The sequence below is a fragment of the Rhizophagus irregularis genome, chromosome 10 (assembly GCF_026210795.1).
Source record: "Rhizophagus irregularis chromosome 10, complete sequence".
Lineage (NCBI taxonomy): Eukaryota > Fungi > Glomeromycota > Glomeromycetes > Glomerales > Glomeraceae > Rhizophagus > Rhizophagus irregularis.
In genome coordinates this window covers 3769750-3913928 of record NC_089438.1, presented here as the reverse complement: position 1 = coordinate 3913928, position 144179 = coordinate 3769750, and the positions used below count along the sequence as shown (strand labels likewise).

The window sequence follows — 144179 nt, the reverse complement described above, 5'->3', positions numbered from 1 at the left end:
ATCGAAAGAAAGCTTGGGTTTTTATCATTTTTCCAAGATATTTCAACTATTTGTGTAAAACATCTTTGGTCAATATTTCACTAATCTATAATGAAAAAATGACAAAACTTGGTTTAAATAAGAGACTCAAAATAATGAATTTGCAATATTATCATATAATTTTTTGTCATTTTTTTGACTTTAAAATTTTTGGTCAAGCGATCGAAAGGGAAAGAGTTTTTTTATATTTTAAAATCTTTTATTATGCTTGTAGTAACTATATGGTATTAAAAAAAAAAAGTAATTATCCATTCTTTCTATTTGTCTATAATTATACCGGCCAGAATTAAAATCCTAGATTGTGTGACAGGCGACACGTACACAGTACACTTTAATTGTTTTTTATATTTAATTAAATTCCAATATATTTTTTTTTCAGTGGATTTCCTTACAATTTCATTTCGAAAATGAGACTTAGTATATTTTATTAAATAACAAAATAAGTGATAATTTTAACAAATAAATATTTTTTTTTTTTTTTTTTTACAGTATATAGGATTTTAAACGGTTAAAAATAAATTTTTTATCAGATAATTGGTCCAAAAGGATAATTTTTTATCAACCTATTTTATTTATCTAATTGAGACTATCTATCCAGATATCCAAAATTTTGTTTTAAGTAAAATTTGGACACGAATGATACGGTACAAAAATACTAAATTTGTAGCTTAAGAGGTCCCTGAAATATCAATATATACAGTACATACGAAAAAGAAAAAAAAATCATAATGCAGGTGGAAATTTTATCACCTTTTTTAGATATTGACTGAAATTATCACTGAAAAAATGGTACAGTTAATAGTAAAGTTTTTGTCTGCACCTGACCTATATTTTTTGGGATCCTGTTCTAGTAAGCGATATAATTAATTCGAAGAAAATTTTTATAAATGAACTATTTTATAGATGTCAAATTTAATTCAAGAGATTTCTCATAATCATATACGTTCATACGTTCATAAATTTTTTTTTCTTTTGTTACTATCTTTACAATACAATAATTTTTAACTTGAGTTTCCGTTCTTCTTCCCTCTTTCCTATTTAATGATATTTTCCTGGCTATATCTGCCCATTTCCTAGAATAACTAGAATTAGGTTGAAGTTCATCAATTGCTATTTTTTCTTGAATTGTTAGATCAGATTTATCAAATATAAAAGAAAATTAATCAATTATAATAATAAAACAATTAACGAATAAAAAAAAAGTAATTAATCAGAAAAAAAAATACAAACTAGTTGGATAATATATTTAACATAAATAAAAAATTCAGTAGTAAGTAAAAAATTATTATTGATATAATATTGTTTTTGAAAAATAATAACTCACCGCTCAGGCGCTCACGAATACTTCCACCGTCTGTGACCTCATTTTAATTTATTTTCCATTTAATATTTCATTCGAATGAATAACATATAAATTAATTATTAAATGATCCTTCTGTATAATTTATTTAATATTAAAAAAAAAAGAAAATGAATTAAAATTCCTACTAATGTATTTCGTACCTTCCTTTGTGAAAGCAACACTCCTAATTTTACCATCATCTTTTTTTTTTGAAAAAGATAAAATGAGAATCCTTTTTTCTGAAAGGTGACAATTTGAAATAATTAAATTCAATAAAGTTATCATATAACGTAATATTGGCCTTATTTTCACGATATGAAAAAAAATCTGTTAAAGGAATTAGGTACTATGAGTATTATAAGATAAACAAATTCCTAATTTTTAAAATTAGTAATTAAAGCTTGTATAACATTTAGTTATTGATTGTACAAAAAATTCTCAACATTTAATTAGTTTATCTTAACAATTACACAAATGAAACATACAGCGAGTATACAGTGATTGGCAATGGTAAATAAATATTTTCCCTCAGAAACTACTCGCATACCGTATATTGTATATCGAAATTGCTTTTCACCGATAAAATAAGCGAACCTGATAATTAAATTTTGCAAATAAAATAAATTAGTATTATTTGAGAATAGGAATAGCAGTAGAAATTCCAGACGTTCACATTAGTTGGTGGCATACATGAATAGACTGAATAGTCGCTATTATTAAACAATAAATGATTATAATTACAAAAATTATTTATTGCCGTTTTCAATTTGATAACCGGGGTAATAACCAGTTAAGATACAAGTTCTTAATTTGAGACGTGTATTTTGTCGTACGTGTCGTACGTTATATACCGTACTTTATATACCGTACAGTATATATATTTATTTCATATAATATTTTATTGATACATACAGTATTAACTTTAATTACTTTGATATAATTAATATTTTTCGCTTAATAATTTTTGAATTTTAACAAAATCTTTTTATGAAAATCATTTAATCAACAAAAATATTAACGTTACGTTAAAACTTGATTGAGAAACATGTTTTTTCAATTTTACTGAGCATAGTACGTTTTATACGAGTGATATTTTGACTTTTTGTGTCAATCTACTGCTGATGACCCCGATAACTTATTAAGAACTTTTTAAAACTAACAAAATTAATCTATTAGATAATTCACTGATCTTTCGTTCCAAAATTGAAAGGATTATTAAGTCCTCAATTCTGCCCTATCTAAAAGAAAAAAAATTAAATATATAATAAATAAATAAATAAAAAAAAAAAGGTTTCGGTTACAAATAATTTTTTTTGGCACATCGAAAGTGTTACCCTCTTGTTTGTATCTCAATGTTCTTCTTGATAAGAAATTAAAAATATGCGAAACCCATTTTTTTTTTAAATTTTACAAAATGAAATAATAAACTTGAGATATTTCATAATTATCAATTTCAAAGTTATTTATATTAGAACTTGTTGAAGAATATCTTTCATCCTGAATAGAAAATCAAACGGAATAGGTATAGCACGCGAATAAAGTATTCAATTGAAATATTTAATTAAAATCTTATTTTTTTATTAATAGATTATACGTGTTCTCTTATGCTGGTTGACCCATTAATACCTAATAGAGTTCCCACAGTATTGATCCTAATGACCGATCACCGACCTAAATAGTGAAAGAATGAAAAAATTCTTTCGGTTTGTATAAAAAACTAAACCGAATAAAGAAAAGAAGGTTTCTGCGCCCTCAGGAATTGGCTTATGATATGCTAAAATATGACGCATTCTCAATATTGGAGTAATTGGGTTAGATAGTAGGAAGATATATGAATTTTGCAGGAATATTTCATAAGTTCGCCGTGATGTAAAATGCAATAAAATCATTTATAAATTTATCTCTTTTTTATTCAAAACTTCTGTATATTAAAACATAAAAAAATGAAATATACAAATACTTAATATTCAAAAAAATAATTTTATTCACCTTCGCAATCAATTGAACCGCAGCATGATTATAAACTGATAAAGCTCGCTTATATTTGCCATTTCTTACCCAATATAGTCATGCTTGATTACGAATTTAAATCAGGAATCTTTCTAGATTAATTAAATGTAAGAAGATTCTCCCATTTACATATTCTTCCTAAAACATAAAGACCTTTGACGGGCGAAAAGTTTTCAATCAAGATTTATGTCAGGCTGGAAGGTGAAATATAGTATTAAGGTTGTCATTAAAATATAATACCAAAATCATTATCTGAAAGATTTTGAATTATTGTTTTATAGTACTCGTAGCGAACACGTATTCAAAAACAAGTACATTTTGTACATTAATTTTTAACTTATTGCGTTTTCCATTAAGGCGTTGCTTATTCTCGCACATCCATAGATAAATAGTGAAATGTGCAGCTCTACCGTAAATGATATTAAACAAAACAACACTGTTGTTCTAAACTTAACAACGAGAAGGGAATAGCATAGCTTACTGATGATAACAGTGAAAACAGTGACTCGAATTGGATATTCTGCGACAATTTGAAATTAGGAACTTATCATCGTACTTATAAGTCCCGTATCAATTCGCATTTTATGTTTAGGACGGGTAGATGATTTTATGATTTTGCGCCTATAATCTGCACATTTGATACAAAATACTTTCATTAATTAGAATAGAACTTTATATTTTAAAATTCGGAAATTATTTATAATCAATTTGTTACATATTCAGATTTTATTTTTAATTTGTAAAGTGAAAAAATAAACAAAAAACAAAAAAATAAATAAAATAAAATAAATAAATAAACTAACAAAAAAAAAATACATGAATCAAGAAAATAAATGAAATATACAGTAATATATACGAAAGTTTCGGCACGACGTACTAAAAAGAAATCTTCAAATAATCTTATTTATTTCGCAATTTAAAATTTATTATTAACTTACTTACAATTTACGTGAAATAGTTGAATTCATTTCAATTCATTTCGTGTGGTTTAATTAGCTTGGTACAATGCCAATTTTTTCCCAATTAAAAACTTTTTCATGACGTTCCTTTAAAGGACCAAATTCTCCTTTAACATTTATATAATTATAAGAAGAAGGAGGAAGAGGTTCGTTATGAATATTCGTCGCCCTATTTATGAATTCAGCAATACGTTCATATGACTTCGTAGAACAAACATGTTCCATCATCATCTAGAATACATTATTAGAAGAGTTAATTTTTTTTAAATTTTTTTAAAAAAAAAAATAAAATCAATTTTTAGTAATATTTACTTGGAACACGTGAGGCATTTCTTCATATATTTCAAGTGTAGTATTCGTCGGAGTTTGGAATGGAGATTTTTCAAATTTACCAGCATTATAAGATGGACCCTTATATTTAGTTGGTTCAGCAGATCTATGAGCAAAATAAATTGATTCATCTCGTAATCTTTCATCATCTCCCGCAATCTATATTATACAAATAAATCATTTGTTAGTACAAAAAAATCTAAGAGAGGATCAAGGAATTAACTTTTCTTACCAATAATAAAGGAGGTAAATCGCCTAAACTATCAGCTAACATTGAACTAACATATGGAATTGCTAAACCTTCATTAGCTACGTATAATTGTAATCTTCCCTCAGGTCTATCAAAGGAATCATGCCAAATTTTAGGACCAAGATTTTGGTTCTTAATCTTCTCTGCGAGAGCAGCATCTTTTTCTTTATATTCTTTACTAGCTGGAGATTCTGCAAAATTAACAGCACTACCTCTTTTCTGATTTGGAACAAAATCAGCACAATCGTCATTTATTATTGAAGGCGTGCTAACTGTTAGGTCAACCCATGGGCTCTGTAATGTGTCGCGATATTATCATTTGAATGATTAGTAATTCAACAATACAAATAAAAAATACAAACTATATTTACCAAACCGATAATACCAGCCGATGATGACAAACCAGCATCACGTATAGCAAGACCAAGAGCAAGACTTAAACCGCCTCCAGCACTATCACCAGCAAAGACAATATTTTTTGGATTTAAAGGTTCAAATCCCGCATCTTTTGGAGGATTTAAAAGATATAAATAAGCAGCCAATGCATCATGTAATCCGGCAGGAAATTGATTTTGAGGTGCAAGCCGATAATTGATTGCTATAAAAGAAAAATTTTAGTTTTGGTAATACATTAAAGATTGATAAAAATTTCATTTCTTCCAAGAGATTAAACTTACCTAAAACTCTTGCATTTGCTAATTTAGCAAGAGAGCTTGTAATAGGACGATAAGATTCTTTAGAAAGAAAATAATAACCTCCACCGTGTAAATACAAAATAGTTTTCCTAACTTCATTTTTTTCCCATTCATCATTAGAAACTTGAACCCATTCAGCAAAAATTCCATCATCTTCTTTAAAATTTTTCCATTCAGGGTCTAAAACATGTTCATATGGTTTCAAAATTTTATCAAGATGAACTTGTGCTTCATTTCTATAATCATTATTTATCTTAAATTCATTTATAATCACGCCAGCTTTTGCAGGACTAGGAAGTGAAATACTTTGAAATTGCTCAATTGTTTTGGTATTATCGGCTAAAAATGCAAACTTTGCAAAAGATAAATGACTTTTTAAATCCCATGAAGGTCTTGGAGGTCCATTAAGATAATGTTTTATTGTTGTAGAAATTATTAATGAAGAATATTTTAAAAAGTCTGTCATTTTTTCAAAATAGTAAAACTATAATGTAGTGCAAAAAATAATGGTTCTATTTATATTAGAATAAGTATAGATATTATGAATTCCGGTTTTTACTTGTACTGGTACTAACATGTGATAATATTTTTTTGGGTACTTTTAAATAATATATTGTTTATTATCCCACGGTTCCTAGTTGATATTCACACGGGGGGTTTATTTAAAAAGATGGATAAAAAGTCTAATTATTCCTATTCGGTAACCCAACCGTTGTACTTTAAAAATACGGGGGACAAATGATCATCAAAATTGCAAAGTATACTCTTTTTTTGGTTATCTACCAAAAACTATTGCAAATTTAATATCTTAGATTATAGAATTAAGATTAAATGATGGTGAATCTGAATCCTATCCTCATTCATAACGAATCGATGCAGTTTTTTTCCTTTTATAAAAAAAAAAGGGGTAAAAAAAAAAACTTTTTTTTAGCAAGTTGCACAAATTTCCATAAATGTATAAATAATCATTCAAACAATGAAAACCGGATCAAACACGTGTAAAAAATCTATTGTCTCGCAAAACTTCTTTTTTAGTAATCAATAAATTCATAAATGAATGAAATTAAATGATTGATAAAATACAAACAATGATTTTTGTTTATTTTGCGTGTTGCAAAATATTTTGTGGCTTTTTAAAAGAATTCTTAAAATAGAAATTTTTTTCTTCACAATAAATTCGCAAACAAAATCTCTATTATAATATTATCAAAACCATGATTTATTGATCTTTTATTATCAAACAAAGATTTTTTTTTTTATAAAAAAATGAAACTTTTATCTTAAAGTGCAGGAGTGCAAAACCGAATAATCCACATTCACACAAAATCATTCTTTTTTTTTTTAAAAAAAAAAAATATTTTAATTAATGTAAGTTTCTTAAGTTAAAGAGTTTTTGAATTGAATAAATAAAAAATACAAATCTGAAAAAAATTTCCCTTATAAAAAAATTTATTTAATATATTATATATTATTAGAAGTTATTTTAACATTACATAGTATATATTGTATTAAAAAACATGAATTTGTTAATAACTTATAGCTTTAGTTCATAAATTTACTATGGTCAGATTAAGATAAAATATTCTGCTTTGTTTGTTATAATGAGGAGTTCTATTAATGAATAAATGAATAACTTGTTATTAAATTTACTGCGCCACATGCCATCGCCAAAAACAATAAATAAATTGGGGTTGCGTACTTGCGTTTTTTTTCTTTTAAATAAAAAAAAAATTTTAAGTGTCGATTGTTTGGCATCACTATAATGTTAATGTAAATTTCTTTCCGGAGAATCATATTAATTAGAGATGCAGTTGGGACTTGATCACATTGAGATGAGCCGTACCACAACTGAATTATAACTTGTGTGTAGTATTTATTAAAATTTAAATTTTCTTAAAAAAGTATATTATAAAGTATAAAATAAAGTATGTAAATATCATTTTTTTATATCATTCTAATTATTCATTCTTTTTCTCCTTCATTACTATGAAAATTATTGTTTCATGAAATATATAATCAAAGAAGTTATTTAAAATCAGTATGGAAACTTTAAATTCGGAAGCTTTAAAAAATTTATACTGTTAAGCCATGTATACTATTAAATTATTTTATGCTATCTATTTAGATATTAACACCACATTATTGGATTTCACACGGTTTTGTCGTAACTTGTGACCATAATCCGCTATATGCCGGCCAATTCATTGGGACAGTTATGAATTGAACCCATAAATCATTAGAATAAAATTACTTCTTGTCATTTTTATTGTTAATTTGAGACCATCAAATAGTGAAATTTTTTAATTTTGCTTAATCAGAGAAAGTTTTAAATCAACATGAAATTTCTGATATATATTTAGTAAAAATTGGTTATTACATAATGTTAATTTATAGAGTATTAAATTATTATTTATAAATTGGATTATAACGTTAGTGAAAAATTAAAAATTGATTAAATTATTATTATTTTTTTTTTTGGCGGGTATTTTCCAAAAATCATATAAAATATATTTAAGGCAAAAGAACAATAAAAAATTAGAAAAAAAAGAAAATGTTAGTAAAAAAAAATAACCAAGAAAAAAAATTATTAAAAAAAATGTGCTTACCGTAGCACCGCAGTATCGATTTGATCGATCCAAACCTAAAAGGTGAAATGCATAATCGTAAATAGAAAAAAAGTTAATCCCCCCAAAAAATATTAAAAAAAAAATATTAAAAAGGAAAAAATATTAAAAAGGAAAAAAACCAAAAAACCTGAAAAAAAAAAGCGTTTTACTGCGGCCGATCGCATCGTTTGAAAAAAATGATTACCGTAATAAACTAATCTTCTTCGTTATCCGAGCGTAATACAAATATGATTACTTCGGATATTTAATCATGATGTTCGAAAGTCAAAGAAGATTTAGATCATATTTGGCAATGTGAAGACAACGAATATTCAATTGTTGAATTGATTGAGTCAACGATAGTTAAAGTTGAAGATTTGTACAAAGTAAACAAATGATAATGATTAAAATTAATGTAGATTTTATAAAAGTTATAAGAGAAAACTCTAAATTTTTCCAGGAAAGATGAAAGCGTGGGAACTGATTAGGGATCTTTTTAATAATCAGTTTAATAAAATTGGATGTGACATTGGTTATTAAAGAGTTATGGAATCATTGCTTTAATAACTGTTACTAGAAAATTGTGGTTAGACAGATGCGTGAAAGTGAAATATATAGAAAAAGAATTAGGGATAAACAAGAAAGAATTAAGGAGTAAAGGGGAAATGTCTAATATTGATGAAAAAGAAGACAAATATTGAAAACAAAATGATGGGGAACTGCGGTATCAAAACTTAGTTATGTTATGTGGTTATAAAGATATTATTTTTTTATTAATGATATTTTTAGGTATATATTTCTACTAATTTATACTCTATACCTGATCATCATGTCCAAAAATTTTAGGACGGAAAAAAAAAGTGGAAGATTCAAAAAGTGTATAAGGAAAGTTGGGTTTTGACGCATTTCAACATCACCAACTATTTATTCATTCTTTTACGAACACGTAGATATATTTTTTTTAGCGACTTTGAATAGTAGTTTTCAATTTTCTTGTCCAAAAAATTATTTCTTTTTGTTGGCTAACGGTGATGACACATAAAATGGCCAAGTAGGGCAAGTTGTTAGCGCCGAAAAAAGTTGATAGAAAGCGATAATAGTAATTCAGGAATAACAAAGAAAGCTCACCTTTCGATAGTAGAGGATGTCACTCGGTCTTTGATTTTTTTTCTTTTTCTTGTCGCAAAATTTTTCGGTTACCGCAGCAAAAAAAAAGTGGCACAAAATTCTCGGCACAAATTTAGCCGTTGGCAAACCGCAGTAAGTCACGTTGATCACGTGATTTCACGTATTATAAAACATTGAAATTTGCTCGACCGATAAAAAGAAAAGGAACAAGGATTGGCGTCCCTAGTGTAATGGCCTAAGGCGTCTACACTCCTATTGATCTGACCAATCAATAGGACGCAGGTTCAGATCGTCCAGCCAACGATCCTTGCTATGAATATTACTGCGTGCGCAGCCACCAACTGCGTTGAAGATCCCGTACCCTTAGGGGGAGCTGAAATGATGCCAACCGATGGTGAGGTGGTTGATGTGATCATTGGTAGACTGGTATGGCGAGTCCTAGGACTGGTCACTGACTCGACCGAACGTCTGGAGCTGGTAGGTGCTACCACTCTGCACAAGCCTGTGAGTCTCATCTGAGCTGTAAATTCAGGATATTCGGATTGCCATAAGGTTCATATAGCTCTTGTTAAAACATCTTGGTACCCGAAAAAGGCCCTTAGGGGATATAATAGGTAGGGGCGGGACTACCAACCACTTAGTGGTCAACCAATTTGAAGAGCTGTGAATACTTTGCGGTCGACTCTAACCTGAGGTAGTGTAGACTGGGAGCATAGACGACCAATGCATTACCCCCTTAGGGGAGGGTTAGAGGTGTAGATATAGGGTGGTCCCAACTATGTTGGGCCACCCTATATCTCTGAACAGAAAGCGTCACGCCTTGGGGTGGCTTGCTTCGTAGTGATTGTATTATATATAGACTTTTTAGGTTCTCTGTATAATTGAATCTACGGGTTTGATTTTCTGTTTTCTAAAAATAAAAATAAAAATAAAAAGAAAAGGAACCGGGAGAACTCTTTCCCCTTTCCATACTTTTTAATAGAAAACCGCAGTAAACACACTTTTTTTTGAAATAACCTTTCGACACTCTTTAGTGTCCGAGAAGACAGAGGACCACCTGGTGGCCTCTTATGGAAAGTTTCTTCTCTTATTACCCCGACCTTTGAAAGTTGTTTTTTTTAATTTTTACTATACAATATCGTAACCTACTTACCAGTATGGTTTCTCTTAATAAAAATACACCGGTCTTGGGAAAATTTTCCTTTGACGTTTCTTTTCAAAAATTTCACGTGACCCGTCTTAAACGGGCAGGATGCAACAAGATTTACGAAATCAGAAGATCAAAAAGTTTCTTTTTTGTAGTTAGCAGATCAACCTTCTAACACCAATGATATTCATCTAAAGATACACACAAATGATTATCATATGAACAAAACCCCTATTAAGTATAACTCAACATGCAGCATCCCTAACTTGAAATTTCAGCTTAGTAAGATGTTAGAACATTTTTTTTCCCACCAATCCGTTATTCCACGAACGGTGCAAAAAAAGTATTTCAATCTTATTCGTTCAAAACTTTTAGATAGATATCATCTTATCGAATCACGTGGTGATAAACAAAATTATAGAAACACATACACAAAAACTTTCTTTAATTTCTCTTACAAACGATATCATTTTTATTTTGGCATTTTTACACCCTGCCAGCACAATATTACACACGAACTTACTCCTCGACATAGCACTTTATGCTCTGTCCCTGCTCCCTATATCATGTCATTTAAACGACGTGGTTGTATTTTACACCACAAATTGATTAACCTTTTTCAGTGCAAGAATGATCCTGATTACCATATAGGTACCCCACTGAATAGTAAAGCTATTCATGCCACCCGTATATACAATTGTTGGCAAAATAAAAAGGTGAAACAAATCCACTCTCACCGTCTTGGGATTTCTTATAAAAGTCAATATGACACCCCCATTTTTTACGCTCACGCTCCTCCGGAACGACGCATGTACCGGAAAAAATTTTATGATCTCCAAACTCATCATGTTACTGATAGTAAAACACACAAAAAACAGAAACTTAGATTCGAACGTGCCTGTAAGGCCGTTTTTTAAAAACAAGGTACCCGCATGGACACGCAAGCGCCTGCAATCAACATAAAGGATCAAATGCACCGAGCTCGCATACATCGATTCCTTTTTTTACCATCACAAGAGATTCACAAACCTATTCAACATTTGAAATATCATCGAACCTTTTGTTCTGTTGATTTTCCAAATTATAATTTTCCTATACCACCTAGAGCGAAAAGATCTCTTATTAAAAAGAAGAAAAAGAAGAAGGTTTCATCAAATAGTTCTACACCATTAATCAGACCCATCGAACACATTCCGCAAGAACCGTCGGAAGAGATTACGTATACCCATGATTTACCTGCCATCACTATACAACCCATTCCTTCTGATGATAGGAATACTTGGCACGATAAATTAGGTTTCTTGGTCCCTAATTACCTCCTTCCTTATGTCACGGAAGATCCTATATATACCTCTAAGACACAAGAAAAGATTAAAGGGAGAACCCATACACCAGGTAGTCAACCCTGGTTTGCGGCTATTAAAAATCGAAAATTACTTGCCAAAAGCCGAAGAAAGACGGAGGGAACTTTCTTTGCGTGCACAACTTTGGGGCACTTCTTCATACACTTTAGAACTTCGTGAAAGCATGGTATCAGATCTTACCTATTTTCAAAACCATGTTCATAAAGAGATAACCAAAATGACGGACCGTCGACAATTTTTACAAACTAAACTGGATAACAATAAATATGTATCCAAAAACACGAAACGATTAGAACAACTCGAACTGGAATTTGACCAGTTCAAAATTGACTATCACTCAGTTATCGATACTCGCGCCGTCCATCATTGATTAAAGGGTGATACATCGGACGATACGAAAGAATTAGAACACCGACCAAACAAACGCTCAGATAACATGTCTTTAGATAATAATAGACAAATGGGCCCTGTTAAAAAATCTCGAATAGATTCACTAACCACAGAGGACGTTAACGCCTCTAATATTCATGATTAATATTTTTTATTTTATTTTTTTTACTCCAGTAGTTTACTACATCTTAACATCGGGTAACCCCCATCGTACAATTTTACAACATAACTACAAATGTACACAATAAGAATAGTGTTAACCATTCCATCTCTGACAGTATTTACAGATGGTGGCCATATTGGTCAAAAGAAAAATACGGACTCTTTTTTTTTAAATTCGGTTGCAGGCAGGTGTTCTTGGGAAAGTTCTTGGTTCTGACTCGTGTTCACCTATTCCAAAAAGGACAGAAATCGTCACGCTTCGGGGTGGCTTGCCGTGTAGTGATAGAATTATATTTAGATTTATTTTATTTGTGATTGAATCTACCGGTTCGCTTTTCTGTTTTCTAAAAATAAAAATAAATAAAAAGAAAAGGAACCTCTACTTTGAAATAAAAAAATAAGTTCATTAAGTAAAAACAAACAATGCGAAATAAAATGGTATTTAAGGTTCTAGTGGGTTTATGGCATAGATTATAATTTCGTGCTATTTGCATATTAAATAAAGTTAATACTGTAACTATTTTTTTGTTTTCTAAAAGTTTTTAACGTTATAAGAGTTTTAAGGGTTTAGAACATTAGGCAAAACTTGGTACGATTTTATTTCTTTTTTTTTATACCGTATTTTAGAAAAATTTGATGATTTTAATTAGGCAAAATTTATTACCGTATTTAAAATCTGCGAGAGTAATACTGTAATAATAACAATTTTTTATTATTATAATGTCATTAAAATCATTAGTTAAAATTTATTTAATCATATTACAAAAAAATTTTTTTTTTTTTTGGAAAATAAAATATTAATAAATTATTTGACTAGTTTTAGTCTCATTTTATAAAATACTATCATTAAATTCTACTCAAAAAGACTTTTAAGTTAACCATAATTTATTTCTCTTGATTCATAAATTTTTCGTACGTTTATACTTTCACACACGTGATAGCATTATTCATCAAATCATTTTCCGTTGAATTCCGCAGATCATTTTTTTTTTTTCGAGGATTTGTCAATAATACTTTTAACATAATATCAACAATGACATTTTATAATGTAATCATCCATCTTAAAATTATTAAATTACATTATCTTTTAACTTTTTATTGTTACGTTATTGTTTTGAAAACCGGGACCATAAAAAGACTGAAGTATTACATACTTAAAAAGACTAACTTTTATTAGCAAATTAGCTGGGAATATTATGAATAAATATTTTAAAACATTTGACTTTCTGGGATAAATAGATTAGTAAAATGTTCAAAAAAAAAAAAAGAAAAAATCATGTAACTATGATCATTTTGTAGAACCCTTATTTAGTTAGTAAAAAGATTTACAATTTACTAAATTAATTTGTACTAGAGATTACTTAATGAATCATTTGGTTACACAATGTTTACGAATGTAACTTTATAAGTAGAATTTCGGAGACCGTTCCAGAAATATTTTTTTTTTCTTGCTTCAAACTTATTTTAAAAAAAAATTTACAGTATAATTATTTCATTATGTCTGTTATTAGAGAAAATTTAATTGATGCTGCAATTTATAGAGCATTTGCACTAACAGATTTTAATATTCACAATAATATACACAAACAAGATGAATTTCAAAAACAAATAATTCTTGCTGATGAATCACTTACAAAAGATGAAAAATCTGAAGCAATAAGAGAATTGAATAAAATTTATGACCGTAATAAAATTATTTTTGATAATGGAACAAGAAGAGTTTGTGAAAATTGTAACCAAAAATGTTTAGCTACATTATATTGTGAATTTTGTGTTCGAAATTATTTAAAAGCAAAATTTTCAAATTGGACATCTGGAAATGATGACATTGATAATTTAATACAAGAATGTCAAATGAATACAATTAAACCAGATAGTATAGTTGAATGGATTCCATATATTAATTTTAAAAATATTAATTATTTAACAAAAGGTGGATGCTCTGAAATCTATACAGCAGAGTGGATTAATGGAAGTTATGATGAATGGGATTCTAAGGAACAACAATTTAAAAGATTTGGGGAACAATACGTGGTACTTAAAAGATTAGAAAATGTTGAAAGTGCAAATAAACGTTGGTTTGAAGAGGTTTGTAATCTAATAATGTTACAATTATTTATTTAAAAGCTTTTATAATATTTTCTTTATTTTATAGGCTATTTCACATTTAAATATAAGTAATAAATGGTATGATGCGATTGTTCAATGTTTTGGTTTGACACAAGATCCATTAAATGGAGATTATATGCTTGTAATGAATGAATTGGATATAGATTTAAGAAATTATTTACAACAAAATCATAATCAACTTACATGGAAAAAAAGAATTCAAATTGCTGCTAGTATAATTTTAGCACTTTTACGAATTCATGATGAAAATGCAATTCATAGAGATTTGCATTCTGGAAATATATTATTCAATTTTGGCGGAGTATTTAATATTAGTGATCTTGGATTTTGTGGACCTGCAGATAGACCATTAAAAAGTATATATGGAAATCTTCCTTATATTGCACCAGAAGTTATTGCAGGAAAAGAAACTACTTTTAAATCTGATATTTATAGTATTGCAATGCTTATGTGGGAGATTTCATCTGGTCAACCACCATTTATTAATTATGAACATGATTATTATCTTGCAATGAATATAATTAAAGGTATAAGACCAAAAATTGTACCAGGAACTCCTATAGAATATAAAAATTTAATGATACAATGCTGGGATGCTAATCCATTAAACAGACCAGACATTGTTACACTTCGCAAAAAAATAAGAGAATATTACCAAAATACTACCTCAACTAAATTAGAAGAAAATGATACAAAATCGGAAATGAATAGTTTAGAAAATTATACTAGCAGTAGCAAGTTATTATTTACAAGTAAAGTTCATCAATTTGAAAATCTTCCTGAGCCAAGAAATGCAACGGAAGGTATTTATTATAATATTAAATACATTAAAAGAAAAAAGTTTAATACTAACTAATATATAATTTTATAGAAGAACAACAGGGTATAAATTAAACAATTTTATCATTTTTATTTATAAATTTTTATTTATAAATAAATTATTAATTGATAAATTATCTCCATTTATTAGCATTTCATAGTAACAAATCATGTGACTTTCATATCCCTAATCATAGTAAGTATTTATTAAGTTTATATTAATCATTAATATGGTATAAGATATTTATTAATTGATTTTGCTTTTTTAGTTGATGATATTGGTAAATTGAGTAATCAGAATAATAATTCTTCAAAAATAAGTAGGTTATTTTATTTTAATATTTATTTTTATTATGAATTTGTATTAATTATTTTTAATAATTTTAGCTAGCAGTAACAAATCATTCAAAAGAAGATTAGAAAATGGTAAGTAAAATAATTGGTATATCTGTCTAATTGTTTAATATTAAATGCTATTTTTGTTTTAATTTTTAGATTTTCAAGAGATAATGCAACAAATGAAGAGAAATCGTATTAATATTGATGGTATATTCAAATAATTATTTAACCTTTTATAATAGTTATATTTAACTTAATTTATATTTCCAAATTTTTTATTTATAGACGAAGAAGAAATATATAATAATCCAAATTTTCATTCTGAAGAACAAGATGAATTTGAACTTCCCGAGAGTAAGTATTTTAAAAGTTTTTTGTTTAATCATAAAAAAAGTTTTTAATTATTAAAATTCCATTTTTTATTTAAAATAATATTCCTTCTAACGAATTTAGATATGGATGAAAATTAATTGACATTTACATTACATTATTATATTTAAAGTTTGTTATAAATTATTTAAACATTAAGTCTAGAGTAGTAAGATTAAACATCTTTAAAGATTCTTAGTTTGTAATTTAAATAATTTATTTTTCTTTCATATTATTATTTGTCAATAAATTACTTTATGAAATTATTCAAATCATATACTATATTCTCAAGTTACAAAAATCAATGAAATATTTAAATTTTGTAAGTTTGTAATTTCTTTTATAGTTGACAAAATATTGGCGAACTTTAGCAATTTTTTTTATTGTATTTTTAATTTAGAATTTTTATTTTTGTTTTTGTTATGATATTTTCACAACCAACTTGTTTTAAGATGACAACTAAAGAAAAATCTATGTCTTATTATCTTTAAAAATTTCTTTGGGATATCTGCTGTTATTTTCTGAATTCTTTCTGTACGAAAAATTGTAAAATGTATTCGAATTATCGTGCTCAAATATGTTTCTGGTATATTTAAGGTCAACAGTTTATGATAACTTTTAACATATATACGTAATTAAGTTTATTTAACATAATTTAATGGACATTATATGAGGTTGAAAAAAATGATCGGCCTTCTATAAATAGGGGTTTTTTTTTTCAAAAAAAAAAAAAAAAAGAAAAAATAAATAAAATAAAAGTAATAATTTTGCTGATGTGGTAAAAGCGGATAATTTCCAGAAATTTTCTTATGTAAGATTTCAATACCATCGCACGGAATTTGGAAAATCCGTCTAGACCACATGAATGTTGGAAAGAAATAAGATGAAAATCTATCATAGAATAAAAACTAATAAGATTATTATCTATAGTTTTATCAAGAAAAGTGACTATGATAAATATTTAACTCGCCTAGTTAAGACCTCTATCTATTTGCCAACATCATTTGTTTACGCCATATCACAGTATTAAATTTCTTATTTTTGTGAATATAATAATATAAAAGGAAAATTTACACCAAAAGTTATAACTAGGCTCATAGCCTCATACTAGTCAAATCAGGAAATCGGATGGGAAGGATTACATTGAGATTTTATTGTTTTGGTAAAAAAAAGAATGTTGCACTTGCATTAATCAACCAAGTCATGATCAGTGTTCCGGGTAAAAATGTTTTAGTTAGATTTCTATAAAAAAATTTTTTGACCATTCATTAAAAATTTCCTATATCATAAGTGATCTTGCCATCTTTGCCATAAACAATGCTTTTTACCATATAATGAAGTCATGATCTTTTTTTAAAATATTTACTTTCTCAAAAATGCAACTTCCATATGTCATGTTAGGATTTTTGATATTCAATTTTAGTCTAGCGTGTTTGACTATAGGTAATAATAACAAAAGGAAATTACATCATTTTTTTTTAAAGTGTTTAACTATATACGTATTTATTATATATCGCACATATATTGGACTAAACGTGTATTTTTCAAGGTAATTTAAAATATTTAAATTTTTCTATGTTAGAATGATACAAACTTTTATTCTTAATTTTTATTAATATTTTCTTTAGTTAATGATTAGCTGTAGCCTATTACGTTGCAACAGGATTAAATGAGTTTAAATTAATATAACAAATTTTTGTTTTATATTTGGATAAATTAGATCTTATATAATATTAACATGTTTTTTACTTTTAATTTATAAAGCATATTAATTCAATAAAATAGTTTATTTCGATTATATCACCGATACAAACCTAAGGAGTTGAAAGAACGAAAAAAAGAAAAAATAGAAAAAAAAAGAAGTAAAATAATAAGAAAAGAAGTATTACTGTAAAAATAAAAAATCACGCTTATTATAGGACTGCAGCGTTAATCCGATCGGATCCGATCATTGACCTAGATCTAAGCCTAAAGACAGAGAAAAAAATCGGGATGAAAATATTAAAAATTCGGTTTTAAAAAAAAATTGGAAAGAAAAATTATTAAAATATCAGTTTTGAAAAGACTGAAAAAAAAAATATGATTAAAAAGAAATGATCCGGTCTAAAAAAAAAGAGACCGAAAAAAAAAAGATTTTAAAATCAACGTTCAGATAGCATGGCCAGCCGAAAATGAAACATAATTAATAAGACAAATTAAGCTTTTTTTCGTTAAAAAGTATCCGATTAAATTTCATTAACCGGAACTGTATTAGTGATGAAAATATCTCAGATTAGCCATCGGAACGCATCAAATGATTTGACAATATTGATATAATATCTATCATTAAGATTTTTCCTTATATAACTACTTTCAAAAACTAGATAACGAATACATATTTTTAAAAATATGAAAAAAACATACAAATTTTTGTTAAAAAAACATACAAAAAATATTTTAAATAATATTTATTAGCCCTTGAATAATAAATAGTATTGATGACAACTAAACCATAAATTTTGTTTTAGTTTAAGCCATACTCAATTAATATAATATACATTATACAGGTTTTTGCTATGACCATTTTACGCTTAACAGTTTCAATTTGTATACTGGATAACTATGTAACATTAGCTAAACTCGACTCCCACTACGGTGTTGTTTCGTGACGTTAACCAATATAAATACAACACCGTACAATATCATAAATTAAAAAATTTAGTAAAAAAAAAAAGAGATTTTATAAAATAATAATCATTAATTAGTTTAATGAAGCTGAATTGCTGAATCGGAGAATTTTCTTGTATCAAATCTTAAAGTTTAAAATTTTATATTGATTCATAATATATAGTAAATTAATTAAATTAATGCACAACAAATAACAATATACATTATTCATAATGAATGTTCTTTTTCTTTGTACATACGAGAATAGCACTCATATGCAACGCTTAAGTAATTCAAATTTTATAATATCGTCTATTAATTAAATTTATGTTATATGTTCCATAAAATTTTCCATTTTTTTTTAAGAAAAAATAATACAAAAAAGCATAAGTTTTTCGTAATCCTATGTAGCGTCAAATTTTGTGATGATTTATTAGAAAAAAATTATTTTAAAAGAAATTTATGTTTTTAAACAAGATGCCATGGATAATTTTATTTATTCATGTGAATGTTTATCCTGCTCTAATGATTGAAAAAATTTTGAATATGAAAAATAGAATAAATATTAGGATGAAAATTCAATGGTGAATTTATGAATTTACAAAATTTCGACGATTAGAATCACGTTACCTTAACGCTCACAATCCCGACAAATCATAATCCCAAAAATTCAAAATCCCGTCTCAACATTTAATATCCTCATGAATAAAAAACAAATTATCGCCGTTTTCAGAAATATGTGTAATCCAAGCCACACGATGATCACTTAAATTTTTGTAAAAAAAATTTTCCCGAATATAAAACTTTTACACTTTACTAAGACAAACCGCGATTTTTTTTTTCCATATGAACATACTGCTCTATATAAAGCTTTGACATAAGTTTTATAATATATGAAAAGTTCTTTTGCCGCGAAACTTGCTAATATTTACGAGAATTTTTGCGATTTTTTTGCGATTTTATAGCGTTAAAACTTTACGAATATATTACAAGACAGCAAGTTGTTATAATAATACGCGATTTTTTCCTTTCCATATAAATATATTACTTTATACAAGATTTTAATATAAATTTTATGATATATAGATAGTTACTTTATCACGAAACTCACGGTACTTTGTTGAGATTCTTATAATTCTTGCTTACTGAGGTATATTGCATGATTTTTTTTTTCTGAAACATTTTTTTGAAAATTTAAAACTATTATAGACTATTCTGGTTCTTATTGTGATTTAATTTCGTTTTAAATTTTACTTATTTATCATCTTTTAAAATATTTAGCATTAACATGGTAGACTTTAAGTAATGATATAAGATGGTGTATCATTTACCATCAACTTGATGGGTTTTCAGCAATAGAAACTGCTCTTAGTCTTTACATTGGCGTTTCTACTGTGTATGAGATCAGAAGAATTTATGATCATTGGGATTGTGTGTAATTCATCCATTTAAAGGTCGCCAAGGAAGAAAAAAAACTAAATCTTGTTGTTTTAAATGTATTTATTTTGATTTATTATTATTGTAAAATTATGTTATTGATTAAGATAAATATTAATAATTAAAAGTAATATGGTTCGCCCTAACTATTATTAATGCTTAATTTATTAATTGATAAATTATTTATTGATTAAACATTTGATATTACAGATTTTAGATTCACTTGTAAAAGATAAGAAAAGTTTGTTGCATTGTTGGTTTAATAGTATTACAGTAAAGGCACTTTTGAAATGTATATAACAGGTTCCTATTTAATATTATACATTTATACTAAAGGTTTCTGGTTTTTCAACTTCGCAATTACTCATTGTAATTGTTTTTTGTATGCGAAGGTGTGATAATTAATTGTTAATAGTTAGCACGTGAAATCTGGATAAATATTATTGGATAATTTTTAATTGTTACACAAAATTTCGAGTTTCGAATTTTGCACGTGAACTACTTTTACAAAATAACAAATACACATATTTCTGAAAACGGCGATAAAAAATTATATCCTATATGAATAATGAAACATTGTGATTTTTGAATGGTGTAGCAAAATTTCTGTGTATTAATTTAATGTGAAAATTTTAATTTTTTACGATTTTTATCATCGTGTTATTGATAAGAGTAGAAAAAGTTTTTCAAAAGTGTTTGTACAGTGTGAATACTTTATTCAAGGTAGAAAAAAAAAAAATTTCTAAAACATCATGTTGGACATTATGACAGAAAGAGATAACAGAATAACAAAATAAAGTTGATTGATTTACAAAAAATAAATCTTTTTAAAATAAATGGAATTTAAATCGTAAATAAATTATAATATGATGTATGACCCAATCAGCAACGTCACATATTAGTTAAGAAACAAAATTTAGAAAAGAAATTTTCAGATTATTGATTGTAGAATAAAATCCAATTTTGTTACCGAATTCAAAACTTTCACAAAATAATAATTACATTGTATTTTTTTTTTTAAAAAAAAAGTCGAAATAAATTTTCATTTTCCTTGTTACTTAAAATTCCTAAAATATCTTTTTGTAATCATATATACTTATGTTTTTAACGCTCGCACCACCTTCGCTACTATAACAAATAAACATTTAACAAAACGGGGAGCTTCTGACTAGTAATAATTACACATTAATTTTGTGGTTATCGATTTTTATTAAATAAAATTGTTTATTTTTATTAATTAAAAAAAATAAAAATAATAAAAAAAAAAAAGATTGATTTTATTTGAATCACAATCATTGCTTTAACTCTCACTGTTAATCAAAAAATGATAAATTAGCGCTAGAGGTAATAGGAGAAATATAAGTCAATACTCTCTAAATGGGATTCACTGGATCCTAAAAGACAAAAAGAAAGCATATCTCTGGTCAAAAAAAAATTTTAAAAACAATTAGAGAATTTGTGCTTACTGTAGTGCTGCAATGGTTAGAACATCTCCTGATCCGTGAATTCCAATCCTAAAAGACGGAAAAAAAAGATGATAGTAAAAAAAATAAAATAGAAAAAATATTATTTCAAAACGAAAAAATTGTACCATATGCATAGTACCACATACCACAGTGGTAAGCGTATTTCCTAATCTGTGAGTCTTTATCTGAAAGGATGAAAAAATAGATTTTTTTAAAAAAATATTGATATTAATAAAAAAAAAATAAAAAAATAAAAAATAAAAAAATAAAAAGTAAAAAAATTCGAATGGGAGAAACAGCACTCACCGTCTCACCGTAGTGCCTCAGCAGTAAGAATGCCTATCTAAAAGTTCTTGATCCTAAAGGACGAAGAAATAAATTTTTTTTTTAGAAAAGTAATCAAACAGAAAACAAATTAAAAAAAAATTGGAACTGGCGCTTACCGTGAAACTGGTTCCTTTTCCTTTTCACCATTCAATTTTTCTTCATAACTTTTAATATTCCCTTCATTTAAAATTATTGCACTTTCAATAATTGTTCTTGGACATTTATAATCATGAATAGGTAACGGTAAGCACGTCGATTTAGGATATGCCGGATTTATATCTGCTCCAGCTTCAATTAAGATACGGTACTGATTATTATTTACAGCGTGATTTATAGGTTGTACCGCCATGTTAAATCTGGAGTTTGTGAAGCGAGGTGGGTTTGATGTCTTTTTAATAAATTTGAACATCCTCTAATGAATATATGGATGGCTATAAAGGAAAATTAAATAAATTTATATTTTATTATAATTTTTTAATAAATGTATAAAAAAAAATAATAATAAATAAAAAAATAATTGCTTACTCTTGCACCATACTTCACTAATAATTCAGTCGTTTCTAAATGATTGTTAAAAATGGACATGCTGAGTGGAGATTCGATTCCTGAATTCAACGAATTTTAATAAATTAACCCACGATCAACCTAAATAAATGAATAAATAATAAAATTGGAACAAAAGAATAATAATAAAAAAGCTTATGAAAAAAAAGATAATACCTGGAAAGCACTAGCACCATTTTTTAACAAAATTGAAGCGATTTCCAATCCAGACTTCTGATCTTGAGTTAATAAGCATCATTCGAGGTTATATTATTATAGTTAAGCTTTATTTGTCCTTGAACATTTGCCCCAGCTTTAATTAAAAGTATTACTATTTCTACATGCCCAAATATGGTAGCATAGTCTAAATCGGTTAATAAATGATCACAAGTTTCAGTATTCACATCAATTATGTCATCTTGATCATTCTCCTTATCTATTGGATCAAAAACTAGATCTTCACGTTTCAATTTCAGATATATTAATTATTTCGAATGAATTATCAATCGACTAATCGTTTTCTAATAATGCATTACATCCTTTTGTTCTTGTGCTTTTTCCTTATTTTCATTGCTCTTTTGTAGTAATAATTCTAAAATATCTCAAAATCCATATTGCGAAGCCAAATGAACAACAGTTTTACCATCTGATATCCTTGCAATAATTCTTGCATTATACTTTAACAATATTTTAACTAACTCAGTATGTCTTCCTAGAACAGCCAATTGTAGTGGATTCTTCCAAGATAATCTCTCGCATCAATATTTACCCTTTCTATTTGAAAGTCCTCATCAACATTTGGTAAAGAATTTGATTTTAAGATACTTTCAGCAATATTCACATCACCTCTAGCATAAGAACTACACAAATCTACTCTAACATTAGTAATATAAGCTTGCGATGTCTTCATCATCAGTTAATAGGTGAAACTTCCAATTGTTTGCCCTCCTGGACCGTCCTTCATAAATTCCATTTTACCTCTTATAAATATTTTATCTTCCTCAACTTGAGCGGAAAATTCCTCTGGAGTACTAGGTTCGGGGCAGTGATCGCAACAATCGTCGAAAATTTTTCTAATAGTACTGATAAAACATATATGTTTGTGCAAAATTCTAGAATTCGATTTTTTTTTTTAATTTAGGATATGAAGTTAAATTCAAAGCGGAACAAAAATATAAACAAAGATAAAAGAACCTTTTTTTTTTAAAAAAAAAAAGATATACCTTTGAATAAATTAATCTCGTAACCCTTGCTGCATCATATCTAAGTCACTATGGTAAAATAGACATTTCATAATCATTATTTTCAAATTTGGTTTCATTGATTTTATCTCTTCTTTTCAATTTCCTAGATTCATATACACCGGATTTTGGATAACTTGGACGGCAATTGCGTTCACGCTTTTTTATGCGTTTCTATTTTCGGGAGTGTTTACCATTAAGTTATTATATTGTAGGGTCAATTCTGGAACGTTCTAGTGAATGAACTTTGATCTATTTATGGTAAAATAAAATTCAATTGAATAAATAAATATATAAACTTATTTTAACAGAAGACATAAAAAATCGCTTGTATTACAAACCTTAAACCTCTTTCAGTATATGTTGCCAACCTCATTTCATATGACGGAGATCTTCTGGATAAATCAATCATATTACATTGTTTGATGATTGCTTGATGAGCTCTTGGTAAAGCTCAAACATTTTTACCATCAAACCTATATAACAAAGTTCGGGGATCATTAAAAAATAAAATCTATATAATTAAGAAAATGTCAAATAATTTATTACTCAACACTATAGCAATCAACATAATCAAAGTATAATCTAATAAATTTAATTAATAAATAATATTATTAAATATGGAAAATTTTAATCTTTAAATTAAATATTCATCGATAACATACTTGAATATGCCGATAAGGATATTGACTATTTTTTTCTTAGATGCGTCCAATCCATAAATGAAAAGATCGATATCAGGGTTTGATAGGCAATATTATGTGGACTAACATCATGAAAGCACAACAACACTGCGCCACCTGTTCATATTGCGAGATAAAAAAATCCTCAATTCTATTTTGTTTTTAAGTGATTTGAATAAACTGGCATACCTGCTGCAAATACATTTGACCAATTTAGTTCAATGAGGCTCGCTAATTTTTTTTTTTTAATAAAAATCAGAAATATATTTTAAAAAATTTTGAATCAATTTTGTAAATATCATTTATATCATTTTCATGTTTTCATGTTTTCTTTTTTTTAAAAAAAAAAAATAAATAAATTTCTCATACATTCAGCGAATAATATTCATTTCCACCGAGACAATTAACAGGATCACCATGTTTTAGTCTTTCACTTCCGGTAAAGGCATAATGTACATTCCATCAACATCGTCATTTCCGGCTTCATTATTGAAAAATCTATTCTTAATTTTCCAAATATCTATATTTTCATATACGTTAATCAAATTCAGATATGGTTAACGTATTAATTTTAATTGGGAGAAGTTAGTATTTTCAGGTTTTAAAGCAAACATTTAACGATAAATTGATTCTTCTTTCAATGATGCTCGAATACCATGAAAAGAAGATAAATATTTCGCTACAGTTTGGTCTTTCACATAAATTGAAGCCATCACTACTATTGATCAATAATGAGAGAGACAAGGGGATGATCATTTCAAGTCTGATCAATTTATAATTTCAGTTTATCAGCTTGTCAGCTGACACCGATCACGAAATAATTTAATAACTCTTGATTTATTTTTATTTTATTTTTTTTGCATATCATAAAAGATATTATCTAGTGCTAAATTATTTATAAAACTGTATGAATTATTTTTTCGCATATTAACTAAATAAAAATTTGACCGAAGGCGCAATAAATTTGCGGCTAAACTTGTTAGACCATACAAACTAGTGCAATACAAATTACCATTGTTCTATCTTGGAAAAAAGATTAGAAGATAATGTTAATAGTAAATAATTTATAGAAGTATTCCAATAATGTAAAAAAGGCATTTGAAAGAATGACACAGCAATAACAATTTACGAATCAGCAAAGAAAAAAAAATTAATATTGAACAATGGACAATCCTTGTTTAAAAAAGGAGATACGTTCCACATAAATTACATTGTTCTTTATTTAATTATTTACGAATAACCAAATAATACTCATTTAGATCCAAATGGAAAATACGATTCTGATATTCGGACAATCCGATAATCTAATTTGAACATCTTGCAGCTAGGATATTTATTAGCCGCAGATTTTACTTTGTCTATTTGTCTATGGTCAAATTTTGGGGGCAGTTATTATTGCTGCCAATATCATGAGGCAAGGAGGGTGGGGCAGGGTTAGGGTCATGGAGTGGGAACAGGACGGTCCGGGACATGACCAAACTCTATTTGGGACCATGAACGTGATTATTTTGACAGAGATTCAGACTTTCGCCCGCAACCAACTTCTGCGTAATAAATATATTTGATTTTCGTCATGCATGCAAGGCGATAATATCAGGTTATATATTTTTCTTTTTTATAATATCTTTAAAAAGATATTTTTATTATTATTATGAATATATCCTAATTAACATTTTAAGTTTAGCAAATTATATCATATAGTCCTTTCTTTAATTTGTAAATAAATTTTTCATAAATAATAATGCATGGGTATTATTAATAAATGTCCGCACGAAATTATAATGATGGTGATTCTAGACAGACATAGGACTTGTCCCACCGATCAAGTGCTGTGACATTATAGTACGCAAGCATTTTAGAATTATTAGAATTATTGGTGACGTACAGTTGACTGATAATAAAAAATTTTCTTATTGAAAATAATGACTCATGATATGTGACACATGTAACACATAATAATAGATAAATCCAGTAAATATTAAGTATAAACGCAATAAAAGTATAAAAATATGACTCATATAAAAGGTGACAAAATCAGACACACAACAATTTATTGCTACTTTCTTTTGAGGGTCTCTCTTTCTTAGGACTCCTCTCCTTTCTTTAGACTTTGGACACTCTTTGGACTTCAGAACTTCGCTCTTTTCTTTGGTCCTTTAGAACTACTCCTCTCTTTTCTTTGGGACCTCTCCTTTCTTTCTCTTTTAGGAACTTCACTTCTTCTTTCTTTGGTGGGTGAGTATCATTTCATGTTCTTACAAGAGAAAGGAATTCATGTGTCATGGTTCTGTTTGCTAGGCAAAATTACATTTTGCTAATGACCAGCTGTAGCCTGAGAGAAACTGAGGTTCTATAGTGTTTTATGATGAATATTGTGGCAGTGTTCAGTGTTTATTGGACTGCATGAGGTACCTCTATGCACCTTGCTCTCTTGCATGATAGTACTTTCTCACATGGTTTATATGTTTGCCATCATACTAATCCTTTTGTATTTTAGATTATGTGCTATATTTTGTTATGATTTGGTAAATATTTAAAATACTTTATTTTCACAGATAAAGATCATACAATTAACGTTATTTAATGTTTAAATTTAGCACTCTTTTCTTTGGGCTTTCTCTCTTTCCTTTGGAACTTCTCCTTTCTTGCTCTTTTAGGAATTTCACTACTTCTTTCTTTGGATCATTTGGGTTGGGTAAGTATCATTTATATTCTTACAAGAGAAAGGAATTCATGTGTACATGGCCCTGTTTGCTAGGCAAAATTACATTTCGCTAATGACCAGCTGTAGCCTGAGAGAAACTGAGGTTCTATAGTTGTTTTATGATGAATATTGTGGCAGTGTTCAGTGTTTATTGGACTGCATGAGGTACCTCTATGCACCTTGCTCTCTTGCATGATAGTACTTTCTCATATGGTTTATATGTTTGCCATCATATTAATCCTTTTTGTATTTTAGATTTTTCTCTTTAGTATCACATACCATTCAGACATTTAGACAGTATTTGTGACTATATTTTGTTGTAATTTGATAAATAAAACGCACTTCAAACTTCTCTGAGAAAATATCTAAAATATTTTTATTTCACAGATAAAAAATCTCAATAACATTATACAATGTTTGAACTTAGATTTAGTCAGTGACTTTTAGTATTAACACTTAAAGCAAATATTTATGCAATAAAACTATAATTAATTCGAATAAAAAGGTGCAATAATTAATATATTGAATTAAAGGGCTGAATGGAATACAACTATTAAGGAAATTGAAAATTATAAACAAATAAAAATGTAAAATGACCATTGTTAAACATTTTTTTAAAAAATAAAATTGCAAATTTGACAAATAATAATCTAAAAAGTAAAATACTAACATTGTTTTAAAAATCTATGGTCTAATATCATGAATTTATCAACACTTTACAAATTAAAGGGATATTGTAATACACCTGTTGCACTAATCATAATTTTTTACATATAATTATCTATAAATCTTATTAATCATATATGACAGGAATATTTTCCATAATCAGTAATGCAAATGCTAAAAGATTCTCTTCTGAAGTTCACAAATAAATTTAAATATTACTATTGTATCTTCTCTTAAAGAACTTGAAAAACATTTATGATTACAGGACAGCATTGTCTCCTGTAATCTAATAATTTTTTATCAGATGATCTATAGGGGGTAGCACAATGTTGAAAAGAGAAGTAAAACATTGGAGCAATTAGAAGAACCAAAAATTAAAGATATCAAATTCTTGTATATGGATTCATTATTATTACAACCATATATCCTTGGTTCTTTAAATTTAAATGCATCAAAAATAATCCTAAAATATGGACAAGCAGTAGCTTAAATTATTAAGCTGCAATGATTAGGTATTTTTTAATTTTAATTAATTTTATTTTATTTTGAAGTATTTTTATTTTATTAATTAATTATTTCATTAGAAGACGTAAAATTGATGAATAACAGAATAAGCTTGGAAAGTTATGGATACTAAAAATAGATTTGTAGTATCCTATACACGATGTGATAATGAAGAAATAAAAAGGTAATGTTGTGCAAAAAGTATTTATATTATTTTGTTAACATTTAACATTGGTAGACCATACTAATCTTATTTGGACACGAAATAATAAAAACAAAGAAATTTTTGTTAATCTAATGAATGCAAAAGCTGAAAATTACGAACAAAAAGATAAGCGCAACTGTTTTGAAAATAGTGATACTGAGAATTTTAATTTTAAAATGGAAGAACAAAAATTAGCCTTAAAGGAACGTAGTCTTTAACTAGATTATCCAATTTAGAAAATGGAAGGCTTTAGGATCATACAAATAATATTGCATGAGATTTATTATCGATAAAGTATATAGTTTATACGTATCAAGATAATTCATGCTATAATATACTAAAATAGATGATTACACTACAAACATCCGCTGTGACTCTACCAAAGTTGATTGTGGTTAGTGAATGATGGTACTACTATTATATACAGTATACCATATATATTAGTCTAAGAAATTTTTCCAAACGCAATGGTATGTTTTTGATCAGCTATACATCCTAGTTCCTACAAAACTGTGAATATAAATTTGTTTCATCAAAAGATTAATAGTAAAGATATTTCTTTTATTCTTTATTATATTAATTTCAACGCTATGAAAAGTCTGTTACTGTTTTCAGGAATTTTTCCATCTTTACTATTATGCCATGATATATAGTATGGCATCATACAATACAAACTGTTTGAAAATTAATAAAGGAAAATATTTAAACTATGATGTTATACAAATAGTGTTGAAAAAAGGCAATTGCCGTGGCGCCGCAGCATTGATTCGATCACCGATCCAAACCTAAATGGTGAAAGAATGGATTCGGGAAAAAAAGTTCGGTTGAAAAAAAGGAAAAGGGGAAAAAATTTTCGGATTGGAAAAAAAGCCACCAGAAAAAAAACAAGAAAAAAAAATTGAAAAAATAAAAACGAAAACAAAAATTTGTGAGGAGGAACAAAGAGAAAAATCGGGTTGAAAAAAAAAACCGAAAAGGAAAAAGAAAGGAAAAAGAAAGAAAAAATAAAAAAAAATTTTGGGGGAAAAGGAAAAAGATAAAGAAAGAAATCGGGTTTAAAAAAAAATAAGTACCGAAAAAAATTCTGAAAAAAAAAGACAAAAAAATTAATAACATGGTTTAAAAAAAAAGACCGAAATAAAATAAAGAAAAAAGGAAAAGAAAAAGATATTTCGAACGAGAAAAGAGGAAATTTGAAAAAAAAGAAAGAACCATTTGTAAAAGATCGGTTCAAGAAAAAAAAATGAAAATTAAAAAAAGGGGGGAACCGGTTGGAAAATATAAAAAATTCAAATTAAATTACGTTAGTCACACAAACACCATTTTTTAATTATATAGATCGAATATTCTCATGAATATAATGCATTGACTCAATTGAAGTAAAAGATGTTGGAGAACATGTGGTTTTTAATGTAGTGGCTTTGCTATTTTATATTTCAAATATGATTCAAGTGTCTCTTTGAGTTCAGTTGGATAACTTTATAATAAGATTAACATAAATACAATATAATTTTTTATTTTGTTACATTTTGTAACATATTACATACAATTCATTCTATTTATTATTCATATAATTTTATAAATAATACTTTATTTAATAATAAACAATACATTCCAAATAAAATATCATATCTGTAGTAAAAAAAATAAATAGTAAAATAATAAAGAAATTTATATCCTTCCTTTCTTTTATTCTATAAGTGAAAAATAAATTATTAAATAATATTATTAATAAAATAAATCATATAAAAGGTTAATATATGTAAGTACCTAGGTCTAGTTCAGTAAAATCCAATGCTTCTAATGATTCTATAATATAAAAAAATAATTATATACATCAAATGAAATATTTAAAGAATGCTTTTGTAAAGTAAATTAGGAAATTAATTACCTGAATATTCTCCAAATGAATTATCATCATCCTTGTTATCAATAGCATTTTTTGGTTCTGGAAGATTTTTAAAATCTAAAAGCCTACTCGTGTAAACTGCTTGAGGATTTGTAGTATATGAAAGAGTAGGTCCAGTAGATGATGATGTCAACTTTTCATTAATCTTTTCTGCTTCTTTAATTTGCTTTTTAATTTCAGATTCATCATTATCTAATTTTTCATATAATTTATTTAATAAACCACGTAATTCGTTTGCTTTAGGTCGTTTTAAAGGATCTGCATCCCAACATTGTTTAATTATGTTTAAAATTAATTGAGGGATTTTATAATTTGATTTTGGCCTAAGTCCTTGACAAATGCTAATGGATAAAAATTTATCATGATCAATATCATGATAAGGAGGAAGCCCTGTACAGACTTCATATGCAATAATTCCGAATCCATAAATATCGCTTTCTTGAGTATATTCTTTTCCTCTTAAAACTTCTGGTGCCACATATGGTAATACTCCATATAGCTCTTTACATTCATTTTGGGATGATTTTACATTCGCTGGTCGACATAATCCTAAATCAGTAATGAAAGCATATTTGTCTTCTATTAATATATTACCACAATGAAAATCACGATGAATTAACTCTTTTTGATGGATATAATTAAGGCCTTCTGCAATATTTTGTAAAATCCTCAACTTTTCATCCCATTTTGTTGAATTAAAACTTTTATTTAAGTGTTGTCTTAAGCTACCATCTTTTGCATATGCCATTACTATCATAAAATTTCCAGATTCCGGATCTTTAGTAACGCCATAACACCATGTTATATTATCTATATATTCTGAAAAAAACGCATTATGCATTTCAATCTAAAAAGGAATCCATAATAATAATAATTAATAGATAATTTAACATTTATAATAGGACAATATCTTGAAATTATATACAAAATAAGTAACTTACTTCTTTTAAAAAATCGGATGTAATATCTTTAGAATTATGTAAACATTTTAAAACAACTGGAAAATCCTCATATAATCTGCAATAATATTTATTTCTATCCCATTTATTATTCTCAGAATCCCAACTTCTTATATATCCATCTTTCCAAATTGCTTTATAAATAGTTCCAAATCCTCCTTTTGTCAAGTATTCAACATTTTCAAATCTGTCATATTCAATCCATTCTAAAACTTCATCATATTTTTTAGCTGAAAGTTGTGCTTTTTGAATAAATTTATCAACTTCATGATTTCCACTAGTCCAATTTTTGAAATTTTGTTGAAAATTCTTAGCATAACATGTATTACACCAAGTACTACTATGAGTTTTAAGATGCTTACATTCTTTGCATAAACCATTCTGTTTATACATTACTTTTAATTTTTCATTTAATATTAACTTATCAATTAACAAACTTTGTTCATTGGTTAGATTCCATTGGTCAAAATCTTTTATTTGCTCAAATACATCATCATTGAGCATAAATTCTTCCATATTGGATTAACAAATGTGACTTCAATTTTATGTCTAGACAGAATAAAAAAGATTTTTTTTTTTTAAAAAAAAGGCGCCTTTTAAAACGTATTATAGTTGCACAGCAACGATTGACAAAATAGTGTTCTGATGATCATAAAAATTCACGGATTATCCTTTTTTATAAATCTCAAACAAAATACTTGTTTCACAAAAAAAAAAAGCTTCGTCGATCATTCTTTTAATTCTTCATTTAATATTAACTTATCAATTAAAACAAACTTTGTTCATTGGTTCTTTCCAATGGCCAAAATCTTTTATTTGCTCAAATACATCGTCATTGAGCATAATTTCTTCCATATTGGATTAATAAATGTGACCTCAATTTTATGTCTAGACAGAATAAAAAGATTTTTTTTTTTTAAAAAAAAAGAAGGCGCCTTTTAAAACGTATTATAGTTGCACAGCAGCGATTGACAAAATTTTGTGTCAAACAATAAAGTAGAAGTCAACTGATAATCACAAAAATTCACAGATTATTAGGGAATTTCCTTTTTATAAATCCCAAACAAAATACTTGTTTCAAAAAAAAAACCCAACACAAAATATTATTTGTTAGTACAACTAATTATACTATAGTATAAAGGTACTTTATTGAATTTTGAAAAATACAGTACGGTCAATCAATGTGCATTAAAATTATTATAATTAGAATCGTGTTAAAATTATTAGATTAAAAATTTTTCAAAAAATGTATTATCCAATTAGTATAGTTACTTTAAATCTATATAAAACTAAAAGAAATATTTTACCATTATTATATAAAGAAAATTCATTTTAATGAATGAATTTAGTTATATATAATTTATCATTAAAGTAGGTAATATTTAGTATAAAAATTTCAATCTGCTTGTAAATAAAAAAGTAATTATTATGACAAAACAATAAATTATTAAAAAATTTCCATCTCCTACTAAATATTTTCTCAAAATTCAAAAATATAATAATAGTAGTTACGCTCAAAGATACTGTAAATTATCTTAAATAAGCAAGTTGTCAGTAAAATAATTTGATTGCATTATTTAGTTTCCATTATCTATAGAAAATTATTATTACAATAAGTTATTGCTATATTAATAAATGAAATAATTAGAAAGGAAGTTATATGAAAATATCATAACTTTGCTTACTGTAAGTGGATAAATGGGAGGCGGTCAGTATTTTCAATTATGGACATGTGAACAAAGTTAACTTGATAGCCAAACAAGGGTAAATGTTAAATATGGCAGTAAGCTTTACCAAATGGAAAATTTTATTATAATTAGATTTAATTTTCTGAAAAAATAAAATTTAAAGTACTGTTACGCGATTTCTTGCGCACGTGATTTCCGATATTGTATGGTGATCCGATGAGACTTCAGTACATTTGTGTACATGTCGATTCCCGGTGTTACGAGTTGATTTAGTTGCTGATTTGTGTATATCAGTTAACTATATTAAAGATATTGATTTTATACGTTGTATTTACATATATATCATTACTATAGTTATTCAATTTATTTAGTTATTATTATTTATATTATTTATTTTCTTTATTTGTATTATTTTAGTATTTACAATTTTATTAGAAGTTATTGAGTGGAAATAATTCAATAGTATTAATTGTCCAAAAACTATTGATTGTGTTCTATTAAAAAGTGGCTTACAATACAAGTTATCACTATTGTAATATTGCGATGAAACATTAATGATTAGATATCAATAGGTTAGATTCCGCCCTTGATGTCAGAAAAAGAGATGGCAGTTAGATAAATATACCGTCTACCAACGTGTTGAAAAAGATATATATTAGGATTCCCTTAAGTAATATACCTCTATTCTCCCTGACATTTTTCATCACTTTTCATCGTTTGTTGTAAACTCATAACCCTACGTTTATTTAATAAAATCGTCACACTTTAGTTTATTTAACTTGTTGTTTCTGTGTATTATTATAAGATTCGTCTTATAACCATCGTGTATTATTGTTAATCGTATTTTGTAGTTATTCACCTTGTTGATTCTTAACGAACAATACCGGAATACCAGGATAGGTAGTATTGAGTAAGAATCCCGTTTGTAATTGTGTAAATTTACGATTTAAAACCACTAGTTATACGACCCTTTACTTACCGATATAACCGGTAACAGTACGAAAGATAAACAAAAAAAAGAAATGATTGATAATCAATTATTGCTAAAAAAAAGGTGTATCTGCTAAGCATGTCCAAGTTATTTCTGTGTCACATGCAAGATCCCCTTGACTGAATCTAAAAAAAAAAAATGAAGAAAATAAATAATTTTAATTTACACCCAACATATTTACTATCAAATTAAAAAATATATAACTTAAATATATTGATTATAAATCCGTAGCACCGTAGCTTCGTTCTGATTATCAAACCTGGTCTAAACTTTAAAAACGAAAAAACAATAATTGAGTCTCTTTCTTCTTAATTGTACTTGGTAAAAGAGTTCTTTTCTTTTTGGATGTCTTTTTAAATAAAAAAATTTTAATTGTTTTAATTTTCAAAACAGTTATATAAAATTATTTTGATTCATATGTACAGTATCTCTTATATAGCTATTTTATAATAAAGATAAGTATATACTCCTTTTACAAAAATAAAAAAATAAATATAAATCAATTGGCATGGATAATTTAATGTGCTCAGTTTTGTTTTTTTTCATGAATGGCGAAAATTTTACGTTATCTCCCAAAGAGTTTCCGCTATAAAAATTATTTGTATCATAATAAAAGTTTAAAAATTTTAAATTTTTTATATAATAATTATATTAAATTTTTCTATTGATTATTATAATAATATAGAATAAATAAATGTAAATTCTCATACCCTTCGAAATTTATTTAAAAGTTATTTGAAAATATTAAATATCTGATACTCATTATTGTAATTCAGAACATTTTAGTTTTAAATCTTACAATAAAAACAAAATTTTTGAAATTTTTTTTTTTGTTTCATTTATTTGATGATTTTTTTTTATAGCGATAGATGGTATAGAAGTTACTCCGGATCCGGCGTGAAGTTATACAATTCGAAAATACATAAAACAATGATATTAAAAAAAAAATTTTTTTTTTATAAACCAGGTCTAAAAAAAAATCAACTTTTCTAGTCGTTTCAAATAAAAATTATTAAAATAAATTATAAGAATTAATAAAATGATTAAAAAATGATTGAAGATGATTTGATTAAAAAATATTTATGCAAACAATTAAATGATTTAAAAAAATATATACAATTGATATTTATTTATTATAAATAAAATTTTTTTTTAAAAAAATTCGAACTTATAGCAATATATAAAGCATCCATTCATTAAGGAAAGAGAAAAAAGAGAAAATATTATTATTTTAAAAACTTGAAGACAAAAAAAAGTTAGGATAACCAATTTTGAATAAAACAATCAACATGTTATTGTTTCGAATCAAAGGGAAAATCAATTCACCGTTTTGAAGCCAAGAGCTGAACTTAAAAAAAATTATTATTAATTTTTCTATTAAAATAAATAAAAAGGAATGGTACATCTAAAAAATATTCAATAATAAATCAATTCTAAATCAAAGAGAATCAAACGCCTGTAGCCCTGTACCAATTGTCGAATAAATTAGCCACCCCATCGGTTTTGAAGCCAGAAAACCAAAGAACCTAAAGAAAAAATAAAGAAATATTTTAGTCATACAATTTATTTACTTAATAACTATAAATTATTAACAAACGTCTAACCTATTATTGAACGACTTACATCTCAACAATCCCGAAGCCAGGAGTCGAACCTAAAAGAATCTAAAAAAAATTATTTAGTCATTATTAATAAATAATTTGCCGAATGAATTAGTCACCCTATCAATTTTATCGTCTTTTTGATCTAACCGAGTTTAGATTAGGATAAATAACCATTTCGGACTTACAGATAAATATCAAATATCCGCAGCAGACAATAGAAATGGTGAAATTGATTCATCATTAATTTAAAATTAATGAAAAAAGATTGATTCGAAGTTTTTTTTTTTCAATGAATATTTATAAGCGTGTTACTAAATATTGGAACTAGTGCGCGCTTAAATAATGATTTCACGTGACTTTGAGTATTTCAACGCCGAAATTACAGAATTTTGTATATCGACTAAAAAAAAAGTTAGTAAATAATTGGTATATCTAAAAATTCATTACCAAATATATATTTCTAAATAAAATTTTCCTTCCTTGGAAACAAACAATTTTCAAACTTACTCTTCATTGTTTTGATAATTGTTTTTTTGTGCGAAAGTAATATGAATTATATGAAAAAAGGGTTTTTATTTTTTAAAAAATTTTCCAAGTCTAGACAAATTGCGTAACCCTAAACTCCATTATCAAACATAATTCCGCAGTAAAACTTAAGGGTGCGTTTTATGCACTATGCATAAAAAATAAAATTCCTTGGAAAAATACGTACTGTATACATTGATTAAAAAAAGCTAAAATCTTTTTCGCATTAAATTTGATCAAGTTAATTCTTAATGATTTAAGGTTGACACTATAAAAATAAATAATAATGAATATACTACCTAGTATTGAATATTTTTTTTATTAATTTATATTTAGTTGTTAGTATTATTTATTTGCGTAATTATTTAGAAAATTGAAGACGGTGAATGAAGAAGAAAAAATGACCAAGCTAAAATAAGCAAAGTGAATGATAGATTTTTTTTTATATTGATAATAAAAATGGTAATTAAAAATTGAAAATTTAACATATTCTTGAAATAGTGACTTCAACAAGTGTACAATAAAACCAAACTAAGAACCGAGAAATAACAAAATCTTTTTGTAAAGAAAATACCTTAAATTGGTTCACAGAAGCATCTTACCACTATTTGCAAGGCCGGCATTACAAAAGGTTCGGCCAGAATCATGTATCTCTTGAGAAACAAGGATAGTTGTAGCATAAATAGTAGGATTGATCTTTAATTACCACCTGAGTGATAGATTAATTTAAATGGTTCGGGTCTTTGATTTAATTTAATTTTGGTTCAGGACTTTGATTTATTTCTAGGGTTTTTGATTTAATTTTTAATTCTGTTCCGCTTTCTGATTTATTTTAATTTTTGATTTCGGTATTTAATTTATTTTTAACTTAGATTTGGGATTTTGATTTTGATTTTGATCCAGGTTATTGATTTAAATTGGATAATTTAAGCAACACAAAAATGGAAATAGGGGTATTTTACATGCATAATGAAAAGAAATATGAACTTTTGGGAAAAACGTGGCAAGATATGCAAGCTATTACTTCTATTCATACCATAACGATGGATTGTATTACACTGGAATCCTATTATCATTACCGTTTAAAGTTTGTATGAAATCGATCTTGATTTTCTCGAATTTGATTCACAAAATGTAAACCAGGGGCAAAAAATTAAGAATCCTGTAGGCAAAACTTTATTATTATTTCATAAATTGCAAGATTAGGTTTACAAAAAATATATCTAATTATATGGATAAGAATTCATTATTCATTTACTTTAACTCACTTTGAAGGATATTCACTTTTAGCATCAACTTGGGCTTTTAGTATTTGAATAATGTATGTTAATACTTTTTTTCGGTTTCCATGTTATCCTCGAAACTGCAAGTGTATTCTTGAGAAATATGAACTTTCGGATTTTCTGATGAACCATGCAATTCCATAAATCACATGATCCTGTTCATGTCGTTCAATTGCACTCCACATCTGAACGGATAACCTGAGCAACACCTTGGTCCATATCTTGCGACTTTGCTTCACATAACAGTAACAAAATATCAACAAATATTACCCAATAATCTATGGGACCATACCCATGACTCCCATAGTCCCACTCAACTGTTTTTCCACATCTAACATTATATTTGAGTTTATATGATTTTTTATGTAACAAACTGCATGTGACATAAATGCATTGATATATGCACGATTCTTCATTCCGTTGCCAAATTCCTTATCGAATGAAAGTAGATGCTTATTAAGTTATGTAACGAAGTCTTTTAACTCCTCCCCAGTAAATGGTGGATCTAGTGGGGCATATTCTTTCATGTAAAATTTTTGCATATTAGCAAGTGATCCATAAGTCTGTCGTCTTAGTATATCCTTAAACACAGCTTTAAGATTCCAGTCGCTATATTTCTTTCAGCCCTTAATCAGAACTTTTAATTTAAGCACAACGTTATTGTCTTCTTGTGCTGTTTGAGACTTCACTATGGTGTTAAAGTTGTACGCATTCCAAATCTCTGTTCCATAATTTACAAAATAAACGTTCCTTCCTCTAAATCTCCAAAAAATTCTCTAGCAAGAGCTTCCAACTGATCAAAAGAACCACTTGTATATGGTATTTCGCGTTTGCCGTACTTTTGCCCATATATTGATGTCACCTTAAATAAGTACTTGCTTGAAGTGGTAAAAACAAAGCCAAGAAATAAACCTCACTTACTGTTTATAGCTGAGATCGGGTAGCGAACAACGAGCGATTTTCATCAGTTGTTTCTTCAGCTAAGCTTTGGAATTCAGTTCCTGGTCGAATAGGTATGTTGTCATTGCCCCAAAATATAATATTATGCAGTCTAACACCTTTTAACTCTTTGAACTCGCTACTGAGAATTCCTTTGAAGTCGTTTAAATCTTAGACCTTAGTTACGTCAGCTCCCAATTTTAAGGGACTCGGTAAGCCTTCAAGAAGAATCCACATTTTCACTATGGACGGACAAAACTCAGTCATAATTTATCAACTGTGGATATACCAATTTAGGTTAGGATGTTTTAAAGTAATAAAAAAAAAAAAGTAACCAGAATGCGGTCGTAAAAATTGCAAATTTTTTGAATTTTGAATTTTTTTGATTTTTTGCAGGTAATATCATTAATTTATGCATAATTATCACACGATTGATAACTCACAATGAAAGGCTATAAGCTAAAATGAATAAAGGTGCGGGTTTAATAATTAGTGATGGGCATCTCAATTTTCTACGATCATGTGATGAAACTGGTTTTAAATGTGAATATATTTTTAAATTATATGGTATTACATTTTCATTACATCATGTTTTCTACATAGGGTTCATTTTTAAAAAAAATTCAGGCCATTTACTACAATCAAAGCGAGCACGTGCGGGCATAGTAGAATTCGATCCGGTACAAAATTTTGAGCAGGTCACGTTAGTGAAAAATATATTTCGGTAAGAATTTACTGAGTATATATTTCTGCGAGCCGAATTCCTGATTGCCGATCATCTGAACCCGGTTTAATCGTTCGGGTCACGTTGCATCGTTGCAGCAAATTATTTTTCGGTTACTACACCATTATAGTGATTATTATGATAAGAATAAATTTGATTTTCCATTCTATTTTAACATCATTTTTCTTAATTTTATTGTTAAAACGAATTGATATTTAATGACATAAACATTTTCTTAAAATTCAAAAATATAATAATTTAATAATGTCAAAAGTAATTACGATCAAAGATATTATAAATTATCTTTAAATAAAATTAGCAAGTTGCCTTTAAAATAAATTGACTAAGTTATTTAGTTATTATTATCTATGAAAAAAATTAAAAAATTATTACTATATTAATAAATGAAAATATAATTTTGCTTAATCGAATAAATGTGAAGCGGTTATCATTGACACGTGAACAAAGCTAGCCTAATAACCAAAACAAGTAAACGTTAAATATTACAGTGAATAGAAAAATTTATTAGATTTAATATTCTGAAAAAATAAAAAATTGTAGTATTAATTGAAAGGTAACAAAAAAAAAAACTGATTGGTAATCAATTATTGTTAAAATTATCTGCTGAACACGTCTAGGTTACTTCTTTATCATATGCAGATCCCTAAAGAAAAAAAAATGAAGAAAACGAATAATCATTTATTAAGTTCACTGCTCTAGTTATTATTTGCGCTATATTATTATGACACAAAAAAATATATTTGTACTTACATAAACATTTTCTTTATACGAAATGAGTGAAAGATAAAAAGTAAAAAACCTCTGTTCAAGTGATTTAGATCGTTATACTTATAATTCGGTTTATATAATAGACGCTTTATTTATTATATTATATTTATAAAACTTGAGCTACAGATAAAGTAACCATGCTTATTTATAGACATAATGATAATAAAAGAGTTAATAAAGGGGCTATATCGCGAAATTATAGTTTGGGAAAAAATCGGTATGAGTCAAAAATCGGTTTATCCCGAATCATTATATTGAGTTCTGACTGTAATAAGACAATAGTATGAAACACTATTTTTGTAATGGTGTAATTAGATTGACTTTAAATAGAAATTCTTAATAAAAATCAATTTTACATTTTGAAAAATAAATAATATATTAATTTTCTAATGAGCTAAATAGAAAAAAAATAAGCAAGTGTAACTAGCAAATTATTGATTTTTGATGATAAAAAAAGATGCATAATGAATTATAAAAATTATTATGTATTATATACTATAATATTACGATTAGTTATACTTTTTATTAATAAAAAAAATGAGATTAATGGAAATCATGCAATTTAACTTTTCAAAATTATTATACATTCGAGTTAGAATAAAAATTGATTTATCAAAGTTTTTCTGATCTTTCTTGAAAATTGATCTACTTACTTTAAAAAACTGACTATAATAAAAAAGTATGTATATCAGTTCTTTTTTATTAGAAAAAACTGTTACTGTAGACTCTCTTAGAAATCAGTCACCAGAAAATTATTTGTCATATATTATTTTTTTAAATAATATATAATATTTTTAGTAATTATTATTGATAATACTTTTTTATTTTTAATATTTTGGCTATGTACGTTATTAATAATAAATTTTTTTATATAATACTTTTTTAAAATGTTTATGTTAATAAATAAAATAATTTCAAATTGTTATTTATCAAAACTTGTAAAATTTTAAATTTTTACAAACATATTATTATATAGTATGAACAAAAATGTATAGTACAATCTATCTATTGTTGCTGACTCTTAAAAAAAGATAAAATAAAGTCAATTATAATAAAAAATATTGGCTGTCAAATATTGTATTCATAAACATAATTTTCTTATAAAGTTACTATTCCCCTTTTCGTTAGTATTTTTTTGTTCAGTTTGATAGGTTTTTGACCCACTAACCTTTATCTCACCAAATAATACAACATAATTCAAGATCGTCAAACATAATTATGCTTTAGTTTTGTAAAAAATTTTATTCGTAATTTCTATAAAACTAAACATTTACGGAAATATCATGGAATAAATTTTTATAGGTTAGGCCTGGATTTTATCACTTTTTTTTTCGGAATAAATATTAAAATAAGAATATTCCAAAATCATTAAAATTGTGAATTTTCTGATGTGAAAATATTAGTTGGAGAGGAGAAAACTTTACATTCTTTATATTAAGTTCACCTTATTTTCGTTTTACATTTTCAAATAATTGGATAAAGGTTGAAATCAATTATTTAAACTTTAGTAAAATCCGAATACAGTATTTCAGTGAAAGTATTTAATACTCGTATCAAGTGAATATAATAATTAATAAGTTATTTTAATACAATATTTACACTTTCAAATATTGATAAATTTCAGATATATGTACAGTAATTATATAGGTAAACTTTGAAATCGCAATAATATATTTAAACAAATATTTGCACTTTTTAATTGCAGCTGATGAATTAATTCTTAATGAATTGTGTTTTGTATTGAAAATTACCTTCTTAATGACAAATTATTATTAAAAATCGAACTTGGTATAACACTTAAACACATACAAAATATTTAAATTTTGATAATTTTTGTGATGATAATCAAAAATCTTGTTTAGTTGGAAGCTCATTATAAAGTTTTATGTAGTTCATATTAAATTAGTATATTTTTTCATACTGAGGTTACTACGTTTACTAAGGACTGTCTATTTTTGGGAAATTTTTTCTTCCTTTTTTGGTTACATTATTAAGCCCTATGCATTTATAAAAAAAGAATATATGGACTGCCATGATGCTAAAAATTAAATACTGTTAAAAGCATCACCATATGCTACTATTGAATTACGATTTATATAATGGCTCTCACTTAAACTACTGATTTGTTTGTAGATGTTAATATAAAATTTTGTAATCAAGAAAATATCATGAGAATTTAATTTTTATTTGTAGTATTACATAATATTAAATTATATAGATGCAATTTGGACTTATAAGTAAAAATTTTTTTGTACCAATATTAGTTTTATTACAATAAGTCACAACCAAAAATTTTATGGTCGAAAAAAAAAGGACAAAAAATTATATGAAAGTTAAAAAAATTTAAAATAACTTGAGCCTCTTTTTATTAAAACCAATTTTTTTTTTATTTTCTTTATAATAGTTTATTTTTACACCTATACGAAGTTTTATTTAAAAAATAGGGTTTTATCGAACTAAAAAAATAAGTTGAAATATTTTGGAAAAACGATAATAAACAAGAGTATTAAGCATTGTTACAATAAACGAAAAAGTGGAACCTATAAGAACCATAAAGTGATAATTTTGACTTTTGAAGACAGCTGCGGGTGGCGCAGTAATAAGAGAACTCACATGATGGCTATCAAAAATGGAGAACGAATGAGATTTAGTAAAAATGAGGTGATTTATTTGGAACGGCACCTGCAGATTTCATGCAGATCCTCAGACAAAATTGGTTGTCCTACAGTATCGGCGTAAATTATGGGGCTTTCTAGAATTATGGGCTGTATATTGTTTAGTTCAACAAAAAATTTTAACTATGTTAATTTTAGTACGTATCCACCAATCTGCGGAATACTTCATATGAGAAAGATTTTTGTAGTAGTTATTTTTCAAATAATTTTTAGATAAGTAATATTTACGTAAATGTATTCGTCTTACGTCTAAGTCGTTGAAGTTATATGTCTCTATTACCTCAGCAGAGAATATAATCTTATTTTATTTTATCACATAAATAAAAATTAGGACAAATATCATATTTGCTTGTATATTTTTTTTCGTGTTGCATGATTGACATGATTGACATCGATTTCAACTATATTGGAAACAATATTTAAATTTTACATTGTTATTTTGTGTTGAGGACTTGAGGTAACAAACACTCTGGTGTAACATTATAAATTTATAAAAAAATATGACACGAAGTTTAACGCTTTTAAAATTTTTTTTTTTTAAATAAATTAATAAAAGAATAAATAATGGTACTATATCATTTTTATGTATGTAACAAGTGTGGTGAAAAATATACAAACACGAGTATAAGTTGGTGTAGACCATGTCAAATAAATTATTTAAAGAATAATTTTACAAATTGGACAAGTGGAAATGAAAAAATTGATAATTTTATTCAAAAAAAGCAATTAAAAATTAATTGGTATGATGATATAATAATTGAATGGATACCATATAATCAATTTATTGATATTAAAAAAATAGAAAAAAATATTGATAATGCTGTTACTATATATTCAGCATTATGGAATAATGGTTCATTGCATTATGATATTAATCAAGAAGAATTAACAAGAAAGCCTAATACAAATGTTGTATTAAAATGTTTAAAAAACTCTCAAAATATAATAAATATAATTGATGAATTTCTAATTGAGGTATATGTATTATTTATAAGTTTAATTCAGATAATTTAATATAAATAACTTTTTTTTATTTAATAGGCTAATACATGTTATGATGATATGCATGGAATATCTCAAAACCCAGATACAAAAGATTATATCATCGTTTTACAAGATATATATTGTGAAAAATGTGGTGAACAATATACAGATGAATATAATAATAAATGGTGTATGCCATGTCACAGAAATTATTTTATAAATGAATTTAAAAACTGGGCCAGTGGAAATGAAATAATTGATGATATCATTCAGGAAATACAATTGAAAATTAATGTACCTAGTGATATAGTAGTTGAATGGATACCATTTAATCAATTTATTAATATTAAAGAAATAGAAAGAGTTGATGACAATACTACTACTATATATTCAGCATTTTGGAATAATGGCCCATTGCATTATGATACTAATATAAAGGAATGGATAAGAAATCCTAATATAAAAGTTGCATTAAAATGTTTTAATGGTTTACAAGATATTATTGATGAATTACTTAGTAAGGTATGAGAATTATTTGTAAATTTAACTTGAATGCTTAATATAATAATTTTATTTATATTTAATAGGCTGAAAAATATGATAGATTACATGAATTGTATGGAATATCACAAAACCCAGATACAGAAGAATATATCATTGTTCAAGATAAATATTGTAAAAATTGTGGTGAAAAATATACAAATGAAAGTATTAAATGGTGTAGACCATGTCACATAAATTATTTTGAAAATGAGTGGACCAGTGAAAATAAAATAATTGATGATATCATTCTAGAAATGCAATTAAAAATTGATAGTTATAATGATAAAATAGTTGAATGGATACCATACACTCAATTTATTAATATTGAAGAAATAGGAAAAATTGATGATAATACTGCTACTATATATTCAGCATTGTTGAGTAATGGTTCATTATTTTATAATAAATATAAAAAGAAATGGATGAAAGATTCCAATTTAAAAGTTACATTAAAATGTTTTAATGATTCACAAAATATTATTGATAAATTACTTAATGAGGTAAGGGATTATTTAAATATTTAACTTAATTACTTAAGATATAATAACTTTATCTATATTTAATAGACTAAAAGTTATTATACATGCTATGGGATATCTCAAAACCCAAATACAAAAGAATATATCATTGTTTTAAGGTATGGAATATTTGATTATGAATTGTATCAGAAATATCTCATAAATTATTTAAAAAATAATTCTATAAAATGGACGAGTGGAAATGAAAAAATTGATATCTTTATTCAAAAAATGCAATTATCAGATAATATATATAATAATAATACATGTGAGTGGATATCATATAGTCAGTTTGTTAATATTAAAGAAATAGAAAAAAATGATTTACTTATAATACATTCAGCTATATGGAATGATAGTCCATCATATTATAATCCTATTAAAGAAGAAATAACAAGAAAGCCTAAAAAAGTTACATTGATTACATTAAATTATTTAAATAAATCACAAAATATGATTGATGATTTTCTTAATAAGGTATAAAAATTATTTTAAGTTTGATTCAAATTCTTTTTTTTTTTAATATAATAATTTATTTACATTAAAACAGGTTAAAAGTATACTGATGGTTAACAACAATAAAGTATATGATTCCTTCCATAAGAAGTATTATTCTTTAATGTGTGGAATATCTCAAAATCCAGATACAGGAAATTATATTATAGTTTCACAGGATGAATATTGTGAAAAATGCAGTAAGCAATATACAAACATACATGATAAGTGGTGTTTATGTCAAAATAATTTAACAAATTGGAGTGGAAATAAAAAAATTGATGAACTAATCCAAGAAATGCATTTAAAAATTAATAAATCTGATATTATTATTAGTATAGTAGTTGAATGGATACCATACAATCAGTTTATTAATATTAAAGAAACTGCCAAAGATAATAACAATACTGCTATTATATATTTAGCAATATTGAAGAATGGTCCACTATTATACACCAATAAGGAATGGATAAGGAACTCTTATACAAGTGTTGTATTAAAATGTTTAGATACTAATGAATTTTTTAGCAAGGTATGACAATTATTTATAAGTTTAATTTAGATACTTCAAATGAATAGACATTTATATTACTTATATATTATAAATATAGGCTAGTAATTATAATGACATATATGGAATATCTCAAAACCCCAATACCAAAGAATATATCATAGTTTTATCAAATAATGAATATTGTGAAAAATGTGGTGAATTGTATACATATAAATATTGCAGATGGTGTAAACCATGTCAAATAAATTATTTTAAAAATGAGTTTAAAAACTGGACTAGTGGAAATGAAATAATTGATAATTTTATTCTAGAAATGCAATTAAAAATTAATGATTATAGTGATAAAATAGTTGAATGGATACCATACAATCAATTTATTAACATTACAGAAATAGGAAAAGTTGATGATAATACTGCTGTATATTCAGCAATATGGAAAAATGGTCCATTATATTATAAAAAGAAATGGATAAGAAAATCCAATGAAAAAGTTGTATTAAATTACTTAACATTAGATATTAAGGAATTTTTTAATAAGGTATGAAAATTTTTTACATGTCAACTTAAATATTTTACTTTAGATAACCATTTCATTATATTTATAGGTTGATAATTACAAAGATATATATGGAATATCTCAAAATCCAGATACAAAAAATTATTTTATAGTTTCAAATAATAAGAAATGTATACCATGGTTAATTTTACAAAATAATTTTACAAATTTAAGTGGAAACAAAATAATTGATGATTTTATTCAAAAAATGCAATTAAAAATTAATTATTTGACTCATATAATAGTTGAATGGGTACCACACAATCAATTTACTGATATTAAAGAAATTGAGAAAGTTGATAAAAATGCTTCTATTACATATTCAGCAATATGGAAAAATGGTCCACTATATTATAGATATGGTAAAAAGGAATGGATAAGAAATCCTAATAAAAAAGTTATATTAAATTGCTTAACATTAGATATTGAGGAATTTTTCAATATGGTATAAAAATTATTTATAAATTTGATAACTTAAATATTCAAAGAAATAACTACTTTATTTTTATTTAATAGGTTGATAATTATAGTAACATATATGGAATATCTCAAAATCCCAATACAAATGATTATATCCTAGTTCTTCAAAATAGGAATTGTAAAAGATGTGGTAAACTATACAATGATTTAGAAAATAAATGGTGTAAGCTATGTGAAATAAATCATATACAAAATAATTTTGCAAATTGGAGTGGAAATCAAAAAATTGATAATTTCATTCAAGAAAAGCAAATAAAGATAAATGATTTCAATGATGTAGTAGTTGAATGGATACCATATAATCAGTTTATTAATATTAAAGAAATTGGAAAAGTTGATGATCATGTTGCTATTATCTATTCAGCAATATGGAAGAATGGTCCATTATATTATAGGACAAAGTCATGGATAAGGAATTCTTATAAAAAAGTTGTATTAAAATGTTTAACATTAGATATCAATGAATTTTTTATTGAGGTATGAAAATTTATTTAAGTCAATTAAATATTTTGCTTCAAACAATAATTTGATTTATATTTAACAGGTTAACAATTATAATGATATATGTGGAATATCTCAAAACCCAAATACAAATGATTATATTTTAGTTTTTCAAAATGATCAGTATTGTAATAGATGTTGCAAGCTATATAGTAATTTAAAAAATAAATGTTGTAAATCGTGTCAAATAAATTATATACAAAATAATTTGACAAATTGGAGTGGAAATCAAAAGATTGATGATTTTATTCGAGAAATGCATTTGAAAATTGATAGTTATGATAATATAATATTTGAATGGGTGCCATACAATCAGTTTGATTATATTGAAGAAGTAGGTAAAGGCGGTTTTGCTACAATATATTCAGCAATATGGAAGGATGGTCCATTAAAATGTAATTATGATAAAAAGATATTCAAAAGAGATAATTATAAAGAAGTTGCATTAAAATATATAGATAACTCATATAATATTACTAATGAATTTTTAAATGAGGTATGAAATTTCTTAATAAAATTGAATAATTATTAATATATTAATTTTGTTTATACTTTAAATAGATTAAAGCATATTCATTTACAGGTGATTATAATCATGTTCTTAAAGTATATGGAATATCTCAAGATCCCAATACAAAAAATTATATTATAGTTCTTCAATATGCAAAATGTGGAAGTTTTAATAATTGGATGCACTATTTCTATAAAAATTCTGATTGTAGTATTAAATATTTTTTATTGAAATATATCATTGAAGGTCTTAAAGATATTCATCAGAAGCAGATGGTTCATCGTGATTTTCATATAGGGAATATATTAGTTAACAATAATGATTCTTTAAAAAATATTCCTCTAGCCATATGTATTTCAGATATGGGATTATGTGGAGAAGTTAGTAATAAAGATGAAACAAAAATTTATGGAGTTATGCCTTATGTAGCTCCTGAAGTATTAAGAGGCAAGCCTTATACTCAAGCAGCAGATATATATAGTTTTGGTATGGTTATGTATTATATAATAACTGGAAGACAACCTTTTGATGATTGTGCACATGATGAAAAATTAGCATTACAAATATGTAGTGGAATTAGACCTGAAATACCTGAAATACCTGAATTGAAATCAAATCGGTATATTGATCTAATGAAAAAGTGTTGGGATCTGAATCCAGATAATAGACCAAATGTTGAATTAATTAGCTCTGTATTAGATGATATGGGGATGGAAATTTTGGAAGATGAAATTAAAAGGGCAGAGAAGTATCTCTTTAAAGAATATAAAGAAAACAAACAATTAACTACTACTCATCCACAAGCTATTTATATATCTCGGTTACTTAATCCTTATACAGAAGGACTTGCAATTGATTTTACAGAGTAAGTCATATTCACTTAAATCTTATTTTCAACTTTCTATTAATAAGAAACATTAAAATTTTAAAATATCAATAGATTAGATGATGAAAAATGATCGAAATTAATTTTACTACAACTTATTTTACTTATTTTCTGCTTGTTATAAAAAATGTATTTTATTTATTTTTATAAATATTTTTTATAAAATGATAAATATGAAATTTCATTATATTTTGTTCAACACTGATATAGAGTATGTGTAAAACTTTTTTATATAAATAAAATCAGTTTGTAATTGAGCAATAAAATTAACAGTTTTTGAAATGAGTCTTTTTGTTATTATGCATCATCAATTATTCCACTTTCTATGGCTCACTATCCTAACAATTGACAATCATAAATAAAATTTTTTATATTTACTTTCTAATCCTGAGGAAAGAAACAAATTAAAAACTTATAGTTCATATCATCATGGCAGTTTTATGAAATATCCCAAAATTTGTCTGTTACTTTAATTAATTTTGGAAAGCTTAATCAATTCAATTGATCAAGTATGTGAAACTAATTAAGCATTACAGTATACTTTTATGACTAATTTGTTGAACTCATATATAAATAAAATATTCTTTCTATTAATTGACAATTTACATAAGTGCATAAAATTAAGGAAATAGGCAAAGAAATTTTGAATTACACCATGAATCGCACTATTATAAGGGATACTTTAAATCATTTATTGTTTCAAAAAGAGCATAAATTATTATCAGTTTTATTATCGGCTATACAGTGAAATAATTTGATAAACCGGATCTGTCAGTTCCACTAAAAATATCCAGTTTATCGGGATATCCGGTTTAGTGAAAAAATTTCAATATATTGAAAGTCTATTATACTGAATTTTCATACACTATAATTTATTTTTTTCATCTTAGTTTTAAGTCATAGAGGTCATGAAAATGAATATAAAATATTTTAATTGAATAAATAAGTAATATATAACTTCAGCCGGAATTAAGATTTTTATAATTCCGGCCAAAATCAAGATTTACCGCATCACGTTACTTAAATTTTATTGGCTCATGATCACGTGATCCAGTTTATTGAATCATTTTTACAATAGCTGGTTAGAAAATTGATCTGTTTGAAAAAAAACTCTTCTTTCTCACAAATTTTTCCATAAATTACTGCGGAAATTTTATTAAGAGAAATGGGTCCAAAAAACAGAAAAGCTAAATATATTCCATATATCCCAGTAGACGAGTATATAATAAATTTTACTGACCAGTTCCGAAGGATGATGTCCCACTTCCTTACTCAGTCAGAAATTTATACTAGCAGCGAACTATATCAAACCCATGTCACAAAGTCACTTCTAGGATGGCAAGACATAATAGAACCATGTAACGCAGCTGAAAACTCTTCTGAGTTTACTGGCCCTTTAAGGCCTGAAGTGTTCTTTGGGATAGTTTCTGCAGCCACTGCTAAAGCACGCCAAGAGTTGGAAAAGATAACTACTAGGTACCAGAATGCTTATAATAATGCCCTTGTTCAAAGGATAGCGACCGAAACGAAACCAAATAACAAAGGCAAACAATCCAACCAATCAGAGAACTCAAATTCAGCACGTTCTCAACCTCCCCCAGTGATCGACAAATCCATGGACATAGATACGGATATCTATCCGAACATTGCCGAAGGACAATCAAACCAGGAAGGCAATCTTATAGATCCATCTATTGCACCATCTACAAACACTACTATTGGTACCTCAGCTTCCGCTGCCATAACACAGACGGAATCAAAAAAAAAGAATAGTAAAATCACTAAATTAACTATGAATAATAACGTCATTCATGATACGCAAAAAAGTCAAGTGTGTACTCTCATGATTTACGACATACCATCAACTTGGTCACATGACCTTATCCTGGATAAACTAAAGGATTGGGGATGAGTTCTAGAAATTTCTTTCAAGACACAACACAAATATCAGTCCGTTTGGACTAAGATATTATTGTCTCCGCTTGCAGACTCAGAGTTCGTTATGAGAACATGGTCAAAACAATTAGGTGGAATTGATGTGAGATGGTATCTGGAATTCTGGAAACTCAAAGACCGTAAGGAATGTGAACGTTACCAGGCAAAAATCAATATCCCAGCAGATGCAACCGATGACATGATGAATAATTACGTCAGCGGACTACCTTTCTTTACTTTCTTGCAAAAGACAGGAAAGGTTAAATCATACCGTTCAATAAAGGACAAGGGCAATAAATTCGTGATACTTTATTTTGAGACACAAAAGGATCTTCATGATTTCATGGATCTAGTGCAACCTTGGAAAGTGACAATATCACATGCTCCTCCTAAACCGAACGACAAGTCTTCTAAAGACAAAAAGAAACGTAAGAAGGACGCTAAGCAAGACCAGAAGAAGACCAAAAATGATATCAAAGGTCCCTCTTCTAAATCACGACACAAACCAAAGCAAGATAAAATGGATACGGACACTCGTGCTTTGCTTCTCAGGCTATTAAATTTATTGGCTTGAACTTCTTTCAAAAATCCTTCAAAGACTATTTTATAGGTATAGAAGGACTCCTAAAGGCGAAGGAATGGATGAATTTTTATGAAGGGCTATAGTTGTATTTAGTTATAGGTACCCCTAGATTAGCGACTCCTATGATGAACCTATGTTAGTCATTTAAAGTGCATTAGTATTAGTTATAGTGTTTAGTTTCTAGTTTAGTCTATACAAAATTATTTAGTAGGTAGTAGTTTAGAATTAATCATTCTTAATTTTCTTTTTTTTTCTGCGTCATCAGGTTTTTTTCAGCTTCCGCTTTTTTCCTACTCCTATTAATTGGTCATATTCCCGGTCCCAGTGTGTTATTTCTTTTTTTTCTTTCTTTTTTTTCTTTTTTTTTCTAAGTAAATGCAAGTCTTTTATTTGGATAGTGCGTTTACATGTAAATAGGTCCTACTAATGTGGGATTAATTCCATTGTACTTTAACATTGTTTCCATTTATGATATCTTTTAGTCCAATAAAGTCATGGTTACTATTTTAGTTCTTCAAAAAAAAAAAAAAAAAAAAAAAAAAAGAAAATTGATCTGTTATAGCGAATATCGAGCTTTTACTAATAAACTCGGTATGTCAACCCTATTTTAATACACATGATTTGGAAAAGTCCAGTTTAGGCCCAAATCCAGTTTATCAAAGATCTGGTGTATTGAATTTCAGTCTGAAGATTGGAATTATTAAATAATGTAGCAATAATATGTCAAATTTGATGCACTATCCTGGCCAAGTCTTTAAAAAAACTCATTTCTACCCGATCACCAATGTGAGGTGATATTTTTAGTTGTAAAGTGGGTTATAATAAATTCTTAAACTTTAATTGTAGGTAAATTATACTATAAACTACAAAAGTTACTTTAAAAGTTACGAATAAAGCTTCTACCATAATTATTATATAATATACTTCGATTATACTATAAATGTAACAAAACTTACTTATCCTTTTTAAGCCTAATTACTTAATATTGCAAGTCAATTTCTCTATTTCTAAATAATAATACCAATGTTGTTAATCGAAAATATTTATAAAAACATTAAGAGACTTAATTTGTCGTCAAGTTTGAACACTCTTAATACAATTATATTTACGATCTGTTAATAATAGATTAAAAAATGGAATATTAACAAGAAAATATGGGATTAGTATGCAACTTGAATGATGACAAAAATCCAATATTTAGTTTCCTTTTGCATTCTAATAATATTTTATATTCATCAAGTAATGCTCGATGTACAATATAATAATTACTATATAGTATATAGATGTACTATTCACAATCATTATAAAGAAAAATTAAAAAATTAGTGGGCTTGATTTAAGTAGAATTAGTTTTTTTATGAAATTTATGTTTTTAAATTACAAAAATATGTATTTAACATTTAGAAATCTAGTTAAAAGGAACTATTACTAATCTTTCATTAATAATGATTAATTATAACAAAATATTTTGCTGTATTTCTGTTCATACTATATACAGTATATGGTTGTTATTGGATACTGCAGGTTAGACATCAAAGACAACATATAATGATAAAAATCTGACATTCATTACAGGCACTGGTCTTTGTTTAATAAAATGTGATAAAAATAATGTTTAAAACCTATTAACGTTAATATACTATTAGTTAATTTAACTCGATTTGTGTAAATTCTTATAGATCTATTAATACAAAGCACATATTTGAAAATACAGTATCATTATAATCGGGAAGTCCACCAATGGTTATGTACTTTCCAGTATATTATCGTCAAACTTTTTACTGATTAAAATTTATAAATTGTCATAATGAAACATTTCTTAAAAAGGTTAACTAGACTATTTATAGTATAAATGATGAATGTTGATAACACAAGTTATTAGTCACGGTCGTACAAATGTAGTATTTTATTGGATAGTATCATTATTATTACACAATGTATATACCGGAAAACTTCGTATATTTATTACACAAAATGACAATAGAAGTTTTTTTTACATTTTTAAACCCTTTTTACACCAATATTTTTATTTTTATTTTTGTTTTTAAAAAAAAGTTAAAAAAAAAAAAATAAAAAAAAAATGGCTTGTCAACTTCCAACTGAATGTTTGAATGAAATACTTGAATATTTAGAGGGAGATAAACTCACTTTACATTCATGTTTGCTAGTTAATCGTCTTTGGTGTAAAATAGCTGTTAGAATCTTGTGGAGAAATATTTTGGATTATAATTGTTATCAACCACGTTCATTAAGGATAAAATCATCAATTCTTAGTACATTAATTGCTAATCTTCCCATTGAATCAAAAAATCTTTTACATAAAAATGAAATTTTCATTTCAACACCTACTCTAAATTCTTTATTGTTTAATTATGTAGAATTTTGCAAAGTCCTTTCAATTAATAAAATTATTTCAATAGTTGAAGATGTCTTATCAAATGATAGAAATAATTTAGTTACGAATGAAATTATTAAAATGTTTATAAATGAAATTTCTTCTTTGGAAAAATTTACTTATTACTATGATTATTATTCCCACATAAATATTTCTATCCCTTATGTTCCTGGAGCGAGAGATCTTTCAGAATTATGTTGTAGTTCAAATCTTCCTTCAAGCTTTCTCTTTCAGCTATCTCAAACATGTCATAATTTACAATCAATTTCTATATCATTTGAGGGAAAAAATGTTTCAAATGGGTTAAATGAATTAATTTCTTCACAAAATAAATTAAAAAATTTAACTTTATCAACTTATCGTTATAGGATTAGTTGGGCAATTATTATACCTGCTGTAATAAAACACTCTAAAACTATAACGAAATTACAACTTTATGGTGATTATGGAGATTTACCACTTTCATTTGTGAGTTTATTCACAAATTTACAAAAATGTATATTTTCATTCGATAATGGAGTAATTTTAGAAGATTTTAAAAAGTTACAAAATGCTAATTTCCTCAAGTTAGAAATTTTAAAAATTCCTCATCAATGTTTTAAGCCTGAGTATATAATTAAATTTTTAGAAAATAATGGAAAGAACCTTAAAATATTTTATATGCTTGAAATGAATAAGGCTTTAAGTTTAACTATTGCTAAATTTTGTCCAAATATTAGAAAGCTTTTTATAGTATTTAATAATGATGAAATAGATATTTTAAAAGCTATATTTATCAATTGCAAATACTTAGAAAGTATTAAAATTTGGTTTGGAAATAGAAATTTGTATTTAAAAAAAAAGGAAGTATTGGATACTGTTGTAAATTATTCACAAAGTAATTTTCATAAACTAAAAATACATAGTGATTTAAATTCTGATGTTACTCCAAAAGATTGGGAATCATTTTTTATAGGCTGGAAAAACAGAACACCAAAGAAATTACTTTTTTTAATATTTATTAATATTTTTGAAAATGATGAAAATTTGAAAATTATTGAAAAATATCAAAATCTAGGTATTATTAAATTTTGGTGTAAAGATATTGATGATTCAGACTACGTATTATATAATTAACTTTTATTTATCTTAAAAAACTAGAGAATTCTAGAATTGGATTTAGTAGTATTGTATGTTTGTTAGTTTTAAATATTAATAAAGTACAAATAATTAAACTTTATATAATTTTAGATTTTTAATAACAAGTGTTAAACATGATATTAATTAAAATACTACTAGATGAGAATTATGAACCTAACAAATAAAATAAAATAAAACAAATTACTATAGTTATATATAATTTTTATTTTTTTAATGTAAAATTGTAGAATAAATTTTTTGTGACAAGAATATGAATAACTTCATAATAAATATGCGAACTGGATGAATGAATTTACATTCATTTAAAGGTGAGATCTAATGAATTCAAAATTGTATGAATTGGATTACTTGGTTGCTGAATAAATATATTCCAATGCAACAATGCATTTATTTTTAATCTTTAATTTTGGACATTAATATTTCTGTATGTAATGGGCCAATCTGAATAATAGTATTTGATTCAAAAGATAGAAAAATATCTCTCCTTTCAGATGAATATAAAATTATTAGCTTGGTAAAATTCTCAAAAATTATGTTTCCTACCAAAAAATATTTCACTAGAGAGTCATAAATCTTTTTACTTTACTATTTACTAATTAAGGATTTTAGTAGAAGAAAACTAATAGAACAAATCTAAAAGGTAAAAGATAAATGATATAAAATTAGTTTATTGAAAAATAAGAGTACTTCCTACATTTTATTCATAAATATTTTATAAATAAAAAGAAAAAATTAAAAAAAAAATGATTTTTTTCCCTAAGTAAGAAAGTATTAACCTTATTTCTTTTACTGACTGGTTAAAAAATTAATTCTAACATATTACATATGTCTACAAATTTTTTAAAATAATGATTGAAAAGAAGTAATTATATTTTTTATTTTCTGAAAATAAATTTGATCAGTTGAACACGTAATACCATATTTAAATGTAGGCTTGTGAAATGCAATTTTTCCAAAATTTGTTGGTTGGTATGCTTAGTTTTTTGTTTAAATAAAATTGATTAGTAGGTACCAGGTATAGAGATAAACTGTACTGTACGATTGGCTAAACTGTACCGTACAAATTTTTTTTCGAAATTTATCGTACAGTACAATACAGTACTATATAAAGCGCTATATTGTACTGTATTATAAATTAAAAAAATTCGTACAGTACAGTTTATTACTATACTTGTAATTATATTTATAATAGGTATGTAGATAATTTTTGACATACTGATTAACTTAGTTCAAATAATAACTTTTTAACCTATACGTTTTTTCACTTGTAACTGTATTTTCTCATTAAAATAAATAAAATAAATTAAAATAATTTTTTATTAATCATTATTACGATTGAAATTTTATTAATATTACTGATTTACATAAAATTCTTTTTACAATTTGACAGATTTTTTTTATTTCTAATGAGTTTTAAAGGGTATTTATTTAATATTTTATATAAAATACGATTAATTTAATATTTTTTTATTTTCAAAACTGCCTCTTAAATTAAAAAGAGTAAAAATTAGAGATAGGATAGAGATGAAAAGGAACAGAAAAGCAATGAAAGGAAAATATCATGAGTAGAAACAATTGTTAGGAATTAAAAATGCGAAAGTGAAGTACCAGGAATGAAAAAAAAATAAAACAACAAAAGGGAAATGTTAGGAATAAAAAACGATAAATGGGAAACGTCAGAAACAAAAAACAACAAAAGAGAAGTATCAGGAATGAAAAAAAAATGAAAGGGAAGTGTCAGGAACAGAAAACAAAGAAAGAAAAGCATCAGAATGAAAAAAATGAAAAGGAGATGTCAAGAATGAAATAGGATGCATCAGGAATGAAAAAAAATGAAAGAAAGGTGTTAAGAATGAGAAACAACAAAAGGGAGATGTCAGAAACGAAAAACAAATAGACATAGAAGTATCAGATATGAAAAACAATAAAAGAGAAGTATCAGGAATGAAAAAAATTAAAGGAAGCGTAACAAAAAAAAAATTAGAAATAAAAAAAGAAAACCACCGCCCATGAAAAAGAAGAAATGATTAATAAGTTTCAAAATCAAAAGAAGTAACAGAAAACAATAAAATAATAAGAAAAATGACATACTTCAGTTCCTTAGTAGCTAAAATATTTCAGCAAGAAGCAACTATGTTGAAACAGTTAGCAAAAGTAAAAAGCAATAAATAAATAAATAAATAAAACAGTAAAATAGTAAAAAACAATAAAAATTACCTTGAACTGTGCGCTAGACTTTTCTAATAAAGTCATTCCAAGTCTTAAAAAAAGATGATTTCAAAAAATAAGAGAACAAAAGAAAAAAAAATAGTACACGAAAAGTCGAAAAGTGGATGAAAAAAAGATTATCTGCGATGAACAAACAGATTAAATATACGCGTGACAAAATCACGTGAAAAAAGAACTGTACTGTACGAAAAAAAAATCGTACAATGATTATTCGTACAGTACAGTTTAGCTGATCGTACAGTATAGTTTATATGTATACTCGTAGGTACCTATCCAGATTACTTTGATATCATATACAGATTTCTGTCCAAAAGGAAAATAAAAAATTAGTTATAGTGTCAGGAAATGTGATAATATAATATTATTTATGAGGCGCAGGTTAAAGAATGTAAAATCGGTTTGAAAAAAAAAGCCAAACCGAAAAAGGAAAAGGGGAAAAAAATTTTTGGATTGGAAAAAAAGCCAACCAGAAAAAACAAAAAAAAAATAAAAAAAAATTCGAATAAATAAAAATGAAAAAAAAAATTTGTGGGAGAAACAAAGAGAAAAATCGGGTTGAAAAAAACCCGAAAAGGAAAAAGAAAGAATAATAAAAAAAAATTGAAAGAAAAAGAAAAAAAAATTTGGGGGAAAAGAAAAAGGATAAAAAAAGAAATCGGGTTTAAAAAAAAATAAGTACCGAAAAAAATTCCGAAAAAAAGGAAAATGATTCAGTCCAAAAAGACCGAAAAAAAATTCAAAAAAAAATTATAATATGATCTAAAAAAAGACCGAAAATATATAAGTCTTAAAAGATTATTTAATAAAAAAATAATAATAATAATTTTTTGGTTTTTGGAAGAAAAGAATGAAAAAAAACAAAAAAGAGAAAGAGAAAAAAATGGAAAAAGAAAAAAAAGAAAAAGAAAAGGAAAAGAAAAAGGTGTTTCGAAAGAGAAAAGAGGAAATTTGAAAAGAAAGAAAGAACCATTTGTAAAAGATCGGTTCAAAAAAAAAAAAAAACGAAAAGAAATAAAACGATTAGAATTTCACTAACCGGAATTGGATTAGATATACAACATAACTTGCTGATCAAGCTATAAAGAATACAGATCAGTAATTCAAAATTAATTTATACAGACTAATCTAAACATTAGTCACACAAACACCATTTTTTTTTAATTATATAGATAGTTTAAATAGTTTAATATACAGTACTTCAAATAATAAAGCGATAACTTCATTTGAGACCAATAATTTCGTTTTTCATATATAATAAATAGATATAATGAACTATGAAGATTTTTAATTGGAAGGAACGTACTATTCATATTTTATATTGAAATAATTTCATAGTTCTGTAACTTTGTAATATATTTAATACTCATATTTTTGAACACCTTTGAAATCTTTCTCCTATGAAATATTTTAGTTTATAAAATAAGTAACCACTTATTTGATAAAAAAAAAATAAAATATATATACTGAATATATATATAAAAATATAAACAAATGCAAGTAAATAAACACTAATTTTTTATATTCGTTTCATCGTATCAATTCAACTTCAACTCATAAAGAAATCAATTTAATAAAGCGTAAAACTAATCAAGATCAGTAAGAATCAATTAATAAAATAATAAAGCTGTAAATTTAGAATAACTGAAACAAATTAAAATATATTACTCACAAACTATGAATAAGAAAATATTGTGAATAAGGTTAGGTTACTTTAGACCCAGGTTGTGATTTAGTTCGACTTTGAAGTACATTATCACTAAAGAAATGCGCCAATTCCTTCATTATCCTTCTATAAAAGAAAATATGAAATAAAAATAACCAATTAATTAATATTTTAAATTATCTTACCGTCTAAATAAAATTGTAGGCAAATCTTTTGCTTGAATATTCGGTAACAGTAAACATATGTTATAATTATTAAATAAACATGAAATCAATACCATTCCAATTGAACGAACTCCACCATCTACACCTCCACCATCATCATCCAATTTATGACTCTTCCTGTCATTTTCTTTATTTTCTGATATCATCATTGAAAGATGATGTATTATCTAAATAACTTATATATTGGAAGGAACATCAGCGGAAACTGATAATTGTTGTGCTTTTGATCTGATAATATCACGAGGTAGAGATTCTAAGAAGTATCTAGTCCACAATCTATTAAGAAATCATTAATTTCTTCTTAAGTTACGACTTAACGGACGCTATTTATTAAAAAATGTTCAGTTTAATTAATTAATTTGCCAGTACCAATTTTATTTTGGTACAATTTATAACAGACGAACTTTAAATTTTTTGGGGCAATGTGAAAATCAAAAGCAAAGATCTGATTTTATGTTATTTTTTAACGTGATGAAAATACAGGCGTTTAACGAACGTCTGCATACTGTAGTCATGTTATTTATCTATATGCGCAGTAAATTGTTCCTTTACAGATTTATTCAAAATTACATTTTTTTTAAAAAAAAAACCACGATATTCAATATTAAAAATAGATGGATTGACCACGATTATTCGGGCTATATTATTTCCGATACAATGATCTGCGTTACATTTATACATTGTTATGGCGAATTTTTATCGGCGTTTTTCTCCGAGGATAAAGCATGCTTTAACTAAAATTAGAAATTTGTTTACGTTAAATAATAAAATATGCCTAGAAGAATTTTTGAAAAAAAAAAGAATTTTTTGAAATTATTTTTTTTCAAATTTAATTAATTTAATTAATATAAAAAAATTAGATTACGTAATAGCACATGGACCAATTTAAATTTAGGATTCATTTATTGTAACTTTTGACATCTATTTTTATCAAAAATGGATTTAATTTATATATTTAAATTTTATTATTTTTTAAGCATACGATACCCAGAAAATTTTTTTCAAAAAAAAATTTCTTTTTTAAATACTATTTGTGTATTTGTAAGTATTACTTGTGAGTATAACGAGTACTATAACAGGATTCTTAATTTATATTAATCATTTAATTATACAATGTATCGTCAAATTTCCGAAAACATAAAAAAAAATTACTATTAAATGTACTGTAATTATTATAATTATATTAGTATAACGATTTTTATAACACCTATATGATTAGGTTTTATTTGTGGAAATATTCAATTCATACCCATTTATTTGTCTACCAATTTCATTGAAGAACATACTGATATAAACATTTCTTATAATCTCAAAATTTTTCAAAAATTAAGCTTGTTTATTTTAATTACAATTTTTTTTTATTTAGATTCTACTTAAATATAGCTTTTAATGCTTTAACTGTTAATTAAAGTTTATTTAAATAATAGGATGTTAGAATACATAAATTTGTTTGAAATTTTGCGTATGTTTTATTATACTAAAACACAGTGAAATTTGACACATCGGACCAATCTGTTTCAATAGAAAACTTTTTCCAAGTATTTTGGTATATTATGGAAAACGTTATTAATGCAGATCAATGCATCGGAAAAAAATATGACCCGAAAAAATTCATTTTTAATTGTAACTTCTACTTTTGGTTAATTTTTCCTTTTTTGGTAACTCATTCATGGCATATTGAATAAAAAAAAAAATAAAATTTTTTTTTTTCAATAAATTTTTTTTTCGATAAAATAAATTTTTAAAATAACCAGATGGAAACTAAGCTTAGTAATTTGAATATCTCGGATAAAGATACTGATACTATAATTACCAAAAATTGTTGTAAACCATTTACTAAAGAATTATGGTGTAAAGAATGTATTCATTCTTTAGAAAGATCAGCAGAAAATGGTGATAAAGTGGCAATGTATAATTTAGCCATATGCTATAAAAATGGGGAAGGAACAGAAAAGAATTTAGAAAATGCCTTTCATTGGTATCAAAAAGCAGCAGAAAATGGTTACACTGATGCAATGTTTAATTTAGCCATATGTTATAAAAATGGAGAAGGAACAGAAAAGAATTTAGAAAAAGCCTTTAATTGGTATCAAAAAGCAGCAGAAAATGGTGAAGAAACAGCAATGAATAGTTTAGCTGTATGCTATAAAAAAGGAGAAGGAACAGAAAAGAATTTAGAAAAAGCCTTTCATTGGTATCAAAAAGCAGCAGAAAATGGTCACACTGATGCAGTGTTTAGTTTAGCTTTATGTTATAAAAATGGAGAAGGAACAGAAAAGAATTTAGAAAAAGCCTTTTATTGGTATCAAAAAGCAGCAGTAGAAAAAGATCATATTAAAGCAATGAATAATTTAGCCATATGTTATAAAAATGGAGAAGGAACAGAAAAGAATTTAGAAAAAGCCTTTTATTGGTATCAAAAAGCAGCAGAAAATGATAAAGTAAATCCTAAAAATGAAGTTAAATCATGTAATGAATGCAAGCAACCATATACTGATTATCAGTAGTGCCAACAATGTAATACTATACGATTTCAACAAGATTTTTCAAAGTGGACTAGTCAAAATGAATTTATTGATAAATTTATTCAAGAAGCACAACTAAATGCTAAAAATAGTTATGAAGTTTTAGAATGGATACCTTATAATAAATTTAGTGTTCCGAAAGGGTCGAGTCGGGTCGGGTTTGAGGATGTATTCGAACTTGACCCGAGTATAAAAACCAACCCGTACAAATACCCGGGTTAATATTTACATGACCCGACCTCTGACCCGACCCGATATAGTTTAACCCCCGGATAACCCGGGTCCAAATAAAATTTTCATATGTTTAAAATATATAATTTTTTAAATCCTCCTTACGCCCAGCCTAATTTCAAAGATATACACGCGCAATTTGTAATTGGTTTTGCTTCTTTTGGCCGGTTCCTCCAGAAAAAATCTTCAACTGTAAAACTTTTAATTACAGGTAAAAAAAAAATTTAATATTATTTAATTACAAGATAATCTCTTACCATTGATGCTAGGTGTGAAACTGTGAATACTTTACTATATTTTACTAGTATATTTTCATAACGATTTAATAAAATCTAATAAAATATACTGGTTATTATTAAACATATACCTTCCATCATAGTAGAACATCTTGATTTCGATCTGCTCAAGGGTTATAGACTTCTTAAAATAAGTTCGCTTTCCAAGAGTTAATTTCTCACCCTCACTCATTTTATACGCAAACAAAGTTAGAAATTAAAAATCGTGTAACATAGTAAACGTTTGTAAATATTTTAAATATAAATATTTGATTAAACCCGGGTCAACCCGGGTCAACCCGGGTCAAGCAAAGGTGTGACCCTGACCCGACGGGCCGGGTTGAATATAAGACTCGTGTCAAATAATGATAAACTCGATTCGGATTTTAAACACGGGTCGGGTCAAATGACCCGGGTTTGACCCGACCCTTTCGGAACACTAAATAAATTGTCAAGCATTGATTATTATGATAAAGGAGGATTTGGTGAAATCCACAAAGCCATCTGGTTAGATGGACCTATTTATAGTTGGAATTTTAAAAAACAACAATGGGATAGACAAATAGATTATGAGGTTATTCTTAAAATACTTAATAATTCATCAAGTTTAAATAGTAAATTTCTGGATGAGGTATAGTATTTATTTTAATAATTTTAATAGCAAATTTTATTTTCTTTTGCAAAAAATTTAACAATTTTTTTTATTGCCTATATAGTGGAAATATCATTATAATTGTCAAAAAAAATCATTTTCAAAATTTATTCAATTCTTTGGAATTACTCAAGATCCAAATAATTTAAATTATATAATTGTAATGAGTTATGCAAAAAAAGGAAGTTTAAGAAAATGTTTGTCTAATATAATTAAATTTAAATGGCAAGACAAGTTACAATTATTGAAAACAATTATATTAGGACTTAAAGTAATTCATGAATCAAATTTAACTCATGGTGATTTTCATGATGGTAATATTTTAATGTCAGATAATCACAATGAGTTATTTATTATGATTTAGGGCTATGTAAACCTATAGTAATAAGATTAATGAAATTTATGGAGTTTTACCTTATATGGCTCCTGAAATATTAAGAAACAAACCCTATACCCCAGCAAGTGATATTTATAGTCTTTCAATGATAATGTGGGAATTTACATCAGGTGTTCCTCCATTTCATAATGAAGCACATGATCTTGAACTTGTCTTGGATATTTGTAATCAAGAAAAACGTCCTGAAATTATAAAAAATACTCCAAAATGTTATATAGATTTAATGAAAAAATGTTGGGATTCAAATCCCTCCAATAGACCAACTATAAGAATGCTTGAAAATATTGTATCTGAATGGGTTAGATGTATTAATGAATATTATAAAATAAACAGGGATGGAATTTATCGTTATGTTGTACCTAATATTGATAATCAATTAAAAGATGATATGTTTGAATTTGTAGAAACAAACAAAATTTTAGTACAAGAACAAGCAAATACTTCTATTATGCAATCTCATCCACAAGCATATTATACAAGTCGCAAATTTACTGAAATTTTAGCTCAAGAAAAATCTGAAATCGTAGTTCAGGAAAAGTCTGAAATCTTAGCTCAGGAAAAGTCTGAGTGTTTTGAATGTATAATTGAAAATAAATGATCTTGTTACTTATAGAATTATTTATATTATTTAAATTACAATTATTGCAATAAAATAAATATTATTAAGTACAAATGTACAATTATAATAATTATTGAATAATGTTTGTTTATACAGTATTTTTATTTTCATTAGTATTGCTTATAAATTATGTCTGTTTCACAGAAACTCATTTTTCCAAGGTCATTTCACTGAAGAGAAGTTTTGGAAGTTTTGCAGAAGAGACATTTCATTAAGAGCATTTTGCTATCTATTTTGTTGGAGGACATTTTGCCTAAAATGTTAGCAATTGACATATTTCTTTAATTAAAAGCAATTTAATTAGGGTTGGATTAGTCCGGTCCAGTCCAGTCTGGTCCTAAAAAGACCAGTTTTGGACTGGACTGGTCTTTTGACCAGTTCTTAAAGTTTTTAAATTATCTTATTTATAACAGCGGTATTCTTAACAAAATAATGAAATGCAATTCACACTAAAAAATTATGACATTAATTTGTTATTTATGAGTAAAATCTAGATAGAATTTTAAAACATTATACAATTATCAAAATATGAAAAAAAAATTGTAATGGAAATAAAAAAAAATATAAATAAAATTATCAATTGATGCTAATCATGTAATACAAAATAATTGCATATGCAAAAATTTTTATTTCAAGAAATCAAATGATATTGATATATAAAAATTTTGATATTTTAAAATGAATACTTTATTAATAATATATAATTTATATAATTTATTATTTTTATTTTAGATTAAAAATTTTATATAAAGTAGTCAGTCCCAGTCCGGACTGGTCCCCAAATCTTGGACTTAAAACCATGAATGCTGGTCCCAAGACTGATACAGGATCGGTCTTTGCTGGAACTGATCCAACCCTAAATTTAATACAAAGAAAATAATAAATTTTCAAAGAACAAATTCTCTTTTTTCGCTTATTCCAGAAATCGTTGAAGTTATATGTCTCTATTATATCTCAGCGGAGAATATAATCTTATTTTATTTTTATCACATAAATAAAAATTAGGACAAATATCATATTTGCTTGTGTTACCGAAATAATGACGGTAATTAAGGGACGAATGGCGGATGATTTATATCGTATAACTACACGAATACCAATGAAATTCTTACTCAATACTACCTAACCAAGGTATTTCCGGTATTGTTCGTTAAGAATCGTCAAGGTAAACAACTATAAATACGATTAATAGTAATACGCGACGGGTATATAACAAATTTATGTGAATAGGCAGAAATAACGTATATAAATTGACGAAGTATAACAATTTTATTTTATATATGTAAAAATTCGAGTTTTACATTAAGGTGATAAAAGGGTAATAGGAATTATCTCAGAAACAACTACCTAAGTCTCCCTTTAATGGAGCTGGCAGAGACATATTTATATCTTATTGCCATCTCTTTTTCTATCGATCAAGGGCGAAAATCTAATCTATAGATTGTCTATTCGTCATGTTTCACCTCAATATTACAATAGCGATAATTTGTATTGTAAGCCACCTTTTTAATAGAACACAAATGATAATTTTAGATAATTAATACTATTGAACTAATTCTCACACAATTAAATTCTAATAAAATTGTATACATAAATAATACAAATAAAGAAAGTAAATAATATAATTGATAATAAATAAATAAATTAAATAAATATAAAAATGACATATAAGTAAATTTATCATATAAAATCAATATCTTTAATATAGTTAACTGGTATACACAAATCAGCAACTATACATCAGCGTAAATCGTCTCGTAACATCGGAAATCGACGTGTACACAAATGTACCGAAATTTCATCGGATCATCATACAATATCGGAAATCACATGCGCAAAAATTCGCGTAACACTTGCATATTTTTTTTCGTGTTGCATGATTGACATGATTGACATCGATTTCAATTATATTGGAAACAATATTTAAATATTACATTGTTATTTTGTGTTGAGGTAACACTCTGATCATCTGATGTAACATTATAAATTTATAAAAAATCTGACACGAAGTTTAGCGCTTTTAAAATTTTTTTTTTTTTTAAAAAAAAAATTAAATTAATGAAAGAATAAAAATGGTACTATATCATATTGATATATGTAACAAGTGTGGTGAAGAATATACAAGCACATATATTAATTGGTGTAGATCATGCCAAATAAATTATTTAAAGAATAATTTTACAAATTGGACAAGTGGAAATGAAAAAATTGATGATTTTATTCGAAAAAAGCAATTAAAATTTGATTTGTATTATACAATAATTGAATGGATACCATATAATCAATTTATTGATATTAAAAAAATAGAAAAAAATGTTGATAATGCTGTTACTATATATTCAGCATTATGGAATAATGGTTCATTACATTATGATATTAATAAAAAAGAATTAACAAGGAGGCCTGATATAAATGTTGTATTAAAATGTTTAAACAACTCTCAAAATGTAATAAATATAATTGATGAATTTCTAATTGAGGTATGAGTATTATTTATAAGTTTAATTCAAATAATTTAATATACATAATAACTTTTTTATATTTAATAGGCTAATACATGTTATGATGATATGCATGGAATATCTCAAAACCCAGATACAAAAGATTATATCATCGTTTTACAAGATATATATTGTGAAAAATGTGGTGAACAATATACAGATAAATATATTAAATGGTGTGAGCCATGTCACAGAAATTATTTTATAAATGAATTTAAAAATTGGGCCAGTGGAAATGAAATAATTGATGATATCATTCAAGAAATACAATTGAAAATTAATGTACCTAGTGATATAGTAGTTGAATGGATACCATTTAATCAATTTATTAATATTAAAGAAATAGAAAAAGTTGATGACAATACTACTATATATTCAGCATTTTGGAATAATGGTCCATTGCATTATGATACTGATATAAAGGAATGGATAAGAAATCCTAATATAAAAGTTGCATTAAAATGTTTTAATGATTCACAAGATATTATTGATGAATTACTTAGTAAGGTATGAGAATTATTTGTAAATTTAACTTGAATGCTTAATAATAATAAATTTATTTATATTTAATAGGCTGTAAAATATAATATATCATCTGTTGGATTATATAGATTATGTAGGTTACATGAATTGTATGGAATATCACAAAACCCAGATACAGAAGAATACATCATTGTTCAAGATAAATATTGTGAAAAATGTGGTGAAAAATATACAAATGAATGTATTAAATGGTGTAGACCATGTCACATAAATTATTTTGAAAATGAGTGGACCAGTAAAAATAAAATAATTGATGATATCATTCTAGAAATGCAATTACAAATTGATAGTTATAATGATAAAATAGTTGAATGGATACCATACAATCAATTTATTAATATTGAAGAAATAGGAAAAATTGATGATAATACTGCTAATATATATTCAGCATTGTTGAGTAATGGTTCATTATGTTATAATGAATATAAAAAGAAATGGGTGAAAGATTCCAATTTAAAAGTTACATTAAAATGTTTTAATTATTCACAAAATATTATTGATGAATTACTTAATAAGGTATGGAAATTATTTATAAATTTAACTTAAATGCTTTAAGATATAAAAACTTTATTCATATTTAATAGGCTGAAAGTCACAATACATACTATGGGATATCTCAAAACCCAAATACAAAAGAATATATCATTGTTTTGGAATTTAAAGATGTATTGCATGAGAAATGTCACATAAATTATATAAATTATTTAAAAAATAATTTTACAAAATGTACAAGTGGAAATGAAAAAATTGATGTTTTTATTAAAAAAATGCAATTATTAGATAATAGAAATAATGAAAATATTAAAGATATATTTGAGTGGATTCCATACAATCAGTTTGTTAATATTAAAGAAATAGAAAAAAATGATTTACTTATAATACGTTCAGCTATATGGAATGGTAGTCCATCATATTATAGTTCTATTAAAGAAGAAATGATAAGAAAGCCTAAAAATGTTACATTAATTACAAAATATGATTGATGATTTTCTTAATAAGGTATAAAAATTATTTTAAGTTTGATTAAAATTCTTTTTTTTTTTAATATAATAATTTATTTACATTAAAAACAGGTTAAAAGTATACTGATAGTTAACAACTGTAATGTATATGATTCCTTTCATAAGAAGTATTATTCTTTAATGTGTGGAATATCTCAAAATCCAGATACAGGAAATTATATTATAGTTTCACAGGATGAATATTGTGAAAAATGCAGTAAGCAATATACAAACATACATGATAAGTGGTGTTTATGTCAAAATAATTTAACAAATTGGAGTGGAAATAAAAAAATTGATGATTTAATCCAAGAAATGCAATTAAAAATTAATAAATCTAATAGAATAGTAGTTGAATGGATACCATACAATCAGTTTATTAATATTAAAGAAACTGCAAAAGATAATAACAATGCTGCTATTATATATTCAGCAATATGGAAGAATGGTTCATTATTATACATTAATAAGGAATGGATAAGGGAATCTTATACAAGTATTGTATTAAAATGTTTAGATACTAATGAATTTTTCAGCAAGGTATGACAATTATTTATAAGTTTAATTTAAATACTTCAAATAAAATTGACATTTATACTTATTTATATATAGGCTAATAATTATAATGACATATATGGAATATCTCAAAACCCAGATACCAAAGAATATATCATAGTTTTATCAAATAATAAATATTGTGAAAAATGTGGTGAATTGTATACATATGGATATTATAGATTGTGTAAACCATGTCAAATAAATTATTTTAAAAATGAGTTTAAAAACTGGACCAGTGGAAATGAAATAATTGATAATTTTATTCTAGAAATGCAATTAAAAATTATTGATGATAATGATGATAATATAGTTGAATGGATACCATACAATCAATTTATTAACATTAAAGAAATAGGAAAAGTTGATGATAATACTGCTGTATATTCAGCAATATGGAAAAATGGTCCATTATATTATAAAAAGAAATGGATAAGAAAATCTAATGAAAAAGTTATATTAAATTACTTAACATTAGATATTAAGGAATTTTTTAATAAGGTATGAAAATTTTTTACATGTCAATTTAAAAATTTTACTTCAGATAATCATTTAATTATATTCATAGATTGATAATTACAAAGATATATATGGAATATCTCAAAATCCAGATACAAAAAATTATTTTATAGTTTCAAATATTAAGAAATGTATACCATGGTTAATTTTACAAAATAATTTTACAAATTTAAGTGGAAATAAAATAATTGATGATTTTATTCAAAAAATGCAATTAAAAATTAATTATTGGACTCATATAATAGTTGAATGGATACCACACAATCAATTTACTAATATTAAAGAAATTGAGAAAGTTGATAATAATTCTGCTATTACATATTCAGCAATATGGAAAAATGGTCCACTATATTATAGATATGATAAAAAGGAATGGATAAGAAATCCTGATAAAAAAGTTATATTAAATTGCTTATCATTAGATATTGAGGAATTTTTCAATATGGTATAAAAATTATTTATAAATTTGATAACTTAAATATTCAAAGAAATAACTATTTTATTTTTATTTAATAGGTTGATAATTATAGTAACATATATGGAATATCTCAAAATCCCAATACATATGATTATATTCTAGTTCTTCAAAATAGGAATTGTAAAAGATGTGGTAAACTATACAATGATTTAGAAAATAAATGGTGTAAGCTATGTGAAATAAATCATATACAAAATAATTTTGCAAATTGGAGTGGAAATCAAAAAATTGATAATTTCATTCAAGAAAAGCAAATAAAGATAAATGGTTTCAATGATATAGTAGTTGAATGGATACCATTTAATCAGTTTATTAATATTAATGAAATTGGAAAAGTTGATGATAATGTTGCTATTATCTATTCAGCAATATGGAAGAATGGTCCATTATATTATAAGACAAAGTCATGGATAAGGAATTCTTACAAAATAGTTGTATTAAAATGTTTAACATTAGATATCAATGAATTTTTTATTGAGGTATGAAAATTATTTTAGTCAATTAAGTATTTTGCTTCAAACAATAATTTGATTCATGTTTAACAGGTTAACAATTATATTGATATATGTGGAATATCTCAAAACCCAAATACAAATGATTATATTTTAGTTTTTCAAAATGATCAGTATTGTAAAAGATGTTGCAAGCCATATAGTAATTTAGGAAATAAATGTTGTAAATCGTGTCAAATAAATTATATACAAAATAATTTGACAAATTGGAGTGGAAATCAAAAGATTGATGATTTTATTCGAGAAATGCATTTGAAAATTGATAGTTATGATAATATAATATTTGAATGGATACCATATAATCAGTTTGATTATATTGAAGAAGTAGGTAAAGGTGGTTTTGCTACAATATATTCAGCAATATGGAAGGATGGTCCATTAAAATGTAATTATGATAAAAAGATATTCAAAAGAGATAATTATAAAGAAGTTGCATTAAAATATATAGATAACTCACATAATATTACTGATGAATTTTTAAATGAGGTATGAATTTTCTTAATAAAATTGAAATAATTATTAATATATTAATTTTGTTTATACTTTAAATAGATTAAAGCATATTCATTTACAGGTGATAATAAGTATAATCATGTTCTTAAAGTATATGGAATATCTCAAGATCCCAATACAAAAAATTATATTATAGTTCTTCAATATGCAAAATGTGGAAGTTTTAATAATTGGATGCACTATTTCTATAAAAATTCTGATTGTTGGGTTAAATATTATTTATTGAAATATACCATTGAAGGTCTTAAAGAAATTCATCAGAAGCAGATGGTTCATCGTGATTTTCATATAGGGAATATATTAGTTAACAATAATAATACTTATGGAAAAATTCCTATAGGCATACATATTTCAGATATGGGATTATGTGGAGAAGTTAGTAATAAAGATGAAACAAAAATTTATGGGGTTATGCCTTATGTAGCTCCTGAAGTATTAAGAGGCAAGCCTTATACTCAAGCAGCAGATATATATAGTTTTGGTATGGTTATGTATTATATAATAACTGGAAGACAACCTTTTGATGATTGTGCACATGATGAAAAATTAGCATTACAAATATGTAGTGGAATTAAACCTGAAATACCTGAAATACCTGAATTGAAATCAAATTGGTATATTGATCTAATGAAAAAGTGTTGGGATTCAAATCCAGATAATAGACCAAATATTGAATCAATTAGCACTATTTTTGATAAGTTTGGTTCGCCAAGTGAAATTGAAAAAGCAGAAAAATATCTATTTAGAGAATATAAGGAAAACAGTCAATTAACTATTACTCATCCACAAGCTATTTATACATCTCGGTTACTTAATCCTTATACAGAAGGACTTGCAATTGATTTTACAGAGTAAGTCATATTCACTTAAATCTTCTTATTTTCAACTTCCTTTAAATAAAAAACATTAAAATTTTAAAATATCAATAGGTTAGATGATGAAAAATGATCGGAATTAATTTTACTACAAAAATTATCAACTTATTTTACTTATTTTCTGCTTATTATAACTTATATATTTTATTTATCTTTATAAATATTTTTATAAAATGTTAAATATGAAATTTAATTATATTTGTTCAACACTGATATAGAGTATGTGTAAAACTTTTTTTACATAAATAAAATCAGTTTGTAATTGAGAAATAAAATTAACACAGATTTTGAAATAAGTCTTTTTGTTGTTATGCATCATCAATTATTCCATTTTCTATGGCTTATTATCCTAATAATTGACGATTATAAATAAAATTTTTCATATTACTTTCTAATCTTGAGGAAAGAAGCAAATTAAAATCTTTATATTTATATATTTTATATCATCATGGCAGATTTATGAAATATCCCAAAATTTGTCTGTTACTTCAATTGACTTTGAAAAGTTCAATTGATCAAGTACGTGAAACTAATTAAGAATTACAGTATACTTTTATGGCTAATTTGTTAAACTCATATATAAATAAATATTCTTTTTATTAATTAACAATTTACAAAATGCATAAATTGAAGGAAGTAGGTAAAGAAATTTCGAATTACACCATGAATCGCACTATTATAAGGGATACTAAATCTTTTATTGTTTCAAAAAGAGCATAAATTATTGCCAGTTTTATCATTGGCTATTATTTTATTGGTATGAATATAAACAGTCTGAAGATCGAATCATTAAGTTATGTAGTATTATTGTATTAATATGTCAAATTTGACGCACCATCCTGACCAAGTCTTTTAAAAAACTCATTTCTACCTGATCACCAAAGTGAGGTGATCTTTTTAGTTGTAAAGTGGGTCATAATAAATTCATTAAACTCATTTATTGCAATTGATCCTATTAATTGTAAGTAAATTATATCATAAACTATAAAACTTACTTTAAAAGTTGCTAATAAAGCTTCTACCGTAATTATTATATGATGTCACGTGATCGTCGATCATTTTAAAATTGTAAAACAAGGGACGATCAATGTCACGAATGTCATAGATGTATGACATATCATGGAAATCATATATAGTTGATAGATTTAATATGTTTATTTTATCTGTTATATTTATTATATTTATTTTATTATATAAATTTATTATATTTATTTTATTAGATAAATTTATTATATTTATTTTATTTGTTATGTTTATTTTATATGATATATCAAAATATGTATGAAATTTAATATAAATAAAGCTCTGTCCCGTTGCAGACAAGAGTGAGAATTATCTCCTCAGTTTTGATATAAGAAAACATTTGAGTTTTTAATCCTTTATTTGTGTCTGATTGTATGAGCTAGTGTAGAGCCATACTTTATTCACATCTGATTGGATTTGTTGTGTAATTTTCGTATTATAATATCCTTCTGCTTACCCTTTGCATACTGTTTATTTTTATAAACATTAAAGAACTGACCTAACAATAATATACTTCAATTATACTACTGTAAGTGTAACAAAATTTATCCTTTTTAAGCCTAATTACTTAATAATTCATAATTTCGTTTTCAATTTCTAAATAGTAATATCAATGTTGTTAATCGAAAATATTTAAATAATTTATTTACAATGAAATCTTAAAAGATCATAATCATTAAGAGACTCAATTTGTCGTTAAGTTTGAACACTCTAAACACAATTATATTTATGATCTGTTAATATAGAATAAAAAAAGGAATATTAACAAGAAAATATGGGATTAGTACGCAACTTGAATGATGACAAAAATCCAACATTTTGTTTCCTTTTGCATTCTAATAATATTTTATATTCATCAATGCAAGAAATGCTCGATGTACAATATAATAATTATATAGTATATAGATGTACTATTCACAATCATTATAAAGAAAAATTAAAAAATTAGCGGGCTTGATTTAAGTAGAATTAATTTTTTTATGAAATTTATGGTTTTAAATTACAAAAATATATATTTTAACATTTAGAAATCTTGAAATATTAAAAAAAAATTAAAAATTATTTTTATTTAAATAAATATATATATAATATTTTGTTACATATTTTATTTATAATATTCTCTAAAATAAAATGACAAAAAAAAAAGTTCATAATATATTAATATATAATATAAAAAATAATAAAATAATACATTTTTGTCTTTTTTACATTTTTTTAAGATGTGAATTAATAATTCATATTTATTAAATATTCTAATAATATGGAATATAAAGTTTGTTTTTCCCTTGCACGTTTTCCCTATTTTTTAGCTCAAACTTTATTTATTCTTTTGAAGTAAAACAATTTTAATTTCAGTGTTCGGCGTTTTCTTAATTAATTTAATTTGAAGCTTCAAAATTTTTTCTCATCATTTTTTTTAGACAACTTCACTCGCAATCAATTCAATACAAAAATTTTGTAATTTTATGAAAGAATCATTTTCAAAACTTGTTTGATATATCATGTTAAAATTTTGTTCCTTTGGTTTTTTTGTTTCCAATCAAAAATAATTGTAAATGAAGGATTTAATGCTTGAAAGAAAGTTCAACGGTCAGCGATCAAGATTTTATTCCTCTAAAGAAAGCCTCCTTCCATTAATATACATAAAAAAAAATTAAATAGTAACATAAAAATTTTTTATTTTTTTATTTTTATACAAAGTTTCTCAAGATTATTTGATAAATTTCAGGTAAAATATTTGGTAATATCATTTTTTTGTTAACATCAGTTGATAAGATTCTTCTATGTGCACAATAATATAATTTTGGTAAAAATTTATCATCATACATATATTATAAACATATCGGCCAATTTTTGGAATTCTAATCAATCAACCCAGGTAGAGGTGCGGCATATATTTAGTCGGTGATCTACATATAACTTTATACCAAAAAAGGAAAGGGCTAGACCGGTCTATAAGCAAATGAGGTGCGTCAGGTGCGTTGATTGATTAGCCCTTCCAAAAATCGAGAAAGAAATATGTCAGTCGGCTAAATTTATATATACACCCCAGCCAAATGATCGACATAGTTTATAAGCTGGATGTTCGTGCGCTAACTTATAGCTTATAAACTGCCCATGGGCATATGTAGCCCACGGGATCTGATTTGTTCAGAATGAGGACAATAATGTCCCCGTAATTATGGACTATGTTGCGCCTTCAGTTTAAAAATGAGGACAATAATGTCCTCATAATTATGGACTATGATGCGCCTTATTCAGCTTAAAAATGAGGACAATAATGTCCTCATAATTATGGACTATGATAGTTCTTTAGTTTAAAAATGAGGACAATAATGTCCTCGTAATTATGGACTATGAAGTGCCTTCAATTTAAGAATGAGGACAATAATGTCCTCGTAATTATGGACTATGATAGTCCTTTAGTTTAAAAATGAGGACAATAATGTCCTCGTAATTATGGACCATGATAGATCTTCAGTTTAAAAATGAGGACAATAATGTCCTAATAATTATGGACAATGATGTGCCTTCAGTTTAAAAATGAGGACAATAATGTCCTCGTAATTATAGACTATGATAGTCCTTTAGTTTAAAAATGAGGACAATAATGTCCTCGTAATTATGGACTATGAAGTGCCTTCAATTTAAAAATGAGGACAATAATGTCCTCGTAATTATAGACTATGATAGTCCTTTAGTTTAAAAATGAGGACAATAATGTCCTCGTAATTATGGACTATGAAGTGCCTTCAATTTAAAAATGAGGACAATAATGTCCTCGTAATTATAGACTATGATAGTCCTTTAGTTTAAAAATGAGGACAATAATGTCCTTGTAATTATGGACTATGAAGTGCCTTCAATTTAAGAATGAGGACAATAATGTCCTCGTAATTATGGACCATGATAGATCTTCAGTTTAAAAATGAGGACAATAATGTCCTCGTAATTATGGACTATGACAAGCCTTTAGTTTAAAAATGAGGACAATAATGTCCTCGTAATTATGGACTATGATAGACCTTCAACTTAAAAATGAGGACAATAATGTCCTCGTAATTATGGACTAGTATGAAGTGTCTTCAGTTTAAAAATGAGGACAATAATGTCCCTGTGATTATGGACTATGATAGATCTTCAGTTTAAAAATAAGGACAATAATGTCCTAATAATTATGGACTATGAAGTGCCTTCAATTTAAGAATGAGGACAATAATGTCCTCGTAATTATGGACCATAATAGTCCTTTAGTTTAAAAATGAGGACAATAATGTCCTCGTAATTATGGACAATGATAGATCTTCATTTTAAAAATGAGGACAATAATGTCCTAATAATTATGGACAATGATGTGCCTTCAGTTTAAAAATGAGGACAATAATGTCCTCGTAATTATGGACTATGACAAGCCTTTAGTTTAAAAATGAGGACAATAATGTCCTCGTAATTATGGACTATGATAGACCTTCAACTTAAAAATGAGGACAATAATGTCCTTGTAATTATGGACTAGTATGAAGTGTCTTCAGTTTAAAAATGAGGACAATAATGTCCCTGTGATTATGGACTATGATAGATCTTCAGTTTAAATATAAGGACAATAATGTCCTAATAATTATGGACAATGATGTGCCTTCAGTTTAAAAATGAGGACAATAATGTCCTCGTAATTGTGGACTATGATAGTCCTTTAGTTTAAAAATGAGGACAATAATGTCCTCGTAATTATGGACTATGATAGACCTTCAACTTAAAAATGAGGACAATAATGTCCTCGTATTTATGGACTATGATGTGCCTTCAGTTTAAAAATGAGGACAATAATGTCCTCGTAATTATAGATTATGATAGTCCTTTAGTTTAAAAATAGCTCTCATAATTACAGACTATATTGGACCTCTCATTTAAATTATATTCAGCTTCTGTATTCATATATAGATTATAGGAACCTCCTAATTAGTAAATGGACAATCATAGTGTCTTTATAATTATAGATCTCATTTAAAATAATAACAGTAGTATACTCATATAACTTACTATTAACAGGTTATATTATAAATAGCATGTTCTTTTTGTTTAAAATGTATTTTCATATTTGATTGTCTATTTAAACCACTTATGGACTGTTCCCTGACAGGACATTTTTCCAATAACCTAACGCTGGCCGTTTGATCACGTGTTCATGCATAACCTGCATAACACTGGCCAAATCTTTCAGGCAAATGTAATCCCGTCAGGAAATTGTGCCATAACCATTTAAACTAAAAGGTAATAATATGGCAGAAAATTTAGAGAAATAAAAATATATTTTAATTGCAATATTTTTTTACCGCTTTAAACTCCTAATCAAATTGTTAGAAAAGTTATTTTTAAAGTAAAATAGGTTTCTTCTATTTATTTCAAAGTTGTTATAATAAATATTATATCATATATGACTAATTTTTTTAAGTATCAAAATATTTGTCAGATTTATTAGATATTCAATTCATATTGCTCCTTTTGGATCGATTATACTATTTTATAATCCATACTTTCACCTTCTGTTATTATTTCTTCTTCACAATCTTTACTTTTATCTACTATTTCCCCTTCATATTCTATACATTCTTCATTATCACAAATTTCTAATTCAGTTAAATTTTCTGCTAAATCTCCTTTTAAAAGATTATCTTCCTCAATCTCATTAATTAAATCATAAATTGGAACATCTACTACTTGTACAGTATTATTCACTTTGTAATTTTCAATTTTGTTTAAAGCTATCTGACAATTTTCTAAATTTTTACTTACATTTTTATAATATTTCATCAAAATACAAATCATTCCATACTACAAACAAATTTTTTATTTAGATTATTAATAGCTTGTTCAAAATAATTACAAGATAAAAATGAATAATACTTACATTTTTTGTAGTTTTTTCATTAAATTGTTGTAATTGTTGTAATTTATTTTCAATTTTAATTTTATAATTCATCCAGAAATCATATAATCTTTTTAATTCTTGCACAATTAATGATATTTCTTCTTTAGACCGTTGTAAATTATTAAAATTTTTAATTGAATTGAATATAACTATTCGAGGTATATTATCCATTTTATCATTAATTGATATATCTAATATTTGCCAAAAATCTGACGTATGATTAACTATTTCATTAAATATTGCTTTTGGATAATCTTTACAAAATGAATTTTCTTGTGCAAGTAATCTGAAATATTCATAATATGAAATGTTTATTTCAATTTGTTTTGAAATATCTTTAATACTTGATTTAATTTTTAATGTTAACTTATGACCTAATAAAAATAAATATGGTTAAATAATATTTTAATAAATAAGTTAAGATTACAAATATATATAATTACCTATATGGTCTTGATTATATAATTGTGAATTTTTAAATATATATTCATTACGAAATTTTCTAAGCTTATCAGAAATTAAATCCAAATTACGTTCACAATAATCATGAAAATATTTGGAATATATAGGATTAAATGGATTCCATCTTTTTGATTCAGGTATATCTAAATCTGATTCACATTTTTCAACTTTTTTTATATATAATGAGCGAGATCTTTTTAATGATTCCAACTGTCTTTCAGAGTTAGCTTTTGATATTTCAATCCTAAAAAAATAATATTAGTATTTAGTAATATTAAAATAATTATTACTTGAATAAAATTAGTACATACTCATATCGATGTAATTCCATTAGGTTTAAGAAATACAACTCTTTTCCAATTAAATGTTGCCTAAAAACTAAAAATCTCATATATTAAAACTAATTTTTAAAAAATTAGCATAATAAAATACATAATATTTACCAAAATTGGATTCATACTGGCACTGAATATAATAAAGTATTTTACTTTCATCAATTCCATGCATTTGTTCCATTTCTTTTAATATTTTTACTGATACATTCATTATTTTATAAGCATTTTTAAACCTTTTAACTAAGTTACATGCTGATATAAAATAAAAATATAAATTAAAATATAAATATTTTAAATTATCATAAATTTAATTGAACATTACCTAAATTACTAATCATTTTTCTACTTATATGCTGAATTCCTTTTTCTAAAATATCCAATCTATGATGTGGTCTCATATATCTTGTTGTAGAAGAAAAGCGTCCTAAATATGACCACAGTCTTTCTAAACTTTCCCCATCAGTTAATCCTATGGAATTACAAGCCCTTGGGTGGTAATTTAATTGGCATTTCATTGAATGTGCATAGGCATGAAATATTGAAACACACCAATTAAATCGAGATTTGAATGGAAAAAGTCTACTTTCACTTTTTTCTACATGTGAATGAAGATTGCATGCAATATCATATAAGACAATAAATGTAGAAGAATCTTCATAAAACATATTATGTAAATCTGATAAAATATATTCTGCTAAAGAAAATCTATAAAAATGTAATTATATAATATGAATAACTAATGTTAATATCAAATGTTAATATTACAATAATATATAAATTACCTTTCACCAATTCCTTTTAAATTAATAAATTTTAAAGGAATGCCGTGCCTACATGTACTTCCAAATATTCCTGTATCGTCCAAATAATTGGATTTAAGGTTTGCTTTTGTTTGATTAGCCGCTTTAAAATGGCTGTCACATACATTTATTTGCTTAATGAAATAATAAATAATTAATAATTAACAAATTAAAATAATAAATGAAGTTAAATAAACAACAAATATATATATAGAATACTTACCGCATTATTATTATTTATATTTAATGTATTTAATGAACTTAAATTAATCGAATTTTGTACCCATTCATCATATTTATTTTGGTTTAAAATAAATGATTCTTCAATTATTCTTTCACCAATATTAGAACCAGCACTTTTCATTCGTTTAAGTTGAAAATTAGCATCCAATGCAATTATAATTTTAGAGTTTTTCTCTTCTGGCTATAATTAAATTTGTTTATTAATTCAAAATATAATGTAAAAAAGTTTTTAAAAATATAAATGGGAAGTAAATCAAGCAAAAAATAAAGTTACCTGTGGACAAGCTGGACAATTAAATTGTGATTTACTACTAAATAACTTATTAATAGTATTTTCAATCATAGTTTTTAATCCTAAATATTGATGAAAAGCAGATTTAAAAAGATAATATATGTTCTAATAATAATAAAAACATATTAGTAAACTATATAACATTAATATAATGAAATTTTTTAAAAACTTAACTCTAGTTATATCTTGATCAGAGAATAATGATTCTAATACTCGACAAAATGAAAGATATGATACATGTGCTTCGAGTAATAATTCTTGATAAATATCAAATAATTCAAATGAGAAAGCAACTTGTGGATTTATAGGGGTGGAAGGAAATAATTTATGCCTGATTAATGTTTCAACCAAACCTTCACAAGTTGGAAATTTTGCTTTAAATATTCCTATTTAATGCAATATTTATTTAATTGAAAATTTTATTAAAGTATAACAAATAAGATTTATACTTTACCTTTTAAATTAATGATTGATATTTCCTTAATTTCATGCTCACAAAATCCTGTACATAATTGTGGTAGTTTTATTTCTTCTTTATCAAAAATACTACTTATAAAAACTTTTCTATGAAATAAATTTATATCCTTATGATATAAAGTATTACACTCTAAACACAAATAAGTATTAAGACCACAATCTAAACAATAACAAATGGCAGGTGAATTACATTTGAAGCATTTGGAGTCCTTATTAATTGCATTATTTTCTATCATAATGTCAAATAATTTTGGTGAGATTTTTCTCCAATTTTCGGACAAATTTTTTTGAGCATTTTTATATGTATTTTTAGCAGAACTATAGTTTTCATCTTCTTTTATAATATCAATATCTATCCATTCATCATTGTTTCTATCTTCATCCACTATTTCAGTAGATTTATATATATTTTCAGATAAATTTTTGGCTCGATATTTGTTACTTCCTTTTGCATATCGATTAATAACTACTTTTTTTGCATTTTTTTTATTTGAAGAAACTAAATAAGGCCTGTAACTAATTTTACCTAAAAATAAAAGATATTAAGTAACAATTTAAATATATTTCTTTAATAACAATAATATAAATACCTTTTTTATTCAAATTTCCTTTATTCATATTAAATATGTAAAAAGAATAAATTTACAAAAAAAAATTTTTCGGGATTGATCAAACTAAATTAGCCAATTAGACTACTTGCTGCAGATCAAATCTATTTATAAAATAAAAGCAGATTAGCAGATATTACCATAAGTACCTTATAACACTGCCTAATACCTTAGGTATAAATCAATTTACCAGGTTTAAAACATTTAATTAGATCGGGTGTATACATACATCCTGCTGTATTAAACAAATTTAATGTACGAAAGATTTCATTCAACTTATAGTAATGGTTTAATGGTTTAATATTCTTAATTTAAGAAAATAAAAAAAATCTATATATTATGATATTTTGGGTCGGTATTAAATATAGAAGCTAAAATGGGCCTTTTAAGCAATGCACGGTAACTTTAATTTATACTGAACTATTACTTTAAGAATCTTTTATTTCAATAATTTTAATAATATTTAGTAAAGATTTTATAATAATTCCCTACTTCAAAAAAAAAACAATACAAATTTAACTAAAAATTAATAAATGCTAAAACTCATTAATCTAGTTCCATTATTTCATATGCTGACAATTTATCAAATAAAATTTTTGTATTTAATGGTCGTACTCCTTCATTTAAATTTTCTATTGAATTGATATCAAGTGCTTCCATAAATATTTCATAAAAATGGTTGGTGGATTCAAAATCAGATACGTGCATTCCTACTTTAATTATCTGATTAAAGGATATTCCTGCACTAACGATATGTTGTAACCTCATTGCACTTGTTTTAAAACGTTGTTCTGAACGTTCTGAAATGCCTTCTTGAATACAAATAATCTCTTTTACAAATGTCCTTTGTTTACCCTTCTGATTTGGAAAATTTGATTCTGCCACAACATTAATTTCATTATAAATATCAATCAAGGACATCCTATGATAAAACTTGAATACATTGAACGCTATTCCAATTTTTTCTATTTGGTTCTTTTGGAGGGCCCACTGCTTGACTCTTTGTATACCACTTGTTTTATCTATAATCTTAATTGGTTCAGCAGTTAAAAGATTAAGGGAGTGCGTTAAATTATTATTTTGTAAATCCGATTCATTAACCATATCTTTATCTGCCAATTTTTGAACTGGTGAATCATGAGTATTTGATTGAAGATCATCCATAACTAGTTTTCGGAGTTTTTCACCAAATTTTTTGAATTTCTTCTCTTTTAATTCTTTAGCTTCAAGGTTTTTTTTTGCTTTATCTATTGATTTAAGAAATATAATAGATTATATAAATATAAATTAATAATAATTATATTTATTAGTTCAATAAAAAACAGAAATACCTTCAGTTTCTTCATTTTGTATATTGTCATTTTCTACATCAATCTCCATAATTTCTACATCTTCGTCCACTTCATTTTTATTATCTACATTAATTTTTACAACTTCTATGCTTTCATTTACATTATCTCTTACTTTCTTTCCTTTAATTAAAGAGACAAATGATAATGGAACTGATGTTGAAGATGGTGATGGTTGAATTAATGTTGAGAACGAAGATGAAGATGAAATTAAAGTTGGGGACGACGATAACATATCATTTTTCTGCATATATTCGTTGATTTTAGCGATCCATTTTTCTATTAAACATTTAAAATCTTTTAGTTTTTTCCATTCTGCATAAATAGGTAGAATATCAGCCCCCCATTTTATATCCTCTCTTGTAGGTTGTTTGATTTCGTTATTATATCCAAATTTTTTGTGGCATCTGGAATTTAATTTCTCCCAAATTTCATCAGAATCATCTTCAATTGATTGATTAACGGTATTTAAATCATTATTTAAAACTGTAATATAATCTTCTAATTTAAAAGGTTTAGAAGAAGATGATATAGACGGGGATGACATTGATGGCAAATTATTAGATGCAGTAGAAGTTGTAGATATGTTATCAACTAGACTAGTTTCGTTATTATAATTATCTGATGATACGACTGTTGAAAATGATCCATCAAAACGCGCCAGGGTTTCAAACTTCTTCAATTCAGACTAAAGTAAATTTTAATATATTAAATAAAATTTTAATAAAATGTAAATTTTAAAATTAAAACACATTTGTATTATATATAACACTATTTACCAGCAAATTATTATTTTCAGCTTTAAGTGCTTCGAGTTTTTCCTAATATGCATATAAAAATATAAATATAAATTATAGAGAAAAAAAAGAATTTAATTTTAATAATCTTACTTCTAAATTTTCATAATAATTATTATCCTTCAAATCGATCATCAATCTATCTTTATGTTTTCCATATATGACGACAGCTGTACGATCGTTGATGACAGAAATGTTTTTAAGGCGGCCTTGAAGTTTATTACGAATAAAAGATAAAGCTTCTGAAATTTTTATATTGTCATTATCAGATAATGATAATGAAACTTTATTGTCCTTAAAGTTAAATAAATAAACATATTAAATACATTATAAATAATTTTATTTAACTATAATAACTAAAAGTACAATTTACCTTTATATTATTTGACATTGTAAAAGTTTAAAATTTCGTAAACGTTAAAAAAAAAGAAAAATAGGGATTGTTTATGTTATTTTATTCTAGTACATTTGTAATTAATTATTTTTAGAATTAAACGCGTAATGGTAAAATGTTTTACTATTTTTAGAATTAAACGCGTAATGGAAAATGTTTGAAATGTTTTCTATACTATTTATAGAATTAAATGACTTAAACGCGTAATGGGAAAATGTTTTACTATTTTTAGAATTAAACGCGTAATGGAAAAATGTTTAAAATGTTTTCAATACTATTTTTAGAATCAAACGCGTAATGGGAAAATGTTTGAAATGTTTTCTATACTATTTTTAGAATTAAACGCGTAATGGGAAAATGTTTGAAATGTTTTCTATACTATTTTTAGATTGTAACTCAAAATAGAATAATTACTTTAATTACCTGTTAAAAATTATAGAAAACTTATTTATAGTTTGTACTCCGATCAAATGGGGGCTAAAATAATAAAAAAAAATCTATACATTTTATTTGAATTTTTTTAATTAGTAACTATAATACAATTTAAATTACAAAGGATTATTTAATCATAAACGGTCAATTGAAAATAAAATGTAATATATCATCAATCAAATTTAAATTAATGATTACTAAATAAAAAAAGATAGTTATAGGGTTTTTGTGTAAAAATTATTTTCTTGTGCAAATTTATATATTAAATCAATCACAAAAATGATGCAAATTTATTGTGGCATAAAATTCTTCATATTAGGCGAAAAAATTTAACTTCATTTGCGATTATTTTTTCAAGAAATAAATATTACTGATTATCATCATTGCAGCAGATTTATAAAGATTTATGAAATTTGGAAAAAGTCCTGCTGCGCCCTTGGGAATTAAAATTGACTTACAGAAATTTTTCCTAAAAAAATGTCAAATAATGATGCGCCTTTAACACTGGAAAAAAAAATTTTTAAAGCTCATTTTTGACTGTTCACTAATAAATTTGGGACTTAAATAGAAATTTGGTGATCAAACATATAATTAATTTGACATGACAGACAAATTTTGGGGTATTTCATAAATCTGCCATGATGTTAATTTTAATTAAGTTGTTATATAAATATTATATATTTATTATGAAACTGAATATTAAACTTTTAATAATTATTTTTATATTTATTATAATCAAATAAAAAAATTCTGATTTTTCGATTTTTCCAATAACTTTTATTACGTCATATTTTGTATTGATTGTCTGATTTCACATGGTATAAAAGTAAATTTGGTTTCGGCTTTTAATGATTATCCTAATTAACGCTAATTAAATTGTTAAAATTCCAATTTTATTTTAAGATTTCTTTGCAAATATTTCAGTACTCTACACCTGGCTTCTATCAACTATTTATAATATAATCCAGTACCATCATTTATTATAGCTAAATTTGAGATAATCAAAATCTTTACTTGTATAATAAAACATGAGACAATAGAGAATACTGTATAAATGAAATATAAATTTAAAGTTTTTCAAAGGGTGCCATTAAACAAAGAAGGTAGACACTTATAGGAGATAGAGCTTTTTCTTTAATTTAATTGTTTTAAAGAAATGTTTCTGAAATTTCTTATTTTTTTTATAGAGATGCCAGCACGCAAAAAATAATAAAGCTCCAGATATTAGTGGGAATGTGGGATTCCATATGACTATTGGAAATATTGTAAAAATTTAACAAAAGGTTTTTGTTAGGAATAATTAATGAGGGTATGGAGTGTGGAGTAATTTTAGGAGAATGGAAAAAAGGTCTAATTTATCCGACTGGAATCAAGATTTGAAATTGATACAACCAATTACTTTAATAGAGACAGCGAGAAAATTATTTTTGAAAATTCTGGTAAATGACTAAGTAAAATTCTAACGAAGGAAAAATTTTGATGGGGACAAATTATGAAAGCTTTAAAAAATGATTTTATATGAGAAAGATTTTATGGGTTAAAAAATATTTACGATCTGCAACTTGAAAGTTTAAGTAAGAATGTTATTTATTTAGCAAATGGTAATGAAAAATTGAGTACTTTATTTAAAATCAAGATAATGCAAGAATAAATGAGATTGTGGACCGCAGTGTGCATAGGAGATATAAATGGTAAAGCAATAAAAGGACGCAATTGTTAGATTAACGATGCAATTAACTTGTTGAAATCAGAAACATGAGTTTATGCAATCATGAGATTTTAGACGAAAATGCAGGGCATAAGATTAAAGGTGGTAATATAGAGATAATAGATCTATTACCTGATTCAGAAATTTAAAGAAGTGCATTATCACGAAGAAAGAAAGAAATTCTCTTTTTAGAACAATTATTGGAAGCAAATCAATTTAGAATAATGAAGTGGAAACATGTTTTATAGGAAATGATTTGAGTTTTAGAGGTAAAATACCTAATTGGTTTAAGATTGTAGAAAACGAAGTGAGAGAAAATAAAGAGATGAGAAATTTAATATAAAAATAAAAATTTTGATAGAAATAATATTCATATGAAAATTTTTGATGAAAATGAGAAAGTGTCAAGAAATAATTTAATAACATGGAATGATGAAAAAGGATTTCCTATCTTTGGAGAAGATAGGAAAAAATCAAGAAATAAAAATTATAAGAGGATAGGGATACATTGGATCATGATAAATGAGAATATAAATATAGATGATTCACCTACTTTAATTAAATGTAAGGGTTGTAAAAAGAATATAGGTAAAAAAAAATATGAATAAAGAGAGTAAAATTGAATGTTTAATTTATTTAAAATGAAGAAAGTAGGATTATTAGAAAACGGAACGAAGGTTGGAATATCAAACCTTATGAGACATTCCGAAATATTAAAAATAAATGATCTGGTGGAAAAATATTTAAGAGAAGAATAAAAAGAATAAAGATTTAATACAAGAATTGAGATGATAGATAATTTGGTTAATACAAATAAAAATCTGATAGAATTTTAAAGAATAGTATTTTAGAGAAAGACGATTTTAGTTTTAGGAGGAAGGTAAATTTTTTAATGATAGAGGTTATGAAACTAAAAAGTAAAGTTAAGGAAAATGGGAAAAAATCGATTGAATATTTAGTAATGTGGAAGATAAGACATGAAGAATTCGTTACAAAGAATGAGATTAATTTTAACAGAAAATTTAAAGTATTGTTTGAGAATGAATACAAAATTTTATTAAGATGTTTGATAATAGGTATCATTTTATTAAATAGTAATAGCGAATTAATTTTAGGTTTAGATGGGAAATTTTGTGAATTATCAAAGAATTATAGAAAATTTAAGTACAAGACGAAGGTTAGATAATGAATACAATATGGAGTTATTGGTAATAGAAAAGTTTTGATCGCAAATGAATATAAGAACGATTTCGTGTACGGAGAAGGAGGCGAACGATATAAAAATATGTAAAGAAGAAATGGATAAATTCTATTGCAAATGAAAGAAAGCAAAAATGAAACATATATGATAGACTTTAATGAAGGGGGATTAGTGACCAACGAATTCAATTTATATTGGAAATATAATTTGATTTTAGGAGATTTAAGGGGATGGCGAAAGAAAGTTTCAGAAGTGATATGGAAGAACGAAATTTTAAATAGTAAAAAGATTGAAGATTTATTTTCCTATAATTACAGAAATAAATTCGATTGGGTAAAGTCTTTAAAATTTATAAGCAATGGAACAAATTTACATTTTGGCAATGTGCGCAAGAGGACACAAAAGAAAGAGCGTATAAAATTAAAAATTGGATAAAAGAATTACTAACATATAGTGTACTTTTTAAAAGGAAAATATTTGGATTGATAATGATACCTGCCCAAGATGCAATAAGGAAGAAGAAGATTGGTATAATTAATGGAAATGTGAGTGTAATGAATTTTCTGTAAGAGAAATTATAGAGAATTCGATAAAAAGTTGGAGGATGAAAAAAAGATTGATGATTCGACAATATTATGAGATATTAATAGGATTTTGTTCAAGTATTAGAAAAGCCTACAAGAATTTTATTAGGTTTTAGTAGAGAATGGGAGATGCTTAGAGGATTATATAATAACAATTTCAATCTTATTTTGAAGAAAAAGAATACAATATGATTATAGAAGAATTGTGGTGTTTTTGTTATGAGAATATAAGATTGAAAATATGGGATAAAAGATGTAAAGATGTAGTGGCGATAGAAGAAAAGAAGGATTTAAAGAAAGGTGAGAAAAAGAAACGTAAAAAAGATCAAAAGAGCAAAAGGAGGAGGTAAAGCGAGAAAAAATACAAAACAGCAGATAATATAGAAAAAGATAAAGAAAAAATATAGAAAACAATATTAGAAATAATGGAAGGTATATCAATTACGAAATCATGGGGGTATTAAAATAAATTAGTATAAAAAAATTTTTTAGTATAAAATGCTTTTAGTTATAGAAGATAATTAAAATTTTTAATTATTTTTTAGTGTTTTAAAAATTTTTTTATGTAATCTTTTTGTAATTGATAATAAATGCATTATTAAAATTAAAAAAATAAAAAAAAGGGATAAGTGGATTATAGGTGATGGAAGTTGGAAAAGAGGTGTGATAATTCTGGGCGAGTGGTCACTAATGAAAGTTTCGTTTGGTTTTAAACACATTTCCGTATAATGGAAGTTACTTGTAATCTTACTTTAGTTAAATTTTAGTTTTCTGTTAGGTCTAGAGTTTTTATATATGTTATGTGTGAAAGTTTTTTGTTTTTCTTTTTTTATTTTGTATTGTTTCTTTTGGGTTGAGTGACATCGATTATATATTGTTGTTAGTTCTTTTTGCACGCTCAGGTATATATAATTATATATGCTCTTTGTATTTAAATAGACTGGTTTGCTATAGGGTCATGTGCTTTTTCACATGCCTCTAGGTATTTCTGACGTTAATATGTATATCTATGGTATTGTTTAATAAAGAAATGCAGTGCAAATTTTTTTTTAAAAAATAAAATATGGAAGGTTGTTATAGAAATGGGCCAAAGACCTTAGTAGTCTTAACAATAAGAAAGAAATTATGTTATTAAAATAATTAGAACAGCTATTTGTAACTAATATAAGTTAACATCAATTGGCCAATTTTGTTTATGATAATTCGTAATGAAACAAGTGTATCAAAATCATCAACTAATGCGATGGATACTCAAATTAGAGCTTTTAGGATCAAAAAGTTTCTTTAAACATTGCCAACATATGAAATATTATATCAAAGGAAAGTTTTTGGAACTTCTTCAGAGAAATGTATAAGATGTAATGAAGAAACAGAAACATGGGATCATACTACTATATAGTAGCATTGTAACAAGATTCTTCTATTAATTTATGGATAGATGCAGTCAATGTAATTACAGAAGATAATAAAGAAAGAGAAAAGCTTTACAACATAGTAATGTTAAATCAAGATTATTTACATTAAGAATTTACTATATGAGATAATGCGTGGACTTTCTAACATCAAGATTTGGCAATATAAACATTGTAAAGTAGATGATTCAAAGATGTTGAAGATATGTTGTGACTTATATTTGACGTATATATATGAAAAAATTTGGAAAATGAGATGTCAAGAAGTAGTAAGTTCTGAGAAGTCTCAAAGCATAGGTGAATTGGATTAAAAGATAAGGGGATTCTTGATTAGAGAAGGATAAAAGAAGTGATAGAGAAACAGAGGAGTTAAGTATAAATAATAAAAACAAAAAAATTCAGAAAATAGTAAAATTATTAAAAAAATAAAATGAGAAAATATTAGAAATGGTAATGAGTTAAATACCCTAACAGTGAATAAGTAAGCTTTCTAAAAATTCAGTAAAGAGAAGCAATTTGATAAGTTAGTAATTAAAAGTATGTCACCAAAACTTTGAATCATATTTTTTTCGTTATTTATTGTACAAATGATTGTTTGTTTGTTTCAGGTGATTATTAGCCAATCATAATTCTTGATCAAAATAGCTGACAGCCAATTAAAATAACATTTTCATGCTTTTTTCATCACAATCTTTTCATCTTTTTGATCATTTAATCTCTTTACACCCATCTCATAATGGATATTTCAACGTAAAGTTTTTTTGATATACTGTTTAAAAATTATTTACCTTGTATTAATATCTCATATCTGATTCTTTTAGTGATCAACTTTTCAAAGAAAAAGGCGATGGTAATTACAATATAATGTTTTAAATATTAAAATACTTTATACTTTCAGTTTATATTTAAGTTAATTAATTTAATTTAGGTCTTACACAGGAAAAATATGAAAAGATTATTGCTTTACAACAAAAACATGATGCAGAAATCCAAATGTTATCTGATGAATGCCAACTTGAGCTAGCATTTATAAAGGTTAAAAATTTTGAATACAATTCAAAGAATAATTTATTTTGATTTGACCAAATTTTTTATAAATTATAGAGTATCATGAAAGATAATCGAGAACCAGCACCAAAAAAGACTCGCAGTATTAGTTCATGGAATACATTTCAAACTGAATGGTTCAAAAAAAATAGTATGTTCTATAAATATTATTGGTTTAATTTATCATAAAATATTTACTTATTAAAAGAATTATATATTTACTAGAAATTAAAGTTACTACTCCAGGAGCTCAAAAACAATGTGCTGAAGAATATGCATTGCTTAATAAAGAACAATTGAATTCTTTTAAAAACAGAGCTGAAGAATTATCTGAAAATAGATTCAATAAAGAACCAAAATTAATAGAAAGTATAAGACTTCGCAAAGCTGAATTAAATAAACAAATTTGTGAAATTAGAAAATTGGTATGTATATATATTATTAGATTATCAGTTAAAATATAAAATTCTATATAATTAATTATTAAATGCTTGATTTCTAGTATCGAACTTTACAAATTACCTGTGATGTAGAATTTTTGACACTTGTGATTCCTTTAAGCAAAGAATTGAACATCTCTTATTTTGGAACTCCAGTTGGTGAAGAATTTTACAAGTCCTGCTTAAAACTAGACGAAATTCATAACAGTTTTTATCATTTTTCTTGTTTAAAAAAATCAGGTATAATAATATTATTTTATACAAATGTTATAAAAATTAACTAACTTTTTATATTATTCTGTATCAGCTAAAAATGAAATTATTAAACAAGTTACATTTCAAAAAGATATAGAGGATATAACTATGATAGAAAGTGCAGATGATCAATTATCTATTATTGATAAAGAATGTCCAAATAGTAAGAATGCACGTGATAAAGTTAGAAAATATTTACAAGAGAAATTTAGTAAGTAATAATTATAATTTTAAATATAATGGAAAGTTAATAATAATTATACTTAATTAATTATAGATTTGATAACAAAAGAAAGAATACCCTATAAAAATTGGTATAACCAAACTAAATATACTATAATAGGATGGCCTGAAGATGTTTTATTCTGTAATTATTCTGATTTAAGTACTGAAGATAAGAAAAAGATATTAAGTAATTTAAATAACATATATTTTAAGATAAATAATTTGAGTGAATAGTAGAATAGTTAGCATTATAGTTGGTAATAAAATAATTTCCCCAGTTCTAGAACTGGTTATTATGGTCTTTAATCCAAGGTTATAAATTTTTCATCCAATAAAATGATTTAATTTCATTATCATATAATATTAAAATTTCATATTTCAAATTTCATATCAGTTTATTACAAATTAGATATAATTAAATAATGACTGTTAAGTTATGACTGATAATTTCATTGTCTTTCTGATTAAGTCAAAGCTACATACATATAGCAAAATAATTTCAGTTTTATACCAGTCTAAAGAACAATCTTTAAAATGGCTCAAAGGCTGATTTGATCCAGTTCTAGTTAAAAGACTAGTTTTGTTAAAACCAGACTGGATCAGAACAGAACAGACCAATTCATTATATACCAGTAAGCTAATTGTACATTTTAAATCATGTATATTATCATTATATAAAAATTGAAATTAAATATATTAAACCATATGCAATTAATTAAAGAACTTTACAGTTGAATTTGCAACTTATTTAATACTTAAACTCTGGACTATAATTTTGATTGGATAATTAAAAATACTAGTACTAGCTAGTAAAAAAAAATTTAAATAAGCAACTAAAGTTATACAGTCAAAGCTCGTCATAGTGAACTTTCCGTTCCACTATATAATTTTTTCCTTTATTTTTAAACTGAAGTCCATCATAGTCCATCATTTATTGCAGCGGATTTATGAAATTTGGCAAAAATCCTGCTGCGCCCTCAGAAATCAAAATTGACTTACCAAAACATTAAGCTTTTTCCTAAAAAATGTCAAATAATGATGTGCCTTTAATACTGAAATAATTGGTTAGATAATGGGAAAATTGGTTAGATGCAAGATTTAAGGTACAAAAAAATTTTTTAGAACTCATTTTTGACTGTTCACTAATAAATTTGGGACTTAAATAGAAATTTGATGACTAAAATAATACCTCATCTAATATTTATTTAATTTGACATGACAGACAAATTTTTGGGTATTCTATAAATCCGCCATGATGTATAGGGACATTATTGTCCTAATTTTTAAACTAAAGCCCAACATAGTCCATAATTATGAGAATATTATTGTCCTCATTTTTAAACTGAAGGGTCTACCATAGTCCATAATTATGAGGACATTATTGTCCTCATTTTTAAATTGAAGGCGCATCATAGTCCATAATTATGAGGACATTATTGTCCTCATTTTTAAGCTGAAGGCGCATCATAGTCCATAATTATGAGGACATTATTGTCCTCATTTTAAACTGAAGGCGCATCATAGTCCATGATTACGAGGACATTATTGTCCTCATTTTTAAACTGAAGGTTTATCATAGTCCATAATTACGTTAGGACATTATTGTCCTCATTTTTAAACTGAAGGTCTATCATAGTCCATAATTATGAGGACATTGTCCTCATTTTTGAACTGAAGGCGCATCATAGTCCATAATTACGAGGACATTATTGTCCTAATTTTTAAACTGAAGGTTTGTCATAGTCCATAATTACGTTAGGACATTATTGTCCTCATTTTTAAACTGAAGGCACATCATAGTCCATAATTATGAGGACATTATTGTCCTCATTTTTAAACTGAAGGCATGTCATTGTCCATAATTATGAGGACATTATTGTCCTCATTTTTAAACTGAAGGTCTATCATAGTCCATAATTATGAGGACATTGTCCTCATTTTTAAACTGAAGGCGCATCATAGTCCATAATTACGAGGACATTATTGTCCTCATTTTTAAACTGAAGGTTTGTCATAGTCCATAATTACGTTAGGACATTATTGTCCTCAAGGCACATCATAGTCCATAATTATGAGGACATTATTGTCCTCATTTTTAAACTGAAGGCATGTCATTGTCCATAATTACGAGGACATTATTGTCCTCATTTTTAAACTGAAGGCATATCATAGTCCATAATTACGAGGACATTATTGTCCTCATTTTTAAATTGAAGGCACTTCATAGTCCATAATTACGAGGACATTATTGTCCTCATTTTTAAACTGAAGGTTTGTCATAGTCCATAATTACGTTAGGACATTATTGTCCTCATTTTTAAACTGAAGGCGCATCATAGTCCATAATTACGAGGACATTACTGTCCTCATTTTTAAACTGAAGGCATGTCATTGTCCATAATTACGAGGACATTATTGTCCTCATTTTTAAACTGAAGGCATATCATAGTCCATAATTACGAGGACATTATTGTCCTCATTTTTAAATTGAAGGCACTTCATAGTCCATAATTACGAGGACATTATTGTCCTCATTTTTAAACTAAAGGACTATCACAGTCCATAATTATGAGGACATTATTGTCCTCATTTTTAAACTGAAGGACTATCATAGTCCATAATTACGAGGACATTATTGTCCTCATTTTTAAACTGAAGGCGCAACATAGTCCATAATTACGGGGACATTATTGTCCTCATTCTGAACCAATCAGATCCCGTGGGCTACATATGCCCATGGGCAGTTTATAAGCTATAAGTTAGCGCACGAACATCCAGCTTATAAACTATGTCGATCATTTGGCTGGGGTGTATATATATATGGTAATTCCATATTAAGTTCTGATCATCCTGTCAGATATTTACTGATTGTTAAGATCTGACTAAAATAATTGTTAATTGTTAAAATAATTTTGTTTCTCAAATTAAAAGCCAATCTATAAAACATTGAGTGAGGTATATTGTTACCATCCCATTATTGGAAGCTAGATAATTCACCCTGTTTCAGATTCTATTTTCAAAATATGTTTTAAATTTAGTTTACTGCGGTCCGTATGACCTTAAACTATTGGTAAATATTACTTTAAGGCGTCCGCAATGACATTATACTATGATGTATTTTGCTGGGCCAGATATTAAAGAATATCTTATTTGGGAAAATATAATTGATCTAATTTAGGGAAAATTGCAGATCATATTTATTCATCGACGCAAATTAGAAATTTTTTTTTTTATCGATTCTTTTTTTTTAATTTTTCATTTTTATTATTTTTGTATTAACTAATGAACTCGGAAATAAATTATTATTTTAACCCAAATGCATTAGGTCTGGTGGCAAAGGATTACATCCTTGTGGGTTATTCCGCGGGACCTGTCTTTGCAGATACTACGTTAAAATATATTTTAAAATTAAATTCTATATTTAAAACTTAATTATTAATAATCTTAATTCTGCCCATAGAATTAGATTTTACGAATTTAAACTCCTTTTTTATTTAAGGAGTAGCATCATCATTGGCAATATTAATCATCCGTAGGTTAGCCCGTTAGCAACAAGACAAATAGCAACAAACCCATTTTTAATAATTCAGTAACAAGATAATCAATGGTTAATTTAGCAATGGAACATATATGATATAGTAACATATGGATGTATTAGAGGATTATATAGAGGAATATTCGGGCAAATCATTTATTTTATGTTGAGATTTGGTATTTATGTTAGATTTAAAAAAAATACTATACCAAAAGATTCAAAGTAAATAAATTAAACATTTTTATATCTTAACATACAGTATAATACATATAATGTAAACAATTACCTTATACAAAAAAATTTTTTGTGCATCATTATCAGGATGTATAGGAGGTTTTTTTGGTATGTCACCATTAATAGTTATATCTCATATGTAACAAAACGAGCAACCTAGAAATTTTGATAGATTAAATAATATTATGAAAAATTATAGCTATAAAAACTTAAGAGAAATAGGAAATTGTGGTTTAATGACCTCTTCGCAACTAGATTTTTATGATCAATTTAAACAAACGTTGCTGTCTACTAAAATTTTAAAGAAACGTTGGTATTTTAGTGGTGAGTTATAAAAAATATAGATAAGAAGAAAATTAAAAAGTTTTGTTCTTTTAAATTTTATATTTTTTATTTAGCCATTTGTTACTACAACTATTATGTCTCCAAGTTTAATGATGTAATAAAATTTCGTCAAGATCAGTAGTAAGTTTATTTCAGTATAGGCGTATTTTTTGGAATTCTATACATACAAATTATATATAAACGATATTACATCTAAAAAAATTATTATAAGAATAGAGTGATAAGATGTGACATAATTCAGAATTCATAGTTTGTAATTTTATATGTTAGTGAATTAACAATGTTACACTTAAACAGATAGCTCATTATATATATATATATTTATATATTTTAAATAAAAGAAATTTACAAAATTATTTTTTTTTCTTATTATCAGTTATATAATCATAGAATTTTGATTACAAATATCCGAGAGTGTAATAAAGAAATCTTATTTTCCTCCGATATATTTATATTTTATTTCAATTAAGATGAATATAATATCGATATAATTTATTATAATAAGATACATACGTACATTTGATAATAAAAAATAAACCAGTTTATTATGTATATATTTATTTATAAAATGAATCCAAACCCAATGCAACAGCAAAAGACATGCAGTCATCTTCCTCAGTAACACCATCAAATTTTCACTATCATGTAATATTCATCACCGAAGCCGCGTTGTCATTATCTGAGAGACAGTTTTTTGGTGTGGAAACTTATTTGTCACATATTAATTGTCACCGCATAACTTCAAAGTTCAAACACCAGCAATGCGGGTTATACGCCATGTGATAGTGAATTTGATGTTAGTTCTTGGAGCAATTGGAGCATGAATATTACGTAATTTTAAAGGAAATTTACATCTTTTAATACTGGAAAATTTATGCCCATAATCTTAGGAATATATTTTTCATAAAAATCTTGACGAACTTACAACATATTACTATTTTTTTTACGTTTGTTTTCAATTTCATTTTGTCGGGCAGTGCTTAATATCAAATTACAATATCCACATAATTGGATCTTTTGCGATGGCCAAGCGATGAATCACAAAACATATAATCCACGTGATACATGAACAAGTCATGTGTTATTTTCTATCCGCTGACATTTCTGTACCACCTAAGCTAAAACTTCTGGGATTGATCATTTGATCTATCGATTATCCAAATTTTTGTCCAAAAGCCCAACTTCCTAATTGGTGCTTTTCTCCTTTTAATCACTCAATTCCTCTAAAGTACCGTTTCTATTTATTTTCATAGATTATGTACAGTGCCTGGAAATAAGTCAGTAAGCACGTGACTGTAGATCATTTATTTGTTTAACTTTAAAACCAGTTTTGTCGATCATTTTATTATAAATTTGTCTCCAATTTTTTCCCATGCGTTGTTTAGAACCTTCTTTAACTACTATGTCTTGCAAACGAAGAGAACTTACAATTTTTGAACGTGGAGAAGTCATTGGAGCTTGGAAATGTGGAGTAAGTGAACGAAAGATAGCTGAAGCATTAAATTGTCCCAGTTGTACCATTCATAAGGTTATTTCTACTTACAAGATACGTGGTGATGAAACACTCCCTCCTAGGACTGGAAGACCGCCTAAAATGACAGAAAGGGATGGCCGACATTTAATAAGAATTCTTAAAAAAGATAGGAAAATGACCCTTCAGGAGTTACATGAGAATTTCGTTGATTCTACTTCCACACATGTATGCAAAAAAACTTTACTTAATTATCTTCATGAACAAGGTTTTTATAGTCGAGTAGGAGTAAGAAAACCTCTTGTTACTGAAACAAATAGAATTAAAAGACTCAACTGGGCCAAAGAACGAAAATTATGGATAAATGAGTGGGACAGTGTTATTTGGAGCGACGAATCCAAATTTGAATTATTTAGAGGAAATGGTAGGAGATTGGTTTGGAGAAGGCCACATGAAAAATATGATATTGAGTGTTTAATACCTACAGTAAAGTCAGGTCAACAAGGAGTGATGGTTTGGGGATGTTTTTCAAAAAACAATCTTGGTCCATTAGTTAAATTAGAAGGTAAAATAACAGCCACAGTATATATGAATGTACTGGAAAATTATTTATTACCATTTATTAATAATTTAGACGATCAGGAAAATTTTATTTTTCAGGATGATAATGCCCCTATACATACTGCAAGGGTGGTTAAGAGTTGGGAAGAAGAAAATGAAGTAAACAGCCTTCCTTGGCCCGCACAGAGCCCAGATTTGAATCCTATAGAGCATTTATGGGATGAATTGGAAAGGCAGGTGCGGGCACATAAGCCATTACCAAAAAACAGGGAGAATTTATGGGAAATACTTCAAGAGGAATGGTCAAATATTGAAGCTGATAAATATCAAAATCTTATTAGTAGCATGCCTCGTCGTATCTCTGCTGTTATAAATAGTAAAGGTTACCCAACAAAGTATTAATAAAAAGTTGAAGGCTTTGTCTTTCAAATAAAAAAAAAAAAATTAAATTTGGCGTAGTAATTTATGAATTATTTAATTTTAAAAATTCGCATTAAAATTGATCAACATCACGTGCTTACTGACTTTTTTCCAGGCACTGTATATTTTGAGTTGCAATTTAATGAGTAAAATGATAACATACATAAAATTTTTATACAAAAAAATATGAGGATTTTTCGTACGCTGCTGCGCCTCATACAAACTACTGGCGCAATGTTTTACATACTAACAATCTAATATCGCACTTTCAATGGCTTATGAAAATCATATGCTGGTTCAATCAAGTACATACTACATGACGTCTCGGCGACTTGGGCCTACGATCAAATATTAGGATCCTATCGGATTGGGGACAAATTTTGGAAATATCCTTCAAGATAAAGCACAAATATCAGTCCGTATGAACGTGTATGATGCTGAACCAACATTGCACTGGATGAGCTAAATAATTCGGAGACCCGTTTTACTTGGGACGTCTCCAGCTGAAGCTATACAGAAGGACGAGATATTTGCTTTACCTTCAGGATAGGCCTGTAGGTATGGATGAGGAGCGTCTACAAGCTAACAAATTAATAAATCCATAGTACTTAGTAAAATCACTCTTAAAAAATCAAAGATAGAGATTCTCTAGTGTGTCAATTGAGATGTTACTTCAGTGGCTTGCAAAAAGATATTACAAAGAATATAATAATGCCAAGTTTGGTATTGTTAGACAGTTTGTGACTTACGGGCTATATTAATTTTCGCCTCGGATCCGATGTAAATTAGCTTGGATTTTATGTAATGACGGCAGAAGACATGGGTCCGGATAATTACTAATGATTACAAATCAAAAAATTCCAAATGTTGATCAATCGGACCTGGTTCACCAGCCAGAATCAATGGAACTGGGGGCGAAAATTAGTATAGCCGCGATGAAATATATGATGTAAATTACTTTGAAACAGTCCTTAAAAATAGAGTGCTATTTGCATATTGGTGAATGTAATTCGATTATTTGATCAAAGCTATTCAACACGAAAATTTATCAACCATCTTCGACCACCATTAAGTGAAGAAGAAAAATGCATCTGAAAATCTTAGATAAGAATTGTTAATAGAACGAAAAAGAAATAAAAATTGCAACCTTTCTCTAATGGTAGTCACTTTCACTCTTATGATTTCCATGGTCTTAAATTAAGGAATTGTCCTGTTCGATCCCATTATTATCAGACGATAGGATAATGGTATTTATTCAATTGATCTTGTACATTTTATACGTCCAGGTTATAGAGAATTATCGGAATATGCCAGCGCACGTTCATTTCAGTGATCTCAACCTTTTAAACAGGGTCGATGTTTTTTTAAGTGAATGCCTCCACTTCTGATGGTGAAAACATGATTATTGTTGATGGCGGGAAGTTGTCTCAAGGCACCGATATGATAATTACACCACTTACATCTTTGACTCCAGGCCCTGCCTGATTACCTCTGATATTACCACCTTTACCATAACTAAATTCACCATTATTCTCGTCTGTTCTACCAAAAAATAACTCGGTAGTTTCATTTTGACGCGACAATCCACATCTGACGGTAGGCACTGATTGTAATGAAATAACAATAGGGGTACATTCAAACGTTAAATTCATTTCATGCTTGGCCTGTTCAAACTGCCTGGAATTATCTGGGAGTCTATAAATAGTGAATTTGGGAATCATAGTCTGCTTTAGTTTACCATTTGGTTGCATTACCTTTTGAATATTGTTCTACCTGCACGTGTAGTTAATTTAGAACATATTTAGAACGGTAGATGGTTTTTCTATATCTTAGGGCGAGCCTATATTAGTTATTATATTCTACTCTGCATATTTTGTTTTTTTTGTTTTTACAAGTATATGTAGTTCGGATTATGTATGGGTTCTATTAGCTTCAAAAACAAAATAGAAATAGGATATAAAATTTAAAAAAGAAATTACTATATACTGAAATGTTGTTTAATAAATGATAAAACATTTGAATTGATTGTTTGTACTGATTTTTTAACATTTTTGTTTAAAGAAACAATTTCATAATAATTTCTGTTTCAAAATACTACTTCTAACTCCACATTTTGTCTATTTTATAATAATCTCTAGGTTCATTTGATCTTAAAATGCAGAATATTTAGACTTTATGACATGTAGAGAGCAAAAAAACATTCATATGTTAGAGATAAATTATAAAGAACTTAGGTACTTATTTTGTTTTAAAAAAGTTAACGTTCCGTGTGTAATAAACATTTGTTACGCCAAATCTACAAATTTGTATTACTCAGCAATTCAGCTAGATTGATAATTTTTTGATAATTTACATGTTGCATTAAATTCTATTTATTTTGTTGATCAATCGTATATTGAAAGCCGCAGTGTATATCGCTATGTAGCTCAAAATCCAGCTCCGATTCCAAACCTAATTAGGTAAGGAATTAACCTATTTAAGTTTAGAGCATGGTCAGGTTTGGGGTATGGATTCCAATTTGAACATTGGGTACAACAGTTTATACAAATTATTAAACAATAACATTAACAAACTTCAAAGACAAAGTGTACATATAGGGCGCAAAATCAAATTAATTAGTCAACTGCAAAGGTGGTGCGTTTACGCCAAATTATTTAATATTGTGTATCATAAAAAAAATATATATCTAAGAAGTATTACGTGACAGAAAATTGTTACGCATGCATAATGTGATATCTCCATTAAACTATTATCCTTAATTTTAAAACAATTATAATTGCAATGGACCAATCGAATTAAATTTGGAGTTATCTGTTATATTAACTGTTAATAATATAGTTAAATCACTGATAATTAATAAAGTTTATATCTTTTTACTTACACTTAAACGCGCCTTTATAAATAAATAATTTCTTTAGTTGATGAAAATTCTTTCAGTTATTAGTATATATTAATTTTCTAAATCATATTTTACACGTGCACTAATAATTGGCATGATAAATAATCATTTCAATTGGCGAAGGCTAATGTATTTAGTAAATTTTAAATTTTTACTTATTTATTTTTTTATTTGTGGTTTTATTATATGTAAAAAAATTTAAAAGAAATTACATATTACTATTTAATTTATAACGATAAATTACGAAAATAAAATTGTTCATAAGATATGGTTCATACTATGTTACATTAATGATAAGAAACAAGAGTATTCAGCTAATTTAATTACATTTTTCTGATAATATCGTCGTTTTGACCTACTAATATATAATTTATTTTGATATTTTAACGGCTAAATTTTGTGGCAAAAAAAATTAAAGTGCTTGTCAGACCGGACATAAATTTCTATTCACCAAAGTTGAACTCCCAAAAATTCAGCCACTAAATTTAGATGACCTTCCAATATACGAACACGCTCAACTAATGAAGATTCAAAGGCTGTAAGGTTATTATTAATTTCTAAATTACCAATATTATTGTAATAATTTTCGGTAGCAATATAATTGTTAGAAGAATCAAAGTTTAACGTATTTTCGGGTGCTAAAATGAAAAAGTGAGGACCAACAACATCATTAAACGAACTTTCATCTGTTATGACATTATCAGGAAGATCCGTGTTGTTATCGCCTGTATTTTCAATAATGGAGCTATTTCGTCTTTGTGTTTCGTTATAACGAGCTTTTGCATCATTAGATAATTTAATATATCCTTGTTTGACTTCTTCAGGTTCAATCTTCCATGCGTCAGCCGCCATGACAGAAACTTGAGGCAAAGTAAGCTTATGACCTCTAGATTTAAGTTCGCGTTGTAAAGCCATTCGATAAATAATAAATGCGCAGGGAACTCTTTTATTTGTTCCGTCAGGTAGTTTCTTCCTTGACAACAAATCATCAACAGTTATATTAGGTTGTGACGGAGCTTTAATATGAATATTCAAACTATGACTAGTACTCGGGGAAGCTTTTTCAGGCATTTTATTTATTTTATTTTTATTTTATTTTTTTTTTACAATTTAATGTCTTTCAAAATACAAAAAATTTTGCTATTTTATAGAGCAATGAAGGCTGCGGAATCATTATTAACTGAATTAAAGGAGTTGCACAGCATATCGCTATTCAGTGTTTTTTATTTTGTGGTGATATAAGATAGCTCATACGCAATATACTGGTAACACGCATTTCTTTATTACTAATATATATTATATTTTAATATAATAAATTATAAAGCGAAGAAAAACGCTTATTATTTTTTAAATATATATGCAATGCACTTCCATATATTTTATGCACTTTTAAAGTTATTTGTCACTCTAATGCATTATTATTTTGAATTAGACTCGATAATCAAATAGATATGAAAACTATAACCGATTTTAGTCAATCAGTTAATTACCTTGACAGTTTTTTTAATGTTTTTATTTTTTTTTCTCAACTTTTTTTTTATTATTGTGCATGCAGATAGATGCAGGTAGTATGCAGATATATTGGAAATATGAACAATAGGCGTTTAGGTGACATATAGAGAATTTTATATAGTTAATATACAGTATATCAGAATTTTCGAATATTAGTTTGTCATAACCTTATTAGGTCGTTATTTAAATCTTGACCCTTTAATATTTCCTTATGTAAATTGTATATTTTCGGGATATATATCGTTATTTTATAAAAATTCACAAGATTGAAGGAGATCAAAATTATCACAAACAACCATTTTAGTACTTTGTTTGTCTATTACGTAATTTTTCAATGAAAAATTAGGAAAGTAATATGCGAGTATATTAGCCATATAACTAATATATTAGAATTTCATCGACAACAAAAGCTTTAGCTCAAGTTTGTAAGATACAATACGTGATTTTGAAAGCGGCAACATATAATATAAATAAATATATCTGAATTTTAAACCTCTTTTAAGTTATCCAAAGTTAATAGAGCAATACTTTTTATACAAGATATTACGTGCAATTTATCGCTATAAAAAAAAATGCCTAAACTCAAACTGATTGTGATCGTCTTGTTACACAATACGGCTTCCGAGAAATCTTTCTAAAACTGGAAGGATGTTCTTTATTAGTGATTTTCATGTGGAGACGTGAATTGTACATAATTAAATGATCAACATTATTGTATAGTATTCTCGATTAAATGTAGTTTAGTTATCCGTGAATTAATGGCATATACTTTCGCCGTTCTAATTACCAAGTTACCAAATTTAGTATTAATTGGATTTGATAATATTGTAATATGATTATATGATAATTGTCATGGGGTGATGCTGTTGTGCAAGCTAATAGCTACATAAGTATTGTTCTCATTATTAACATTTTCCCTAGTTTGGTTAGTCGTTATCAGTTTATCATTAGATACATAACTGTTAATAGAATTTAAATTCATGAATAATCTACACTTATCAAACTTTATCGTAATTAAATATACTGATTCAAAATTATGTGAACATAGCGTGCTACAACATAGCGTAATTTTTCCTTTTTATGCGTAATCATTTAGGAAAATCTTCGGTTTTCACGAATTTTAGCATGGCGATGATCATTTTGTTAATCATTTGGATTTTAAAAAATGATTTTTTTAATACCTAAAGAAAATCAAAATAATTAGGCATTGTTATTTTGTGTAATTTTGTATTGTGTAATTATTGCAGTTTATTGAAATTTTTTTTTTTTGATTAACGTATTTCTTTATTAGTAGCAGTTTATTAAAATTTTATATATTAGATTTATTAGATTTATTTAATGAAATGTATTTGAATTTAGTGTAACGGTTACGCAAAATTTAAATAACGCTTATAAAGTTAATTTGGTCATTGACTAAATAATATGGAATTCAAATAACGCCTATAAAGTAATTTTGTCTTTGACTAAATAATATGGAATTCAAGTGCATGTTAAAGTTTTACAAAATCATATTGTTACACCTCATGACCATTTATTTTCATTTGGTTAGCATTTATTATTAATATTAATAATTTTCTTTTCAATTCTTTAAAATAAATGATGCATATAACGGATAAGAAAAAATAATATTAGATAATGTCCTTTTATAGGTTAAATTATTCTTTGGTACAAGAAATTTGAAGCGGTTTTCCTTCTTTTTTTAATAAAGCATAAACCAATGTTTTTCTTGTTTTTTTTCTTGGGTTCGGTTTATCAGTTTTCATAAATTCTTTCAAACCAAAAATAGAAAGATTTAAAAAATTAACCGCAACAACATTTGTAAGTAGTGCTCCGAAAGGGTCGGGTCAGACCCGGGTGATAGACCCGACCCGGATTTTAAATCGAGTCGGGATTGGTAATTTTAATGACCCGTGACCCGCATGACCCGACCCGTCGGGTCAGGGTCATACTATTACTTTGACCCAGAACAACCCGAGTGACCCGGATGAACGCGTCTTTTTCCAGACGAAAAAATTTTATTTTATGCTAAACTATTTTAGTTTAGTTTGTATACTTGTAAATACTTTACTAATTAATATAATGTCTAAGACTATCGATCTTATTGGAATCAATATTTCAACTTGGAAACGAAAAGTTTGCATAGTGAGCTTTTATTTTTGCAATTTCTAATACCTTTAACTTTAAATTATCATTTTGGTTCATAATTGATCGTCATAAAAATTTTAAATGTAATGTTTTAATTGAAATATATACTTAATATTAGTATTTATTTCTTTAAAACTCTAGAAGTTAAAAACTTGGTGACATAAAATTGGTAATTGGGGAAATACCGTCAAAATATAGTTTGCCAAAACTAAAAACCATAAATTTAAAATTATATACCTGATACTATACACATATATATTTTAAAGAAAAAATTTAATTATTACATCAAACTTTCATATTTTCTCTAAGTCATAGCCTTTTGACTTAAGAGAAACTTGATCTATTCGTAATATTATAAATATTAGCATTGATAAGGCCCATGTTTCAATCAAAAATTCAAAAAAAAATATTTTCATATAAATTCGGGTTCAACCCGGGTTATTCGAGTCAAACTACAGTCGGGTCGAGTCAAGTTCGGGTTACATAGTTGGCCGACCCGAAAATTCGGGTCGGGTTACATGAATATTCGAGTCGAATTCAAACATCCCCTCAAACCCGACCAACCCGACCCGTACGGAGCACTATTTGTAAGATGAAATTATTTAAGAACTTCTCTACACTCTCTGAATCCAGTGAAATCTTCTGACAAATTTCAGATGATTACGTTTACACACTGTGGAGTTATGCCACAAGGCCGAAATTGGTCCGAAATTAAAAATTATTTCGGCAACATGTATATTTCACGTGTTACGCAAAAAATCAGACAAATAAACCCGACCGAAAAATGCAACCAACCGGAATTGAACAGAGCTAATGTAGAATTAATTAGTTATATTAATTTGATATTAAAATCTGAATTTGATATTAGATCTAATAAGCTTATAAAAAGTATAATTAAAAGTTTAGTTGACTAATCAAGTGATGATCGTTCTGGTCCGTATATTAATATTGTTATTCCACGGGTATCGTTCTTGATAAATGAAATGATGTGGCAAAAAGTGCCACAGTTTTAAATTGTTAAAATTTTATGTGCAGTTTCACCGCTGGAACCCACGGGTGCCCCAAGTAAAACATAAAAACGAATTTATATAAAAAAAAAATTTTTTCCCAGTAAAAAAAAAATACATAACATTTATGATTTTTAGCGCAATTTGAAAATTTTTTATAATACGATATTTTTGTATACGATGTCATTTTGTACCCGAAATTAAATATAAAAATATTACACATGTTGCCGAATTATGAATCTTTCATACTTTATTTTTTCATAAGCTTTATATTAGATCTAATATTTTACACCATGTAATACAAAATCTTGTAAATCTCTCTTTATTACCATCATTTCATCTAAAGATAAGGGATTTGATTTCTTTCACCGACAATTATTTCACCGACAGTCAACTTACAGACAGAGGTCACCGAAAATCATTTGATCATTTTTCACAGGGCTATTCACCAAAAATTATATCACCTAAAATCATTTCACCAAATTTTATTATTTTTACTTTATTGAATCAGCTTCACAAATTGTAAGCATGATTTTTTTTGTTTATTAATATATTTTTATAACTAATTTTAATGTTAAGAGTAATGATCTATATTATATGTTAAATACGTTATTATTTTTTTTATTAAGTATAAATACATTGTTTATTGTATATATAAGCAGTATTATGATATGAAATTATACGTTATACATTGAATAAATGTATTTAGCGTATAATAATATTGAGTAATTAATATTAATAAAAAATAAAATAAATAATCGAATTTTGCTAACTTTCTCTCTGGGAGATGTCACCTAGGTGACGTCACCTGTACTAAAAAATAAAATTTATAACTTTTATAACTGGAAATTTTAATTTAAAATGACATCATCAAATTTAATAACTCCAGCGAACCCAAACCTTATCCTAATCCTAACCCTAATCCTAATCCTAATCTTAATCCCCTAACCCAATCCCTAACCCTAACTCTAACCCTAACTAATCTACATGATTTAATTTTACGTAGGTGATGTTACCTGGGTTAAATCATATGGGGAGAAAACTAGTCTTATACTAAATAATCAATGAATCTTTTATTATAAAGTTATTTATTTACCCGGTATCATGTGATTTTTATAATTAAAAAATTTTGGCCATCCTTAACCTGATCCACCGGTCCAGATGCTTATTCTGGACCAGTCAACTTTTGATTGGCTAATCAGCCCTTTTATTACATAACTCCGGCATACTTTATTTTATCTCTTACTCTTCCTATCTTTCACTCTTTCTCTATTCTTTTTTGTGGTATGTTAGTACTTAGTATTTCATATTTCATTTCAGTTTGTATATTTTAATTTTAATTGTATTTATTGTAGTTTTATGATAATACTAAATGTTTTTTATTTTCTTTTTGAAGAGTTTTATGATATATTGATATTATTCTGGAAATCAAGTGTTTTTTTTTTAAGTTTTGGGGTTAAGCAAAGTTGTTCAAAAAAGGTTGTAAATTACACATTTATAACAAAACTTTTAAAGCTAATATAATACTATTACTTTGTACTTTTGTTTTGATATTAACGTTAAAATAATTTTAATAATAAAATTACAGTAAAAAATAATGTAAAGACCTTTTTTATAAAGTTATATATGCAATTTTACTTATTTATTAATAAAGTTTAATAAAATGCATACCAAAGTACAAATTTTAAATAACATATTACTTTAAAATGGTAGTATTAAATGCTTTAAAAAAAGGCATTTCGTACCTTTTTTTTAAAAAAAAACGCGAATTGTTTTTTTTTCCAAGACAAATGTTACACAAAACAATCTCATCCAATTAGATTTGCTGGTCCAGGATAAGCATCTGGACCGTGGCCCAGGATAAGGATGCTCAAAAATTTTATTTTAAATCGCAATATTTCAAATCACGTGATTCTGGATAAATTACTTTTTTGGCGCTTTGAGCCGAATAACTGACGCTACCTGAAGGTAGCTTGTTATATTGATCACAGTTATTCGCACTTCGTGCCGAATAACTATTATATATTCGTCGGTGATATAACCTGTCAATGAAATGTTCCTATCAGTGAAATGACCGTTGATGAAACAATTGTAGGTTAAATAATCCTCAGTATGACGATATTCGGTGAAATAAATGCATCCCTAAAGATAATGCTGGAAATATAGGAAATACAAATTTTTTAATACTATAGCTGACATGATTTCGTGATGAATGGCTATATGTTGATGATAAGAAGTTCGTTCATCTTTTGCACTTTCATCAACAAAGATTTAACCATTCAGATTGAAAATACATTCTGAAGATTATAATATAATATCCACGCAAAATATCATTTCTTTTCTTTGCAGCTTTTTCTAACTTTAAAATTATTAACGCAGAGTAATTGTTAAAATATAGAATAAATAAACTTAACTTTTTTCGTGTAATAATTCCAAAGATCTCTATATGGTTGTAATTGAAACAAAATTTCCAATACTAATGTCATCTTAGCAGCAATTTCATCTACAGTAAATATACATCCTCATAGAGTTATTAAAATTTTTTTTTAGCCCCAGTACTTTTTCTTCTAAATCTTTTAACATCATTCTCCAAGAGTCCAAGTAAATAATAGTTTATAACTTTATATAACAACAAATTCAAATTTGTACCGCTTATATAAAATAATCTTTTACAGAAAAACCTTCATTTCATCAAATCCTCACTAAAAGCCTTTGCCATAATGCTAAAACCAAATGAAATGAACTCTAGATCTGGATGTTACACAAGATTCAGATTATGGATCGATTCAAATTCAAAGCAACCTTTTATATCTAAGCCACACTTTAAACATTTCTTAAAGAATTAACTAACACTTTCCCTACTTCTTTACTTTAAAGTCCGGTATTCCCACAAATAAAATAATAGCAGAGAAATGTTAATACGTTACTATAATAAATAAAATAAAATAAAATAAAATTTCTTTACCTCCAAGACCAGTTTCGTCCTAACAGATATTCCTACGAAACGCTAAGTTAATAATATTTCGATTTGACAAATATATCTTAGTAGTAGTTCGAGTTCGAGAAATAAGGGAAAAAATGACTAATTTTAATAAAAGTTTAAGTTTAGCAAAAATTTAAACTTTAATTGTGTGTTAATTAACAAACGACCAAAAAAAATCAGCCAAATTTCGACATCTCTGAAAACTATTAATACATAAAAGTTTTCAATTATACTAAATCAACTCATAAAGAAAAAAGCCACAATGAAAATATATCGTGTCTAACAATTTTTGTTAAAGGTGTTTAGGATAGTATAATCAAGAATAGATAAACCAACCTAGAACGTAAAATGGGACGCGAACGAAATAATTTATCATATTAGTTTTGACGATTTACACAAGCCGCAGAAAATCGATCTGCAGGAAAGTTTCCGTACTACCATACCCATGACTCATTTCTGCGAAAGACCTTAAAATGATTTTGATAATTTAGAGACTCTAAACTTGTGATGTGCAATAATCTGATCATTTATGATAATCTGAATTTTTTATATATCTGGTTAAAATCATCCGAGATTTTTAGCTTTAACTCTTGTACAATCCTAATGACATTATTAAATTCACAACTTACATCTTTGCAAAAGAATCCAACACGAATTACACAAAATTTTTGAATGTTACGCGTAATATGAATTGTAAAATATATTTTTTTATGTGGTTTTAAAATGAGATATATTACGAAAAAATACTGAAGATAATAGATTTTATAAAATCAATAAATTATGATCATAGATATTAGTCAAAATATTAGTTAAATAATATATTAATTACACAATATTATAGATTGTATGTATTATAAGCCGCAATGTGACTCATACATAATCTCAATCTTTTTTTATGAGTCACTATGTATCAAGGGTTTTTACAAGTATATATATACCCTTAAATTTTTCTCAAGGGAAAATAAAAATCAAACAAACTTTCAATTTTTTTTCAAATATATATTACAATCAAATTTACAATCAAATTTACAATCAAATTTTCAACCAAATTTTCAATTTGAATTTTCTCAAATATTACTAAAATCTAAAATGTCTTACCAAATGTGTGCAAATTTCATCAATACTCCTTTAAATACTATTCCTCTTGATAAATGTTTTCCATACCATCTTCAATCTGCTGAACCATTTACCTCTCAATACTTATCAATATTCATTACTTACTTATACATTCTTTTTGTATTTTTATTCATATATACAAATCTTCTCACCAATACACTCATTTTGCTCTTGATATTGATAAAAGCCATAATTAATACTTTCTTTTTCCTTTCCTTAAATCTCTCTCTCTCAAATCTCTCTCTACTCCTCCAACAATTTCATCCATCAAATCTTCTATCAAATCTCTCTCTTTTTAAACATTTTCTTATTTCAAAACTTTTATTATTATCACAATATTCTCTTGCTATGTCAATTAATCTTTTATTTCTTGATTCTCTTCTTTATTTTCTTGATTTTCTTTATGAGTTAACTCATTTCATAATATTATTTCTTTTATCTTCACTTTCTTTTTACAAACATAAAATTGATTTGATAGTTGATTTAAAAAATACCTTTGAAAATTCCCAATAATTTAGACATTATTTAATTAAATAATTTTATATTACGTAGCTAGGTCCATGGCTTACCAAATATAGCATGGAGACGTAATCTTTACCCTTTGGTCAACTTGGGAATACTTGGCCATTCTTAGATAGATAATTTTTACAAGGGGATCGTTTGCATCGCCCATGAAGCATTGCACTGTGCTAATTGGTGTCAGAGAGATCCTTTGTCTTGTAAAAATTTACCCTTTCTTGATCATTTGATCATTCTTAGATAGATAAATTTTACAAGGGGATCGTTTGCATCGCCCATGAAGCATTGCACGGTGCTAATTGGTGTCAGAGAGATCCTTTGTCTTGTAAAATTTACCTTTCTTGATCATTTGATCTATCTCATGTGATTTCCTTCTTCACATGTGATATCCTTTATTTCATTCCTTTGTTGAGTTTCTTTCCTTAATAACTTATCAACTCAACAAAATCCATCACCGTTGGTTCCACAATATCTGTGTCCAAGTTCAATTCCTGGAGGTGATTTTCTTGCTAATTAGTTTTATATCTTCTTTTTTTCAGTTTTCCATTCTAAATATTCAAAGAAAAGGAGAAGAGAAGAATTATAATTTTCGTAACCAGTGTGAAATCTATTATTTTGGATTAATCAAAAAGCCATTGATCTGGTAATAGACAAAGATAAAAAGGGAAAGAATTTCGTATTGGTATTGTTTTGGTTGAGATGGTATAAATGTATTTGTTATTTTGTTAATAATGAGATCTAGTTTTTTGGTTCATTTGAGTTTGGGTTTGTTTGTATAATTGGAAATTTTGTTCCAAACTAGTAACGTTTGTCTGGAGGTTGACAATGTTTTGTTTCGTATCTTTTTGTTGATTATTGTTGTTTTTCATGCAGTTTTCAAGTTCTTGATATTTTATAGCTAACATGTTATACGTTGCCTCCATTTGTTTGATCTTTTTTCTGAGTTCTAGTGATGAAATAGTTGATAATGTCATTTTTCTTTTGATTGTATCCTTGACGGATGTTGATAGTTGTAGTCTTGTGTGTCGTCTTGAGAGAAAATGAGAAAGGGGAAAGGGAAAGGGGGACGAGAGAGAAGGAAGAAAAAGGGGAAAGATCTACCTTCCACAATAATCATCATAAAATCATTTTTGCCTTGTTGTACAAAGATGGTTAGTCTGTTTTCTGATTGGAATTGTATTTTATAATTTTTATTGAAAAAAGAGTGAGGGAAAGCAAAACAACACCACACACATAACACACATGCATGCAACTGATTGATAATGTTTGATATTTGTTAAATGTTCTTCGTTATATAGATTGTTGTGAGGAAAATAAGTAGTCAATGTAGACGATGATGATAAGCCCAAGTCCACCATGGCCTTAAAACAATGTAACTTTAAGCAAGCTATTGATGTGATTGATAAGAATTTTCGTAATTCCTTAGATAAACAAAAGGCTAAAAAAAAAGCACTTCCACAGCAAAGACAAACTATTGACGAATCCTGCACAGGTAACTTCCACACGTTCTCTTGTATATTTTTACAGATGTTGGTTAAATCTTTTGTCACGTGATAGTATATTGTTAGGAGAAGGAGTAGATTATATTTGTGCCGTGTTTTGATGTCAGCCATATAATCATTAATTTTCAGCATGCATGCAATAACTGCATATTAAAGAAATGATCATATATTTAATTCTAAAATTGTGAAATATATTCTCGTTGTCTAACAAATAAAGATCATTTAGACACAGGCAATAAACGGAGTTAGATAATTATGTGTGTAACGAAATTAATATTTTCTTCTTTTGAATGTGTTAAAATAATTCCTCTAGCTTTACATGTACTATGTCAATTTTATAAAAAAAGAATTATTTATAATTTTCAACTTTATACACTTATAAAATTCCTTCAATTTTTTCTAAGGTTAAACAAGTATTGCATTCATTAAAGTTTAAATATAAATATATCAACCATTTTTATAATATAAAAATGCGTATAATTTCATTAAACCAAATAATAAATACAGGCGCAGTATACGAAATTAATTTAAGGATTTAAGTCCGAGGTGCTGTTATCTAAGGAACATTAAGGAACATTAAGGAACATAGGTTCAATTTCTGGGATGAGCGGATTAGCGGAATAATTTCATTGGAATTACACAGACATCCGGATATGACGTCATCACGTGTAGAAACGATTCAAACTCATCCAAATGCCTAGTAAACGTTCTTAAAGAGTTTTTTTTTTTAAAAAAAATAATAAATTTGTTACAAATTTTTTTTATAGGACCGATGAAAACCGAACCAGGACGGACCAAACTGGACCGTTAAATCCCTAAGCCTTATATGATTTGACGAGAAAGTCTCGTGAGGAAAAATGTATAGTCCTTCGTTACACTTCAGACTAATTATATAGTTCTCATCACATGTCGGACTAAAATTTAGATACGTAGGATTTTTTTCATGTGACAACTAAATTAAAAATGATTGGCAAATTCGTGCTACACACAATTTTTTAAACATTAATAAAATTAAAAAAGTTTTCATACAATGCTCTAATAAAGTATTATACAGAATAAATACAAACGAATATATTAACTACCTAAATTTTTATTGGTTAATATTTAACAGTCCTTATTTCTTTTTCTTTTGAATATAAAGAATTTTTACTATTAATGACTTACATTGCATAAAACAATTGAAAATGCTTAACTGTTAAGTAAATACACTATGATACGGCAATCTTAAATAACGTATAGTTAAGCTTGTTGCATATTACAAAAATGTGATATCGGAGATTTTCACTTGTTATTTTCAATGGATTAATGGGTGTTCGGCTATAAATTTTGCCACTGACGTGACAAAATTTTAGCCAATCACCCATTAACCACGTAAAAATAAGTGATATTGCCCACGTCTTTTCTTAACAGAATATGGGAGGTAGTGGGTTAATTATATAAACGTTTTTAATGTTTAGTTGGTTAGATTTTAAATAGTTCCGCTCATAATTACCTCACCGTTTATTGTCTCATCTTTTAGTTTAGTTTATTTTTGTTCTTTTTCTTTTGATTTGTTTATAATAATTATAAGTATACTAACTAATTATTGGTAAAATAAAAATAAAAATAAAAACGACTTGAAAAGTTTATCAATAGTCTATAAGTTTATTTTAACAAATTTTATTTTAATATAAATGAAGACTATTAAAAAATTTTCAAGGAAATACTTTTAATAATAAATAATATAAAGTATATGGTTTATCCAGCTTTTATCAATGAAGTATCTAAATTAAATCATGTTATATAATAGATTTTTTTTTCGGTTATTAATGTATAATAAAAACTACCCATCATCGTTTCAACATTTGTTAAAATGGGTGTTATAATATCTATTACATAATCCCTAATTTTATTTGGATTGATATTATCATTTTTTATATGTTAACATTAATGTTGATACAATATTAACAACAATTTCGCCTTTTTTTGGATGTCAGTTATCATTCAGTCATATACATTTTTTTTTCAGATTACGATTTACGAATGATGATTGGATCACATACCCAAGCGAGAATGCAAAAAGGAAAATGTTATAAGATTCATTCTGAAATATATGATTATAAGAATATAGTATATAACATACGACTTTTGAAACAATCAGATAATAAACTTTATATTTTATTGACATAATATACGTAAACTTTTACTGTAACTTCGTTCATTTTAAGAAATAAAAATAAAAAATAAAAAAAATATAAATAAAATGACATGATATACGTACAAACTATCTTCAATACAATGCTAATTTGAATTTAATTTTTCGTAGTTTTCGTAGGTTTCCATTCCCAATGACGCAACAACTCATGGTGCAATAATTTTTCCCATAAACATTCATTACCTGTCTGAATTAGAACTTCTTTAACAACTCTAACAGCTGAATTCAAGGCACCGATAATCCATGCATGATGTATATCAGTATGTTCACCAGCCCAGTGTATATTAGAATTACTTTCTTTTAGCATTGGATACAATAATTCCTTATATTGGTTTGGACCAAAATAAGCGTATGCTCCAGCAGCAGTTGGTTCATTTGGCCAATAGATGGATGAATTACCATGACAAGGGTCATTATCATGAACCCACTCATCTTTTTTTAAATTTACCTCTGGATGGAGAATCTGAAGCTTTTCAAGACACAAATTAACATTCTTTTCCTGTGAATATGGAGCATATTTTGCTGCATCATTTGCCCAAGTATAAGAACCAAGTAGGATCGCTTCTTTGTCTATAGGATCTCCTACATAATAGGATGGATAGATCACTTTCCGAATTGGAAGGTCTGTCGATGAGTTACCTCCAACGATGCACTTATTGTCAGTCTTCTTTGGATCTTCCCAGAATCGAGATTTAAATCTTAAAAAGATTTTTGCAGCGTTGTCATAATTCAATTCTCGAATCGCACGTCTTTTCAAAATATCTATTTTTTCACAATTATCTAATTTATCTATGATATGATTTTGTAAATATTTGTTAATAGTATAAATAAATCGAAGATGACAACAAAAAATGCATGTCTTTAAAGACTAACCTAGTTCCCATTGACAAACGACACCAAATGGGCAAGTAACTATAACCCTATCATAGTTTTTTTCATGTACACCTTCGCCTTCCCAAAAAACTCGTACACCTTTATCACCTTCATCTTTCAGTCTACAAACTTTACGATTATACTTTATGTAATTCCTTTTCTTCTCAAGAGTCGGCTTAAATGCATTAGGAAATCGTTGCATTCCATATTTTATTGTTTCCCATTCTTGATCTTTGTGTAAAAATGTATAACCATCCATCACTGCTTCAGTAAATGCAAGTCTAAATAATCCTGTTGCAGATTCTGTCGTCTCCATTGCGGCAATAGTATCATCGATGTCTTTTTTAAGTACTTTTCCAATAAGGTATCTTTTGAGGTAAGTATAAACGCTGTCATCATCAACGTCCATAAGTTTTTCAACTCCTTTAAAAATGTCTTTATCCAAATCGTCAAAAAAATCCTTCAAGGATGCTTCATAAAGTTGTCTGTAATTATTATCAACTGATTTCGTAAAACCAAGCGTATCGAAATTTGCAGGATTATCTGCGTATCCCTGGGTCATTATATTGCCGCATTGATCGCGTTTATTGTTGTAAAAGTATCGACCACTAAATTAATTGTTTCATCAATAATTCTTAATTAACCAATCATTTTTCAATAAGTAATAAAACAAACTTACTTGAGCTTATCATCGTCAAAGATAAAATTAATAAGCTCAATTTTGTATTCTTTTTCATAATCAATGTCGTCTTTATTTATGCAATTCAAATAATCAATAGTATCGAATACCATCTGGTGTCCATGGCTGCTATCATTTGTGCCTTTTGGTAATCTCATGGCTCCAAATTCGCCGTACAATTTATCATTTTTAGTATCATCAGAAAAATATTTTGTTAAAACACGTCCACCTACACGGTCTTGACATTCAAACACTTCGATATTATTAAGACCAGCTATATCAAAGAGTAAGGCGGCAAATAAACCTGTTGATATCATAACGATAAAATTGAGAAACTATCATGATTAAACCCACCGTTACAAAATCAGAAAATTTATGAATATTATACCTGACATTCCTGCTCCAATTATACAAATCTCTAAATTATAAAAGAAAATTGATATAAAAGTTTTGTTACGATAATATATACATGTACAGTACATTCGATAAAAACAGATATTACTTGGATCAGGTAGCTTTGTTTTATTAATAGGAACATTAGGTTCATAAAGATGTGGGGTTCTATTTCATTTAAGCGCATGCAAATATGTAAAAAAAAAATCTAAATTAATATTGGTTAGTATTGATAATCGGTTAATAAAAAAGTTGAAAGTATATGTACGCTATTTTAAAATATTCAGATCGAACACTTCGCGAAATTTCATTTTTAGGGGGCAATGGATTCCGATCTAATATAATATGAGGGGAAGAATGAACAATAGACATGAGTATTTGATTTTTCGTTTTATAAAAAAAACGATAAAGAACTGGAAGGAATTAGGGGCAAATATATACTATTTCAAAGTTTCACAATCTGGACATGAATCCCCTTTTTACATTTAGTTACTGGGAAAAGACCCTTAAACTGTATAACTGTATATAAATTGGTCTGGTCAAATTTTATAGAACGATTCGTCAATTCGCATATAAATGATCATCTGATAATCCGTATTCATCACAGATAATAAGGTTTGACTCTTTCTACGGAAATTTACAATTAATGCATAATTGTTGAGGCATAAAGTTATAACGGAAGGTTGAAAATATGCAAAAGAAATGAAAGGAACGCACGCCAATCCCATATTAATAACAGATAATAAGGTTATCTGACTCTATGCCCCACAATTATGCATAAACTGTAAATAGTAAAATTCCGTAACGCCAATCTCAAATATATGATCATCTGATCATCCGTTTTAATAACGGATAATAACTCTATTTTACGAAAATTTACTATTTATGCATAATTGTGGGGCATAAAGCTATAATAGGAGGTTGAAAATATGCAAAAGAAATGAAAAACATTCGCAAATCCGCATACAAATGATCATCTGATCATCCGCTTTAATAACAGATAATAAGGATATCATGACGGGAATTTACAAATTTTCAATGATACGTGTGCATACACTCGTACAGTACACTACAGTTGCACAGCAGTGATCATCTTTGTCTTTTTTTTATTTTGTTTTTATAAAAAGATGTCGATACATAGAGTATAATTGGGGCATAAAGTTATAACAGGAATTTGAAATATGTGCAAAAGTAATGAAAGAAACTTACGCCAACCCGCATATAAATGATTTCTTGATTATCTATGTTAATGATGAAATTGCAGATTGATGTTAATTTTTTTTAAAAAATAAACAAAATAAAATAAAAAATAAAAAAAAATATTGGAAAAAAAAAGGAAGATGGGAAATTCACATAACTACCTACTACTGTGTAGATAGAGTCTGCAGCTTCCAGTATTATTTTTTTAAATTTTCCCTATCCCACAATTTTTGATGAAAGAAAATACATATTGATATATAATGCTGATGGATGTGGTAGGCATGGGTTAATGTTAAGATCCGGTTTCGTTCCGATACTTCCAGTATAACCTTTTTTTAGAAAGTTGGCCACTCATTTTTATAAAAAGATGTAGTTACATAGAGTATAATTGGGGCATAAAGTTATAACAGGAATTTGGAATATGTGCAAAAGAAATGAAAAAAATTTACGCCAACCCGTATATAAATGATTTCTTGATTATCGATGTTAATGATAAAATTGCAAATGATGTTAATTTTTTTTTTAAAATAAACAAAATAAAATAAAAAATAAAAAAAAATATTGGAAAAAAAGGGAATATGGGAAATTCACATACTGTAACTACCTACTACTGTTTAGATAGAATCTGCAGCCTCCAGTGTTATTTTTTTAAAATTTCCTCCTCTCCCACAATTTTTGATAGAAAAAAAATACATATTGATATTGGTAGTGGTAGGCATGGGTTACTGGTTCGTTCTGATACTTCCAGTATAACGTACGAACGTAACTTTTTCAAAGTGGTTTCCTTTTTTAGAAAGTTGGCACCCATTTTTACTGATTACAAATCAAAACCTTTCCATTTGCAAATCATACCTTTCCATAATAGTCAACCTATAGTGGTGTAATAATCCCTATAAAAAATTTTATCCGTTATTTTTGTAAAAACTAGCCTTTCACGGATCCATTCACGGATAATTCGATAAATTCCATGATATACAGTATAAAGGTTATTAATTGAGTCTTTTACGGAAAAAGATGGAATAAAAAAACGGATCGACTTTTTACAGGGAATCGTACGACCATTAATTGCAAAAAAAAAAGGATTTCTCTAAAAATATTAAATTTTCACATTTTTCATTACTGCTAAAAAAAAAGTCAATAATAATTCATGAGTTCTCTAGTCATCTAGAAAATTTCTTGCTTAAAAAGTACTTTATAAAATTATCACCATAATTCTTTGAATCAAATTACTATACATTATTATATAATTAGTAATAATGAAAGCGTATTCGTTATTTCATTCGTCGACTTGACAAAGAAAAAATTTATTTATCCTGAGAAATTTATACAACTCAGTTTAAAAAGAAAAAAAAAAAATTTTTTCGATTTTTATATAGTAATTCCATTGATTCTTTTGCTAAATAAATAAATAAATAAAAAATGAAAATAAAATTTTCTTTGAAGAATTTTTCTTTATTTTCGATGTCACCACTTGAACCTTTTGCTAATTAAAAGTTAACTTGATCCAAGTTCTGACTTGATTCAAACTCGAGTTATTTAATATGTTTTTTTTTTGAAATCACTTAAATACAAAAGACTTTTTCTATATTTACATGCATTAATAAGTTAGACGCATTTATTATACTTCAAGTAGTTTATTTAGTTTGTGTGTGTAATAAAGTTATTGTATAATCCATATAATCTATATATGATTTGTATGATAAATACATTATTAGAAAAAACAAGGGTATCTCCGATGGCAGTGATCATTTTTTATCATAGTTTCTGTATTTTACTTTCTCAAACTTAAATTTAAATATTCTTACTATAATATAATATGGGAGAACATTAAGTTTTCAGTATCCCGTTTTTTTTAAGATTTCGTGGCATTAAATTATATTACTACTTTTTATATTTTAATTTATGATTTTAAGATAACTAATTAATTTTTTTTAAAACACTTGTCAATTTTTCTGTCATCTATTCAAATTTATAGAATTAACGATTTTAAACTACATTGTAATATAATAATATACATTAAAAAAAGGAATTCATCCAAAATAATATAATAAAGTAATGGTAAATTGAGGGCGTTTGCTTATACAGAGCATATTTCTTAATAAAAGTTTGAATCCTTAATTCTGGTGATTCAATTCCAAACATTTTAATAGGAAACGAAAATAGAATGAAACATTCTAATATTTATCATCCAAGTAAAATAAATGAGGCGGGTTGAATTAACTATAGAAGAATGATATTTATAAACGGAAGATTCGATCAGTAATGCGACTCATACTTTAACAATTGGCCAAAGCAGACATTTTATTCGATCCACACATTCGCGATTGTTGCAAGGATATTAAATAATGATGATTATCTTATTTTTCAATTTTGATAAAGTAATCGTTAAAAATATATATATTAAATTTAGATAAACTTCATACATAAATTTATCTTGTAATATATTTATAGTAAAAAAATTCATTTCACATTTTCACAAAAAATATAAAAAATATTTATAAATAATTCCATTTTTCTGAAAAAAAAATCTTTTCGCATTTAGTAATTGAAATTATATATTATTAATAAACAATTAACTATTAAGTTGATTCTTATCACATCATTACATGAAATATTATTATTACATGAAATATTAAAAGGTTATACAAAAGAAAAAGTAATATTCTTCGATGGCATGGCGATATGTTAATTACGTTATCGTTACAGAAATAATACATATAACATTTCTAATAATTATTAATTATCTAGTTATGTTCCCGAACCTCAATTACAGAATTATTCGTTTCAACTCCAGAATTATTGTTCGTGCGACCTAAAGGAGTAAGCTTATCCACTCCAAATTTACGTAATCTTAGTTTAAATTCAATTAAGAATATACCAAGAACGAAGTATAAAATCACATTTAAAATACCATAGATAAAGGATATTGCTAATAGCACATTAGCAAAGTCGAGAAATTTGCTTTGTAAGCCAGCTGTAAATAATAAGATTATTTTAAACTTATGTTATATATATTAAAATTAGACTTTATTTAATAACATATAAATTTTACTTACCATAAATTATCCATAAAGCTAATTCAATACTTTAAAAAAATAAATAAAAGAAATTTTTAGAAAAAAAGGTTCTACGATTTGGTTAATAATTATTTTTGTTTTTTATTTCAAAAACCTACCCACAAACAGCATAATCAACAATTTTAGGTGGATTATTCCACATATATTCAAGTCTAATAAGATAATATCCTAAATTATAATGATTACGATAGATTATTATTATTACTGTATATGAATAAATAATAAAAACCTATAATTTTTTCTTACCACCGATTAAAAGGGAAAGAGCATCATTAATCAAAGAAAATATGATAATTCTAAAAAATTTAAGAAATTAATATTTGAAATTATTCCGACAGAAAAGTTTTAAAATGTTTTAAATCACCTTAGATCATTCAAGTCATCTTTGGTGCTGAAACTAATGTTAAAGAAGAAAAAGGAATTAAGAAATCAAAGTAAATAGAAAAAAGTTTTAAAAACTAAGTGTTTTAAATTACCCATAATTAAGATACGCGTATATACTAACAAAAGCAAACGTGTCTAACAAATATGTATATTTACAATATAAGTATTAAATATATATACAAATTAAATGCTTTATAAACCAATGAATTTTATTATTTATACCTATAGTCGAACATGCTATACTAATAGCGAATATTAAGATTCTGACATGAACTATTGGAAGTCTCATTTTTGAAATACTTTATCAGCTATTGAAAAAAAAAAATTTTTTTTTTCTCTTAAAAAAAAATAATGCCGACTTTATACATTATAGTTTGTTTGTTCGTACGAAGATGATAAACGAATTCATTTACTATATTAGGGAATTTTTTATTACCCCTGAGCTTAAATTGGTTAATTATGTGTAACTGTTACATTCTTTTTTTTTATCAAAACAATAAATCTCTATGTAACCTTTTTTTGTGTATCGCCGAAATTTTTTCTTCTTCCATACGATTCCCTGATTTAAATCTTTTTCGACTTTGAAGAATCTCAAGTAGTATGGGCAGTTTCTAAAATCAGTTAATCTTTTGATGTAAAGTAGTTCAGCTTTCCTTTATACGTCCTTTGGCCATTGACGTCCATATGTATGATTTTATACATTTAATACATTTAATGTAATAATAAGGTCACAAAACCAAAAAATTCAAATGCCAAGAAATTGTGTTATTGTGTTACCGTTCTGTGATCTGGCGTAAATAAATACAAACAAACTATGTTTAAGCCGCTCGAATTCAGCTTGGAAACTTAAAGCTTGCCAGCAGATTTTGGCAAAAAGGTAGAAGTCCTAACTAGGTGAGTTAAATATTTATCATATTTATCATACTTTTTCTTGATAACAATAATCTTACGAGTTTTTATTTTATGATGGATTTTCATGCTTTCACGTTTATCTTATTTCTTTTCAACACCTGCATGTTGTCTAGACGGATTTTCCAAATTTAGTCCGAACTCCGTGTGGTGGTTGTTTTTGCATTGAATTCTTACATAAGAAATTTCTGGAAATTAATATCGAAAATGGTATCGGATTAAATTATAAATTTGTACGATCATTTTCTGATCATTTTTATCGTAGGATAGAAAACAAAGCCCTACATTTTCCCTATTTTATCTTGTTTGTACCTTGTAACGCAAATGTTATTTAAGTAATAGTTATTTATTTTTATATATGTACTCCGTGAAGTTCCCATCCAAAGATCTTCAAAACACTTGCAATAAATACTACTCTTTTTTGGTCACGATCTACTCTTACGTTTAAGGGGTGAAATTTTAAATAATCCTGATCCATTAATCATTAATAATTAATGAACAGAGACTGCAGAGTAGCGCTCCACCCTCCTACTTTGTCTTATTTATTTTTTTTTATATTTATATTTTTATTATATAATTTGTAATGGAATGCGTTCCTTTTTAATTAAAATTAATTTAATTTAATTTGAAAAGTAATTGATGAGCCCCCCGTGACTAAGTTTAAACAATCCTGCAGCCGCAATATAATCAATAATTACCGTCTTAGGAAATATTGATGCTTAATGACCTCCTTAGACCGCAGTTATTATAATATTCATTCATTTAAATGACGTAATGTATATAAATATAGGATGATAAATTTTATTTTTTTATTTAGCATGAAAATTCTTAAGTATAAAACGCTTTTTTTTGGTTGGATCTGTGAAAATTTATTACTTATCTCTTAGAATAGCCAATCTGTTTGAATAAGATTAAGGATTTCTACTGATCTACTCCATTTGGATCATAAATAAAAAAAAAAAATTTATTTAGCGATATGTGGCAGTGCCTTGATTATTTAAACCTGTTGCAAAAAAAAAATGCTAAGCATGAGGTGAAAGTATTTTCTTTTATACAACCAACCTGCTTTTTACTTGTAAGTTATATATGAGTTTGGCCCATTTTAAGAATTATTTCTTTTTTTCTATTTTTTTTTTATAATAACATCTTTTATTTTCGTATGATATTATATAATTTTATTTTTCATGGATAAATAACAACTGATGTATTGCCAAATGTTAAAAGTCGTGCGCCTGAAAAAAAATTTTCTTATTTCGTAAATGTAAATAAAATATGTATTTGTATTGAAAATGATAGTATTAAATGACTAAAAAATTTTTTAATGAAATTTTCATATATACAGTATCTATAAGGAAGTAATAAGATATCATTATGTAAGGAATAATTTATGTCGTCTGGAAAATGTTTCATTGGCTGATTTGTGATGGATTTCTCCTTTGGTTATCATTTCCTTGTGATCACCAAATCACTAAAGCCCCTTTTTTTTCATGAGAAAAAAATTCAGATTACTTCAGATTGCTTTTTTTTTTAAAAAAAAAATTTGAAAAGGATATATAAAAAACTGGTAAAGGAGAGAAGGGGAGGAAACCTGGTAGTAGGTTTCTTACATGCTTCATAGGTAGGGACTCTTAAATTGTGAACATTTGGGTTGAAGGACAAGGAAATGTTGGGTATGTGTTGTTGTAAAGGGTAAATAATTGATGGGTCGTGATGTACAGTATTCAAGAAGCTTTTTCGGGAATTTTATTAAATTTTGCATCTTAAACATAATAAACAATAAGTAATGAATCTAATACTATTATAATTGTCTATTGCTTACAACCTTTATTTCTATTATTTTCAATTTTTATTTTTATTTGTTTCATAAAAACTTACATATTATCTATACTCTAATAAATTTGATTTTTTTTAATATACTCATTTTATTACATAAAAACCCTAATAAATTAAAATAAATTGAATAATTTGTATACGTTTGCCTAACAATCTTAAACCCTACAATTAAATATCAATACTTTCATATTAAATTTTCGTAACAAATTCCTCCTTCCTAGTATAACGTGGCGTGGATACTGGTGATAAAGTAATGGCTAGTTATAAGTTATAACTAGTTGAACGCAGTACCAGTTACTGCAGTACTGTACAATGATAATGAAAAAAATGGATAAGTAATACAAATAATGCTAATTTTTTTTTTATTTTGCAAAATTTAATTTATACCTGTTTCGCTTATTTTATCAGATATATACGGTATACAAATAATTTCTGAGGAAAAATATTTTATTTTATCAATTGCAAATTATTGTTTGTTTCATTTGTGTAAGCTTTAGATAATTAAACTAATCAAATGTTGGGAATTTTTTGTACAATCGATTAAGTCTTCGAAATATGAGAAACATAGCACTAAATGTCATACGAGGGTATGTTGAACTTATAATACTCGTAGTACCTAATTCCTCCATCTTATAGTTCCTTAGATCAAGAACGGTTAATATTCCAAAAAAAATTTTATTATTAAGTGGAAGATTTTTATTTATAATTTTGGGACTTTTTTTGAAAGGATGATAATTACTTTCTGTACTTAACAAAAACGTTGGATTTTTTATATTAGTTCGTGATGTAATTCTTTATTGTTTGTCTTTTTACATGATTTTTCAATAATGAGAAAATTAAAAAAAAGATTTTAAGCTACTGAAACAGTAAATTATATTTCTTTTGTACTGTAAGGACCACCCGCACCTTTACGTGCATGATTTGGTAAATTATTGCCACATAAGTGGTATGCAGAAAGAGTTTTTATTATTAGTAGATAAATACATATTTCCCAAGTTTCAAATGACGAAAATAATAAAATTAATAACAAAAAATGAAAAATTCAAGAAAGAAAAAGAATTTCTAAGTTATGAAAAATAAAAATCAAATCCTATTTAAATGGAATTAAATAACCAATAAAATAAAAGTTTCTTCTTTGTGAAACTAATTAAATAATTCAGAAACGTATGATAACAAAATTTCTAAAATTATAAAAATTAAAAATTTCTAATTTAATATTCTAAAGTTATTCCGTTCCCATACGTCACCAAAATGGATCGTTTAAATTTCTCAGAGTCCCCCGACGCAGAAATTAGCAGATCATCACCTGATAAAATGAATCACCCAATTAAAATTTAATGATTGGTAGTTTAACGTCATTCCGGATCGCAGTTATATATTCAAATAAATCATCCACTAGTTTAAGGTCATTTCAGACTGCAGTCAATTAAAATTTTGTAATACTGCGCCTCAAAATTAATGACATTATTAGATAAAGGCGTACATGTAACGATTGTCATAAATTTAGGTAGTACAATGTTGCTTTTTTGTAACATTCATTTTGGCTACACATTACTATTCTTATATGTATAAATTCGGAGTTAAAATACCGGTTTCATCCTTTTCTTTTTTTTACTTAAAAAATCAATAAAATATATTTATAAAACCTTATTAACGTATTTCATCATGTCGTATGGTAATAATAAATTAATTAATAATGCACTTAATAGATCATATGCATTAATAGATTACAATATTCATAATGATATACACAAACAATATGAATTTAGAAAACAAATACTTCTTGATGATGAATCACTTACGGAAAATGAAAAATCTGAAGCAATAAAAATAATAACTGAAATTCATGATCTCAACAAACTTACTTTTAATGAAGGAACAAAAAGAATTTGTGAAAATTGTAACCAAGAATGTTTAGCTATAGCATATTGTGAATATTGTGTTCGAAATTATTTAAAAGCAGACTTTTCAAATTGGACATCTGGAAATGTTATTATTGATAATTTAATACAAGAATGTCAAATGAAAACAATTAACCCAGGGCTAATACCAGAATGGATTCCATATAATAATATACAAAATATTGAATACCTAACAAAAGGTGGATTTTCAGAAATTTATACGGCAATATGGATTAATGGGCATTTTATTGAATGGGATTCTGAAAGGCAACAATTAAAAAGAATTGGAAGACAATATGTAATACTCAAAATATTAGAAAATGTTGAAAATGCAAATCAAAATTGGATTGAAGAGGTTTGTAATCTAAATATTAAAATAGTTGACAAATTAATTTTTGTTGAAGATTTCATAATGGTTTATTTTATAGGCTAAATCACATTTAAATATAAGCAATAAATGGACTGATGTTGTCCAATGTTTTGGATTAACACAAGATCCATCAAATGGAAATTATATGCTTGTAATGAATAAGTTGAATATAGATTTAAGAAAATATTTACAACAAAATCATAATCAACTTACATGGAAAGAAAGAATTCAAATTATTACCGATATAACACTTGCACTTCAAAGAATTCATTATGAAAATGCAATTCATAGAGATTTGCATTCTGGAAATATATTATATGATCTTGGTAATGCATTCTATATTAGTGACCTTGGATTTTGTGGACCTGCAGATAAACCATTAAAAAGTATATATGGAAATCTTCCTTATATTGCACCAGAAGTTATTGCAGGAAAAGAAACTACTTTTAAATCTGATATTTATAGTATTGCTATGCTTATGTGGGAAGTTTCATCAGGACAACCACCATTTAATAATTATGAACATGATTATGAACTTGCAATGAATACCGTTAATGGTATAAGACCAAAAATTGTACCAGGAACTCCTTTAGAATATAAAAATTTAATGAAACAATGTTGGGATGCTGATCCATCAAAAAGACCTGATAGTTATACACTTAAGGAAAAAATGAATGAAATTAATTTATTTTATCAAAGTAAATCAAATGAATCATTTACTCAACCAGAACAAAATAATAATTTTGAAATAGAAAATTGTACTAACAGTAGCAAACTATTTACAAGTAAAGTTCATCAATTTGATAATCTTCCAGAACCAAGAAATGCAACAGAAGGTATTTATTGCTTTTTATTAATTGCTTAAAGAGTGTATTAATATATTTAATTAGCAATGTTTATTTTTTTTAATTTAATTATTATAATAGACGAACAAGAAGGTATAAATTAAACAAATTCTTATATAATTTTAATTTATGATAACATTGTTAATTTTTTATAGCGTTTCATAGTAATAAATCATATGATGATTTTCATATTCCTAATAATGGTAAGTACAATTACATTTAGTTAATATTATATAATGAAGCGTTATTTATTGACTTATTTTGCTTTTTTAGTTGATGATTTTAATAAATTTAGTAGTAAGAAAAATAGTACTTCAAAAATAAGTAGCTTATTTAAAGGTAATTAAATAATATATTTTATTTTGAAATAAACGAATAACTTATATTTATGATTATCTAGCTGGCAGCAAAAAGTTATCCAACATATTTAAAAGAAGCTCAAAAAATGGCAAGTAAAGTAATTAAATTAGGTTAATTTCATTATTATAATATTTTAATATTAAATATTATTTAATTTTTTTTTAGATACTCAAAATGATTATAAAATTGAAACAATGCAGCAGCAAACAATGAATCATCAAATTAAAGATAATGGTGCGTAAACAATTCTTATATAATTACTTTATAGTATTTTTTTTTCATTATTTATTAATTTTAACGCATTATATATTTGATAGACGAAGATGATACGTTTAACAATCCGAATCTTCATTCAGAAGAGCAAGATGAATTGGAACTTCCTAACTAAGAATTTATTTTTAAATGTTGAATTTTATTAACTTAAATTGTTACAATTTAATATTATAGATGTTTAGGTACAAATGTTGTATAAATTAAACGACATTGTTACATTTGATTTTTTTTTTATCATATATATTATAAGATATCAGTGCATAGTATTAAATACGTTTTCGTCAAATAAATCAAATATATTTTATGAATTAAATTTTTAAATCATTTCATGTCCATACAAGCAACGTTTTATTTAAAGTGGGTAACATTTAATAGCTAAACATATCCATAAAAAATTACGGTAACCATAGTTCTGGGACCAATCAGATGACTAATCACATGATGCTTATACATTATTGAAATGCCTCGTAAACGTCCAACAGCAACATTTAATTTATAATAAAATGGTATTTTGCTATCTCGTATAAAACATTCATGAAACCCTATTTTTTCTTTTTAAAGGGTTAATAAATAAAAAAAAATACATTGCGTGTTAATTTTAAGTGTATTTAAATGAACTTATTTTAGTACAAAAAAAAGAAATAAATAAATAAATAATTTAGATGTAAAAAAAAAAGCTTAATAAAGTTTAATTTATTGTATAATCAAGGAATTCCAGATAAATCACTTATTTGGAATCTCTAAATTCGACTATTTAATTATTTCTCAAATCTACTGAATATAATTTTATGGTCTTACAAGTATCAAATTTAAAAAAGAAGCTTAATACGAACATTCCTTTTGAATCTGGTAATGTTTTATAAAAAAGTTTCTATGTAATTTTAAATAGTTTAAAAATAGTTAATTTTACATTGCAAATACAAACTCGGCAAGGTGAAACTACGCAAAAAATTTGGTCATAGAACGAACATTCACTGATAAATAAATGATTTATTTGTAGGAACCATCTTTTCACTTAAATAAATCAAGTATTATACATATAAAAAGTTTTGAATTTAAATCATTATATTTTGAATACAGTAAATGTTTGTACAATTCAAATATGCAAAGAACTTTGTAAATTGATTACGGCATTATTATTGGCATAAAGAACGCGAGTTTAAATTTAGTTTAATATATTTGTTGAAAGTATCTCAGTAAAGGGAAAAAAGACTTTAGGCGATTTATTCACTTTAATTAAATGAAATGTTCAAAATATTCCTGAAATGATTTTTTTTAATCCTGTAAAAATTCTTTTATTAATTGATTATTTTTTTAAAAAAAACTAAATATATATTATCAATGATTCTAAATAATAAAGGCTCAATTTTTTTAACATCGTCGTGTAAGTTATTAAAATCCGCAGTATAAATAACCGTCCTTTTACAACATCGTTATTTACAATGTATTTAATAATTTCTTTTGGCTTATTTGTAAAAAAATTTCTGATTTCTTTAAAATTCTATTTTTTTACATTATAACCTTTTAAAGACTGCTCGTCAAATTACACTTTATAAATAATTTATACTATTATATCATGAAATCCATTTTAACATATTTAATACAGTATATTCCTGTAAAATATTTAACTTTAAGTATCTACGTTAGATAATACGGTGAGAGATCTTAATATCACATGATCAGAAACAATCATTACGCTTATACGATATGAGTTATTTTAATTAATTTTGAAATAATATAGTTAAATCATGAAAGTACCGAATGAGGTTAGTTAAATATCATTTGCGGAAGATATTATTTTAATAATTTTATAATTCGTTAAAATAGTAATACAGTAAGTATATCAGATGATATTGCGTCATTAAGTTATTACCTCAGTAAAAATTGTCAAAACTCACTATTTTGGGAAAATATTTATAAATTATTAGATTATATAATATAAAATAATTACAAATAATAAAAAATTTAAAAATCAAAACAGATTATATGGGTGAATGGTAAAAGTGGTTGATTGTCATCTATATATACAACTCATACCAACGCCACCATAGCAATGTTACTATTTGGATCATTATTACGTTGGTACGTTGGTACGAATTGTATGTGACAATCTCGTACCTGTAACCAAATATAAACAAATACTAATCATTTACTGTATATATTCATATTAAATTTTTTAGGCAGTGCTTTGTTTTTCACATAATTATTTAGATAAATAGAACTAGTAGTGGTAGCCCGTTGATCCCCGTTAGAGTACGGAAAATTATTATAAACAAGTCCAATATTTTATACAGGCGTATCGTACAATTAATTTTATGTCATAGGGTCATAGGAATCATGGGACAATCTAAAAATGTCAGTTACACCAATTTATTTTTATGTAGATTTCGATGTTAAAGATACCGGCTCAGCTATTTCTTTTTCTTTTTCAAATTTTATAAATAAACTTTTAAAGTTTTATAATATATTTTCACTTACATTATGTCTGCTGTTAAAAAGATTTGTACTATAATTAATAATCATATGTCTTAATATATCACAAAATTCACAATACACAAACAATATGAATTTAGAAAACAATTGATTCTTGACGACGAATCTTCTTACAGAAAATGAAAAATCTAAAATAATAACTAAATCTTAAGATTAAGCAAAGATTGTTTAATAATAACAAAGAATTTGTGAAAATTGTGACTAAGACAACATATTGTGAACATTGTGTTCGAAATTATTTAAAAGCAAAATTTCAAATTTGACATCTAGAATTAATAATATTGATAATTTAATACAAGAATGTCAAATAAAAAAATATCACTATAAAAATAGTAGAGTGAATTCCATTTAATAATTTACAAAAATATTAAATATTTAACAAAAGGTGGATGCTCAGAATTTATACAGCAGTGTAGTTTGGATTAAGGAAAATTTATTGAATGGAATTCTAAAGAAAGACTTGGAGATCAGAAAATAATACTTATAAGGTTAGAAAATGTTGAAAGTGCAAGTCAAAGTTGGTTTGAAGAGGTTTGTAATTTAAAATGTTTCAGTTAGCCAATAACATTAAAATATAATTTATTGTAGGTAAATACACTTATAATATAAGCAGTAGATGCAATGAGCCAATGATATCCAATCTTATGGTTTAACACACGATCCAAAATTATATGCTTGTTAGTTAAAAAAAAAAGGATCGCAATATCGACAAGTAATGTCGAATCATGTTTCCTGAAATCTTCGGCTAAATTAAATTTTTATTCTTCGAATGTTTTGTTTTCTTAACGCAAACATAAGTGCATCAATTTATTTGCATTTGATATTTCACGTCTATTAATACATATGAATACATCAATTTAAAAATAGTTAAACTACTAATCCGTCATTTATTATTCCTTTTAAAGAGTTTGATTATCCGAATGAATTTTCTATAATCGGCGATCTTTTGTCCTTTTGCATTCTTTTAATTTTTTTTTTTTAATAATAATTTTTACTATTACTACCTACTACTACTGCTGTTACTATTATTACTTATTATTATTAAATTCATCTTTCAATACATAAGAAAAAATTTCTTTATCGACATATCATAATTACATTATTACGTCAATACTCAACCCACATATAATTTTATTCACTATAACATATTTCCAACGGCATGTTAGTTATTTAATAAGATAGGGTTTTGTCCTTTTCTTTGTTTCGATCTCATTACTGGTCTATTGTAAGTTAGCAATCTGGCTAAATTAATCATCTGAAACCCAATTAAGTGGAAATTCGGTTAAATTCCAAGAAAAAATTTATCCAGAATGGAAAAAAAATTTTTTTGGTTACCATATGATAAAAAAATTTGATATAAATATATCACTCTCTCAAGTTTTGGTTATATCAAGAAAATAAATTAATTTTTTAAATATTTTTTTTTTTATTTATTATCGAGCAAGAAAATTCATTTAATTATATTATAATATGATCTCAAAATTGTTCGAAAATTTTGATTACCTTTCATTGATAGGTATCGTATTGATAATTAATGTACACATTATTATTATAAATATTTTAATCGTATCAATCCTTTACCTAGTCTTTTTCCATTCACATTCTGGAAATTTACCTCAATTTTATAAATATTGTATGGTGAAAATCTCATAAAATTTTTCGAATCTAATCATAAAAAATATGATGATTTATTTGAGTTCCATTTAGATACACGCTTTATAGCTCCAAATCGAATAGAATATATCAAAAAACTTTATTAGCCTCATCAAAAAATCTATATATTTAGGAAATTTTCTGATAAAAATAGTAGAGGATTTCATGAATTGGTGAAAGATCTTATTTATGTCTGGATATTTTGACGAACTTACTAGTGAGAACGAAAAAAACTGAACGTCAATCTGCACTAGTTGATAAGAATGTAAAATTTGTTTGTGCAATTTGTAAATATTTTTTGGATTTATTAATGTTCAATTCGTTTCTCCATTTTAAAGACATTATTTTCCATATTTTAAGAATAAATAAGATGATTTTATTCAAAGTATCAAATTTATAAATCAAGGATTGGATACAATTATCAAAAGGATGTATGTAGTCAATACTCCATTAGATAAACCTTTACCAAATGACCTTTGATATCGATAATTACTGCAAATATATCACGTGGTATAAACTATAATAAAATTGATGATAAAGACCTATGACTGATCTTGAAATCCGTGTTATTATTTTCGATGGAATAATTGCTGGAAATGATACCGTGAGTATATTTTTAGTACTGTACTTTTGTCAAATATTTGACAAGATTTTTGGGTTTGAATATTATTTTAAATTTTATTTTTTTCTTCAATAGACTGCGAATACTATTTCATTCATTATCTATTATCTTGCAAATTATCCAGATGTTAAAACGAAAATGTTAAACGAAATCGATAGAATCTTCAAGATGACAAGACACGTCCAGTTACCGAAATGATTTTCATAATTTAACGTATCGTGTAGCGATTGTAAAAGAAGTGTCTCTCATTTTCTCAGTCGTAAATTAAGATGTCTTGAAAACATGATGAAATAGGAGGCTATCAATGGTAAAACAATTATTAGAATTAATATTGACGGTATTCATAATAATGAAGAATATTGGGAAGAACCAAATAAATTTTATCCTGATAAATGGATGATTGAAGGTTAAGAAAAATTCATTTATTTCGTTTGGTGGAGGACTAAGAGTTTGTCCGGGAAGAAAGTTGGTAATGATTAAATTAATTTGTTTAATGACTTTATTATTTAAAAATATGAAATTGATTTAATAGATAAGAAAGCTCATTTAAAAACTGAATCGGTATTATAGCCACCTGTGCTGAATTATTAATTAAAATTGAATTAAGAAATTTAAAACATTTTTATTAGTATTTAAAAGGATACGCAATATTTAATAATAACGTAAATTGAATTTTTCAATCATATTAAGTAAAATAAAGAAAGAATCTTTTATTACATATGGACATTCAATTTTTTTTTTTTTGATATTGTAAAACCTGATTAGTTTGAACTCTGGATACCAAATTCTTATGAAGTTATACTGTTGACAAACATATTTTACATTAATAGTTATTACAAGAGTAATAAGAGATTACAAACAATAAAAAAAAAACTCTTCACCAAAAAATTTATGGTCAAAAAAAATGATAATAAGTTATATGAAGAGACTTAAGAGTTACAAATTTTATTAATTTTTGAGTTTCTCCTTATTAAAATCAACTTTTATTATTCTTTTTTTTATAGATTATGTAAATTTTTTTATTTTTGGAAAATAGAGAAATATCGACCAAATGACCAAAGATGTTTTAACAAAAAGTTGAAATATTTTGGAAAAATGATAAAGAAGTCCAAGCTTTTTTTTTTTTGATAAAATTCAACAAGAGTGTTTTTTATTCAACTTTTATGGAGTAAAGAAGATGTTACATAAGATATTATATGACCTTAAAGTTTTTGATGAAAAATTTTCAACCTGCTGCGGGTGGCGAAGTAAAAATGATAGTCACATGGTTATGGTAACCATAAATAATAAAGTGTGATTAAATAGATAGTGGAACAGTAGCAGCAGATGTTGTACACCTCACCTTGCAGATCCTTAGATCAAGGATGATAAGAACGGAAAAATAACTTAATATTCCCAAAAAAAATTTTTATTGTCAAGTGAAAGATTTTTATTGTAGCCGCGGGACTTTTTCTGGAAGGATAGTAATACTTATAGCTTTTTGATAATTTTTATTAAAGAGAGAAATTAAAAAAAAAAAGATTTTAACCTATCAAATTAGTAATTTATATAATGACGTCTTTCTTTTTACGTAACGTTGATTTGCATGCATATCACAAATTTAGGAGTACAATGTTGCTTTAGTATGTAACATTCATTTTGGTTATACATTGCTATTTTAATTAATCTGTATGACTTCGGAGTTAAAAACGCCGGTTTCAACCTTTTCTTTTTTTTTTATTTAAAAAATTGATAATCATATTTTTATAAAAAAATTTAAAGCCTCATAAAATATTTCATTATGTCATATAGTAAAAATAAATTAATTAATGATGCACTTAATAGATCATACGCATTATTAGATCAAAATCTTAATAGTGATACATTTTATGAACTTAGAAAACAAATACTTCTTGATGATGAATCACTTACGGAAAATGAAAAATCTGAAGCAATAATAATAATAACTAAAATTTATGATTATGACAAACTTCTTTTTAATGAAGGAACAAAAAGAATTTGTGAAAATTGTAACCAAGAATGTTTAGCTATAACATATTGTGAATATTGTGTTCGAAATTATTTAAAAGTAAAATTTTCAAATTGGACATCTGGAAATGTTATTATTGATAATTTAATACAAGAATGTCAAATGAAGACAATTGTCCCACATCTAATACCAGAATGGATTCCATATAATAATCTACAAAATATTGAATATCTAACAAAAGGTGGATTTTCAGAAATTTATATGGCAATCTGGATTGATGGGTATTTTATTGGATGGAATACTGAAAGGCAGCAATTAAAAAGATATGGAGCTCATGGTGTAGTACTTAAAAGATTAGAAAATGTTGAAAATGCAAATCAAAATTGGATTGAAGAGGTTTGTAATCTAAATATTAAAACAGTTGACAAATTAATTTGAAAATTTTAAAATGGTTTATTTTATAGGCTAAATCACATTTAAATATAAGCAATAAATGGAGTGAAATTGTCCAATGTTTTGGATTAACACAAGATCCGTCAAATGGAAATTATATGCTTGTAATGAATAATTTGGATTTAGATTTAAGAAAATATTTACAACAAAATCATAATCAACTTACATGGAAAGAAAGAATTCAAATTATTACTGATATAACACTTGCACTTCGAAGAATTCATGAAGAAAATGCAATTCATAGAGATTTGCATTCTGGAAATATATTATATAATCTTGGTAATGCATTCTATATTAGTGACCTTGGATTTTGCGGACCTGCAGATAAACCATTAAAAAGTATATATGGGAATCTTCCTTATATAGCACCTGAGGTTATTATTGGAAAAGAACAGACTTTTAAATCTGATATTTATAGTATTGCAATGCTTATGTGGGAAGTTTCATCAGGACAACCACCATTTAATAATTATGAACATGATTATGATCTTGCAATGAATATTGTTAATGGTATAAGACCAAAAATTGTACCAGGAACTCCTTTAGAATATAAAAATTTGATGAAACAATGTTGGGATGCTGATCCATCAAAAAGACCTGATATTAAAACACTTTGATAAAATAAATTAATTTCTCTCATTTTTTTCCGAAGTAAATCAAATGAATCATTAACTCAACCAGAAGAAAATAATAATTCTGAAATAGAAAATCATACTAGCAGTAGTAAACTATTTACAAGTAAACTTCATCAATTTGATAATCTTCCTGAACCAAAAAATGCAACAGAAGGTATTTATTGCTTTTTATTAATTGCTTAAAGAGTGTATTAATATATTTAATTAATAATATTTATTTTTTAATTTAAATATTATAATAGAAGAACAAGAAGGTATGAATTAAATAAATTCTTATATAATTTTAATTTATAAAAATTAATGATAACATTGTTAATTTTTTTATAGCGTTTCATAGTAATAAATCATATGATTATCATATTCCTAATAATGGTAAGTACAATTACATTTAGTTAAATATTATATAATGAAGCGTTATTTATTAACTTATTTTGCTTTTCTTAGTTGATGATTTTGATAAATTAAGTAGTAAGAAAAATAGTACTTCAAAAATAAGTAGCTTATTTAAAGGTAATTAAATAATATATTTTATTTTGAAATAAACGAATAACTTATATTTATGATTATTTAGTTAGCAGTAAAAGGTTATCCAATATATTTAAAAGAAGCTCAAAAAATGGCAAGTAAAGTAACTAAAATTATGTTAATTATAATATAATTTTATTAAAATATTAAATATTGATTTAATTTTTTTTTAGGTACTCAAAATGATTATAAGATTGGAGCAATGCATGGTACGTAAACAATTCTTATAATAATTACTTTATAGTATTTTTTTTTCATTGATTTTTTAATTTTAATACATTATATATTTGATAGATGATGATGATGATGAAGCACATAACAATCCAAATCTTCATTCAGAAGAACAAGATGAATTGGAACTTCCTGACAGTAAGAATTTATTTTTAAACGTTAAAATTTTATTAACAAATTACAAAATTTAAAAAATATAATAATATTTTTTTTTTATCTTAGATATTTAGGGTACACACATTATATAAAATTAACAACATTATTACGTCTGATTTTTTTATTACTTAAATTATTCCGTATGGAATCCTTCACTAGTACCTTTTTGGACGATTTTGGTTACTTTGAATTATTCACATTCGGGAGGAAGGACTACATTTTTGAATGATTTTAATTATAGTTTAGATTTCTTTAACGATAGTGTTTGAGATCTAGTACGAGGGATATTACTTGATGAGTTATTTTTTTTTCAAGGCTCTTGGTTGTAATTTGTATAATCTGTTTTTTATTTTTTTATATTATTATATTATGAAGTATCAAATATGTAGTATAAACGTATTTTTATAAAATAAATTAAATTTTTATAAATATTTTACGCACATACGCACGGCAATAAAAAATTAGAAAATGACGAAAAAAAAGTTTGAAAGTTTGAAAAAATTTATTAATCTGAATGAAGTGTCTGTCCTCCCACTTGAAAATTGAGTTGATCCATAATTGGTTCCTTTCATTACATGATTACATCATATGCCTAATAAATAACTGATCCATGAAAAATGCCACTTCTCAGGACGCAACAATTCAGTAAGTTAGTTATTTTTTTCTTTAATTTTTTTATTTTAACGAACAATTTCTAATAGTTTATCTTTTACTTTTTTAGACGGCTTGGTTCTTTGGGTACTTAGACGTATTGGAATATAATAAGAAAATTTTTTCTTAATTGAAACATTTTCTAATGTTTCAGATTTCAATTTTTCTTTTTTTAGATGGATGAGACTCTGGACACGTGGAATTTGCAAGTTTTCACTAAGAAATATACCAATTTGGCAGTGAAATAAACCCTACGTCAAAGTGCTTATTGGTTATTTACAAAATTGAAAGCAAATGATAACATTACGAAGAATTCTGAGTTCATTTTTAATTTATTTCTTTTGGGTAATTTCATATGGAGTTTTTTTTAATTGGTATTTCTATAATGAAACGAATATTAACGTTTCATTTTTATCATTTTTAGATGAATTCTTCAAATATCTATGAACATTTATGGAGTAAATATGGTTATACAACCTTAAAGTTTTTGATAAAGAGAAATTTTCAACTTTGAAGATGGATGTGTGTGGCGAAGTAACTCACATGTGACCATTAATAAGAAAGTTGTGATGATTAAATAGATTAGTGAAACAGAAGTTGTGCACTCCACCTTGCAGATCCTTAGATCAAGGATGATAAGAACGGAAAAATAATTAAAATAATTTAATATTCCTAGTGCTCTGTACGGGTCGGATCAGACCCGGGTGATCGACCCGACTCGAATTTTGAATCGAATCGGGATTGATCATTTTAATGACTTGTAACCCGCATGACCCGACCCGTCGGGTTAGGGTCGTACTGTTGTTTTGACCCAGATCAACCCGGGTGACCCGGATGATGCGGGTTTTCCCCATCATTAAGCCACGAAATGTGAGTTTTCTTGTAAAAAACTTTATTAATGAACAAGTTAACATTAAACATGGCAGGGAGCTATAGTCATAGTATAATTAGAACTGTAATAATTCTGACTTTTTTTTTAATTAAGTTGGTTTATACTACCATACAGTATCATAATTATTATGATAAATAGTTTTTAAGATTTAAAGAGAATTTCTAAATTTTAACTGGTGGAAAAATTACTGGTAGATCATGTGATTGTGTATTAAATATTCATGTGATTTATTATGATGATGCAATTTCATTTGGCTCGCTTCGCTCGCCGGGCTTTTCTAGCCAAACCATAACTTTCACTTTATTTGCAAAATTTTTGATTATATTTAACATATCTATAAAAAAAAATGAGAAATTACTCTTAACTAGCTATTAACATAATTTTTTTCTCATTTGGTAAAGGATGATCATTTTCGGTTTATTTTGCTTGTTAATCATTTTTGGCTTAGTTATTTCACTTGTTAATCATTTTAAGGTTAATTATCTTGATTGTTGTTTATTTTTTGGTTTAAAAATAAAAAAATATATATATCAGAATATGTGATTAACTTTAAATAACAATACAGAAAGATTGTTTATTACTTGATAAAGCATTTATTTAATATTTACTATCATCATTTTTGGAATTACGGCTCTGGAAAAAAATTTTTCATGATTATATTGTAATAAAACAATTCTACTATCCGATTGTTGATCATTTTTAGTTCTGGAAAATTATGATAACTGAATATCATAATAATAAGACAATGATAATGAAATTTTACCATTTAGTTGTTGTTTATTGTTTTGTTTCAAAATAAAAAATTACTTGATATAACATTTATTTAATTTTATCATCCAATTGTTGAGAAAAAAAATTTTATGATAACATTATAATAAAACAACAATCTTATTATCTGATTGTTAATCATTTTTAGAATTACTACCCTGAAAAAATTTTCATGATAGCATTATAACTAAAGTTGCCTGCCAAAACTCTACAGGCTATTGTCGAAATGTCGAAACTAAAACCTGTAGAAATGCCGAAATGCCGAAATAGTTTCGACATGTCAAAATTGTCGAAACCTAAAAATATTACGTTTCACGTAATAACTCGGCGTCCAATGATCGTAGAAAGATACACCATAGCTCGTTGGAATCGTCTCATAACGACGAGTCGAATGGTGGTTAGATCGTCTTTCTACGATCACTGCATGCCGAGATATTGAGCGAAACGTCAAAAATCAACATTTTGTATTTTGCGATACTGCGCCATTTGACGTTTCACTTAATAACTCGGCATCCAATGATCGTAGAAAGATGCACCATAGCTCGTTGGATTCGTCTCATAACGACGAGTCGAATGGTGGTTAAATCATCTTTCTACGATCATTGGATGCCGAGTTATTAAGTGAAACGTCAAATAACGCAGTATCGCAAAATACAAAATGCCGATTTTTGACGTTTCGCTTAATATCTCGGCATCCAGTGATCGTAGAAAGACGATTTAACCACCATTCGACTCGTCGTTATGAGACGATTCCAACGAGCTATGGTGCATCTTTCTATGATCATTGGACGCCGAGTTATTACGTGAAATGTAATATTTTTAGGTTTCGACAATTTTGACATGTCAAAATAGTTTTGACAATTTTGACATGCCGAAACTCCCTAATTTCGGCAGGGAACTTTAATTATAACGATAATGTAATGATGACGATAATGAAAATTTACCATTTGATTATTGTTTATTTTTTGGTTCAAAATAAAAAAAAAATGTATCTATATTTAAATAAGTAATACAAACAAATTGTTTATTTACATAATATTAAAATTTGTCATCCGGTTGTTGATCATTTTTGGCTAACAAAAAAATTATTCAGTTTTCACATGATTTGCTAAAAATTTTATCCCATAATTTTTAAGCAAGAAAGATCATTCTATATAAGTGCAATATCACCCTATGGGTGGGTGGGTGGCGCGTCACGTTATTGTTATGACTTGAAATGATTGACATGTCATGATAGGTTAACGTTAACTTAACGTTAACATAAGATTAGTTTTTGAGTGATTTCCATTTTAAGATGCTGATCCCCCATCTTTGGTATTGATTTGCTGATTATATAAATACATTTCAAATCAAGCTTTTCTATTTTAGTACGATCGGCAACCAACAAATCTTTTAGTGTTTTAAATAAGAAATAATGTCTGAGACTATTGATATTGCTGAACCAACAAATCAACTTGGAAAAAATAAAGATGCAAATACGCATCAAGAAGTCATGTGTCTTAACTGTTCGTAAGTAAAAGTTTTCATTGTATTTAATTTAAAATATATATTTAATATTATTTCATAATTCTTTTTAAAACTCTAGAGTTAATAAGACTTGGTTACGGAAAATTGGTGACTCCAATACGTCCAAGGTTATCTGGCTATTACAGATAAATAAGCTTATTGTATGCAATTATTGATAATATTATTGAACAAGTGTTCCAGTAAAACGAATTTTTTCTGGTGGAGCTGATCTACTGGCAACAAAATGATGCAGCCTTAAAACACAAACTGTTCGTGCATGTATGAGTTTGGAATCTTGGTAAGTGTGAAAAATCAAAGAAATTTAAACTGAGTTTTATATTAATTAATAAATAAACATTATTACAATAAAAATTGTAAAATTTTTCGTAAAAAAATTGCGTAACTTGACGATTAATTTAGCTGATAATATAAATTCGAGTTTGACCCGGGTTATCCGGGTTAAACTATGATCGGGTCGAGTCAAGTTCGGGTTACACGGTTGATCGATACGAATTTTCAAGTCGAATCACATGAATATTCGAATCGAATTCAAATATCCCTTAAACCTGACCCAACCCGACCCGTTAGGAGCACTAAATATTCCAAAAAAGAATTTTTATTGTCAAGTGAAAGATTTTTATTTGTAGCTGCGAGACTTTTTCTGGAAGGTTGGTAATACTTATAGCTTTTTAAAATTATAAGGCAAAACCACTGGGATTATATTACAAGTATGTGGCGTATGCATTGCTTAACCATTAGTCTTTTACGTCTACGTATTAATTGAGAAGTGTGGCATTAGCATAGTTCCTTGATGATTTTATTAAAGAGAAAATAAAAATTAAAAAAAAAAATTTTAACCTATCAAATTAATAATTTATATAATGACGTCTTTCTTTTTGCGTAATGTTGATTTGCATGCATATCACAAATTTAGGTAGTACAATGTTGCTTTATGTACTGTAACATTCATTTTGGTTATACATTGCTATTTTAATCTGTATAACTTCACGCCGGTTTCAACCTTTTCTTTCTTTTTTTATTTTAAAAAATTAATAAACATATTTTTATAAAAGAATTTAAAGCCTTATAAAATATTTCATTATGTCATATAGTAAAAATAAATTAATTAATAGTGCACTTAGGCGATCATATGCATTAATAGATTACAATATTCATAATGATATACACAAACAACATGAATATAGAAAACAAATACTTCTTGATGATGAATCACTTACGGAAAATGAAAAATCTGAAACAATAATAATAATAACTAAAGCTTATGATTATCACAAACTTCTTTTTAATGAAGGAACAAAAAGAGTTTGTGAAAATTGTAACCAAGAATGTTTAGCTATAGCATATTGTGAATATTGTGTTCGAAATTATTTAAAAGCAAAAATTTCAAATTGGACATCAGGAAATGTTATTATTGATAATTTAATACAAGAATGTCAAATGAAAACATTGACACCAAATGCAATACCAGAATGGATTCCATATAATAATCTACAAAATATTGAATACCTAACAAAAGGTGGATTTTCAGAAATTTATACAGCAATCTGGATTGATGGTCGTTTTATTGAATGGGATTCTAAACAACAGCAATTAAAGAGATTTGGAAGTCATTATGTAGTACTTAAAAGATTAGAAAATGTTGAAAATGCAAACCAAAGTTGGATTGAAGAGGTTTGTAATTTAAATATTAAAAAGTTAATAAATAAATTTTTTGTTTAAAATTTTTTAATGGTTTATTTTATAGGCTAAATCACATTTAAATATAAGCAATAAATGGAGTGAAATTGTCCAATGTTTTGGATTAACACAAGATCCGTCAGATGGAAATTATATGCTTGTAATGAATAAATATGATATAGATTTAAGAAAATATTTACAACAAAATCGTAAACAACTTACATGGAAAGAAAGAATTCAAATTATTACTGATATAACACTTGCACTTCGAAGAATTCATGAAGAAAATGCAATTCATAGAGATTTGCATTCCGGAAACATATTATTTAAATTTACAACTAAATTTTCTATTAGTGATCTTGGATTTTGTGGACCTGCAGATAGGCCATCAAAAAGTATATATGGAAATCTTCCTTATATTGCACCAGAAGTTATTGCAGGAAAAGAAACTACTTTTAAATCTGATATTTATAGTATTGCAATGCTTATGTGGGAAGTTTCACCAGGACAACCACCATTTAATAATTATGAACATGATTATGATCTTGCAATGAATATTGTTAATGGTATAAGACCAAAAATTGTACCAGGAACTCCTTTAAAATATAAAAATTTGATGAAACAATGCTGGGATGCTGATCCATCAAAAAGACCTGATATTATTACACTTTATGATAAAATAAAAGAAATTAATTTATTTTATCAAAGTAAATCAAATGAATCATCAACTCAACTAGAAGAAAATAATAATTTTGAAATGGAAAATTATACTAACAGTAGCAAACTATTTACAAGTAAACTTCATCAATTTGATAATCTTCCTGAACCAAGAAATGCAACAGAAGGTATTTATAATTTATTGCTTTTTATTAATTGCTTATTAAGAGTGTATTAAATATTTAATTAGTAATGTCTATTTTTTTTTAATTTAAATATTATAATAGAAGAACAAGAAGGTATAAATTAAGCAAATTCTTATATAATTTTAATTTATAAAAATTAATGATAACATTGTTAATTTTTTTATAGCATTTCATAGTAATAAATCATATGATTTTCATATTCCTAATAATAGTAAGTGCAATTAAATTTATGTAAATATTATATAATGAAGCATTATTTATTGACTTATTTTGCTTTTTTTAGTTGATGATTTTGATAAATTTAGTAGTAAGAAAAATAGTACTTCAAAAATAAGTAGCTTATTTAAAGGTAATTAAATAATATATTTTATTTTAAAATAATCAAATGAACGAATAACTTATGTTTATGATTATCTAGTTAACAGCAAAAGGATATTCAGTACAAGTTCAAAAAATGGCAAGTAAAGTAATTAAAATTATGTTATTTTTATTATTATAATATTTTAATATTTAATTTTTTTTAGATACTCAAAATGATTATAAGATTGAATCAATGCGAAAGCGAATAAAGAAACTTCATATTAATGATAATGGTATGATAAACAATTATTTAAATTCTTAAAATAATTATTTTTTTGATTTTTAATTTTAGTTTATATTTGATAGATGATGAAGAAGCACATAACAATCCAAATCTTCATTCAGAAGAACAAGATGAATTGGAACTTCCTGACGGTAAGAATTTATTTTTAAAAGTTAAATTTTATTAACAAATTACAAAATTTAATAATATTTTTTTTATCTTAGATATTTAGGGTACACACATTATATTAAATAAACAACATTATTACGTCTGATTTTTTTTAATGGACTATTATTCATTAAGATAAGGTTAATTTTTCTTATCATAAATTTACTTAAACACTATCGTTAAAGAAATCTACTATAATTAAATCCATTTAAAAATGAAGTCTATCCTCTGAATATAAATAATTCGAAGACCAAAATCGTCCAAACTGAAGAGGTACTGGTGAAGGATTCTATACGGAATAATTTTGAGATCTAGTACGAGGGATATAACTTGATGAGTATTTTTTTTTTCAAGATTCTTGTTTGTAATTTGTATTTTTTTTTTTATATTATTATTATATTATGAAGTATCAAATATGTAGTATAAACGTATTTTTATAAAATAAATTAAGCATATTTTTAACATTTAAATTTTTATAAACATTTTACGCACGTACACACGGCAATAAAAATTAGAAAATTATATTTTGTATTATTTATGATATATGATTTACTAAAAAAAGCTAATCAATAATCATAGACCAAGACTCCGTTCGTTTGAGAAATTTAATTGCTAAGTCTGTATATGAACGATAGACTTATTGTTACCAGATTATTAAGTAAAACAGGTTTTCAATTCGATGCAGTGTATTTTAAAGTTTCAAATAATATTATTTTTATGAAGTTTAATATTTAGCTTGAAAAATTGAAAATTTGGAAATTTCTAAAAAATGGAAATTCATAGTATTTGCTATTTTGACATTATTAGTACATAAAAAATTATATATATATATATATTTTTTTAATTATTTTTTTTTTCAAAAAAGAATATAGTAGCAGATTTCAAAAAAGTATATATTTAAGACTACTAGTTATTTTTATGAGACAAAAAAAGTGGCGTAAACTTATGAAGAAATCATATTGCCAAATTTAGCTAATTGGCAATGTTTAACAAATTTCAAAATTTATAATATTGATATCTAATACTTAGAATACTACGTATGCAGCATCTCATCAAATTAGCGTTCAACGTTCTTTAATCTTTTGAGTATTATATTAAATTTCATTCATTATTAACTTCTACAGTACTGTATATATATCCAATCTGTGGAATAAATTTTTTTAGCGAACATTTAATAAATTATTATAAAATCTATTCAATTATCTTATAAGGAATAAGTGATTTCATTTGATTTTTGTATAGAATATCAACATCATTATTCCAAATAATAATTACGAATAGATTGTTCGAATTGTATTCTCATGATTTTGTCATTTTGATTATAGCCTATATTAATGAATTTTAATCTATATTAAATTACTATGTCTGATATTTACCTTAGAGGAAAGAATACCAGAAAATAGTATTGATTATACTAACCAAGAAATTCAATATACGGTTAGTTTGATGCCCAAATATTGGTTTAGACTTTTTCAGCATTTTTATAATATTACATACGCTTAAGCTTAAAGTTTATGCTTATTTCTAAATTCAGAATATGCTTTAAGCTTCAAGCTCTATGCATTTGATCCACAGCCAGCCCTCTTTACACGTGGTAGGCTAATATAGTATATATTGAAAAAAGTAATGAAAACACATAATACGTAATAAAATATAATCACTGAAATTACTATGAAAATAATGATTAACTTACGTAATAATTACCATTGCCTTTTTTTGAAAAAAATTCCACTAATATTCCTAATTAGAAATTAATGAAATTATGTAGAAAGAAGCGCATCTTTCATTGTTCTTTTTTTTTTCTGAAACCTTTTCTTTTTAAGGCTTATCTAAATTAAAACAATAATTTCAAAAATAATTATAACCTTTTTATCTCCATTTTCAAAAATGATGTACGCTAAAATATTCACCAAAAAAAAAATATTTTTTTAAATATTGCAAAAACTCGAGATTTCCCAGTGTTTTAAGAAAAAAAAAAAGATATAATAATATTGGGTATTTCAAGTTGAGAAATCAAAAAACTCCAGTTTTCAAGTTACTATTTTCTCAAAATTAAATTTTCTGGGTTTCAACTCCGTAATCATTTTTTTTTTTGATACACCCCTTGAATAATATAATACATCATCATCATTTTGAAACGGTTATAGACTATGATATTAGAAAACATTTACTACCCAATAAAAATAAATCTTTTACTTGAAAAGCCACAATTATATCAATATTATTATCATTAGGTAAAACAAAAAAAATATTTTCTTTTTAGTAAAAAAGTTTGATGTAATTTTCTTTTTAATAACAATAATAAAAAAATAGTATTAATAAATTTTTCATGGAAATAAATAATTTTATTTACTTGCCTAATTATTTTATAATAAAATCTCATTAATAGAGACAAACCTAATTTATATGAGATTTATAATAATAATTTTTATTATTCAGTATGATATAATGTTAATTGTTTTTTTATTTGTCTAATAGTGTACTCAATCTGCAGTCAAATTTTAACCATGTGATATTATGAACATGTGACACTTGTGATCATCGATAAATAGAAAATTTTGTAAATTTTATTCTTTTATGTGAAGGAGGTTGGAACCAATTAACATTAATTGATTAATTAACCAAATTAAAATGGTTAACTAGTTTAGAAGGTATCTTAAAAACTTATTAATTATTTAGTTAATATTTATGTTCACGAATTTCAATTTATAGCATTATTCATTTCAACTCCACTTAAAGAATTAGTAATCTTATCATTCCAAATTTGCGTAATCCTCATTTAAATTTATAGAATAATATGATTTGAAATGGTTATAATA

General features: G+C 26.1%; 25 protein-coding genes across 25 annotated transcripts; 13 read left to right on the top strand and 12 right to left on the bottom strand.

Annotated features, from left to right (window-relative positions):
- Positions 1–4090: 4090 nt before the first annotated feature.
- OCT59_002321 (uncharacterized protein) lies at positions 4091–6113 on the bottom strand. Its single transcript, XM_025320874.2, has 5 exons — positions 5608–6113; positions 5302–5528; positions 4913–5224; positions 4663–4839; positions 4091–4581 (listed from the first exon to the last, which is right to left on the bottom strand). Exons 1-5 carry the CDS (start codon positions 6089–6091, stop codon positions 4384–4386), a joined length of 1398 nt encoding a protein of 465 aa, XP_025170301.1. The 5' UTR covers positions 6092–6113; the 3' UTR covers positions 4091–4383.
- Positions 6114–9643: 3530 nt separating this feature from the next.
- OCT59_002320 (uncharacterized protein) lies at positions 9644–9874 on the bottom strand (the record flags this gene model as incomplete). Its single annotated transcript, XM_066144424.1, has 1 exon — positions 9644–9874. One exon carries the CDS (start codon positions 9872–9874, stop codon positions 9644–9646), a length of 231 nt encoding a protein of 76 aa, XP_065995588.1.
- A 1198-nt stretch (positions 9875–11072) lies between these two features.
- OCT59_002319 (uncharacterized protein) lies at positions 11073–12405 on the top strand (the record flags this gene model as incomplete). The annotated part of the gene is made up of 3 exons (XM_066144423.1): positions 11073–11406; positions 11954–12036; positions 12247–12405. 3 exons carry the CDS (start codon positions 11073–11075, stop codon positions 12403–12405), a joined length of 576 nt encoding a protein of 191 aa, XP_065995587.1.
- A 2850-nt stretch (positions 12406–15255) lies between these two features.
- OCT59_002318 (uncharacterized protein) lies at positions 15256–16180 on the top strand (the record flags this gene model as incomplete). The annotated part of the gene is made up of 8 exons (XM_066144422.1): positions 15256–15355; positions 15424–15435; positions 15523–15567; positions 15641–15691; positions 15759–15797; positions 15867–15917; positions 15996–16064; positions 16164–16180. 8 exons carry the CDS (start codon positions 15256–15258, stop codon positions 16178–16180), a joined length of 384 nt encoding a protein of 127 aa, XP_065995586.1.
- A 5791-nt stretch (positions 16181–21971) lies between these two features.
- On the bottom strand, positions 21972–22304 carry OCT59_002317 (uncharacterized protein; the record flags this gene model as incomplete). The annotated part of the gene is made up of 2 exons (XM_025320872.2): positions 21972–21987; positions 22072–22304. 2 exons carry the CDS (start codon positions 22302–22304, stop codon positions 21972–21974), a joined length of 249 nt encoding a protein of 82 aa, XP_025170298.2.
- Positions 22305–22743: 439 nt separating this feature from the next.
- Positions 22744–23408, bottom strand: OCT59_002316 (uncharacterized protein; the record flags this gene model as incomplete). The annotated part of the gene is made up of 3 exons (XM_066144421.1): positions 22744–22955; positions 23142–23175; positions 23268–23408. 3 exons carry the CDS (start codon positions 23406–23408, stop codon positions 22744–22746), a joined length of 387 nt encoding a protein of 128 aa, XP_065995585.1.
- Positions 23409–30190: 6782 nt separating this feature from the next.
- On the bottom strand, positions 30191–31885 carry OCT59_002315 (uncharacterized protein; the record flags this gene model as incomplete). The annotated part of the gene is made up of 6 exons (XM_066144420.1): positions 30191–30195; positions 30272–30310; positions 30393–30668; positions 31140–31257; positions 31352–31377; positions 31732–31885. The coding sequence occupies 6 exons, from the start codon at positions 31883–31885 to the stop codon at positions 30191–30193; spliced, it is 618 nt and encodes a 205-aa protein (XP_065995584.1).
- A 5556-nt stretch (positions 31886–37441) lies between these two features.
- On the bottom strand, positions 37442–38636 carry OCT59_002314 (uncharacterized protein; the record flags this gene model as incomplete). Its single annotated transcript, XM_066144419.1, has 4 exons — positions 37442–37479; positions 37670–37791; positions 38198–38298; positions 38577–38636. 4 exons carry the CDS (start codon positions 38634–38636, stop codon positions 37442–37444), a joined length of 321 nt encoding a protein of 106 aa, XP_065995583.1.
- Positions 38637–42525: 3889 nt separating this feature from the next.
- Positions 42526–48648, top strand: OCT59_002313 (uncharacterized protein; the record flags this gene model as incomplete). Its single annotated transcript, XM_025320871.2, has 4 exons — positions 42526–42573; positions 45183–45659; positions 47740–48554; positions 48630–48648. The coding sequence occupies 4 exons, from the start codon at positions 42526–42528 to the stop codon at positions 48646–48648; spliced, it is 1359 nt and encodes a 452-aa protein (XP_025170293.2).
- Positions 48649–49740: 1092 nt separating this feature from the next.
- OCT59_002312 (uncharacterized protein) lies at positions 49741–50487 on the top strand (the record flags this gene model as incomplete). Its single annotated transcript, XM_025327633.2, has 1 exon — positions 49741–50487. The coding sequence occupies one exon, from the start codon at positions 49741–49743 to the stop codon at positions 50485–50487; it is 747 nt and encodes a 248-aa protein (XP_025170292.2).
- A 2686-nt stretch (positions 50488–53173) lies between these two features.
- OCT59_002311 (uncharacterized protein) lies at positions 53174–54604 on the top strand (the record flags this gene model as incomplete). Its single annotated transcript, XM_066144418.1, has 1 exon — positions 53174–54604. The coding sequence occupies one exon, from the start codon at positions 53174–53176 to the stop codon at positions 54602–54604; it is 1431 nt and encodes a 476-aa protein (XP_065995582.1).
- A 5894-nt stretch (positions 54605–60498) lies between these two features.
- Positions 60499–61251, top strand: OCT59_002310 (uncharacterized protein; the record flags this gene model as incomplete). Its single annotated transcript, XM_025332565.2, has 1 exon — positions 60499–61251. The coding sequence occupies one exon, from the start codon at positions 60499–60501 to the stop codon at positions 61249–61251; it is 753 nt and encodes a 250-aa protein (XP_025170291.2).
- A 1844-nt stretch (positions 61252–63095) lies between these two features.
- On the top strand, positions 63096–63422 carry OCT59_002309 (uncharacterized protein; the record flags this gene model as incomplete). The annotated part of the gene is made up of 1 exon (XM_025320869.2): positions 63096–63422. The coding sequence occupies one exon, from the start codon at positions 63096–63098 to the stop codon at positions 63420–63422; it is 327 nt and encodes a 108-aa protein (XP_025170289.2).
- A 2093-nt stretch (positions 63423–65515) lies between these two features.
- OCT59_002308 (uncharacterized protein) lies at positions 65516–67470 on the top strand (the record flags this gene model as incomplete). The annotated part of the gene is made up of 3 exons (XM_066144417.1): positions 65516–65547; positions 65842–65923; positions 67072–67470. 3 exons carry the CDS (start codon positions 65516–65518, stop codon positions 67468–67470), a joined length of 513 nt encoding a protein of 170 aa, XP_065995581.1.
- Positions 67471–67629: 159 nt separating this feature from the next.
- On the top strand, positions 67630–71013 carry OCT59_002307 (uncharacterized protein; the record flags this gene model as incomplete). Its single annotated transcript, XM_066144416.1, has 8 exons — positions 67630–68028; positions 68101–68544; positions 68612–69007; positions 69079–69519; positions 69586–69715; positions 69911–70038; positions 70105–70916; positions 70995–71013. 8 exons carry the CDS (start codon positions 67630–67632, stop codon positions 71011–71013), a joined length of 2769 nt encoding a protein of 922 aa, XP_065995580.1.
- Positions 71014–80656: 9643 nt separating this feature from the next.
- Positions 80657–82647, bottom strand: OCT59_002306 (uncharacterized protein; the record flags this gene model as incomplete). The annotated part of the gene is made up of 5 exons (XM_066144415.1): positions 80657–81357; positions 81442–82147; positions 82239–82280; positions 82350–82550; positions 82630–82647. 5 exons carry the CDS (start codon positions 82645–82647, stop codon positions 80657–80659), a joined length of 1668 nt encoding a protein of 555 aa, XP_065995579.1.
- Positions 82648–88723: 6076 nt separating this feature from the next.
- OCT59_002305 (uncharacterized protein) lies at positions 88724–90188 on the top strand (the record flags this gene model as incomplete). Its single annotated transcript, XM_066144414.1, has 8 exons — positions 88724–88737; positions 88809–88837; positions 88916–89022; positions 89092–89185; positions 89260–89459; positions 89537–89714; positions 89782–89940; positions 90007–90188. 8 exons carry the CDS (start codon positions 88724–88726, stop codon positions 90186–90188), a joined length of 963 nt encoding a protein of 320 aa, XP_065995578.1.
- A 5252-nt stretch (positions 90189–95440) lies between these two features.
- On the top strand, positions 95441–95865 carry OCT59_002304 (uncharacterized protein; the record flags this gene model as incomplete). The annotated part of the gene is made up of 3 exons (XM_066144413.1): positions 95441–95539; positions 95615–95767; positions 95860–95865. 3 exons carry the CDS (start codon positions 95441–95443, stop codon positions 95863–95865), a joined length of 258 nt encoding a protein of 85 aa, XP_065995577.1.
- Positions 95866–97841: 1976 nt separating this feature from the next.
- Positions 97842–98569, bottom strand: OCT59_002303 (uncharacterized protein; the record flags this gene model as incomplete). The annotated part of the gene is made up of 4 exons (XM_066144412.1): positions 97842–97904; positions 97981–98123; positions 98275–98293; positions 98507–98569. 4 exons carry the CDS (start codon positions 98567–98569, stop codon positions 97842–97844), a joined length of 288 nt encoding a protein of 95 aa, XP_065995576.1.
- A 1297-nt stretch (positions 98570–99866) lies between these two features.
- OCT59_002302 (uncharacterized protein) lies at positions 99867–100490 on the bottom strand (the record flags this gene model as incomplete). The annotated part of the gene is made up of 1 exon (XM_025323736.1): positions 99867–100490. One exon carries the CDS (start codon positions 100488–100490, stop codon positions 99867–99869), a length of 624 nt encoding a protein of 207 aa, XP_025189793.1.
- Positions 100491–109426: 8936 nt separating this feature from the next.
- Positions 109427–109675, bottom strand: OCT59_002301 (uncharacterized protein; the record flags this gene model as incomplete). Its single annotated transcript, XM_066144411.1, has 1 exon — positions 109427–109675. The coding sequence occupies one exon, from the start codon at positions 109673–109675 to the stop codon at positions 109427–109429; it is 249 nt and encodes an 82-aa protein (XP_065995575.1).
- Positions 109676–112494: 2819 nt separating this feature from the next.
- Positions 112495–114266, bottom strand: OCT59_002300 (uncharacterized protein; the record flags this gene model as incomplete). The annotated part of the gene is made up of 3 exons (XM_025329866.2): positions 112495–113186; positions 113271–113878; positions 113950–114266. 3 exons carry the CDS (start codon positions 114264–114266, stop codon positions 112495–112497), a joined length of 1617 nt encoding a protein of 538 aa, XP_025189795.2.
- Positions 114267–118057: 3791 nt separating this feature from the next.
- Positions 118058–119292, bottom strand: OCT59_002299 (uncharacterized protein; the record flags this gene model as incomplete). The annotated part of the gene is made up of 8 exons (XM_066144410.1): positions 118058–118375; positions 118454–118516; positions 118599–118627; positions 118718–118787; positions 118866–118915; positions 118984–119016; positions 119096–119138; positions 119226–119292. 8 exons carry the CDS (start codon positions 119290–119292, stop codon positions 118287–118289), a joined length of 444 nt encoding a protein of 147 aa, XP_065995574.1. The 3' UTR covers positions 118058–118286.
- Positions 119293–124488: 5196 nt separating this feature from the next.
- OCT59_002298 (uncharacterized protein) lies at positions 124489–125609 on the top strand (the record flags this gene model as incomplete). Its single annotated transcript, XM_066144409.1, has 8 exons — positions 124489–124573; positions 124832–124852; positions 124943–124954; positions 125017–125064; positions 125135–125200; positions 125262–125309; positions 125387–125455; positions 125539–125609. The coding sequence occupies 8 exons, from the start codon at positions 124489–124491 to the stop codon at positions 125607–125609; spliced, it is 420 nt and encodes a 139-aa protein (XP_065995573.1).
- A 7500-nt stretch (positions 125610–133109) lies between these two features.
- OCT59_002297 (uncharacterized protein) lies at positions 133110–134305 on the top strand (the record flags this gene model as incomplete). Its single annotated transcript, XM_066144408.1, has 7 exons — positions 133110–133194; positions 133562–133573; positions 133647–133691; positions 133891–133938; positions 134018–134053; positions 134139–134213; positions 134298–134305. The coding sequence occupies 7 exons, from the start codon at positions 133110–133112 to the stop codon at positions 134303–134305; spliced, it is 309 nt and encodes a 102-aa protein (XP_065995572.1).
- Positions 134306–144179: the final 9874 nt, after the last annotated feature.

Bases quoted from the DNA above. Each gene is read 5' to 3' on its own strand.
- OCT59_002321 (XM_025320874.2), bottom strand. From the start codon at position 6,091: ATGACAGACTTTTTAAAATATTCTTCATTAATAATTTCTACAACAATA. The intron at 5,529-5,607 runs GTAAGTTTAATC...TTTCTTTTATAG, and splicing joins AGCAAATGCAAGAGTTTTAG to CAATCAATTATCGGCTTGCA. The intron at 5,225-5,301 runs GTAAATATAGTT...GACACATTACAG, and splicing joins CGGCTGGTATTATCGGTTTG to AGCCCATGGGTTGACCTAAC.